General features: G+C 43.6%; 1 protein-coding gene, 1 non-coding gene and 1 pseudogene across 4 annotated transcripts; all 3 read right to left on the bottom strand.

Annotated features, from left to right (window-relative positions):
• Nucleotides 1-59083: 59083 nt before the first annotated feature.
• CFAP410 (cilia and flagella associated protein 410) lies at nucleotides 59084-127620 on the bottom strand. 3 transcript variants are annotated; one of them, XM_056534984.1, is made up of 8 exons: nucleotides 127331-127620; nucleotides 113493-113511; nucleotides 106750-106796; nucleotides 104394-104623; nucleotides 92981-93158; nucleotides 73133-73229; nucleotides 71887-71974; nucleotides 61825-61963 (listed from the first exon to the last, which is right to left on the bottom strand). In XM_056534984.1, exons 1-7 carry the CDS (start codon nucleotides 127408-127410, stop codon nucleotides 71924-71926), a joined length of 702 nt encoding a protein of 233 aa, XP_056390959.1. In that variant the 5' UTR covers nucleotides 127411-127620; the 3' UTR covers nucleotides 61825-61963; nucleotides 71887-71923. The 3 variants fall into 3 exon arrangements, with proteins under 3 accessions (XP_056390961.1, XP_056390958.1, XP_056390959.1); XM_056534983.1 differs by lacking the exon at nucleotides 71887-71974 and having other exon boundaries at nucleotides 59085-61963; nucleotides 127331-127611; XM_056534986.1 differs by lacking the exons at nucleotides 71887-71974; nucleotides 113493-113511 and having other exon boundaries at nucleotides 59084-61963; nucleotides 127331-127492.
• A 6024-nt stretch (nucleotides 127621-133644) lies between these two features.
• LOC130289578 (U2 spliceosomal RNA) lies at nucleotides 133645-133832 on the bottom strand. Its single transcript, XR_008847470.1, has one exon. It is a non-coding gene; the product is annotated as a U2 spliceosomal RNA (small nuclear RNA).
• Nucleotides 133833-136091: 2259 nt separating this feature from the next.
• Nucleotides 136092-136260, bottom strand: LOC130290081 (U2 spliceosomal RNA; annotated as a pseudogene).
• Between the last annotated feature and the right edge of the window lie 7919 nt (nucleotides 136261-144179).

Here is a 144179-nt window from a genome sequence, read left to right as displayed (position 1 = left end):
TATAAAAATATATCATTAATTAAACCGCTCGGTCAATGGCATGCGCGCAAAAAAATTCCAAAGTCCAAAATAGTGCATTTTTGGTCACTTTTTATATCATTTAAAAATGAATAAAAAGCGATCAATAAGTCCTATCAATGCAAAAATGGTACCGTTAAAAACTTCAGATCATGGCGCAAAAAATGAGCCCTCATACTTCCCCATACACAGAAAATAAAAAAGTTATAGGGGTCAGAAGATGGCAATTTTAAACGTATTAATTTTCCTGCATGTAGTCCAGAAGTACGACAAAATCAAACCTATATAAGTAGGGTATCATTTTAATTGTATGGACCTACAGAATAAAGATAAGGTGTCATTTTTACCGAAAAATGTACTACGTAGAAACGGAATCCCCCAAAAGTTACGAAACAGCGTTTTTTTTTTCAATTTTGTCGCACAATGATTTTTTTTTCCGTTTCACCGTAGATTTTTGGGCAAATGACTGACGTCAAAGTAGAATTGGTGGCGCAAAAAATAAGCAATCATATGGATTTTTAGGTGCAAAATTGAAAGAGTTATGATTTTTTTAAAGGCAAGGAGCAAAAAATGAAAATGCAAAAATGGGAAAAAACCCTGGTCCTTAAGGGGTTAACCGTATGAACCTACAGAATAAAGATAAGGTGTAATTTTTACCGGAAAATGCACAGCGTAGAAACGGAAGCCCCCAAAAGTTACAAAATGACATTTTTTCTTAAATTTTGTCGCACAATGAATTTTTTCCCATTTCGCCTTGCATTTTTTGGTAAAATTACTAATATCACTGCAAAGTAGAATTATTGGCGCAAAAAATAAGCCATCATATGGAATTATATGTGCAAAATTGAAAGCACTATGATTTTTTGAAGGTGATGAGGAAAAGATGAAAATGCAAAAACGGAAAAAAGGGCTCCTTAACCCCTTAAGAACTCAGCCCATTTGGGCATTAAGGACTCAGACAATTTTATTTCTACGTTTTCGTTTTTTCCTCCTTACCTTCAAAAAAATCATAACTCTTTTATGTTTTCATCCACAGACTAGTATGAGGGCTTGTTTTTTGCGCGACCAGTTGTTGTCCGTTGTAATGCCATCACTCAATTTATCATAAAATATATGGCGCAACCAAAAAAATACTATTTGAGTTTGGAAATTAAAAAGAAAACTGCAATTTTGCTAATTTTGGAAGGTTTCGTTTTCACGCCATATAATTTTTCGGTGAAAATCACATGTGTTCTTTATTCTTTGGGTCAATACGATTAAAATGATACCCATGATAACATATTTTTCTATTACTGTTGCGCTTAAAAAAATTTGCAAACTTTTTAACCAAATTTGTACATTTAAAATCCCCCTATTTTGAAGACCTATAACTTTTTCATTTTTCCGTATAAGCGGCGGTATGAGGGCTCATTTTTTGCGCCGTGATCTGTACTTTTTATTGATACCATATTTGCTTATATAGAACTTTTAATCCATTTTTTATAAAAAAAAATAATTTGGAATAAAATGTTATAAAAAAAAACAGCTATTTTGGACTTTTTTTTTTAAACGTTCACGCCGTTCACTGTACGGTATCATTAACATTTTATTTTAATAGTTCAGATATTTACGCACGCGGAGATACCAAACACATATATAAAATATTTTTTTTAACACTTTTTGGGGGTGAAATAGGGAAAATGTGACAATTTACGTTTTTATTGGGGGAGGGGTTTTTCTATTTTTTTTTAACTTTATTTCTATTTACCTTTATTTTTACACTTTAATAGTCCCCATAGGGGACTATTTATAGCAATCATTCGATTGCTAATACTGTTCAGTGATATGTATAGGACATAGCACTGATCAGTGTTATCGGTCATCTTCTGCTCTGGTCTGTATAGTGGCAGAATGACACAGTATGGAGGTGTTGTCAGCATGAGGAGACCATATAGTGGCTTAATGACACAGCATGGACATGTTGGCAGCATGAGGACACCATATAGTGGCTGAATGACACAGCATGGACATGTTGTCAGCATGAGGACACCATATAGTGGCTGAATGACACAGCTTGGATGAGGCTGAAGCATGAGGACACCATATAGAGGCTGAATGACACAGCATGGAGGTGTTGGCAGCATGAGGAGACCATATAGTGGAGGAATGGCACAGCCCGGAGTTGCCAGCAGCATGAGTAGGCCTTCACAATCCCTAAGATTAAAAGATGAATTAAGAAATTTAAACCGAAGATTTTGGATAGCGGGTGCTACTTATGAGAAAATTTGAAATTACCAGACCCAGGCCCCACAGCGGCATCAGTAACCCATATATTGTCTGAATGACACAGCCTGGAGTTGACTGATGCACGAGTACACACCAGGGCTTCACAATCCCTCCAAAAAAACACCACTATTTTAGAAATTTTTGAAAAAGATTTTGGATAGCGGGTGCTACCTATGAGAACATTTGAAATAACCAGACCCAGGCCCCACAGTGGCATCAGCAACCCATATAATGCCTGAATGACACAGCCTGGAGTTGGCTGATGCACGAGTACACACCTGGGCTTCACAATCCCCCCCAAAAAACACCAACATTTTTGAAATTTTTGAAAAAGATTTTGGATAGCGGGTGCTACCCATGAGAAAATTTGAAATTAACAGACCCAGGCCCAGCAGCGCCATCATTTTTTTATTTGAAATTTAAAACAACCTTTGCGTGTCCCGGACCCCAGCGTGTGGGTACGAAGGACAAAATCCAACAAGCCCCCACAAGGCTCATGTGGCCGTGAGATTTAGGCGAAATGTCTCCATTGCCCTGACCAGCCATTGTTTCCAAGACTTCTCGCCAAGGCAAACCATGTGAAGAACAGCGTGACACCGCCGTGACCTGCACACATGGAAGGGCCACTGAGACTTGTCCGGGCAGTGGAGGCTTAAGACACAGAGGAGGATGTGGAGGCAGAGTAGCACACTGTCGCAGGACCAACGGGCTGACAGAGTGTAGCAGGAAGCAGCATTGAGTACACACCAGGGCTTCAGAATCCCAAAGAAAAAACAATCATTTTTAAAATAATTTTTAGAATATTTAGGACAGCGGGTGCTACCTATATGTTGCACGATTGACACAGCCTGGAGTTGGCTGATGCATGAGTACACACTAGGGCTTCACAATCCCTCAAAAAAAAACACAGCAATTGTAGAAATTTATGAAGAAGACTAATGGATAGCGGGTGCTACCTATGAGAAAATTTGAAATTCCCAGACCCAGGCCCAGCAGCGCCATCAGTAAACCATATATTGCCTGAATGACACAGGCTGGAGTTGGCTGATGCATGAGTACGCACCAAAGCTTCACAATCCCTAATAAAAAAGACAAACATTTGTGCCGAAAAATTTTTACGAAAATTTAGGACAGCGAGTGCTCTCTATATATTACCAGAATGACGCAGTCTTTAATTGGCTGCAGCATGAGGAGACCACTGAAATTTTTTTATTTGAAATATAAATCAAAATTTGTGTCCCGGACCCAGCCGTGTGGATACAAAGGACCTAATCTCACAAGCACCTACAGGGCTCATGTGGACGTAAGATGTAGGCGCAACATCTCCATAGCCCTGACCGGCTATTTTAGTTTTTTGTACCTTTGTTTAAGAACAAGCGCATATCCAAGAGTCCAGAAGACTCTATAATGCAGGACGGTGGACCACCAAAAGACATTCTTCTATAAAATATTTTTTTATGAAATAAAGAAGCAGAGTTCATCCCTCTGCGTATTTTTTTGAAAATTTTACTTAAAAAAATCACACGCAACAATCGTTCAATGGTGTAATGGTTATTATTGTGGAAAATTCAAGTTTATTACTGTGATAATTATCAGAAAATTTGAAAAAAACAATACCCAAGAGTGTTTAATAACCCCATACATTGCACCATAAATATTGAAATTTTTATTAAGCATGTCTGTATGTATTAAAAAAATCCTAAAATTAAAGGCCCAAGCCCAGAAGCATCAGGAAGTCAAGTACTTCCTTAAAGACACAGGAGCAGTCAGGAGTAGGCATCAGCAGTACCCAAGAGGCTTTAATAACCCCTTACATTGCACGATCACTAACAGGTGTGTTATGCCCTCAGATATCCGGGCTGCACGCGTGCTACACTGAACAGACCAGCGTGTGTCTTTCACCGGCAGGTGCGGGTAACCCGCTGAACCCCCTTCGCTTCAGGGATTGCAATTATTTGCCAGGAAAGAAGAATCACAACTAAGCGCCGGTCATAAGCTCGGGTTCATTAAGTCCCTGCCCTTTGTACACACCGCATGTCTCTAGTACCGATTGGATGGTTTAGTGAGGTCCTCGGATTGGCCCCGGCGGGGTAGGAGAAGGCCCTAACAGAGCGCCGAGAATTTAAAGATCATTGTTGAAATTAGCATTAAGCATGTATAAGCTACTGCTAAACTTCCCAAAATTGAAGGCCCAAGGCCTGAGGCATCAGGGAGGCAATTATTTCCTTAAAGACACAGAATGAGTCAGGAGCAGTACCCAAGAGAGTTTCATAACCAACCCTAAATTTAAAGATCAATGTTGAAATTTGCATTAACCATGTATTTAGCTACTGCAAAACATCCAAAAATTGAGGCATCAGGGAGGCAAGTAGTTCCCGAAAGACACAGAATGAGTCAGGAGCAGTCATTCGCAGTACCCAAGAGGGTTTCATAACCATCCCCTTACATTCAAAAGTCAATGTTGAAATTTGCATTAAGCATGTATTTAGCTACTGCTAAACATCCAAAAATTTAATGCCCAAGGCCTGAGGGCAGGGAGGCAAGTATTTTCTGAAAGACACAGGATGAGCCAGGAGCAGGCAATCGCAGTACCCAAGAAGGTTTCCTAACCAACCCCTTACATTTAAAGATTAATGTTGAAATTTGCATTAAGCATGTAATTAGCTACTGCTAAACATCCAAAAATTAAAGGCCCAAGGCCAGAAGTATCAGTGAGGCAAGTAGTTCCTGAAAGACACAGGATGTGCCAGGAGCAGGCAATCGCAGTACCAAAGAGGGTTCCATAACCCTAATTGATAACCCAAGAGGGTTTCATAACCAACCATAATTGGAAAATGTTGGTGTAGCAGCATGGTCAATCTACTCTGAGGCATCTGGCATTGGTGGCTGGAAATCCTGGCTGATCCATCCCTGATTCATCTTGACAAACGTCAGTCTCTCCACATTTTTGGTGGACAGACGAGTTCGCCTTGGGGTGACTATGGCCCTGGCCGCACTAAACACCCGCTCTGACGGCACACTACTGGCCGGGCAGGACAGCTTTTCCAGGGCAAACTCTGCTAGTTGTGGCCATAAATCAAGTTTGGCTGCCCAGAAGTCCAGCGGATCTTCAATGGTTGTTGGCATGGCCATGTCAAGGTATGCCACCACCTGCTGGTTCAGGTCCTGCTCTTATGCGGGTGAAGAAAGCTACTCATCAGCGACTGTAGAGTCAGGCTGCTGCTGATTGAGCTGGTACTGCTCCTCCCACCCCTCCCCTCCCCAGCAGCCATGGCAGTGGAAGGTGAGCGCAGAGGGCCCCCCGAGTCAGACCTGCGAGTGGATGGACCATGTGGCCGATAGACATCAGCCAACTGACTACGTAGAATGTTTCTGTAGTAGGTCAGTTTGTACTCCCTCTCAGTGAGTGTAAAAAAGGCCCCCATTTTGGGACAGTAGCGAGGGTCTAATAAGGTGGAGATCCAGAAGTCATCCCGCTGATGTATTTTGACAATTCGGGGGTCACTATGCAAGCAACTGAGCATGCAACGTGCCATTTGCGCCAGTGACTCGGAGGGACTACCTGCCTCCATCTCCACTGCATACTGCCACGGTGTGTCTGGGTCCTCTGTCTCAACTTCCTCATAACCCTCCAGCTCCTCTGGCTGCTCCTGCTCCTCCTGTCCGAAGACTAGAAACACCGGCCATCTCATCCAACCTAAACTGTGCTCCGCTATGCCCCTCATCATCCTCCTCCTCCAATTCAGCCCCCACAGGGCTCATGTAGCCTTGAGATGTAGGCGCAACGTCTCCATTGCCATGACCAGCCATGGTTTCAATCATTTGTTGTAGGAAATGTAGGAGAGGAATTACGTCATTCATGGCGTAATCCAGGCGACTCACAAATAATGTGGCTTCCTCAAAGAGCCTCGGCAAACGGCAGGTGTCACGTATGAGCTGCCACTGGTTCACATTGAAGTTACACAGGGAAGTACCCCTATCTGCTTTGATCATCAAGAAATCGTGATGGCTTTTCTTTGTTCGTATAGTCTGTCCAACATATGGAGGGTGGAATTCCAACGTGTGGCAACGTCACAAATAAAACTATGTTGTGGGATACCGTTCTGATGCTGCAGCTCAAGGAAGGTGTGCTTGGCGGTGTACGAGTGGCTGAAGTGCATGCACAGTTTCCTTGCCATTCTCAGGATGTTTTGCAAATGGGGTGAAGACTTGAGGAAGTGCTTGACAACCAGATTCAACACGTGTGCCATGCAGGGCGCATGTTTCACACTTCCTTGTCGCAGCGTGGACATGATGTTCTTCCCGTTGTCTGTCACCATGGTTCCCATTTCCAGATTCCGTGGAGTAAGCCATACTCGGATTTCTTTACGAATGAACTTTAGCAGTTCCTCCCCTGTGTGACTTCGTTCGCCAAGACAAACATGTGAGGAACAGCTTGACACACATGGTACGATGAATGGCCACCGAAATTTGGACGTGCAGTGGAGGCCGAGGACACGGTGGAGCATCAAGAGGCGGCGTCGCACACTGTAACAGGACCAACTGCCTGGGAGCGAGAGCGTGGAGGAGGAAGTGGTGTGACCTGTCCAAGTTGCTGTTGTGGCTGTGCAGGAACCACATTTACCTAGTGAGCCGTAAAAGACTTAAAAGTAAAAGTAAAAGTATTGTCCCTGCCCGTAGTTACAGCTCCACACGTTGGCGCTGCCATGCACTTTTGAACACACCGACAGGCTCAAGGACTGGCCCACCTTCTCTTGTACAAACTTATGCAGGGCTGGTACTGCCTTCTTCGCAAAGAAATTACGGCTTGGGACTCTCCATCTCAGCTCTGCACAAGCCATTAATTCTCTGAAAGGTGCAGAGTCCACCACTTTAAAAGGGAGGGACTGCAACACCAGCAACTTGGACAGGAGCACATTCAACTTCTGCGCCGTTGGATGAGTGAGCGCATACTGTTGTCTCTTGGACATGGCTTCGCCGATGGATTGTTGGCGGAATGGCTGACTAAAAGCGGGAGAAGCAGGAGCGACAGAAGGAGGGTTTGACACACAGCTCCCTTCGGCTGAGGTGGTGGAGCCTTGGCTGGATGATGGATGGAGCGGATGTCCACTGGGTGATGCAGCAGGCTGGACCACTACATCGGAGCCACGGTTCTCCCAGGCCGCTTTATAGTGGTGAAGCATGTGTTGACGCAGGGCCGTGGTGCCGACATTGGGAACCTGGCCACGCTTCACCTTCTGCCGACAGATCTTGCATGTGGCTACGTGAACCTCCTCCGGATGTCTTATGAAACACTTCCACACCGCCGAGTAGCTGATTTACCCACCGCAGTCCGCACTAATTGACTGCTACTGGCGCCGTCTCCAGGAACCCTTCCACTACCTCCCGGAAAGGTAGGCTGCCGCGAAGCAGCTGGTCTCCCCCGGGCATGTTTGGCTCCTGAATTTCCAGTACTGCCACCACGCTGACTGCCAACTGTGCTACCGCCTTGCTGCCTCAAGGGCAACCTGCAACTCTCTTCTCCTGATGATGATGACGCCCCTTCTGCACCCGCCTCCCAATTGCGATCGGCTTCATCATCATCAACAGTTGTGTGCACGTCACTGATGTCCTCCTCAAGTTCCCCAACAGTGCCTGCTTTAGGACCCTGAACACTTGCAACACCACCTCCCATGTCACTCTCCGCATCACTACTTGGCCGCCTAGCAGAGCAAGCGGCACATGTCTTCTCCCCTTCTTGGCTGTCCAGTAGCTGCTGACTGTCCTCTATTGGATCGTCCTCAGTAAACAGTGGAGCTGAACCCACAGCATAAGATACTTCTTTAGGAGAGGGAACAGCATAGGACAAAGGCAATGGGAGGACACGGACTGCTCCTGGGCCATGCCAACTGAGGGTTGTGTCTGAGGAACCCACCGACTGTTGACTGGGGATGTCAGATGTCACTTGTGATGATGTGGATGAGCGTGCTAACCAATCGACGACGACCGCTGGCTGATAACGGGAGCTCAGGCCTCTCGCTGCAACTCCTGCTGCCACTCGCCCCAAGTCTGTTGCCAACTCTGCCTGAAGTATTTAGGCCTCTGCCACTCCTCTATGCATGTCCTGGCACTTCTCTGCCTGACATACTTAGTGCGTTTATGAGGGTATTACAATACGCTACACTACTCTTTAAACAGTAATTGTCTAGAACAGCAGCAGGTGATTACTTATGGCTGTCCTTGAACAGTATGTAGGCCCTTGACAGATTAACAGGTACTAGATGGTACAATACTTGGATGTACCTATGCGGTATGCACTGATGAGGGCAGTAATATGCCTAACAATTAGCAGAAAAAACTCTGTATTTTTGTAAAACACCAGCCGGTGGATACTATTGTTTGGACTTTGACGGTTTGTAGAACCTTGACAGATTAACAGGTACTAAATGGTACAATACTTGGATGTACGTATGCGGTATGCACTGATTAGGGAAGTAATATGCCTAACTATTAGCAGAAAAAACTCTGTATTTTTGTAATACACCAGCCGGTGAATACTATTGTTTGGACTTTGACGGTATGGAGCACCTTGACAGCTTAACAGGTACTAAATGGTACAATACTTGGATGTATGTATGCGGTATGCACTGATGAGGGAAGTAATATGCCTATTAGCCGAAAAAAACTCTGTATTTTTGTAAAACACGAGCCGGTGGATACTATTGTTTGGACTTTGACGGTATGGAGCACCTTGACAGCTTAACAGGTACTAAATGGTACAATACTTGGATGTACCTATGCGGTATGCATTGATGAGGGCAGTAATATGCCTATTAGCAGAAATAACTCTGTATTTTTGTAATACACCAGCCGGTGGATACTATTGTTTGGACTTTGACGGTATGGAAAACCTTGACAGCTTAACAGGTACTAAATGGTACAATACTTGCATGTACCTATGCGGTATGCACTGAAAAGGGCAGTTATATATGTGTAACTATATGCAGAAAAAACTGTTTAAAAAAAATAAAAAAAACAGCCGGTGAATAGTATTGTTTGGACTTGCACAGTATGTAGCCACCCCCGTGACAGATTAACAAGTACAAAATGATGCAAATGCACTACAGTCCACTGAACAATCACGTATTTCTGAACAGCAGCAGGACCCAACAGTGCAGCACCACAAAAAAAAAATCCAGGGATTAAACCCTAAATTGCACTCTGTCACACAATTCTGAGCATCAGAAGTTTTGTGGAGCAAACAAAAATAAACTCAATTGGGCTGAACAATGAGGAGATGCTTCAGAAAGTTCAGGCAGCTTGGGGATCTGTATGAGGCAGCTGACAGCTATCTGCCCCTCTCTGCTGCAATGCTCAATAACGTGAATAGGAGGTTTAGCTATCAATGATCCTTCTCAGAGTAACAGCACAGCACTCTGCACTCCTGTCTTTCCCTAATGCTGATATGACTAGCAGTTGCAGTGTAACGCTGTGGTATGAGGTATTCACACACACGCAGTCCTGTCCTCTCTATCTGAGTGCTTAGATTAAATGAAGAGTGGCAAGATGCCGCCGATTATATAGGGGCTGTGACATCACAGGGATCAGTGAACACTGATAGGCTGCATCTCACATGTGATTCAGGGTCAGCCCGCCTACCTTCATTCCCGCAGCTGTTTCCCGCCCTCCCATAATCCCCTGCCCCATGTACTCACATGTGGATCCGCCATCTTAGGTCCCCAATAGCCTGGAATGCTGTAAAATGGAGTTTAATTAAGCGATTCGCGCGATAGAATCGCAGCGATATTTCTATTCGTTGCAAATCGAATTTTTCATGAAATTCGTAACGAATTCGGGTTCGTCAACTTCGATTCGCTCATCTCTAGTGATAATCATTGCCTCATGTTGTTATGGGAAAGTTTTAAATTTTTTCGGTTTGTGCTTTAAACTTCATACAATTCAGAACATCTATATGCACATTTTTGTATGTAGATTTTTTTTTATATATTTGCCTATTTAAGATACATGTATTTTTATGCTGTAAGTTTTTTTTTTTTACATATGGACATATCTTGTCTCATCACATAATTTCTTAGCTGTATTTTAAATAGTGTTACTCGCGAATATTCGCAATTCGAATTTTAATCGCGAATATCGCATATTCGCGAATTCGTGAATATTGTGAATATACCACTATATATTCGTAATTATGAATATTCGTTTTTTTTCCGCATATGCAAAATTGTATGCGTATATGCAAAAATATATGCGCATATTCGCGAATATTGGGTCCTCCTTTATTTAATGGTATAGGGAACTGTGAATAGTGCATCAACTCTGGGATTTTTTGCCCATTGAAACCAATAGGCCCATTGTGGTCTATAGGGACCTCACTACATGTAAAACAGCAAGCTAAGCAGTACTGTCTTGGCAGCACAGTGGATGGGAGACCACCACGGGTTTGAGTACCGGGGAGGGATAGAGTTTTACAGTGTTGTGGTTTAACTTTACTTTCCTGGAAAAGCTGCTGAGTTGCCCATAGCAACCAATCAGATTGCTTCTTTGATTTTTCACAAGGCCTCTGCAAAATGAAAGAAGCGATTTGATTGGTTGCTATGGGCAACTCAGAAACTTTTCCTGGAAAAGTTTCTGAGTTGCCCATAGCAACCAGATTGCTTCCTTCATTTTTCAGAGGCCTTTTCAAAAATGAAGGAAGCAATCTGATTGGTTGCTATGGGCAACTGCACAACTCTTCCTCTACACTGGTTTTGATGAATCTCCCCCATAGAGGGAGATTAATCATAACCTGTCCAGAGGAAAAGTTTCTGAGTTGCCCATAGCAACCAATCAGATCGCTTCTTTCATTTTTCACAAGGCCTCTGCAAAATGAAAGAAGCGATCTGTTTGGTTGCTATGGGCAACTCAGCAGCTTTTCCTGGAAGTTTCTGAGTTACCCATAGCAACCAGACTGCTTCCTTCATTTTTCAGAGGCCTTTTCAAAAATGAAAGAAGCAATACTGGTTGGTTGCTATGGGCAACTGCACAACTTTCCTCTACACTGGTTTTGATGAATCTCCCCCATAGAGGGATATTTATCAAAACCTGTCCAGAGGAAAGGTTTCTGAGTTACCCATAGCAACCAATCAGATCGCTTCCTTCATTTTGCAGAGGCCTTGTGAAGGACTCAAACCCGTGGTGGTCTCCCATCCACTGCGCTGCCAAGACAGTCCTGCTTATCTTACTGTTCTAAATGCTTTGAGATCCCCATAGACCACAATGGGCAAAAAATCACAGAGTTAATGCACCAGCCATAGTGCCCTATACCATTAAAGAAGGGAGGGCTCAATATTCATGAATATGCGCATATGCGGAAAACCAGTGTAGAGGAAGAGTTGTGCAGTTGCCCATAGCAACCAATCAGATTGCTTACTTCATTTTTGAAAAGGCCTTTTAAAATTGAAAGAAGCAATCTGATTGGTTGCTATGGGCAACTCAGAAACTTTTCGTCTGGACAGGTTTTGATTAATCTCCCTAAATGGGGGAGATTCATCAAAACCAATGTAGAGGAAGAGTTGTGCAGTTGTCCATAGCAACCAACCAGATTGCTTCCTTCATTTTTGAAAAGGCCTCTGAAAAATGAAGAAAGCAATCTGGTTGCTATGGGCAACTCAGAAACTTTTCCAGGAAAAGCAACCCATCAGATCGCTTCTTTAATTTTGCAGAGGCCTTGTGAAAAATGAAAGAAGCAATCTGATTGGTTGCTATGGGAAACTCAGCAGCGTTTCCAGGAAAGTAAAGTTAAACCACAACACTGTAAAGCTCTGTCTCACCCCGGGACTCGATCCAGTGGTGGTCTCCCATCCACTGTGCTGCCAAGATGGGCCTGCTTAGCTTACTGTTTTAAATGCCATGAGATCCCCATAGACCACAATGGGCCTATGTAGTTTCAATGGACAAAAAAATCACAGAGTTAATACACTAGTCACAGTTCCCTATACCATTAAAGAAGGGAGGGCTCAATATTCGCGAATATGTGCATATATTTTCGAATATGCGAAAAAAAACGAATATAACGAATACGCGAATTCTAATATATGAATGGGGAGCTGCACACTATAAATGTATAATTAACAGGTAAAGCAGTAGAAAGATAAGAAATTCAGGAGGCACTCACGTTCGGAAGGTGGATCACGAGAGGGGGGAGGTAACTTGTTATACAAGATAAAACAGTTAAAAACATATACAGTGAATCCATAACAATTAAATACATGGAGTGCTACAAAGGATTACAAAAACACACTGAGGCTGGGTCCACACTACGTTTTGTCCCATACGGGAGCGCATACGGCAGGGGGGAGCTAAAAGCTCGCGCTCCCGTATGTGACCGTATGCGCTCCCGTATGTCATTCATTTCAATGAGCCGACCGGAGTGAAACGTTCGGTCCGGTCGGCTCATTTTTGCGCCGTATGCGCTTTTACAACCGGACCTAAAACTGTGGTCAACCACGGTTTTAGGTCCGGTTGTAAAAGCGCATACGGCGCAAAAATGAGCCGACCGAACGTTTCACTCCGGTCGGCTCATTGAAATGAATGACATACGGGAGCGCATACGGTCACATACGGGAGCGCGAGCTTTTAGCTCCCCCCTGCCGTATGCGCTCCCGTATGGGACAAAACGTAGTGTGGACCCAGCCTAAGATCTAAACGATCATTTAACCCTAGATTTCCCTGGGCATTCAACTCTAAAATTAGCCTGGCTTCTCGTTGTAACAGGGCTCTATAACGATCCACTCCTTCCTTATAGTTAACTCTTTCTATTCCTAGAAATTTTAAACTAGTGGGATCTCCATTATGCTGTTCTAAAACATGATCTATTAATCTAGGGCTACCATGACCGGTTTTTAATGAATGTACATGTTCCCTAAAACGGATGTTTAAAGCTCTTTTTGTACAGCCTACATAAAACCTTTTACACGGGCATATTATGATGTATATGACAAAACTGGTTCTGCAACATATAGTGTCCTTGAACTGTATAAATTTGCCACCTATATTTATGCTTTTATCTATGCATAAATAACTGCACCAGTTGCATGCATTACATTTGTAATTACCTGGTGGCAAAGTTTTACACAGCCAATCACTATTTTGTTTCTTTTCAGTGAACTTACTTTGGACCAGTTCATCTTTCAGATTTCTGCATTTTCTAAATGCTATTAAGGGTTTATTTTTAGTAAATTCGTTGTCTTGGATTCTATCTAGTATAATTAACTGGGCCGAGGTACTGAGATGCACTTTACCCGTAGTGCCAAAAAATGCTAATAGTGAAAAATTGGAAAATTCAGACCTCTAGGCGCAGTTAGTAATATGTGCGTTTATGTGTATCGGAGAATAATAAAGTGTGGCTGGTAACAAAATATATTTTGCTTTATTCAATATTTGAAATATAAGAGGTTTAAAAAGAAATCAAGTCTCTAAGCAAGGCCCTTGCTACAGAGACAATAGTATAATATATGATATAAAGCAGTATATCATATTATGGCAAAAATAATGATTTTAAAATACTGGTAAACAGTCTTTCACAAGGATAATGGTAGATTCAATTGCAATAAATAAAAAGTTACCCATTATGTATGCAGAACTGCGCGCCTATATACGTTTCAATACTTCTTTATTAAAATATGGATAGATTTAAAACAACATACTACATTTTCACTGTAACAAATACTGTATATATATATATATATATATATATATATATATATATACATATATATATATATATATATATATATACGGTATATATATATATATATATATATATATATATATATATATATATTACTGCAGTCTGTTGAATTTAATCTACTAAAATGCAGGTTAACCCTTTGATTATGTTATAAACATAAAAATTGTTGTTGTTGATGCTTCTCTTTCTAAATGAAATTATATCAGGTCAACTATTACATAAATCTTGAAGAGCATGCTTTCTGTGCTCAAACCAGCAGATGGAGTATTTTCTATGCACACTACCATATGTAACATTACTACGAAAGGTGCGCATATTAAAATGTGATGTTATAAAGTAAGGAATAATTCTGCAACTTCACATTTTATGGACATAATTCTGTTTGTGTCAACTATTTCCAGTAAAGTTTGACAAATTAACAAGTAATACATTATTTCAATATACCGTATCTAGTTTAAAAGTTTGACATTTTGACAAAGTTTGATGAAGCAGTCTTGTGAAATGCATCAGATTGGTGGGTTACTGTGGCGCAACCTTTACTCTGTATCTATACACAGAAAATTATATACAGAGAAAACTTAGGTTTAGGAACAAACATAGGCTAACTGAAAGTGACAAAAAAACATAACTTTAAATCAATGGTTAAGATATTCACTGGACAAATAGTAGCAACAACATTAACCAAAGATGTTGATGTGTATGAAAATGTATAGGGAATAGAATCATATTTACCGTGTAATTAAGTCACAGAAAATCCCTCTATAAAACAACCTATGTTAAATGTGAAATACAAAGGTAAAATACATACAAAAACCATAGAAAACATAGCACAGAGAGGGACACTCACATATCAGTTGATTCCTTGGGGAAAGAGGACTCCAACAGTGATGGAACAGATTGAGGGATAGCTGTCTGAGTGGGAAAAAAAATCAAAATCAAACAATAGAAAATACATTTCTTATCCCTAAAAATCAGTCACAAACTCCCAATATGGCTGAAAAAATATACCATAATGCATAACCATCCATGTGCACCTCTATGCTTTAAAGTATCAGACTTTTGCCTGAAACCATGGGCTCTAGTTTCTTCGATATAGTTTACTTTATCAAGTGTTTTTTTTTATATCTCCTGAGAAACCCGCGTTTTTAAATCATATGAAGGGAAACGCTAGGTTTTTTTCTTTCTACTTTATAATTTTTTTTTCATTCTATGTGGTTTTACATTTGTTATATATGTTGTTGTACACATTTTCTTGTTAGATTTTTTGAGAGATGTGATGATGTCATTTTTTTCAGACATTGGAAGTCTGTGACAGTTTTTTAGGAATAGGAAATTTCTTGTCTATTGTTTGAAAAAAATAATTTTTTCTTTTCCATCACTGTTGGAGTCCTCTTTCCGCAAGGAATTGTACGATATGTGAGTGTCCCTCTCTTTGTTATGTTTTCTTTTACATAACAGTTTTTGTATGTGTTTTATCTTAGGGTTTTGTATGTCACATGAAAGGGGTTATCCAGGAATAGAAAAATGCAGCTAATTTCTTTCAAAAACAGCTCCATGTCTGTCTCCAAGTTGGGTGTGGTTTAACAACTTGGCTCCATTCACTTCAATGGAACTGAGCTGCAGAACCACACCCAACCTGGAGACAGACGAAGAGCAGTTTTTGAAAGAAAGTAGCTGTGTTTCTATTCCTGGATAACCCCTTTAAACATAGGTTGTTTGTCACGATCACACCCTATCAGTCCAGCCAAGACATTAGAGAGAGTGTGATGGTGCAAGGGTTAAAGCCGCCAGACCTCTGGGTATCCACTACTAGTCCCAGCAAGTCACCAAATTAGTCTGAATGACCCTCACCCCCAGGTCTTAGTTTATACACAGATACAATTATAAAACACATGTATGTTTCCATAATCAGGCCTTGGGCCTGACACCTCCCCCTTAAGATGGAGACAGAGAGATCTCACCTCTCCAGGCTGATAGATCTGACTACATTAACCATCTATTTCTCCCTGACGCGATAATCCATCTGCATTTTGATGCAGGCTTCCTTTCCTATTTTGGACAGTGAAATTATATTGTTGGAGGATAAGACTCCAGCAAAGCAATTTTCCATTGTTACCTGACACTCGGTCCAACCAATGTAGAGGGTTGTGATCAGTTATGACAGTAAAAATCCCTGCCGTTCAGGTATGGCTGTAATTTTTGCAAAGCCCAGACCACAGCTAGACATTCCTTCTCTATGACCGCATAGGCCACTTCTCTAGGCAATAGCTTCCTACTAAGGTAGAGTATGAGGTGTTCTTCTCCATTGGAGTTTACTTGGCTAAGAACAGCCCCCAGCCCAAAATTGGAAGCATCTGTTTGTACCACAAACCTCCTACTGAAATCTGGGGCCTGGAGTACCGGAGAGTTGGACAATGCAGTCTTGAGGCCAATGAAGGACTTATCACAATCCTCAGTCCAGGTAATTTGCTTGGACACCTTCTTTTTTGTCAAGTCTGTGAGAGGTTTTGCTATCTTGCTATAGTCTGGGACAAATCTACGATAATACCCTGTGGTCCCCAAAAAGGACATGACCTGCTTTTTGGTCTTAGGAATTGGCCAGGCCATAATAGACTCCACCTTACTGGGCTCAGGGCGTAGGGACCCTCCTCCTACCCTATGTCCTAGATACTGCACTTCTGTCATGCCAACTTGACACTTTTCTGGTTTTATGGTAAGCCCTGCCTCAGCTATTTGCTGCACCACCTTGCCCAGGTGAATCAGGTGCTCCTTCCAGGTCTTGCTGAATATGACAATATCATCTAAGTATGCCACGGCGTATTCCCTGTGGCCCTCTAGCAGCTGATCAACCAGTCGTTGGAAAGTGGCTGGGGCATTTTTCATTCCAAAAGGCATGACACAGCACTCAAACAACCCAAAGGGAGTGATAAAGGCTGACCGCTCCTGGGCCTCTGGGGTCATAGGGATCTGCCAATACCCTCGGCTTAAATCCATGATAGTCACATATTGGGAACCTGCTAGCTGATCAAGTAGTTCATCTATTCTGGGCATAGGGTAAGCATCAAAGGTAGTCACAGCATTTAACCTTCTGTAATCCACATAAAACCTAGTAGATTTTTCTTTTTTAGGCACCAGAACTACTGGGGAGGCCCAAGGGCTTTTTGACTTCTTAATTACCCCTAACTTTAACATGTCCTCAATCTCCTTGTGTATATGGGACTTTACCTCTGGGGATACCCGGTAGGCTACCTGTCTTAGCGGTGGCTGATCCCCCGTATCAACATGATGGGTGGCTAGAGTAGTTCGCCCTGGCTTCCCAGTAAAGGTGGCACTGAAGCGGCCTAGTACCTGACTTAGCTGCCTCTTTCTTTCCTCTGAGAGCTGTGGATTGATCTCCACATCCTGAAGGGATCCCTGGCTCTTAGTTTCCTCCACTAGGTCCAGTAGGGGATCACTACTCAGCCCTTCTTCTGGTGCACTGCATACACTGAGTACCACCTCCTCAGGGTCATAGTATGCATTTAGCATATTAATGGGGTACTGTCTCTGCTTCTGACCTTTCTCATCAAGAGCAACTACATATGTGGTGGGTTCTAGGTGCTGCAGAATGTGGAAGGGACCCTCCCAGGTGGCCTGCAACTTATTCTGCCTGTTGGGGTTCAGAACCATTGCCTTCTGTCCCACTTCATAGACCCGGTCCCTTGCATTGCGATCATACCAGTACTTCTGCCTGGACTGTGCTGCTGTGAGGTTGCCATGTACCAGCCCAGTCAGTGCCTGCATCCTGTCCCTGAATCTCAGAACATACTCCACCACAGAAGTCTCAGGGGCATGTATCCCCCCTTCCCATTCCCCTCTTACAAAATCTAGGGGTCCCCGCACTTTGTGACCATACAATAATTCAAAGGGCGAGAAACCTGTAGAATCTTGGGGTACCTCCCTGTAAGCGAATAACAGATGGGGTAAATACTTTTTCCCAGGCTCTGCCCTCTGATTCTACAAAGGTTTTCAGCATTTGTTTCAAGGTCCCATTGAACCTCTCACAAAGACCATTTGTTTGAGGGTGGTATGGGCTTGCTACCAAGTGCTGTACATTCACCTTCTTACAGAGACTTTGCATTAGATTGGACATGAACTGTGTGCCCTGATCAGTGAGCATTTCTCTGGGGAACCCCACCCTGCCGAATATACTGATCAGAGCATCTGCCACCTTATTTGCTCGGACGGAGGATACAGCAACAGCCTCAGGGTACCTGGTTGCATAATCTACAACAGTAAGAATAAATTGTTTCCCTGTGCTGCTGGGTATAGCTAGAGGCCCCACAATATCCACTGCCACTCGTTCAAAAGGTAGAGATATGACTGGTAGGGGCACTAGGGGAACACAAGTTACATCTCTAGACTTACCCACCCTTTGGCAGACATGACAGGATCTACAGTAATTTACAACAGCAGTACCCATACCTGGCCAATAGAAATTGTGTGCCAACCTGGACTTTGTCTTGGCAACTCCCAAATGTCCTGCCACGGGGGTCTCATGGGATAACCTCAGCAGCTCTTTCCTGTACTGCCTAGGAACCACTAACTGCCTTTTTCTCTCCTGGGTCCCTAGCATGCCTTTGGAAAGGGACTCCCAGTACAAGATATTGTTTTCCCAATATACCCGATGCCCATCTGTGTCAACACCTGCGCAGAGCTTACCGGAAATGCTCATTTCCCTCCCCCCATCTTGTGGCATCAGGGAGCACATTTCCCCCAGGTGAACTAGCATCTCCACCTTCCTCTGCTGTGGTTTGCATGTCACACAGCTTGCCCCTTGCATCACCATCCTCCCTTCAATTTAAAGCTGCAGCCCTGGCACGCTGCTGACGCGTTACCACTGCCACCATTGGTATGCCTCCCTGGGGTTTACCTTTCTCCCTCTCAGTTCCAGACATAACAATGTTACAGGCATCATACAAAGGGCTATCACTCCTTCCCTCCTCCCCCTTAAGCTCACAGGATTGGGACATATCACTCACTGCTGGTCCCTCATCCTTACATGTCACCAGGGGCACACCAACCCCCCCCCCCTCCCCCCCTAGCCCATCTCCACTAGGGTTTGGCATTGGCAATTCATTGTCACCACACTTTACAATACACCCCATTTCACTTTTGGAAAACATTACTGGTTCAGTCACAGGTAAACATTTATTAATCCCCTGCACTCCCTCCCAGTTACCACATTTCACAGTGTCTCCCAAAGTCTCGCACAGTACCTCAGAATGAACAGGGCTCTCTCCTAGCCCATCCGGTGTGCAGGTAGTGCCCTCTGGAGCATAATGACAGAGCATCCGACCCAAATCATTCCCCAGCAGAACATTAACAGGGATGTCCTCAGAGAGCCCCATCTCCCGCATGTCACGATTCGGCTAGCTGGTAGTGGATCCTCTGTGTCAGCGAGGGATTGGCGTGGACCGTGCCGGTGGACCGGTTCTAAGATGCTACTGGTATTCACCAGAGCCCGCCGCAAAGCGGGATGGTCTTGCTGCGGCGGTAGCAACCAGGTTGTATCCACTGGCAACGGCTCAACCTCGCTGACTGCTGAGAAGGCATGGGACAGAAGGACTAGGCAGAGGCAAGGTCAGACGTAGCAGAAGGTCGGGGCAGGCGGCAAGGTTCGTAGTCAATATGGATAGCAGGAGATCTGGAAACACAGGCTTTGGACAACACTTAACGCTTTCACTGGCACAAGGCAACAAGATCCGGCCAGGAAGTGCAGGGGAAGTGAGGTAATATAGCCAGGGAGCAGGTGGAAGCTAATTAGGCTAATTGGGCCAGGCACCAATCATTGGTGCACTGGCCCTTTAAGTCTCAGAGAGCTGGCGCGCACGCACGCCCTAGAGAGCGGAGCCGCGCGCGCCAGCACATGACAGCCGGGGACCGGGACGGGTAAGTGACTTGGGATGCGATTCGCGAGTGGGCGCGTCCCGCTATGCGAATCGCATCCCCGCCGACAATGTCAGTGCAGCGCTCCCGGTCAGCGGGTCTGACCGGGGCGCTGCAGAGAGAGAGACGCCGTGAGCGCTCCGGGGAGGAGCAGGGACCCGGAGCGCTCGGCGTAACAGTACCCCCCCCCCTTAGGTCTCCCCCTTTTTTTGTCCGGCAACTGCTTCACATGGGACGAGGACACCGGGAGTGATTGTAGGGTTTCCTCAAAGGCAGGCAGTACAGCAGGAGTGGGAATGGGGAGGGAGGGCAGAGGGTGAAGCTTGGCACGGGGCAGGGTGTCACCAGGACGGGGGCTATGAGGAGGCACGGCACAGTCCCGATAGGCCTTGGTGAGACCAGGCACAGGAGGAGACACTGAGGCCCGACAGACGGGACTGGGAGCAGAGGAGAGGCATTTCTTGTGGCAAGCAGAGCCCCAATTCTTGATCTTCCCGGTGGTCCAGTCAAGGGTGGGAGAATGAAGCTGGAGCCATGGCAGACCGAGGAGGACTTCAGAGGTGCAGTTGGGAAGGACAAAAAATTCTATCTTTTCGTGATGGGGTCCAATGCACATTAAGAGGGGTTTTGTGCGTAACGCACGGTGCAATCCAATTTAACTCCGTTGACCGCGGAAATGTAGAGCGGCTTGACGAGACGGGTCACCGGGATGCAGAACTTATTCACCAAAGAATCCAGAATAAAATTCCCAGAGGCACCAGAGTCAAAGCAGGCCACGGCTGAGAGGGAGGAGTTGGCAGAAGGAGAAATCCGCACGGGCACCGTGAGACGTGGAGAAGCAGACTTCGTACCAAGAGACGCCACACCCACGTGAGCTGGGTGCGTGCGTGCGTTTCCTAGACGTGGAGGACGAATAGGGCAATCCACCAAGAAATGTTCGGTACTGGCGCAGTACAGACAAAGATTTTCTTCCCTATGGCGAGTCCTCTCTTCCTGGGTCAGGCGAGACCGATCCACTTGCATGGCCTCCTCAGCGGGAGGCACAGGGGTAGATTGCAAAGGATACTGTGGGAGAGGTGCCCAGAGATCTAGGTCTTTTTCCTGGCGGAGCTCCTGGTGTCTCTCAGAAAAACGCATGTCAATGCGGGTGGCCAAATGGATAAGTTCTTGCAGGTTGGCAGGAATCTCTCGTGCGGCCAGCACATCCTTGATGTTACTGGATAGGCCTTTTTTAATGGTCGAGCAGAGAGCCTCGTTATTCCAAGATAATTCGGAAGCGAGAGTACGAAATTGGATGGCGTACTCGCCTACTGAAGAATTACCCTGGACCAGGTTCAGCAGGGCAGTCTCGGCAGAAGAAGCTCGGGCTGGTTCCTCGAAGACACTACGGACTTCAGCGAAGAAGGACTGGACTGTGGCTGTGGCAGGATCATTGCGGTCCCAGAGCGGTGTGGCCCAAGACAAGGCCTTTCCAGATAGAAGACTCACTACGAACGCCACCTTAGACCGTTCTGAAGGAAATTGGTCCGACAACATCTCCATATGCAGGGAACATTGAGACAAGAAGCCACGGCAGAGTCTAGAGTCCCCATCAAATTTGTCCGGCAGGGACAAGCGGAGGCTAGGAGCGGCCACTCGCTGCGGAGGAGGTGCAGGAGCTGGCGGAGGAGATGGTTGCTGCTGTAGCAGTGGCAGAAGTTGCTGTAACGTGGCGGTCAGCTGCGACAGCTGCTGTCCTTGTTTGGCAATTTGCTGCGATTGCTGGGCGACCACCGTGGGTAGGTCAGCGAGACTTGGCAGCGGCACTTCAGCGGGATCCATGGCCGGATCTACTGTCACGATTCGGCTAGCTGGTAGTGGATCCTCTGTGTCAGCGAGGGATTGGCGTGGACCGTGCCGGTGGACCGGTTCTAAGATGCTACTGGTATTCACCAGAGCCCGCCGCAAAGTGGGATGGTCTTGCTGCGGCGGTAGCAACCAGGTCGTATCCACTGGCAACGGCTCAACCTCGCTGACTGCTGAGAAGGCGTGGGACAGAAGGACTAGGCAGAGGCAAGGTCAGACGTAGCAGAAGGTCGGGGCAGGCGGCAAGGTTCGTAGTCAATATGGATAGCAGGAGATCTGGAAACACAGGCTTTGGACAACACTAAACGCTTTCACTGGCACAAGGCAACAAGATCCGGCCAGGAAGTGCAGGGGAAGTGAGGTAATATAGCCAGGGAGCAGGTGGAAGCTAATTAGGCTAATTGGGCCAGGCACCAATCATTGGTGCACTGGCCCTTTAAGTCTCAGAGAGCTGGCGCGCGCGCCATAGAGAGCGGAGCCGCGCGCACCAGCACATGACAGCCGGGGACCGGGACGGGTAAGTGACTTGGGATGCGATTCGCGAGTGGGCGCGTCCCGCTATGCAAATCGCATCCCCGCCGGCAATGTCAGTGCAGCGCTCCCGGTCAGCGGGTCTGACCGGGGCGCTGCAGAGAGAGAGACGCCGTGAGCGCTCCGGGGAGGAGCAGGGACCCGGAGCGCTCGGCGTAACACCGCAAACCTTTGCCTGTACCCCAATCTAGGTACACACGGGCCATGGGCACAGCAGGCCGCACACCTCCAATTCCTTTTAAGGCCATGGTTCTTCCAGGGATGATGTCCTCTGTATCCACCACTTCAGGCAGCACCAAGGTAAATGAGGCTCCAGAATCTCGTAACCCGACTGTCACCCGGTCACCCACAGTTACACTCTGTAGGTTATCCCCTCTTTTCTCCACCGCTCCAGACACCAGAAGAACGTCTGTGTGACCTCCAGCTGCCGGTGGAGAATTCTTCTTGTTGGGGCAAGTGGCACTCAGGTGCCCAATATTATTGCATCTGTAACATCGGCGGGTGTCCCCCTGACCCAATGTGGCTCCTGTTGCTTTTGGGGATGATGGCAAGAATTTCCTGGCTGGTCTGGTGGTGCTTTGTGGTTGTGTGGCTCCCCTCTAGATACTTGCTCCAGCTTGTGCAGATCCACGCTTCTGGCGCCCGGTTATTGGCAAAGTCATCTCCTAATTCTGCTGCTTCCATTGCTGTCTTGGGTTTGCAGTCCAAAATCCGCTCTCTGGCTTCAAAGCTCCCTGTTTGGAGAAACTGATCCAGGACCATCAAGTCCTCCAGGGCCTCATAGGTAGTGACTTGTAGGCCCCCAGTCCATTGCCTGAATGCAGTCCTTAGCTGACCTGCATGTTCAGTGCAGCTTTCTGTGGCACTTTGTTGCAAAGTCCTAAATCTTTTCCGATAAGCCTCTGGAGTCAGATTAAAACTTTTTAGCAGGGCAGATTTTATTGCCTCATTGTCATGGTAACTTTGAGAGGGAAGTGAAGCAAACACATCCAGAGCTTTCGCTCACAGCCGTGGGGTTAGATATCGTCCCCACTGTTCCTTAGGTAGATGGAACTGCCGGCAAACCATTTCAAATCCCCTCAGGAACACATCCAGATCACCATCTTTCTCCAACATGGGGAAATGTTCCAAGCGTGGTTTGTGGTCTCCTTGATCCTGCACATCACTCTGTGCGGCTGAAGCATCCCCTCTCAGCCTCAGAACCTCCAGTTCATGCCTCCGCTGGGCCTCTCTCTCTGCCGCCTCTCTCTCTGCAGCTCGTATCTGTGCCTCTCTCTCTGCAGTTTGGTACTGGAGAAGCAGTTGGAGTTTCATATTGGCATCCACATTCCTAAGGTGTTGTAAGGCAGTCCGCATATAAGAGTCCAAGGCCTCATGTGGAGTACTGTCCTGGTGGGGAGCAAAGTTGTATTCCCCAGGAGATATCAGTCCTTGGATGGCAGTTCCAGCTGTAGGACTTTGTCTCATGTCACTCAGCTCTTCTGCACGGGCATCATACTCCACAAGATCAGCAATACGTTGTTCCTTGTTCTTTCCTGCAGTAGGGATGTCCTTTTCTTGGCACATTAGCTCCAGTGCAGGCTTGGACTGTTTGCGATATGCCTCCATATTTCCGAGATGAGACAGAGGAGGTAAAACAGGAGATGGGAAGGACAGAACTGTCTTGCACTCTTTTTGTATGTCTTTTAAACCAGCACTGAGCTCTGTCTTTGGAATTTACACACAAGAATATGTATGCAATTTCTTTTTAGTGCTAAGATTTCCTTACAGGTAAAATCCAGAGAGCACTAAAAATCTCTATATATATCCCGACGCTGCCACCAGTTGTCACAATCACACCCTATTGGTCCAGCCAAGACATTAGAGAGAGTGTGATGGTGGAAGGGTTAAAGCCGCCAGACCTCTAGGATATCCACTACTAGTCCCAGCAAGTCACCAAATTAACCATTAGATAAACGTGTTTCACCAGAGCTTCCTTCAGAAAGGTGAGCTCCTATATTTAGAGATCAAAGACCAGAGCTGATTAATTAAACATTTAATATGAAAAAAAGGTATCACAGTGCTATATATATATATATATATATATATATATATATATATATATATATATATATTTATATAAAAAACAAATGACATACAGTTACAAAAATATGAAAGAGTTTAGCAAGGCAAGTTCAGAAAACAAAAGATGAAGTTCTTACAGCATGATGGTATAGCCGTCCTTCTCAGTGAGAGTCCAGCTCTTGTCAGATTTTGGCACAGCCTTGAACAACAGTTGAGTCCAGCATTTTAAATCTTATCTCTGCTTCTTTGGAGGGAAACTCCATTCCCCCCCTCCCCTCTGATCCCACCAGGTGGGGCATCTCTCTTCCTGACCCCTTATCTGTTTGATTATATGATGGGACCAGGGTACACGACTTCAAAGGAGAAACCAAACAGCCAGACCCCCATTAAAATGCAATACACAAACACACAGTCTGAATGACCCTCACCCCCAGGTCTTAGTTTATACACAGATACAATTATAAAACACATGTATGTTTCCATAATCAGGCCTTGGGCCTGACATTGTTATATAGAGGGATTTTTTTTGTACAAATCCACATAGTATATACTGCGACTTAATTACACTGTGAATATGATTATATTCCCTATATACCCTATAATATGTTTAATATAGAAAATGCAGGTTGGATTAGTAGTAACTTTTTTTGGCACTTGACACTTTACTTTTGAGGTCAAGTTCAGTCTATATTCATCAGTGTATATGGGCTATTTTGAAATTGGATATCATCCCATAGATATATAGCTTTTATATACCTCCCAAATGCAGATATGTGACTTCCTTATATGTTGGGCTAGCTTTTAGTACCCCTCTTTTTATCTTTGTGGACTTTAGTAGGTTAGCGGTTGTGTCATTGTTTCCATTTTATATCAAGGAGGGACAGGAAAATCCCCATCTACAATGGAACAATGATGCTTCATTGTTCCATTGTGGATGAGGATTTTCCTATCCTACCTCGATATACTCTGAGACCGTCTCCCAAGCTTGGAAGCGGGTTTGATGCTGGCTGCGCCCCTCCTAAACCTACGACGGTGTGTGGTAATCAGGCACAAATTGGAGTTGTGTTCAAAGTACAACATCTCCAGGTGAGCAAATTCTCCTTTTTTCTTGCAACTTTTTGTACAGAAGTGATAATTTCACTTAGTTGCACGGAGGTCTTTTTTCCTCTTTTTTGTTTCTTTATACTACGCATTCTTTCCATTTTATGATGATAGATGTTATGATACTCCATGAGGTGTTTATGTCAGGATCCGGATACAGTGAGGATACTGGTGGTGGATTCTCTGTGTCAGTGGGGTGATGACGTGGGCCGTACCAGGGGAACGGAGTCTAAGGGGTTACTGGTTTTCACTAGAGCCCGCCACAAAGCGGGATGAACTTGCAGCTGCAGGTAACCCCCAGGTCGTTCCACCCGATAGCGACTCAACCCCAACTGACGGCTGAGATAGGCGCAGTACAAGGGATTAGGCAAGAGCAAGGTCGGACGTAGCAGAAGGTCAGGGCAGGCAGCAAGGATCGTAGTCAGGGGCAACGGCAGAGGGTCTGGAACACTGGCTAGGAACATACAAGGAATGCTTTCACTGGCACAAGGGCAACAAGATCCGGCAATGCTGGGAAGGGGAAGTGAGTTTAAATAGATCGCATCCCCGCAGGTGACATTAATGCAGCGCTCCCGGTCAGCGGGTCTGACCGAGGCGCTGCAAGAAGGTGAACGCCGTGAGCGCTCCGGGGAGGAGCGAGGACCCGGAGCGCTCGGCGTAACAGTTTAAAGCTGGGAATATTTGATTTAATATTCTAAGACTGCTTTGTACATCTCCACAACTTTACCCCTGACCTGTTTGGGAAGCTCCTTGCTCTTTATGCTGCTGTGTGCTGTGTAATACAATCTAACAAACTCTGAGGCCTTCACAGAACAGGTGTATTTATACAAAGATTGTAGACAGGTGGACCCTATTTACCATTATGTGACTTAAAATGTAAATTATGAAGGCAATTGGTCACACCAGATCTTTGTTTTGGGTTTAACCATTAAGGGAGTGTATACCAATGCACTTAACAATTTTTGACTTTAATTTGTAAATTTTTTTTGCACATAATCAACTATTATTTGTTGATCTATTACATAAGACCTAATTGAAAGAAATTCGAATCTAAAAGAAATTAGAATTTTTATACCATAACAAAATGAAGAAAAGTCCAAGGGGGCACTGTATAATAGTCATGACTGAATGGGGGGACAGGGAGGGTGAGCCCTAATCTGACCCTAAAACATCTCTCCCTGCCTACTTGCCCATCCATCCTAAACGATGGATCGACAACTGGGCACCGGTCCCTTCCTGCACTAAAGTGCAGTGGTGTAAAAACACATAATACATAGTCGGTCATAGACCAAAACAGAAAACTACTAGACAACCAGATATACCAGACAGAATACAAATACTAACAGGGCAGAATATAAACTCACAAACAGAGCAGAATATGGTGAATTAACAAACAGCTTATAAACCGGATATCAGATAAACGGCAGACATGATAACATGAACAAGACTAGGTATGATATGAGTATACAGCAAAATCCAGGAGATGAAGGGGATAAACAGAAGAACTGAGAGCCAAAACACTAAACTGAACAGATAACATAGAACACTGTTCATAAACAGGTACAAGTACAACGGACAAATATCAGATCAACCAAACAGGATATGCATATAGGACAATGTTCACACTGGGATATAGAACATACAAACTGGACTCCCCACTCCACTATAGGAGTAGCCATTACTAATGAAGCCAAATAGGCTACTGGCCAGCGAACACACTCCACCATGTGGACAAAATGCTGACCCAGTAGGAAACAGAAATATAATACATGAAATACGAGACTAGAACCGGATGAGTCTGAATAGACTCCAGAATACCATACAAGAAAATAACATAGAGAGCACAGGGCACAAGCTAGACTCAAACACAGTGTGAACACAGACAGAGCAGAACGAACAAACATAACCCTAAAACTGACTAATGTAACAGACTAAAATACAAGGAGCATTCTATATAACCATGGCTAAAAACCCAGATAAAAAGAAAAGATAAATACAAGGTAAATGCTCAAGCAGACATAGTCAGAATATAGCACAAACAGACATAGTAGTATTGCACTCAATAACCAGCACCAGAATGCAGGAGAACTCTGGCTAAATAAGTTCTCATTTGTTCAGAGCATTAACTATTCCTTATCCAGGTAGAATAGCAAACTGTTCTGAACAAACTAATGTGTGAATACACACCTATGATTTTCAGAGACCTAGCAGGGTAATAGCTCACAATTTTGAAGCTTGTTTCAGAAGTTTTCCGAGGCTTTTTATTTTCATTACTTCATTTTAAATCTTCTTACAAAGTGAAGCAAAGTTGGTAAACGGACAAATAGGAGCTATGATCTTCCATCTGCTCAACACCTTGGATGAATGTCTATATGCAATTTGCATGAAAAATTTAGATTGCACCCAGACTTATGGTCTGAGGCTCTTAAACAACATAAAGGGATTTTAGAAGATAATGATTTGTTGGCATCCGCCCAAGCATGGCACTGTACTTCATGTGATATTGCTAAAGAGAAATATGTAGAATGCAAAGACAAAAAGGGGAAAGTGACTGTGTATTTGTATTACAAAGATAAAGGCCTATCACCGCCATATAATGATGGCGATCCTAACTGCTGGGTGTGTCCCCATTGTGCTCAGCAAAACCTGCTGTTACGCCGAGCGCTCCGGGTCCCCGCTCCTCCCCGGAGCGCTCGCTTCACTCTCCCCGCGGCAGCGCTCCGGTCACGTCCTCTGACCCGGGGCGCTGCGATTCCGCTGCCAGCCGGGATGCGATTCGCGATGCGGGTAACGCCCGCTCGCGATGCGCACCCCGGCTCCCCTACCTGACTCGCTCTCCGTCTGTTCTGTCCCGGCGCGCGCGGCCCCGCTCCCTAGGGCGCGCGCGCGCCGGGTCTCTGCGATTTAAAGGGCCACTGCGCCGCTGATTGGCGCAGTGGTTCCAATTATTGTATTCACCTGTGCACTTCCCTATATCACCTCACTTCCCCTGCACTCCCTTGCCGGATCTTGTTGCCTTAGTGCCAGTGAAAGCGTTCCTTGTGTGTTCCTTGCCTGTGTTTCCAGACCTTCTGCCGTTGCCCCTGACTACGATCCTTGCTGCCTGCCCCGACCTTCTGCTACGTCCGACCTTGCTTTTGCCTACTCCCTTGTACCGCGCCTATCTTCAGCAGCCAGAGAGGTGAGCCGTTGCTAGTGGATACGACCTGGTCACTACCGCCGCAGCAAGACCATCCCGCTTTGCGGCGGGCTCTGGTGAAAACCAGTAGTGGCTTAGAACCGGTCCACTAGCACGGTCCACGCCAATCCCTCTCTGGCACAGAGGATCCACTACCTGCCAGCCGGCATCGTGACAGTAGATCCGGCCATGGATCCCGCTGAAGTTCCTCTGCCAGTTGTCGCTGACCTCACCACGGTGGTCGCCCAGCAGTCACAACAGATAGCGCAACAAGGCCAACAGCTGTCTCAACTGACCGTTATGCTACAACAGTTACTACCACAGCTTCAGCAGTCATCTCCTCCGCCAGCTCCTGCACCTCCTCCGCAGCGAGTGGCCGCTCCTGGGATACGCTTATCCTTGCCGGATAAATTTGATGGGGACTCTAAGTTTTGCCGTGGCTTTCTTTCCCAATGTTCCCTGCATCTGGAGATGATGTCGGACCTGTTTCCCACTGAAAGGTCTAAGGTGGCTTTCGTAGTCAGCCTTCTGTCCGGAAAAGCCCTGTCATGGGCCACACCGCTCTGGGACCGCAATGACCCCGTCACTGCCTCTGTACACTCCTTCTTCTCGGAAATCCGAAGTGTCTTTGAGGAACCTGCCCGAGCCTCTTCTGCTGAGACTGCCCTGTTGAACCTGGTCCAGGGTAATTCTTCCGTTGGCGAGTATGCCGTACAATTCCGTACTCTTGCTTCAGAATTGTCCTGGAATAATGAGGCCCTCTGCGCGACCTTCAAAAAAGGCCTATCCAGCAACATTAAAGATGTTCTGGCCGCACGAGAAATTCCTGCTAATCTACATGAACTTATTCACCTAGCCACTCGCATTGACATGCGTTTTTCCGAAAGGCGTCAGGAACTCCGCCAAGATATGGACTCTGTTCGCACGAGGCGTTTCTTCTCCTCGGCTCCTCTCTCCTCTGGTCCCCTGCAATCTGTTCCTGTGCCTCCCGCCGTGGAGGCTATGCAGGTCGACCGGTCTCGCCTGACACCTCAAGAGAGGACACGACGCCGTATGGAGAACCTCTGCCTGTACTGTGCTAGTACCGAACACTTCCTGAGAGATTGTCCTATCCGTCCTCCCCGCCTGGAAAGACGTACGCTGACTCCGCACAAAGTTGAGACAGTCCTTGATGTCTACTCTGCTTCTCCACGTCTTACTGTGCCTGTGCGGATGTCTGCCTCTGCCTTCTCCTTCTCTACAGTGGCCTTCTTGGACTCTGGATCTGCAGGAAATTTTATTTTGGCCTCTCTCGTCAAAAGGTTCAACATCCCGGTGACCAGTCTCGCCAGACCCCTCTACATCAATTGTGTAAATAATGAAAGATTGGACTGTACCATACGTTTCCGCACGGAGCCCCTTCTTATGAGCATCGGATCTCATCATGAGAGGATTGAACTTTTGGTCCTCCCCAATTGCACCTCGGAAATTCTCCTTGGACTTCCCTGGCTTCAACTTCATTCCCCTACCCTGGATTGGTCCACTGGGGAGATCAAGAGTTGGGGGTCCTCTTGTTCCAAGAACTGTCTAAAACCGGTTCCCAGTAACCCTTGCCGTAACTCTGTGGTTCCTCCAGTAACCGGTCTCCCTAAGGCCTATATGGACTTCGCGGATGTTTTCTGCAAAAAACAAGCTGAGACTCTACCTCCTCACAGGCCTTATGATTGCCCTATCGACCTCCTCCCGGGCACTACTCCACCCCGGGGCAGAATTTATCCTCTCTCTGCCCCAGAGACTCTTGCCATGTCCGAATACGTCCAGGAGAATCTAAAAAAGGGCTTTATCCGTAAATCCTCCTCTCCTGCCGGAGCCGGATTTTTCTTTGTGTCCAAAAAAGATGGCTCCCTACGTCCTTGCATTGACTACCGCGGTCTTAATAAAATCACGGTTAAGAACCGCTACCCCTTACCCCTCATCTCTGAACTCTTTGATCGCCTCCAAGGTGCCCACATCTTCACTAAATTGGACTTAAGAGGCGCCTATAACCTCATCCGCATCAGAGAGGGGGACGAGTGGAAAACGGCATTTAACACCAGAGATGGACACTTTGAGTATCTGGTCATGCCCTTTGGACTGTGCAACGCCCCTGCCGTCTTCCAAGACTTTGTCAATGAAATTTTTCGTGATCTGTTATACTCCTGTGTTGTTGTATATCTGGACGATATCCTAATTTTTTCTGCCAATCTAGAAGAACACCGCCAGCATGTCCGTATGGTTCTTCAGAGACTTCGTGACAACCAACTCTATGCCAAAATTGAGAAATGTCTGTTTGAATGCCAATCTCTTCCTTTTCTAGGATATTTGGTCTCTGGCCAGGGACTACAGATGGATCCAGACAAACTCTCTGCCGTCTTAGATTGGCCACGCCCCTCCGGACTCCGTGCTATCCAACGCTTTTTGGGGTTCGCCAATTATTACAGGCAATTTATTCCTCATTTTTCTACCATTGTGGCTCCTATCGTGGCTTTAACCAAAAAAAATGCTGATCCCAAGTCCTGGCCTCCTCAAGCAGAAGACGCCTTTAAACGACTCAAGTCTGCCTTTTCTTCGGCTCCCGTCCTCTCCAGACCTGACCCTTCCAAACCCTTCCTATTGGAGGTTGATGCCTCCTCAGTGGGAGCTGGAGCTGTTCTTCTACAAAAAAATTCTTCCGGGCATGCTGTCACTTGTGGTTTTTTCTCTAGGACCTTCTCTCCAGCGGAGAGGAACTACTCCATCGGGGATCGAGAGCTTCTAGCCATTAAATTAGCACTTGAGGAATGGAGGCATCTGCTGGAGGGATCAAGTTCTCCTGTTATTATCTACACCGACCACAAGAACCTCTCCTACCTCCAGTCTGCCCAACGGCTGAATCCTCGCCAGGCCCGGTGGTCTCTGTTCTTTGCCCGATTTAATTTTGAGATTCACTTTCGTCCTGCCGATAAGAACATTAGGGCCGATGCTCTCTCTCGTTCCTCGGATGCCTCAGAAGTTGAACTCTCTCCGCAACACATCATTCCACCTGACTGCCTGATCTCCACTTCTCCTGCCTCCATCAGGCAGACTCCTCCAGGAAAGACCTTTGTTTCTCCTCGCCAACGCCTCGGAATCCTCAAATGGGGTCACTCCTCCCATCTCGCAGGTCATGCGGGTATCAAGAAATCTGTGCAACTCATCTCCCGCTTCTATTGGTGGCCGACTCTGGAGACGGATGTTGGGGACTTTGTGCGAGCCTGCACTATCTGTGCCCGGGATAAGACTCCTCGCCAGAAGCCCGCTGGTTTTCTTCATCCTCTGCCTGTCCCCGAACAGCCTTGGTCTCTGATTGGTATGGATTTTATTACTGATTTACCCCCTTCCCGTGGCAACACTGTTATTTGGGTGGTCGTTGATCGATTCTCCAAAATGGCACATTTCATCCCTCTTCCTGGTCTTCCTTCTGCGCCTCAGTTGGCTAAACAATTTTTTGTACACATTTTTCGTCTTCACGGGTTGCCTACGCAGATTGTCTCGGATAGAGGCGTCCAATTCGCGTCTAAATTCTGGAGGGCTCTCTGTAAACAACTCAAGATTAAATTAAATTTTTCTTCTGCATATCATCCCCAGTCCAATGGACAAGTAGAAAGGATTAACCAGATCTTGGGTGATTATTTGCGACATTTTGTTTCCTCCCGCCAGGATGACTGGGCAGATCTCCTCCCATGGGCCGAATTCTCGTATAACTTCAGGGTCTCTGAGTCTTCCTCCAAATCCCCATTTTTCGTGGTGTACGGCCGTCACCCTCTTCCCCCCCTCCCTACTCCCTTGCCCTCTGGTCTGCCCGCTGTGGATGAAATTTCTCGTGACCTTTCCATCATATGGAGAGAGACCCAAAATTCTCTCTTACAGGCTTCATCACGCATGAAGAAGTTCGCGGATAAGAAAAGAAGAGCTCCCCCCGTTTTTTCCCCTGGAGACAAGGTATGGCTCTCCGCTAAATATGTCCGCTTCCGTGTCCCTAGCTACAAGTTGGGACCACGCTATCTTGGTCCTTTCAAAATTTTGTGTCAAATTAATCCTGTCTCTTATAAACTTCTTCTTCCTCCCTCTCTTCGTATCCCTAATGCCTTTCACGTCTCTCTTCTCAAACCACTCATCCTCAACCGTTTTTCTCCCAAATCTGTTCCTCCCACTCCTGTTTCCGGCTCCTCGGACATCTTCTCGGTCAAAGAAATTTTAGCTGCCAAAAAGGTCAGAGGAAAAAATTTTTTTTTAGTGGACTGGGAGGGTTGTGGTCCTGAAGAGAGATCCTGGGAACCTGAGGACAACATCCTAGACAAAAGTCTGCTCCTCAGGTTCTCAGGCTCTAAGAAGAGGGGGAGACCCAAGGGGGGGGGGTACTGTTACGCCGAGCGCTCCGGGTCCCCGCTCCTCCCCGGAGCGCTCGCTTCACTCTCCCCGCGGCAGCGCTCCGGTCACGTCCTCTGACCCGGGGCGCTGCGATTCCGCTGCCAGCCGGGATGCGATTCGCGATGCGGGTAACGCCCGCTCGCGATGCGCACCCCGGCTCCCCTACCTGACTCGCTCTCCGTCTGTTCTGTCCCGGCGCGCGCGGCCCCGCTCCCTAGGGCGCGCGCGTGCCGGGTCTCTGCGATTTAAAGGGCCACTGCGCCGCTGATTGGCGCAGTGGTTCCAATTATTGTATTCACCTGTGCACTTCCCTATATCACCTCACTTCCCCTGCACTCCCTTGCCGGATCTTGTTGCCTTAGTGCCAGTGAAAGCGTTCCTTGTGTGTTCCTTGCCTGTGTTTCCAGACCTTCTGCCGTTGCCCCTGACTACGATCCTTGCTGCCTGCCCCGACCTTCTGCTACGTCCGACCTTGCTTTTGCCTACTCCCTTGTACCGCGCCTATCTTCAGCAGCCAGAGAGGTGAGCCGTTGCTAGTGGATACGACCTGGTCACTACCGCCGCAGCAAGACCATCCCGCTTTGCGGCGGGCTCTGGTGAAAACCAGTAGTGGCTTAGAACCGGTCCACTAGCACGGTCCACGCCAATCCCTCTCTGGCACAGAGGATCCACTACCTGCCAGCCGGCATCGTGACACCTGCCCTCAGCAAAAAACTGTGTTTCTTGTGGCCAAGCGTGTAAATGCTCCACCTTGTACTTCCACAGCCCCTCCCTATACTCCAAAAATGGACCCCACCCAAAATGCACCCGCCCCACTGTATACCATTCTACCTTCTTCTAGTGGTGGCCATGTTGCTGCACCAACTTCCTGTGCTGTCAGCCATCTTGGTATACCCAGAAGTACTGTCCCACCAACTTCCTCTACTGTCAGCCATCTTGGTCTACCCAGAATTATTGCCTCACCCACTTTCTCTGCTGTCAGCCATCTTGGCTCACCCAATCTACCTACTTCCTGTTATGGGCCCTCATCCTGTACACCCAAACAGGGTGCTCAAGCACTTCCTCTTTTTCCAGTTATGACTTAGGATGGGGGTACTTTGTGCCCAATGACCAGGTCACTGGCTTATACCCAAATCAACCCCAACCACACCCAGCCCAGTGCCCACCAGAAAGCCCTGCATTTGATTCTGCTAATCCACACCAATGCTGGTCCACAATAAAAACTTGGAGTCCTCCAGCCCAAGGTCAACTCCATGCAGGGTTTCAGACTCCTTTCAATGATCATCATCATCATCAGTCTCCTATCAATGATCATCATTATCATCAGTCCCCAGGAAAGATACCACTTTCACCTGTTAATATTATCACACCTACTGTGGTGCAATTTCATGATCCTCCCAATACCTCCAACAGTAACATGTACTGAACCATGAAATCAAATATAGTGCCTGAAAATTTTCAACTGGCCCTTGAAACAAAGATCTGGAATAACACCTTACTCCGGGTTGGCATGGGTTCTATGAAAACCCAGCGAGTGCAAGCTATAGTTAACCCTGCAAATTCATATCTTCAATATAATGATGGCCTTTCTGCTGACCTAGTGCATGCAGGAGGGCCTAGTATACAGCGGAACTGTTGGTAATACAGCAAGGGCCCATTTCAAACTCCCAACTGGCAATTACAGGTTCTAGGACACTGCCTTGCAACATGATAATACATGTTGTTGGTCCCAGATATTCCTCTGACAAACATGATGCCTGCATGAGGCACATTCAGTCCACAATACATTACATTCTTGATTTAGCTGCAAAGAAAGAAATTTCCACTCTGGCCATTCCACCCATCAATTCTGGTCTCTTCGTATTTCTTCCTGATATCTGTGCCAATGTAATAGTGTCCGGTATTAAACATCACAAGCCAATACTGTACCAACATTGCAAGAAATCAGGCTTATCTCTAAAACATACGAAACAGTCCAAGCTGTGGTGAATGCTGTCAATTTGTTCAATCAACCTAACTTCTTGGGTAAACCCAATGGGTAAACCCAATTGCACATGAGGATTCAGATGACCTACAACATGACTTACCTAAATCCATACCATCTATGGTTTCGGTGACCCCAGTCCACCGCAAATTATGCCAATACAACTTACCCATAGTGGTTAAAATTATGGGTCTGAAAAACCTCTTTCAGAGACTCTTTAAAAATATGTTCCCTTTACCCTGGTGCAAGTAAATAAGCTCCTAACCAAACTCCCTGACCCAGAAAAACAGCCAATGCCCTTCTACAGAAGAATCAAGCAAATCCAACAAACCTACTCATCAGTATGGAAGGATTTATATAATCTAGTTTCTATCAGAAATGGAGACGCTTCTGGCCTATAATTTCTGCCAGTCTTGATAGCTCTGCTATTGTGGACGAAGAGACATACTCTTCTGGAATCAAATTCTGCCGACAATTACAAGCCTGGGCCAGAGACAGACTAGCTTCAAGCTCCACCAATATCTCTGATGCTTCTCAGGAACCTACGGAATCAGCTGAAAAGTTTTTCTCCAGACTACTTAATGTGTTCCAGGATCAAGGTTATGACATGGGAATCTTATTCCATAAGACACTCTTCATTTGCACCTTTGTTACAGTCCTCCATGATGCTACCAAGAAAAGGCTTATGGACACTAGGCCTGAATATGTGGAACTTGAACCAAAACAGCTCTTACTCATTGTCAAAGCTATTGAAAAACAAACTGAAGCTGCACCTTTTAAGAAATGCTCTGAGGTGACAGTCTGTCAAGATAAATGTTTAATGCTGCAGCACAATACCCGGTTCAGAACTATGTCCCTTAGTCCCAAACCGTTCCTGCTCAGTACCGTGTTCCGAATTATGCCCCTCGAAGACCACCCGTCAGAAGGAGGAAGAAAAAGAAGAAGATACTGAACAAAATGATGAAGACCTTGGTGACCCTAAGCACAATTGTTTAGAGGTTATGGAAATGGAGACATCATATCTACCAACGGTCCAACAAACACCAATGGACAGTGCAACCTTTACTCTCTACACAAGAGGGTCCAGATATGCTGATGAAAGCGGCAACTTCCACACAGGATACTCAGTAGTTAGCCCATTCAAAGTTCTGCGGGCAAGACCACTCCCTCCCCATGTTTCAGCACAAGAGGCAGAACTTATTGCCTTAGCTGAAGCCTGCCACATTTCGGAAGGAAAAACTGCCAAAATCTACACAGACTCCGCCTATGGGCATGGAGTGACGCTGGACTCCGGATTGAAATGGGCCTTGAGGGGGTACATGACTGCAAATGGAACCCCTATAAAGAACTTTAAAGCTGTCAGGACCCTGATTGAAGCCTTAAAATTGCCTAAACAAGTGGCGATCATCAAAGTCAAAGCACATGGAAGATTGGACTCTGAGGAAGCCAAAGGCAATTTCTTGGCAGACCAAGCAGCTAAGGAAGCTGCAATACTGTCCCTTACTCGAGAGGAAGCAGGGGTATACATGGTGACAAGAAAACGGAAGAAAGAATCAGAAGAATCAGAAGAGGAAAATGAAAACCGTGGACTCAAAACACAAACAGTTCCAGACTCAAGCCTTGGACAAGCAAAAGAGTATGTGGGAGAAAAATTTAACTGAGCTCAGCGAATCGGACGGCCTATGGAGAAAAGCAAACAAGATTTGTCTTCCCCAAGCCCTTTACCTGGGGGTGACTCAATGGGCTCATGGAGTCACCCACAGAGGAAAAAAACAAATGATCACTTCTATCAATAAAATCTACCTTGCACCAGGAATAACGACACCAGTTGAACAATATTTCAAGGGATTTGACATTTGCAACACCTGTAACCCTGGAAGAACAGAAGTTACTCCTAAGAAACACTTGGCCAAACCTTGCTATCCATTTCAGATGATCCAGATTGACCACATGCAATTGCCCAAAAGTGGAAAGTTTGAGGATGTACTAGTAGCGGTGGACATGTTCTCAGGATGGCCAGAAGCCTACCCGGTCACTAATATTACAGCAAAGACTACTGTAAAGAAACTACTAACAGAGCTGGTATGCAGATTTGGAGTCCCTGAAGTAATTAAAAGTGACTTGCTTTCATTGCAGATATTACAAGAGAACTTTGTAAAATGGTGGGAGCAGATCTCGGACTCCATACCCCACATCATCCCCAGAGCAGTGGGAAAGTTGAAAGACTGAATGGCACCCTAAAGAACAAAATCCTAAAAGCCAGTAGAGAACAGTCCCTTCCATGGCGTGAAGTGCTGACCATAGCTTTGTACTCTGTTAGAAACACACCCCGACAGCCAACAGGTCTAACCACATGTGAGACACTTTTTTGGGGGGGTCCCTAAGCTAGAATGTTACTACCCTCAGCAACTTAGTGCAAGAAATGATAGTCTGGTAAAGTTTTTTATCACACTGTGTATTCAGCTGAGAGTAACACATATTGCAGTTTATTCTTCCATTCCAGATCCAGACGCTGAACCAGGAAGTCACAATCTGCAGCCCGGAGAGTTTTTCCTCATGAAAAGACACGTGAAGGGGCCGCTGGAACCTAGATTTGAAGGCCCTTACCAGGTTCTATTGACAACTCCGTCCTCAGTGAAACTGGGAGGAAAATCAACAAGGATACACGCCTCGCACTGCAAGAGGGATTCTACACCATGTTCCTGATACATATCCTTTTTTGTACATGTGGAGTGCAAACCCAGCAACCAATTCGACTCCCCAACACTACTGGTCCGACTTGACAATGACCCAAGGTTTGTATCCCATGTTTTGGTATAAATCTTCCAGTGCCCGAGTGGTTACCTTTGAATTTGACTACTGTGACATAGTGAATTGTCCCGAGGTGCCAAAACAATGTATTATGTATGGGGATGACAATTCAATATACATATGTGTAACTGATGACTACTGAGGGAACAAATGTGACTATTGGCGAGCAGTGGGATGGAACACAGGGGCTGACTGGGACTATAGACCACAGAGTGCCAATAGAAGAAAAGACAATACCGGCAAGTCTCTACTCCAGAGAATGACACTTACTAAGTCGGGCTCCTGTAACGAAAATGGGAAAACTGGTTTTGGTATGCCTCTTACCATCAAGATAGAAAACCCCAGCCCACCTGATCAGGGGGAATATATTCTAGGGTTGTACATGGCGGGACACTCAAATTGGGGACAATTCAGGCTAATGGACATGACCATATCAAATGAATCCAAAGATCTGTTAAGACCAATAATAAATGCCATACTGCAACATGCCCAGGTTTATAAAGATCAAATGGTGACTACAGCAGACCCCACAATTGAGGATACCATGATAGTTGAAACCGGGTCCTCAGACACTAACCTATGGCTAGAATCGATAAAATATACCGTAAAAAAGCATAGTAAATGAGACTGTTATGCATGTGTGCAGCTAGACCTCACCTTAGTGCAGTTCCTTTAAAAAGTCAGGAGAAAGTCAGGAGTGTTTTATTAGTCTTTTTACTAACACGACCACTGACTATACAAAATGTGAACACGGAAGAAAGAGTACCCTTTAATAACTGAGACCACAAGGCCAGGTGAGGCGATTACCATTTACAAAGGAACTACACCTGCTATGCTAGCAGAAAAGGGAAAGGTACATTTATGGGAAATTTTCCCAAAAGGTATTGTTCTGAATACAGCAAACTAGGTGGACCACAGATACGAAATTAGGTTGACTCCTTAGGTGACATCTATAGGATCTGTGGTGACATGAAAATCCGAGCCCGTCGAAAGGGTTATTGGACGGGCGAATGTGCACTAGCCAAAGTTTGAATGCCTCTGCACATAATCCCAGATCAAGAATACGAGACCAAATTAGCTGAATCAGTAGATACTCAAAGTAGGAGGAAGAGGGAGGCCCCTGGAGGCAGCCTAGATCCATATGTGTGCTTCAATGCTATTGGAGTCCCAAGGGGGTACCTGATGAGTTTAAAGCAAGAGACCAGGTAAAAGCAGGGTTTGAATACATTTTTCCTATGATCATTGTCAGCAAAAATGTTGAATGAATAAACTACATATATTACAACCAACAAAGGTTTGTAAATTATAAAAGGGACGCCCTTAAAGGATTAGCTGAACAGTTAGAACCCATCTCTACCATAACCTTCTAGAATAGAATGGCCCTAGATATGATTTTGGCAGAAAAAGGAGGGGTATGTAAAATGATCGTGAGACTTGTTGCACTTACATACTAGGTAACACTGGTCCGAATGGTAAGTTACAAAGGCCATAAAGAAACTAGAGGATTTGTCTGTAGAACTGAAGAAAAATTCGGGAATAAGTGACCCCTGGGGTCAATATTTCTCATGGTTAGGAGACTGGAAAAAATGGCTTCTCCAAATACTCATCACATTAGTGGCTTTCATTGTAATGATAATAACAATTGGATGTTGCATAGTCCCCTGTGTAAAGAAAACAATAACCTCCACTGTAGAGGCTGCAATTCCAACAGGGGCAATGTACGGGGTTATTGAACCTACTATTACAGCTTATCTGAACCTAATCGGTACAAGCATCACCGAGAGAATTCCCCCATGAGAACAACTATCCTGAATGCCAATGGCGCAAGGGCAAACCCAGCAGAGTAGGGTTAATATACGAGTATCAGGTGAAGGATCAGTCTGGGTACAAACGGGGGTGGTTGATAAGGAGCCACTCGTCTCAAACCAGTGAAGCATACCATCCCTTTTTTCCAGCTGAACCTGAGATTATTAGGCAAAATATATTATAGGGAAAGATGTCGTGTACGTTTAACAAATATCTTTTTAGGGGGGAATTGTGGAAATGTATTAAAATGTTTCTGACTGCCGACCAATATATTAATACTTATATGGCCATTGCTAATGCTGCAAAAAGATATTTGTTACCCTTAACCTATATAACCAGCTTGCTATCTGCTCGTGACTAAGATGGAGACCTTGGGATGAGGCAAAGAGAAGCGAGATAAGAAGAGGATTTGGAAGTTTAGAGACAAAATATGGCCAAGAGAGAAATTAATGTTTAATATGCTAATATACATACGCAATATTCAATTAACCAATCAAATTATAACATGATGATTTTGACGTGATAACTAACCTCCCTTTTTGTCAAATGTAAAAACGAATGTACTTCCGTGTAATAAACAGAACTCTCTCAGAACTCTTGGGAACAGTTCCTGAGCTTCTTGCTGAGAGTTTTATACCAACTTTTTTGTCTTGTGTATATTTCTTGTGTCGACACTCAGCAGTATACAGCAGCAGTCATGCACATATTAAGGCCTAACCAGCAGCTATCCTTGACATGAGTATACAGAAAATTCCAGGAGATGAAGGGGATAAACAGAAGAACTGAGGGCCAAAACACTAAACTGAACAGGTAACATAGAACACTGTTCACAAACAGGTACAAGAACAACAAACAAAGATCAGATCAACCAAACAGGATGTAAATATAGGACAATGTTCACACTGGGACACAGAACATACAAACTGGACTCCCCACTCCACTATAGGAGTAGCCATTAATAATAAACCCAAATAGGCTACTGGCCAGCGGACACACTCCACCGTGTGGACAAAATGCTGACCCAGTAGGAAACAGAAATATAATACATACACACTAGACTATGACTGGATCAGTAGACTCCAGAATACCAAACAGGAAAATAACATACAGAGAACATACAGGGTACGAGCTAGACTCAGACACAGTGTGAACACAGACCGTGCAGAACGAACAAACCTAGTCCTAAAACCGACTAATGTAACACAGACTAAAATACAAGGAGCAAGCTATATAACCATGGCTAGAAACCCAGATAAAAAGACAAGATAAATACAAGGTAAATGCACAAACAGATGTAGTAGTATTGCACTCAATAACCAGCACCAGAATGCAGGAGAATGCTGGCTTAATAACTCCACCTGAGTTCTCATTCATTCAGAGCATTAACTATTCCCTATCCAGGTAGAATAGCAAACTGCTCTGAACAAACAAGTGTGTGAATAAACACCTAAACAAAAATAATACAAAAACAAATAAACAGACATTACAATAATACTATTATTGAGTGAACGGAGTAACATGTTTAGATTATTAGTTTACCTTTTCTTAGATTTCTTCTATGTGAAAAATATCAGTGCAAAGAGATGGTTAGTAATATTTTTTTAATTCACAAACAAATTCGTTCGTTTCAACGATTGTTCATGTAGTCAAGCTGAGCACTGAATTGAGCCTTATAAAGGCTCAGCAAGATCAGTGCTCCTGCTGGCATATCAATAAGGGCTGTGAGCCACAATGTGTCAAACACAGAGTAAACATATAAAAGGAGATTGATAAAAACCTGTGCTGAAGAAAAGTTGACCAGTTGCCTATAGCAACCAATTAGGTTGCTTCTTTTATTTTTATACCTTGTTATAAATAATATAATCTGTCTGATTGGTTTCTATGGGCAACTGGTCACATTTCCCCAGTTTAGATAAATCTCCCCCATATTCCTTTAGTAACTTTGTAAAATAAGTCAGTGCCAATTACTGTACTAAGCCATAAATGTACAGTGTTTCTTATGAGACATTTCCTGTTATGGATGTTCATGTTCTTTTGGGGGCAGGAAGGTGTTTACTACTCTCAGTGTTTTAGATGTTAAATCTTACACTGCCATAGATGTCTAACGATCCTTTTGTAAACACCCTTACTCAGGGGTGGGATTAAATTGTTTAACAACAAGTGATCTCCTCTATCTGACAGGCCTGTAGGGTACTACTATAATAATGAAATATACAATTACCAATACAATTACCAAGTCAGGTTAATGTGCTGTAGATCTGTTTGAAATGAGAAACTACTGCTCCCAGTATGACCTAAGCAGTGATATGGGAATACTGGGAGATGTTATTTAAAGGGGTACTCCCCTGGAAAAAAAATTTTTTAAGATCAACTGGTACCAGAAAGTTAAACAGATTTGTAAATCACTTCTATTTAAAAACTTTTTTAATTTATTTTCTATCTGACCACAGTGCTCTCTGCTTACACCCGTCTATGTCAGGAACTGTCCATGCAGAGAGAGCAGCGGCACTGTTGTCAGACAGAAAAGAACTATACAACTTCCTCTGTAGTATACAGCAGCTGATAAGTACTAGAAGGATTACAAATTTTAAATAGAAGTAATTTACAAATCTGTTTAACTTTCTGGCACCATTTGATTAAAAAAAAATGTTTTCCACCAGAATACCTCTTTAACTCATCACCACTGCAGACCTTACAAATGAATACAGTGCTAATGGGACACTTTAAGGCAGAACACAAAATGATATCAGTCACTGAAATGTGTTTTTTTTTCCATATGGTCCACACCATCATCAATTCTCAAGCTACATTTTACCCCCAGACAACTTTGGTTCCTCACTTCTGCAGCAGATTATCATTCTCTCCATAAAGACAACAATTAATGTAACCCTGCTTCCTGGCTACAGATAAAACTAAACCAAAAAAGAGGACAACAGAGCTTCTCATAGGGCAATATGTCTGTACCAATGCAGGAAAATGTCTACGGATGAAAGGTCCATCATGTCTACAGCCATCACGCCCCCCCTCCCATAGACATGATCGGAGGGGGCGTGATGTGACATAATAAGGGGAGTGGCATGGAGTCACGTTTCTGGCCGCGGAAACATAGTGTTCTAAACCTACTGCTTAGAATGGTGGGTGTGGCACAGGTGCTGCCTGGAGATCGCGGGGGTCCCGCTGCCTTTATATAAGGGATACTATGTCTGTGGATGGAGTACCCCTTTAAGCCCTATATTGCCCTAGATCACCAAGCATGCTGACACTAACGTTGTTACTGCCATAAACAACCAGGCATAAAAGCATAACCACCTCACTGTCTGAGACCACCAAGGATAAAGTCATCAACCTCGTTGCTGCCCTAGACCAGCAAGCATGTAGACAACAATTTTAACCTAGCTAGCCCTGGAACCTGTTTGTTACTAGTTGCTTGGATGCCATGTGGCCCAGTATATCTGGGTGAAGAGACATTTCCTCTAAGGGGTTAAACAGCCATGCTCACACACTTATTCAAACCTATTAGTTACCCTGCAACATTTTTGGCAGCAAAAACATGGAACCAACAGTCATCAATGCTATTCCGACACATATAGAACTGTTTGTCCATATAATACAGTGCTGACAAGTATCTGCTATTGTGTTGAATTTTATATCAGTCAATAAAAGAAAAGCCATGTGTAGGTGCATTTTGTCTTTGTGAAATCTTGAACATTTATTTGGCAAGTGTTCGTAAAATTCTTAATATTTTTACAATAAATTAGTATTACTGTATTTCCAATTCCTTATTATTAATGAATTGGAAATAATTTTACATCTGTAATTTCATTTCTGGTGTGGGTTATAGCTATATAAGATTAACCCCTTCAGGACCAAGCCCAGTTTGGCCTTAAGGACCAGAGCGTTTTTTGCACATCTGACCACTGTCACTTTAAACATTAATAACTCTGGAATGCTTTTAGTTATCATTCTCATTCCGAGATTGTTTTTTCGTGACATATTCTACTTTAACATGGTGGTAAATTTTTGTGGTAACTTGCATCCTTTCCTTGTGAAAAATCCTAAAATTTGATGAAAAATTTGAAAATTTTGCATTTTTCTAACTTTGAAGCTCTCTGCTTGTAAGGAAAATGTATATTACAAATAAAAAAATTTTTTATTCACATATACAATATGTCTACTTTATGTCTGCATCATAAAAGTGACGAGTTTTTACTTTTGGAAGACACCAGAGGGCTTCAAAGTTCAGCAGCAATTTTACAATTTTTCACAAAATTTTCAAACTCACTATTTTTCAGGGACCAGTTCAGGTTTGAAGTGGATTTGAAGGGTCTTCTTATTAGAAATACCCCACAAAAGACCCCATTATAAAAACTGCACCCCCCAAAGTATTCAAAATGACATTCAGTCATCATTTTAACCCTTTAGGTGTTTCACAGGAATAGAAGCAAAGTGAAGGAGAAAATTCACAATCTTCATTTTTTACACTCGCATGTTCTTGTAGACCCAATTTTTAAATTTTTACAAGGGGTAAAAGGAGAAAATGTATACTTATATTTGTAGCCCAATTTCTCTCGAGTAAGCACATTCCTCATATGTCTATGTAAAGTGTTCGGCGGGCGCAGTAGAGGGCTCAGAAGGGAAAGAGCGATAAGGGGATTTTGGAGAGTACGTTTTTCTGAAATGGTTTTTGGGGGGCATGTTGCATTTAGGAAGCCCTTATGGTGCCAGAACAGCAAAAAACCCTCACATGGCATACCATTTTGGAAACTAGACCCCTTGAGGTACGTAACAAGGAATAAAGTGAGCCTTAATACCCCACAGGTGTTTCACGACTTTTGCATATGTAAAAAAAAAATATTTTTTTTCACTAAAATGTGTGTTTCCCCCCAAATTTCAAATTTTTCAAAGGGTTAATAGCAGGAAATACCCCCCAATATTTGTAACCCCTTCTCTTCTGAGTATGGAGGTACCCCATAAGTTGACCTGAAGTGCACTATGGGCGAACTACAATGCTCAGAAGAGAAGGAGTCATATTTGGCTTTTTGAGAGCAAATTTTGCTCGGCGGCATGTCGCATTTAGGAAGCCCCTATGGTGCCAGAACAGCAAAAAATACCCACATGGCATACCATTTTGGAAACTAGACCCCTTGAGGAATGTAATAAGGAATAAAGTGAGCCTTATTACCCCACACGTGTTTCATGACTTTTGCATATGTAAAAAAAAAAAAAAAATTTCCACTAAAATGTGTTTCCCCCATAATTTCACCTTTTTGCAAGGGTTAATAGCAGAAAATACCCCCCAAAATTTGTAACCCCATCTCTTCTGAGTATGGAGGTACCCCATAAGTTGACCTGAAGTGCACTATGGGCGAACTACAATGCTCAGAAGAGAAGGAGTCATATTTGGCTTTTTGAGAGCAAATTTTGCTCGGGGAGCATGTCGCATTTAGGAAGCCCCTAAGGTGCCAGAACAGCAAAAAAAAAAACACATGGCATACCATTTTGGAAACTAGACCCCTTGAGGAACGTAACAAGGGGTACAGTGAGCATTTGCCCCCCACTGGTGTCTGACAGATCTTTGGAACAGTGGGCTGTACAAGTTTTCATTTTCATGGACCACTGTTCCAAAGATCCGTCAGGCATCAGCTGTTGCAAAACCACACCTCCCAGCATGCATGGTCTGTTAGTGCATGCTGGGAGTCATAGTTTTGCAACAGCTGGAGGCACACAGGTTAGGAAACACTGAGTTAGAAACAGACAATGTTTCCCAACCAGTGTGTCTCCAGTTGTTGCAAAACTACAACTCCCAGCATGCCCAGACAGCTGAAGGGCATGCTGGGAGTTGTAGTTCGGCAACATCTGAAGGGCCAGATGTTGCTGAACTAAAACTCCCAGCATGCCTGGACAGTCAGTGCATACTGGGAGTTGTAGTTTTGCAACAGCTGGAAGAGCACAGATTGGAGACCATTATACAATGGTCTCCAAACTGGGGCCCTCCAGATGTTGCAAAACTACAACTCCCAGCATGCATGGTCTTTTAGTGCATGCTGGGAGTTATAGTTTTGCAACAGCTGGAGGCACACAGGTTAGGAAACACTGAGTTAGAAACAATGTTTCCCAACCAGTGTGTCTCCAGCTGTTGCAAAACTACAACTCCCAGCATGCCCAGACAGCTGAAGGGCATGCTGGGAGTTGTAGTTCGGCAACATCTGAAGGGCCAGATGTTGCTTAACTAAAACTCCCAGCATGCCTGGACAGTCAGTGCATGCTGGGAGTTGTAGTTTTGCAACAGCTGGAAGAGCACAGATTGGAGACCATTATACAATGGTCTCCAAACTGGGGCCCTCCAGATGTTGCAAAACTACAACTCCCAGCATGCCCAGACAGCCAAAGGCTGTCTAGCCATGCTGGGAGTTGTAGTTTTCAGACTCCTAGAAGCAGCAGTGAAGATCTTCACTGCTGCCTCTGAGGACTACATACTTACCTGCTGGTCCCGTCGCTGCTCGTCCACGTGGCCGGTGCTGCCGCTGATCCTCGGTCCTGCCGCTGCTCCAGGTAAGTCCGCCGGTCCCCACGTGTTCCCCCCCCTATGCTGCAGGTCCCCGCAAGCCCCTGCAGCCTTCGTCCCCCGTTCTGCCCGACTTCCAGGGGCGGGCAGTGCGGGGGATCTGAACTTTCACCCCAGATCACTGTGATTGGTCCACAGGGACCAATCACAGTGATCGCTGACTAGGACCATCAATTGATGGTCCTGGGGGTGAAGCAGAAGTTGTCCCCTGCTGGAAACAGCGGGACTTCTGCCAGTTAACCCGTGCGATGCTGCGCATCGCCGGGTTAACTGCATGTCATTTATAAACGCCGGGATGCGCGAACACACTGCACAACCCGGCGTTTATATATGACATTCTGCGGGAAGGGGTTAAAGACAAAGAATAAGTCAGCCAGCACTTTAGTTGATACCAAACTATTATATGGACCTGGCCTACAGGTGCACGCTACTAGGCTAGATATACAGCAACAGAAGAATGAAGCAGCACACTGCTAGCACAAGGATATAGATGAAACATGAATATGCAGTTAAAACATGGAAAGCTATACAGCTATGGTGTAATAGATGCAAATGTGAAACTATGAAATAGTGAGGCACTTAGCTCGCAAATTTGTCTCCGCCGGCGGTCAAATAGCTTGGACCGTCCCACCGCGATAAGGTGGCCTCATTGGGACGGACCCTACACTGTGAATATGCCTCTGTGTGAACAGTTCAGTAAGCATGGCAGGGTCTGGAACATCCAAGACACCTTATATACACACCTGATAGAGGTGGGTGGGGTGCAAGGCCAACATGGAGGTAGCCACTCACCCGTATGTGCAATACAGACAAAGAATAAGTCAGCCAGCACTTTAGTTGATACCAACATGGGTGGGACGGTCCAAGCTATTTGACCGCCGTCGGAGACAAATTTGCGAGCTAAGTGCCTCACTATTTCATAGTTTCACATTTGCATCTATTACACCATAGCTGTATAGCTCTCCATGTTTTAACTGCATATTCATGTTTCATCTATATCCTTGTGCTGGCAGTGTGCTGCTGCATTCTTCTGTTGCTGTATATCTAGCCTAGTAGCGTGCAACTGTAGGCCAGGTCCATATAATAGTTTGGTATCAACTAAAGTGCTGGCTGACTTATTCTTTGTCTGTATTGCACATACGGGGGAGTGGCTACCTCCATGTTGGCCTTGCACCCCACCCACCTCTATCAGGTGTGTATATAAGGTGTCTTGGATGTTCCAGACCCTGCCATGCTTACTGAACTGTTCACACAGAGGCATATTCACAGTGTAGGGTCCATCCCAATGAGGCCACCTTATCGCGGTGGGACGGTCCAAGCTATTTGACCGCCGGCGGAGACAGATTTGCGAGCTAAGTGCCTCACTATTTCATAGTTTCACATTTGCATCTATTACACCATAGCTGTATAGCTCTCCATGTTTTAACTGCATATTCATGTTTCATCTATATCCTTGTGCTGGCAGTGTGCTGCTGCATTCTTCTGTTGCTGTATATCTAGCCTAGTAGCATGCACCTGTAGGCCAGGTCCATATAATAGTTTGGTATCAACTAAAGTGCTGGCTGACTTATTCTTTGTCTGTATTGCACATACGGGGGAGTGGCTACATCCATGTTGGCCTTGCACCCCACCCACCTCTATCAGGTGTGTATATAAGGTGTCTTGGATGTTCCAGACCCTGCCATGCTTACTGAACTGTTCACACAGAGGCATATTCACAGTGTAGGGTCCGTCCCAATGAGGCCACCTTATCGCGGTGGGACGGTCCAAACTATTTGACCGCCGGCGGAGACAAATTTGCGAGCTAAGTGCCTCACTATTTCATAGTTTCACATTTGCATCTATTACACCATAGCTGTATAGCTCTCCATGTTTTAACTGCATATTCATGTTTCATCTATATCCTTGTGCTGGCAGTGTGCTGCTGCATTCTTCTGTTGCTGTATATAAGATTAAATCTACTAAGTGAATAAATAGAGAAAGAATCGCCCCTGCTGTTGGAATGTAATGAGTAAGCAGTTTTATTTAGCACACTGGTTTAACTGGCAGCATTACATTAAACAAATACAAGAGATTCCTTGGTTAAATGCCACTGAGGTCTCTTAACAGAACTATGATAATGCCAACATTTCCAGTTGCGCTACAACATACATTATTGCACAGCTCTTATCAGTCTCTGCAAGCTGTGCACAGAACCTGTGGTTTGATAACAGAACATTTTTAGTAAGTAATTCAAAACAGCAAGTCATCCACATATTCTGATCTGTATTCTATCACAAGTTGTATCTACACTATTACTCTACATCTTCTCCACCTACATAGCAAGCACATCAGTTTAAAAATATGAAATTTAAAACTTTCTTTGGCAACTTTTCATAACTGTTCAAAAACGTTAACTTGTCTGCTTTGCACAACTCTGTACGTCACATATAATAACATTTTATTTTTCCACTTATTTTTCCAAGGGCTTTTTTTTTGTAAGACAACTTGTGCTTTTTAATGACACCCTTCATTTTGCCCTTTAACGTATTACAAAGCCATAAAAAAAAAAAGAAAAACATTTATAGGGCAAAATTCTGAAAATATATTTTTTTTTAAACTCATCTATAGTAGAGCACTTCATCTTACTTTTTTGCAGCTGTCATGAATTTATCACTTGTAACTTTTTGCAGTTAGAAGCAAAAAAAAGTGCAGATTAGTGCAATTAGGTGCAACTTCACCCCAGTGTTATTTCCTTTGATGATAATTTTTCATAATTATCATTGTTCATAATCAAGGATTTTTCATTTTTATTAATGAAATAAAAAACCTGTTCCTATACTAAAATGATGATGAATATTGTTGCAATTTTCTTCCCGGATGATTGGATAATTCACCAATCATTTTGGTGCGGACTGCCAGGTCAACATTCAGCCTAGATTTAAAATAATGCTGCACCCGCCAGGACTTCCAGAATTCCTGCAGATGTTAAGAGATCGACATGGCGGTCTGATCTGCATGAAGAATAAAAGGAAAGAGGATGCCGCTGGTCAGAAAATATGTAATTGTGAGTCCTTAGATGTAACTGTAAGCACTTATATGGTATGCAGATCCTGTGTACAGCTGATATATACCGCCATATAGTCCTGTATAAAATCACTTATATGGTATACAGATCCTGTGTACAGCTGGTATCTACCGCTATATGGGCACTGTATATAATCACTTATATGGTATACAGATCCTGTATAGTACACTGGTCTGTGTATAGTGGTTTTATTCAGTACGGTCTGGTGGTATTATCCAGTTATTGTGTGGTGGTCATGGAGGGATTTGGGTGAAATAGGGATGTGGCAGAAGTGTGACCATAGGTGGAGCCTCAAAGGGGGCCCTTGTTTTTTTTTTCTTTTTTGGCGCAGACTGCCAGGTTAGCATTTGGCCCAGGTTTAAAATAATGCTCCACTCACCCACCAGGAGTTCCAGAATTCCACCACCCGCTGGGACTTCCTGTGCAAGTTGCTTGCCCAGAAGTCAGAAAAGAGGAGCTAAATGAGAGCAAAGTGACTAGTGAGTATTGTTTTAGTTTTTTTCTTCTTATGTTTCCAGATAGTGTAGGGGACCTAACTCATATAGGGACAGTGTTGGGGACCTAACTCTTATATAGTGACAATGTTGGCGGCATAACTAATATAGGGACAGTGTGGGGGCATAACTCATATAGGGACAGTGTGGGGGACAAAACTCACATAGGGACAGTGTGGGAAACATAACTCATGTAGGGACAGTGTGCAAAGCATAACAACAATATAGGGGCAATGTTGGGGACATAGCTACAATATAGGAACAGTGGGGAGGACATAGCTCATATTAGGAAAATGGTGGGGACTTAAAGGGGTACTCCCCTGGAAAACATTTTTTTTAATCAACTGGTGCCAGAAAGTTAAACAGATTTGTAAATGACTTCTATTTAAAAATCTTATTCCTTCCAGTGCTTATCAGCTGCTGTATGTTCCACAGGATGTCTTTTAGAATTTCTGACCACAGTGCTCTCTGTCGACACCTCTGCCCATTTTAGGAACTGTCTGGAGCAGAATAGGTTTGCTCTCCAACTCTAGACAGTTCTTAAAACGGACAGAGGTGTCAGCAGAGAGCACTTCTGGTCAGAGAGAAAGGAAATTCAAAAAGAAAACAACTTCCTCTGGAACACACAGCAGCTGATAAGTACTGGAAGGGTTAAGATTTTTAAATAGAAGTAATTTACAAATCTGTTTAACTTTCTGGCACTAGTTGATTAAAGAAAAAGTTGTCCAGTAAAGTACCCCTCTAACTCTTAAATAGGGACAGTGTGTGGGACCTAACTCTTATATAGTGACAATGTGGGGGACCTAAATACAATATAGCTACAGTGTGGAGGATATAACTAATAAATATGGACAGTGAGATGGAGCCTAACTCCTTAATAGGAACAGTTTGGGGGACCCTACTACAATATAGGGACAGTGTGGGGGAACTATTATGTAGGGACAGTGTAGGGGTTTAACTACAATATAGGGAAATTTTGGGAGACCTATATACTATATAGGGACAGTGTGGGGGACCTAACTATTATATAAAGGCATTGTGGGTGACCTAACTAAAATATAAGCACAGTGTGGTGGATCTATCTACAGAATAGTGACAGTGTGGGAGACCTATATACTATATAGAGACAGTGTGGGAAGCCTAACTACAATATAGGGACAGTGTTGGCGACCTTACTGCATTATAAGGACAATGTGGGGGACCTAACTACAATATAGGGACAATGTGGGAAACCTATTTACTATATAGGGACAGTGTGAGAGGCCTAACTACAATATACAAGTGCAGAAAAAATGTTGGCTGCTCAAACGCAGAGAGACAAAAACAAAGAATTATAGCAGGACATTAAAGGGGTACTTCACCCCTGGACATCTTATCCCTATCCAAAGCAGAACCCTGATTTTCTGAACATTTTTGTTCAGAATGCTGGGTTCGGGTGGCTGTGGTTGTGACAACATTCATGTCTATGGGAAGGGGCGTGATGGCTGTGGTAGCTTGTTATGCCCCCTCTCATAGACATGAATGGAGGGAGCCTGGCATGACGTCGTGGACATGCCCTCCCGAACCCAGTGTTCTGGACAAAATTGCTCAGAAAGCCAGGGTGCCGGATGACCATCAAAAGGTTAAAGGTATTGTAAAGAGAGCTGTTGAACATAAAAGAAAAATACAGCATTTGATCTGTCATATGAATCTTTACATATCCAAAAAAAGTGTCCTAATCTGAATAAGACCATTTCAGAGATCCCCTATTATCCTCTACTAGGCTGTAGTTGATGTATCCATGACAACTACAACAATGGCACAGCAGAATACCGATACAGAGATTCTGCAGTATGCGCAGAGCAGCAGAAACCCATTGAAAACAATTGGACAACTGAATTACACAGTGGAAGGTTCTCTGAAATGGTGGAATTTAGGAAACTAGAGCTTTTTGGGAGCGGTAGACCTCAATGTGACTGGTCAAATGCTGAATCTTGATCAGTTTCAGATTTGAGTTTCAATTAAAGAAAACCTGACTACATATGTTCACATTCCTTTATGGAATAAAATAAGTTTCAAGAATCAAGTTTATATAACTAAAGTTTTGTAGTATTTGGAAATAAAGCTAGCTGTTAGGTCTTTGGAATATGACAAATTGCTCACTGTATCTCAGTTGTGTTGACTGCAAACTATTCCTTACTGCTGTCATAAGAATGCAGACTGTGATAAATATGCATTGACTTTAATAACAGTAGGCTTTCAATGCCCCAATAAGTATTGCAGTTAATTAATCATATACATTTTAAAAATTATTTCTGTACTGCCTTAGATAATTAGTTACTGCCACTTTCATAATAGCTTGTCAAAATCCTTGGCATTTATTCAATATTACTAAAAACAGCATTAACCCCTTTAGGACCAAGCCCATTTTCACCTTAAGGACCAGAGCATTTTTTGCACTGTCACTTTAAGCATTAATAACTCTGGGATGCTTTTACTTTTCATTCTGATTACGAGACTATTTTTTTGTGACATGTTCTACTTTAGGTTAGTGGTAAATTTTTGTTGATACTTGCATCATTTCTTGGTGAAAAATGAAAAAAAAATTATGAAAAGATTAAAAATTTTGCATTTTTCTAACTTTGAAGCTCTCTGTTTGTAAGGAAAAAAGGCATTCCAAATAAATTATATATTGATTCACATATATAATATGTCTACTTTATGTTTGCATCATAAAGTTGACATGTTTTTTCAGGGACCAATTCAGTTCTGAAGTGCATTTGAATGGCCTTTATATTAGAAATACCCCACAAATGACCCCATTATAAAAACTGCACCCCTCAAAGTATTCAAAATGACATTCAGTAAGTTTGTTAACTCTTTAGGTGTTTCACAGCAATAGCAGCAAAGTGAAGGAGAAAATTCAAAATCTTCATTTTTTACACTCGCATGTTCTTGTAGACTCAGTTTTTGAATTTTTACAAGGGGTAATATGAGAAAAAGCCCCTCAAAATTTGTAACCCAATTTCTCGAGTAAGGAAATAACTCATATGTGTATGTCAAGTGTTCGGCGGGGGCGCAGTAGAGGGCTCAGAAGGAAAGGAGAAACAATGGGATTTTGGAGAGTGAATTTTGTTGAAATGGTTTTTGGGGGCATGTCGTATTTAGGAAGCCACTATGGTGCCAGAACAGCAGAAATCATCCCACATGGCATACCATTTTGGAAACTACACTCCTCAATGTATGTAACAAGGGGTCCAGTGAGCCTTAACAACCCACAGGTGTTTGACGACTTTTCATTAAATTCGGATGTGTAAATGCAGTTTTTTCCCCATATTTACAATTTTTTACAAAGGGTAATGGGAGAAAATGCCCCCCAAAATTTGTAACCCCATCTCTTCTGAGAATGGAAATACCTCATGTTAGGACGTAAAATGCTCTGCGGGCGAACTACAATGCTCAGAAGAGAAGGAGTCACATTTGGCTTTTGGAAAGCAAATTTAGCTGAAATGGTTTTTGTGGGGCATGTCGCATTTAGTAAAGCCCCTATGGTGCCAGAACAAAAAAAAGAAAAAAAAAACACTATTTTGGAAACTACACCCCTCAAGGAACGTAACAAGGGGTACAGTGAGCTTTAACATCTCACAGGTGTTTGATGACTTTTTGTTAAAGTTGGATGTATAAATGAAAAAAAATTTTTTTTCCGCTAAAAGGCTGGTTTTTCCCCAATTTTTAAATTTTTACAAGGGGTAATAGGAGAAAATGACCCCCAAACTTTGTAACCCAATTTCTTCTGAGTGTGGAAATACCCCATGTGTGGACGTCAAGTGCTCTGCTGGTGCACTACAATGCTCAGAAGAGGACCGCCATTGAGCTTTTAGAGAGATAATTTGTTTGGAATGGAAGTCAGGGGCCATGTGCGTTTACAAAGCCCCCCCGTGGTGCCAGAACAGTGGACCCCCCCACATGTGACACCATTTTGGAAACTTCCACCCTCACAGAATTTAATAAGGGGTGCAGTGAGTATTTACACCCCACTGGCGTTTGACAGATCTTTGGAACAGTGGGCTGTGCAAATAAAAAAATTTCATTTTCACAGACCACTGTTCCAAAAATCTGTCAGACACCTGTGGGGCGTAAATGCTCACTGTACCCCTTATTACATTATATTAGGGGTGTAGTTTCCAAAATGGGGTCACATGTGGGGGGGTCCATTGTTCTGGCACTATGGGGGCTTTGTAAACACACGTGGCCTCCAATTCTGGACAAATTTTCTTGCCAAAAGCCCAATGGCACTCCTTCTCTTCTGAGCATTGTAGTGCACCCGCAGAGCACTTTACATCCACATATGGGGTATGTTCTTACTCAGATGAAATGGAGTTACAAATTTTTGGGGGCTTTTTTTCCTATTTTACCTTGTGAAAATGAAAAATTTAGGGCAACACCAGCATTTTAGTGAAAATAGTTTTTTTTATTCTCCCATCCAACTTTAATGAAAATTCTTCAAACACCTGTGGGATGTTAAAGCTCACTATACCCCTTGTTACATTCCATGAGGGGGTGTAGTTTCCAAAATGAGGTCATATGTGGGTATTTATTTTTTTTGTGTTTATGTCAGAACTGCTATAAATCAGCCACTCCTGTGCAAATCAGTAATTTAGACTTCAAATGTACATAGTGCGCTCTCATTCCTGAGCCTTGTTGTGCGTCCGCAAAGCATTTTACGCCCACATATGGGGTATTTGTGTACTCAAGAGAAATTGAGTTGCAAATTTTGGGTGTCTTTTTTTCCTTTTACGGCTTGTGAAAATAAAAAGTATGGGGCAACACCAGCATGTTAGTGTAAACCTTTTTCATTTTTTTACACTAACAGGCTGGTGTAGCCCCCAACTTTCATAAGGGATAAAAAGGAGAAAAAGCCCCCCAAAATTTGTAGTGCAATTTCTCCCGAGTACGGAAATACCCCATATGTGGCCCTAAACTGTTTCCTTGAAATACGACAGGGCACCGAAGTGAGAAAGCGCCATGCGCATTTAAGGACTAAATTAGGGGTTGCATACGGGTGGACATAGGGGTATTCTACGCCAGTGATTCCCAAACAGAATACAATACAGGAATTTAGATGCACTACTGTGGTAGATGTATACAATGACATTGGCTATCCCTCAACATTGATGTTAAAATTGAGACATGCACCAGTATTTCCTTAGATAAAGGACATACCAAAGCCCGCACACCAATGCCAAGGTTTCTCAAGTGGCACGGGACCTAACACTAACCTACCTGTGCGTGATAAGCAAAACCAGGGGCCAGTGGGCAATTACAGCAGCATTAGGCCCGACTTACAGCCTGCTCTCAGTAATTTTCATGCTGGGGATCACGCATAGCAACAGACCACAAGGGCAGGATCTGCTCCCCCAGTATATATGCACAACTGCATTTGGGGTTGAGCACCTCCTGCCATTTGAGACCATGTCTTTGTTGTTGTTTAAATCTTCTACTTGGAGGTATATAAACTCCATATGTAATGGGCCTTGATCACTATTAAGGTAGCATTAAGGTCCACTTGTGAGGCCGCCAACATACTAGCCAACTCGGGTGGGCTTATAGTCTGCCTCCCTCCTCCCACTGTATGTGTGCCCAGCCACACTGGAGGTTACTGGAAGCAGGCTGTAAGTTGGGCCTAATGCTGCTGTAATTGCCCACTGGCCCCTGGTTTTGCTTATCACGCACAGGTAGGTTAGTGTTAGGTCCCGTGCCACTTGAGAAACCTTAGCGTTGGTGTGCGGGCTCTGGTATGTCCTTCATCAAAGGATATACTGGCGAATTCCTGTATTGTATTCTAATTGTTACACAGCCACACTGTTTATCTGGTGTAGGATGCCATTCTGGCACTTGTAGTCTGTTGCAGACATCCCCCATTGTATGCATTTTTATGCTGGGGATCAGACCACAAGGGTAGGATCTGCTCCCCCAGTATATATGCACAACTGCATTTGGGGGTTGAGAACCTCCTGCCATTTGAGACCACGTCTTTGTTGTTGTTTGATTCCCAAACAGGGTGCCTCCAGCTGTTGCTAAACTCCCAGCATGCCTGGACAGTACATGGCTGTTTGGAAATGCTGGGAATTGTTGTTTTGCAACAGCTAGGGGCTCTGTTTTGGAAACACTGCTGTACGGTACGTTGTTCATTTTTCTTGGAGGGGGGGGGGGGACAGTGTAAGGGGATGTATATGTAGTGTTTTACCCTTTATTATGTGTTAGTGTAGTGTTTTTAGGGTACATTCGCACTGGCGGGTTACGGAGAGTTTCCCGCTAGTAGTTTGCGCTGCGGCAAAAAATTGCCACAGCTCAAACTTGAAGCAGGAAACTCACTGTAAACCCGCCCGTGTGAATGTACCTTGTACATTCACATGGGGGGGGGGGGGGGGGTCGGGCAAACCTCCAGCTGTTTCAAAACTACAACTCCCAACATGTATGGACAGACCGTGCATGCTGGGAGTTGTAGTTTTGCAACAGCTGGAGGCACACTGGTTGGAAAACCTTCAGTTAAGTTCTGTTACCTAACAGTATTTTCCAACCAATGTGCCTCCAGCTGTTGCAAAACTACAACTCCCAGCAAGTACTGATCGCCGAAGCAACAGCATGAGGTAACAACTACAACTCCCAACATGCTGAGACAGCTGTTAGCTGTTTGGGAATGCTGTGATTTGCAGTTTTGCTAAATCTGGAGGGCCACAGTTTAGAGACCACTGCACAGTGATCTCCAAAATGTAGCCCTCCAGCTGCTTCAAAACTACAACTCCCAGCATGTACTGACAGACTTTGCATGCTGGGAGTTGTATTTTTGCAACAGCTGGAGGCACAGTGGTCCGAAAACCTTCAGTTAGGTTCTGTTACTTAACTCAGTATTTTCCAACCTGTGTGCCTCCAGCTGTTGCAAAACTACCACTCTCAGCATGTACTGATCGCCGAAGGGCATGCTGGGAGATGTAGTTATGGGTAAGTGGACCTTTGGCGCCAGTCCTTGTCGGTTTCCCCGTTCTGCCCGGCCTATTCGCGGGACCAATAGCAGGGATAGGAGGGGTGGCACACCTCACTCCTATCGCTTCTGGGGGATCGTGGGTGGCTTGGAGAACCCCATTCCCCCTTATTTTCAGGGTCAACCGGAGACCCGTATGACCCGGAAAAGCCGCAAATTGCCGGTTTGAATTGGGCATTTGCCTGGGGTGTCTGCTGACAGATATGAGCAGTCACCCCCTGGTCCGGTCCCCGCGGAGGGGACCGAAATTCCCACGGGCGTACCTGTACGCCCTTCGTCCCCAAGAGGTTAAAGCAGCACTCTGTTACAATAGATTTCTCAGTATTGCAACAAAAATATACTATTGTTCCAGGTCGACATTTTGCCAAGCTTGCCAAGGGTACAAGAATTAAAGGAAAACTGTCACTTGTTTTCTCCCGTACTATCCACAGGTACTGGTGGATAGTGCGGGAGACACTGATTAAAATTAGCCCTACCCTGTCCGGCTCTGCACCGCCGTTCTCCCGCAATTGTAGTTTTATTATCTGTTGAAATCTTCCTGTAACTGGCAAGGGTGGGGCTTCGGCGCTTAACTGGCACTGACGTCAGCGCCGCTTATGAATGTTCATCCCTCCTCCCCCCAGTTAGGAGCAGCGAAGAGAGGGAGAACTGGAGGGAGGGGGGATGAATATTCATAAGCGGCGCTGATGTCAGTGCCAGTTAAGCACCGAAGCCCCGCCCGTGCCAGTTACAGGAAGATTTCAACAGATAATAAAACTATAATTGCGGGAGAACGGCGGCGCAGATCCGGAGAAGGTAGGGCTCATTTTAATCAGCGTCTCCCGCACTATCCACCTGAACCTGTGGATAGTCCGGGAGAAAACAAGTGACCGTTTTCCTTTAAGCAGAATTGGCTGCGAGACATATTTGGACCATCATTTATACTGTTCTCCCAACCTCTATAGCCACATAAATAAATAAAGACCTAATACCAAACCCTAACATAAATTCACACCCCAGACCAGACTTTACCAGATTTTATAAAAAAAAAAAATTGTTCATTTTCTGATAACTGAAAAAAAACTTGAAAAAACACAGAGCAGTAGCATAATAGAATTCTGAGCCTTTAGGGGGCAGAGTCTGACCGCGGAGCTGGATGGCCGCTTAACGAAGAAGCTCTCCACAGCCTGATCCAGATATCCTGCATAAAGTTATTATTTAGAGAGAAATATATAGAGAGAAATATATAAGAATGTAGTAATTTTGTGAATCGTAATCGCTTACTGTTGGCTAGTCCAGCCAATGCCCATTCTTGGAAATTTGTATCTGTGAAGTGCTTTTTACGTTTGTATTTTTATAATTTAGTACTTCTCTGTTTAACTCCATTAATTTCTTTCTAGACATTTTATCCAGAATATAATACCGTCCGGCTGAAACATTATCTTTGTCCCAGCTGAAGCACAGGCTGGAACAAGGTCTAGTAAGTGAGGGCAGGACCAGCAATCCTCCGTGCTCACTCCTGTCCTATTTATCAGACTGCAGCATAAAAACAGAGAGGTGGTGGTTACAGAACAGTCTGCAGTGATTAGATAAGGAGACCCAGCACAGCAGGCTCAGGAAGTAATGAAATGCATGGTGGGAGAGGGCGAGCTCACTGCTTTCCTCAGACACATGCCCTCCTGAGCAGTGAATGCCAAACTGAGGGACCAGCAGAATGGATGAATTTGTGAGCCAATACAGAAGCTAAACAAATAAAGACTTGCAAAGAATCTACATAACCTTTAGTTTTTTTCCTCCTTGCCTTCTATGAGACATTATTGCATCCACAGAACCATATACCCCCCCCCCAAAATACGTCATTATGCTAGTTATTTAATATTTTATTTGAATAAATCCCATGGAACTTCCTCTGGAGCCTTTGAATCCTTCTATCATCGACCAGAAGTAGAATCACCAGGTATAAGGGTCCCTTTGCATTACTAGTCAAGAAGGGAAGAGGACCCATCTGCAGCCAGTGCTGTTTCGGGGTGGGGTGTTGCTCCTCGTCAGTACAGAGCAGGGTGTTCAGGCTTAGCTTGTGAGAGAGCCAAATACTTTGACACATTACCTCTTTCTAACCAGCGTTTTCAATTTCTGAATTTCAAACTTTTGGATATCATCATTATGAGGGTAGTGGGAGAAAGCCCTATAGACACATACAAAATTGTCTAAAGCAGACCATATTTCTGAATATGGGGGCATTTTGTAGACATACCCTGTGGAGAGGGAGAGTTTTTTTTTTTTTTTTTTATACTTTTTAGTAGTACAATAGACAAGCATGTAAACATGGGCATTGTTTTATTCGTATTGATCCACAGAATAAAGATTTTACTGTAAAGTGCACTGCATTAAAACAAACCCTTCCAAGAAAGTTTTTTCTCCAATTTTCCCTTACAAAAATATTTTTATTGCTACCCCTTACATTTTATGGTGAATAAAAAAGTTGTCATTGCGAATAAAAGTTGGTTGCATGAAAATCTAGCCCTCATATGGCTCTTTGGATGGAAAAATTAAAACTGCGTTGTTTTGCGTTTTTAAGGCCCAAATGGGCTGTGGGTTAAAAGGGTTTAGAAGTATGAATATGGCAATGCAGAACCATTAAAAAAATAGTTTATGCTTTAGAAGCAAAAGTGTGAAAAACAATATAAAATAGGTATTGCACAGTGAAAATTGTAAAAGAAAAACTCAAAAAGATGCAGAATTGTTCAGTTTTTTCAGTTTCACTATACTTTGCAGTACATTCCAAATGCTCTGAGTATAATTCATAAATGATCTCAGAAAGGTTTAAATTGGTACTGTCAGATACAAAAATGTTTTATGTATGTTGTAAATCTTGGCAAAACATGAACCTAATATACTTGATAAGAAAATATTATTTCTTTTTTTTATAGAAATCATGGCTTATAAAATCATGGCTTTGTCCAAGCTAAAGCACAGGCATGGACAAAGTCCAGTAAATGAGCGTGGGCTAGCACTCCTCTGTGCTGTCTGATAGGAATGGAGAGAGCACAGAGCAGTCCTATCAGACAGGGGAGAGCAGAGAGGAGTACTATCAGACAGGAGAGAGCCCAGAGGAGTGCTATCAGACAGGAGAGAGCCCAGAGGAGTGCTATCAGACAGGAGAGAGCACCGAGTAGTACAGTGGCCCCCGACCTACGATGGCCCCGATATACGATAATTTCAACATGCGATGGCCTCTCAGAGGTCATTGCATGTTGAAGGCAGCATCAACATACGATGCTTTTGTATGTTGGGGCCATCGCATAAACGGCTATCCGGCAGAGCTGACTGCTTCAGCTGCCGCCGGATAGCCGTTTACGGTGCCCCGTGTGCTCCGGTGATGGTCTCCTACCTGTCCTTGGGGCTCCGGAGCGTCCTCTTCGAGATCCCCTCCATCGCCGGCGCTCTCCATCGTCGTCATCACGTCGGCGCGCACACCGTCCCGTCATGCAATAGGGGCGGCGTGCGTAGTGATGTGATGACGGCGACGTGAGAGCGACGATCCCGGGCAGCAGACACGTTCCGGAGCGGCAGGGACATTGAAGGGACGTGGCGACAGCGATGGAGGGCGACATCCAGGGCAGTGGTGACGGTCCGGAGAGGCGGGGACAGGTGAGTACAACTTCCTATTCTTTACATTGCACAGATCCCTCAACATACGATGGTTTCAACAAACGATGGTTCATTTGGAACGGATTACCATCGTATGTTGAGGGACCACTGTACTATCAGACATGAGAGAGCACAGAGGAGTACTATCAGACAGGAGAGAGCACAGAGGAGTGCTATCAGACAGGAGATAGCAAAAAGAAGTCATATCAGACAGGAGAGAGCACAAAAGGAGTGCTAGCCCACCCAGCTTGGACAAAGCCATGATTATATAAGCCATGATTTCTATAAAAAGGAAATCCATTTTTATTATGAAGTATATTAGAACAGTTCATGTTTTGCCAAGATGTACAACATATATAAAATGTTTTTTGAATTTGACAGTGCCCATTTAACTTAATAGACACAAGTCTTTATATTTCAAACAATGTAAGTTGGTAAACTTATTCTATGAGACATGACATTATTCCATATATGTGTATGATAAACTTTGCTGTAAGTATGCTTGTGAAAAAAAAAACACTTAAATAAAATATTTATTCTACATGTCCTGACATTTACATTAGATCAAAGCATTTTCTGAACTCAGTAGTTAGAGGGAACATTAGACTGTATACGACAGGCTGAACTCTCCGTTAACTTCTGTGGGCATAAGTTTTGTGGTCGTGACAATCTTTAGATCAGGTTGCTAGACTTTTTCAAATTGCATATTTAATCCCAGAATAAGACGCTATTTTGAGTACTAGAATTACAGATTTCTGATAATAATGCATTTTCATCAATTTCTTTATTTTCCACCTCCATTTAATTTTTTGAGTACTACAATAATTTCTATCACAGTTACATACTGTACGTGATAGAATAAAACAGCCATATTCAGTTATCACTCCCAACTGCTGTTTTAGCTTTAACAATTTATTTACTGAGCAAATGTATCCAATAGTTCTAAGTATGGATAAACTTATTACCAGGGAATATATTCTATCACACTGTACATCAATAATGTTGATGAATAAGCAATTAGCCTAGAGGTATATTTCCTGTAATAAATGCTTTTTTTTTTTTACTAGAAATGTTTTTGTCTAAAAATATACATCTGTTATCTTCAACAAGTAGAGATATTTTACTGCATATATTTCCCTATCATGCATGAAATGTTTACTAGACACAAACAGCAAAAAGATTTGCACTTACATAGAACTGTATGTAACTCAGTTTACTCTTCAAGCTTTGATTTTGATTAAAGAAGCTCTTAGCAAAGCTAATTTTGCAAGATTTGCCCATCTTAGACTTAAGCATTCATCATGATGTATGCATGAATTGATTGAGGAGTAGACTGCAGTTTGCAAGCGGAATGCGAAAGTTCCCAGCATGCACCTGCCTCATGGATACTTTTATCTCTCTTGCTGAAGCTCTTTTCTCTGTAGCTGGTGAATCCGATTCTCTGCAGTCCTCTGAACTATTTCCAAGGCTTCAGTGTCCAGTTCCTTCAGAAGCAACAGTACTGCATTTAGGACATTGTTCTAAAACAGCAAAACAAAAAGACTTTAAAAAAAGGTAAAAGGTACAAAGGATTTTCTTTATTGTACTTTATTGCAAATGAAACATTCATGCACAGATGCACACTTCATCCAAAACTTACCACAGACTTACTACAAGAGGCACAAAATGCACTTCATTGAATGCTCCTTTACAAAATATGCTGAAAACACAGAAGGTTTCACCCCTTAAAGAGGCACTGTCATTGTTGAAAACTTTTTATATGTTACAGAACTAATCATATGATGGCTTTTTGCAATATAAATTTATTTAAAAAAAAAAAATGTCAATTTCCCCCAGAAATTAAATCTAAAAATAGCAACCAATAGGGGTCATCTGTCTTTAGCCAGACAGACTAGTGTTGATTTTTCAGCATACCAGATACCGGCCGTAAAGCACGGCGGTATCCAGTATAAGAGATTTCAGCTGTATGCATACAGCTTATGCACGGGCACGCACTGCCTGTGAACGAGCGCAGGGAGCGCGCGCGCACACACACAGGCAGTGTGGGATACAGACACGGTCCCCCCTCTCAGCTGCGCCCAATCCTGTGTCACATAACATACATCCCCCCTCCCCGGGTTCTCAGCTGCGCCCGATCCCATAACACGCACACACCCCCCAGTTTTCTGCTGTACCCCCGTGCGCCGGATCCTGCTCCCCTACCCCCCCGGTCCATTACTTCCCCCGTCCCAGTCTTCGGCAGCCAGCCAGTGCAAACAAGAGGACGTCAGTGACGCGGCTAGTCAGGCCACCGCAAGAGATGAAGCGCTGTACCGGACAGGTGAGTGTGTGTGTGTGCGTATGTATGTATGTGTATGTATGTATTAGGGATCGACCGATTATCGGTATGGCCGATATTATCGGCCTCAGCCGATAATCACGATTTTGGGCATTATCGGTATCGGCAATTACCTTGCCGATAAGCCGATAATGCCCCGCCCTCCGCACCCCCCCCCAACCCGCCGCACCGCGACCGCCCCCCCGACCCACTGCACCGTGTCGCACCCGCCACCGTAGTGCTGGGCGGTATACCGGTATGAACCGGATACCGTTTTTTTTTCTCCCACGGTATGGATTTTAGCCCATACCACTATACCGGTCGGGCCCCTCCCCCACCCACCGAGTCAATAAAAATGTTTTAACTTACCCGTAATGGGGGTGGTCCGGGCCATCCATCCTTCCTGTAGTGTCCGGCGGCATTCCGGGTGGAGGGTGAACCGGTCCGGGCTGTCCTTCTCTGGGGGTCATCTTCTCCACTCCACGCAGGCTCCGGCCTAGTACGCTGCATAGACGCCGCTACGCTGTGACGTCAGGTGCGTCGCTGCGCACCGGCGTCACTGCGCAGCGGCGTCTATGCAGCGTACTAGGCCGGAGCCTGCCCGGAGTGGAGAAGATGACCCCCGGAGAAGAAGGACAGCCCGGAGAGAAGCGGGTGGCAGCGGCGGCCTATGGCACCGCAAAAGCAACTGCAGTGCATTAATTTAAAGCGCCCGCTTTAAATCAATGATCTGCCGATAACTTATACCGGAATATCGGTATAAGTTATTGGCTATCGGCCCTAACCTCCACCGATTATCGGTATCGGCCCTAAAAAAAACGATATCGGTCGATCCCTAGTATGTATGTGTGTATGTGTCTGTATGTATGTGTGTGTATGTATGTGTGTGTGTGTTAGGGGGGTGGGGGAGCTGCAACCTGGTGTGGGGGAGCTGCAACCTGGTGTGGGGGAGCTGCAACCTGGTGTGGGGGAGCTGCAACCTGGTGTGGGGGAGCTGCAACCTGGTGTGGGGGAACTGCAACCTAATGTGGGGGAGCTGCAACCTAATGTGGGGGAGCTGCAACCTAATGTGGGGGAACTGCAACCTAATGTGGGGGAACTGCAACCTAATGTGGGGGAACTGCAACCTAATGTGGGCGAGCTGCAACCTAATGTGGGGGAACTGCAACCTAATGTGGGGGAACTGCAACCTAATGTGGGGGAACTGCAACCTAATGTGGGGGAATTATGCTAATGTGGGGGAACTGCTACCTAATGTGGGTAAACTGTGCTACTGTGGGGGAACTCTGATGCCTCTACCTACTGTGGGGAAACTCTGATGCCTGCGCATACTGTGTGGGGGACTCAGGTGCCTTCCCATACTGTGGGGGGGAACTCAGGTGCCTGCCCATACTGTGGGGGGGAACTCAGGTGCCTGCCCATACTGTGGGGGGGAACTCAGGTGCCTGCCCATACTGTGGGGGGAACTTAGGTGCCTGTAGCTGCTGTGGGTGAACTCCTATGCCTGTAGCTGCTGTGGGGGAACTTCGACGCCTGTGCCTACTGTGGGGGAACTCCGGTGCCTGTGCCCACTGTGGGGGAAAGGGTTACACAGTAGAGTGCGGTGATTGGCTGAGTCATCACAGTGAGGGAGACAGACACGCCCCCTCCAGCATGCACAATGAAAAAGTTACTGAGCAACAGATAAATGCTTATATCTCTGGAAATAAAGATCCTAGAGACATAAAACATATATGTACACGATCAGGATTAGGTACCGGGTAACATATCACTTTTTTGGGGGGGGAACTATGATAGGTACGCTTTAAAGGGGTACTCCGGTGCGTAGACATCTTATCCCCTATCCAAAGGATAGGGGATAAGATGCCTGATCGCGGGAGTCCCGCCGCTGGGGCCCCCGTGATCTTGCACGCGGCACCTCGTTTGTAATCAGTATCCGGAGCGTGGTCGCTCAGGGACTGATTACCGGCGACTACAGGGCGTGTGACGTCATGCACCCGCCCTCGTGTGATGTCACGCTCCGCCCCTCAATGCAAGCCTACGGGAGGGGACGTGACAGCTATCACGCCCCCTCCCGTAGGCTTGCATTGAGGGGCGTAGCGTGACATCACATGGGGCGGGGGCATGACGTCACACGCAACCCGCCCTGTAGTCGCCGGTAATCAGTCCCGGAGCGAACGCGCTCCGGGGACTGATTACAAACGGGGTGCAAGATCACGGGGGTCCCCAGCGGCGGGACTCCCGCGATCAGGCATCTTATCCCTTATCCTTTGGATAGGGGATAAGATGTCTAAGCACCGGAGTACCCCTTTAAGGACTTTTTTTTCTCTTCACATTCTAAAAATCATAACACTTTCAGTTTTCCATCTACAGACCTATGAGGGCTTGTTTTTGCACCACCAATTTTACTTTGTAATGAAATCAGTCATTTCACCACAAAATCTACGGCGAAACAAAATAAAAAAAATTGTGGGACAAAATAGAAGAAAAAAAAGACAAAAAAAAAACAAAAACACCACCACCATTTTGTAACTTTTGGGGGCTTCTGATTATACACAGTGCAATTTTCGGTATAAATGACACCTTCTTTTAATCGTAGGGAGAATAAAGATTATACCCAACTTATAAAGGTTTGATTTTTTTTTATTTCTGTAAAAAAAATATGTTTTAACCTATTGCACAAAAATATGTACTTAATGTTAACCCCTTAAGGACGCAGCCCATTTTCAGCTCTAGGACGCAGCCCTTTTTTGCTGACCACTGTCACTTTAAACATTAAACTCTGGAATGCTTTTACTTATTAATCTGATTCCTAGATAGTTTTTTCGTGACATAATCTACTTTAACATAGTGGTAAATTTTTGTGCTAACTTGCATCCTTTCTTGGTGAAAAATCCCCAAATTTTATGAAAAAATTGAAAATTTTGCATTTTTCTAACTTTGAAGCTCTCTGCTTGTAAGGAAAATGGATATTCCAAATAATTTTTTTTTTGGATTCACATATACAATATGTCTACTTTATGATTGCATCATAAAGTTGACATGTTTTTACTTTTGGAAGACATCAAAGGGCTTCAAAGTTCAGCAGCAATTTTACAATTTTTGACAAAATTTTCAAACTCGCTATTTTTCATGGACCAGTTCAGGTTTGAAGTGGATTTGAAGGGTCTTCATATTAGAAATACCCCATAAATGACCCCATTATAAAAATGCACCCCCCAAAGTATTCAAAATGACATTCAGTAAGAGTTTTAACCCTTTAGGTGTTTCACAGGAAAAGCAGCAAAGTGAAGGAGAAAATTCAAAATCTTAATTTTTTACACTTGCATGTTCTTGTAGACCAAAATTTTGAATTTTTACAAGGGGTAAAAGGATAAAATTTATACTTGAATTTGTAGCCCAATTTCTCTCGAGTAAGCACATACCTCATATGTCTATGTAAATTGTTCGGCGGGCGCAGTAGAGGGCTCAGAAGCGGAGGAGCGACAAGGGGATTTTGGAGAGTACGTTTTTCTGAAATGGTTTTTGGGGGGCATGTTGCATTTAGGAAGCCCCTATGGTGCCAAAACAGCAAAAAAAAAATAAAAAAAAATAAAAAAACACATGGCATACCAGTTTGGAAACTAGACCCCTTGAGGAACGTAACAAGGAATTAAGTGAGCCTTAATACCCCACAGGTGTTTCACGACTTTTGCATATGTAAAAAAATTTCACATTTTTGTAAGGGTTAATAGCAGAAAATATCCCCCAAAATGTGTAACCCCATCTCTTCTGAGTATGGAGGTACCTCATAAGTTGACCTGAAGTGCACTACGGGCGAACTACAATGCTCAGAAGAGAAGGAGTCATATTTGGCTTTTGGAGAGCAAATTTTGCATGTCGCATTTAGGAAGCCCCTATGGTGCCAGGACAGCAAAAAAAAACACATGGCATACCATTTTGGAAACTAGACCCCCAAAAATGCTTGGTTTAGTAAAAATTTAACATTTTTAAAAAAGGTAATAGCAGAAAATACCCCCCAAAATTTGAAGCCCAATTTCTCCCGATTCAGAAAACACCCCATATGGGGGTGAAAAGTGCTCTGCTGGCGCACTACAGGTCTCAGAATAGAAGGAGTCACATTTGGCTTTTTGGAAGCAAAATGCTCTGGGGGCATGCCGCATTTAGGAAGCCCCTATGGTGCCAGGACAGCAAAAAAAAAAAAAAAACATATGGCATGCAATTTTGGAAACTAGACCCCTTGAGGAATGTAACAAGGAATAAAGTGAACGTTAATACCCCGCAGGTGCTTCACGACTTTTGCATATGTAAACAAAATATTTTTTTCTTTTTTACACTAAAATGCTTGTTTTCCCCCAAATTTTACATTTTTTACAAGGGATAATAGCAGAAAATACCCCCAAAAATTTGTAACCCCATCTCTTCTGAGTATGGAAATACCCCATAAGTGGACGTGAAGTACACTGGGGGCGAACTACAATGCTCAGAAGAGAAGGAGCATCATTGAGCTTTTGGAGAGAGAATTTGGCCATGTGCATTTACAAAGCCCCCCGTGGTGCCAGAACAGTGGACCCCCCACATGTGACCCCATTTTTAAAACTACACCCCTCACAGAATGTAATAAGGGGTGCAGTGAGAATTTACACCCCACTGGCATTTGACGGATCTTTGGAACAGTGGGCTGTGCAAATAAAAAAAATTATTTTTCAATTTCACAGACCCCTGTTTCAAAGATCTGTCAGACAACTGTGGGGTGTAAATGCTTACTATACCCCTTGTTACATTCCGTGAGGGGCGTAGTTTCCAAAATGGGGTCACATGTGGGTATTTATTGTTTTGCGCTTATGTCAGAACTACTGTAAAATCAGCCACCCCTGTGCAAATCACCAATTTAGACCTCAAATGTACATGGGTGCACTCTCCCTTCTGAGCCTTGTTGTGCGCCCACAGAGCACTTTGCGCCCACATATGGGGTATCTCCGTACTCATGAAAAAATGTGTTACAAATTTTGGGGGCTTTTTTTCTTTTACTGCTTGTGAAATTTAAAAGTATGGGGCAACACCAGCATGTTAGTGTACAAAAATGTTTTCTTTTTAAACTAACATGCTGGTGTAGACCCCAACTTTACCTTTTCATAAGGGGTAAAAGGAGAAAAAGCCCCCCAAAATTTGTTAGGCAATTTCTCCCGAGTACGGCGATACCCCATATGTGGCCCTAAACTGTTGCCTTGAAATACAACAGGGCTCAAAAGTGAAAGAGTGCCATGCCCATTTGAGGCCTAAATTAGGGATTTGCATAGGGGTGGACATAGGGGTATTCTAAGCCAGTGATTCCCAAACATGGTGCCTCCAGCTGTTGCAAAACTCCCAGCATGCTTGGACAGTCAATGGCTGTCCGGAAATGCTGGGAGTTTTTGTTTTGCAATAGCTGGAGGGTCCGTTTTGGAAACACTGCCATAGGATAAGTTTTTCATTTTTATTGGGGGGGGGGGGGGGAATGTGTGTATGTTTAGTGTTTTACTCTTTATTTTGTGTTAGTGTAGTATAGTGTAGTGATTTTAGGCTACATTCACACTTGCGGCGGATTACACCGAGTCTCCCGCTAGGAGTTTGAGCTGCGGCGGAAAATTTGCCGCAGCTCAAGCTTGAAGCGGGGAACACACTGTAATCTGCCGCCAGTGTGAATGTAGCCTGTACATTCACATGGTAGGGGGGGGGGCAAAACTACAACTCCCAGCATGCACTGACAGAACGTGCATGCTGGGAGTTGTAGTTTTGCAACAGCTGGAGGCCCACTGGTTGGAAAATACTTAATAGAACCTATTACCTAACTCGGTATTTCCCAAACAGTGTGCCTCCAGCTGTTGCAGAACTACAACTCTCAGCATGTACTGATTGCCAAAGGAAATGCTGGGAGATGTAGTTATGCAACAGCTGGAGGCACGCAAGTACAACTCCCAGCATGCCGAGACAGCCTTTTGCTGTTCCTGAATGCTAGGAGTTGTAGTTTTGAAAGATTTAGAGGGGTTCAGGATGGAGATCACTGACAGTGGTCCCTTAACTGTAGTCCTCCAGATGTTGCAAAACTACAAATCTCAGCATGCTAAGACAGCAAACTGCTGTCTGGGCATGCTGGAAGTTGTAGTTTTGTAACATCTGGAGGGCTACAGTTTAGAGACCACTGTCAGTGATCTCCAGCCTGAACCCCTCTAAATCTTGCAAAACTACAACTCCCAGCATGCCAACACAGCAAACAGCTGTCAAGGCATGGTGAGAGTTGTAGTTTTGCAACATCTGGAGGGCCACAGTTTAGAGACCACTCTCCAAACTGTCGCCCAGCAGAAGTTGCTAGGCACCAGACTCCCGGACACGCCGCCGCCATACTCACCTCCACTGCCGCCATGATCACAGCCGCCGCTGTCATCTGGAGCTCCACCGCCGGGTAAGTGACCACCGCCGCTACTACACTGTTCCCCCCGCTGTGCCCGGACACCGATGGGTGGGCATAGCGGGGGGGAACCGAACTTTAACCCCCCCGCCCCCAGTCTGCTATTGGTCGGTCGCTTCGCGATCAATAGCAGGGATAGGAGGGGGTGGCACCCCTGCCACCTCACTCCTATCTCTTCACTGGGATCGACGGTGTCTTCGACACCCCCGATCCCCCTTATTTTATCGCGGCGCCGCCGTTCGTGGGCAGGGGGAGAGCGCTCCCCCTGCAAACACCATAGATGCCGTGATCAGAGCTGATCACGGCATCTATGGGGTTAATGCTGCCGGGACCGGCAGCTGCGGTGGGACTCCGGCTGTGATTGACAGCTGAGTCCCGCCGGCGATCTCCTGCGCTGCCCGCGGCAGAGCAGGAGATCGCTTGGACATATGCATACGTCCATTTGCGCGAACGTGTAGTTCGCCTGGACGTATGCATACGTCCAATAGCGGGAAGGGGTTAATATGTATTTAAAATAGTCCTCTTCTGACCCTTATAACTTTATTTTTCCATATATGGGGATGTGTGAGCACTAATTTTTTATGCTGTGATCTGTAGTTTTTAACCGATACCATTTTTATTTTGAAGGGACCTTTTGATCGTTTTTTACACATTTCTTTTTTGAGGTATACAAAACGACCAAAAATATGCAATTTTGGACTTTGGTATGTTGTTACGCATACACCATTGACCCCGCGGTTTAATTAACATTATATTTTTATGGTTCCGATATTTACGCACACGGCGATACCATGTTTTCTTTTTATAACGTTTCCAACTTTTATTAGGGAAGGGGTTAATTTAAATTTTTTTTTATACACCATTTTTAACCTCTTAAGGACCCATGAAGTATGCGTACGTCATGAGTCCCGGTCCTGCGATATAACGCAGGGTCACATGGTGACCCCGCATCATATCGCGGCGGGCCCGGCGTCATAGTGAAGCCGGGACCCGCCTCTAATAGCGCGCAGCACCGATCGCTGTGCCGCGCGCTATTAACCCTTTAGCCGCGCGCTCAAAGCTGAGCCGCGCGGCTAAAAACGAAAGTAAAAATGTGCCGGTTAGCTCAGGGAGCTGTTCGTGATCGCCGCGGTATAATCGCGGCATCCCGAACAGCTGTAGCACAGGAGGAGGTCTTCTTACCTTCTTCTGTGCTGTCCGATCGCCGAATGAATGCTTCAAGCCTGAGATCCAGGCTTGAGCATTCAATCGCCGAAAACACTGATTGATCCATTTCTATGGAGATGGATCAATCAGTGTAAAAGATCAGTACATGCAATGTTATAGCCCCCTATAGGAGCTATAATACTGCATAAGAAAAGTGTAAAAAAATCATTAACCCTTTCAATTATCCCTTCCCCTAATAAAAGTTTGAATCACCCGGCATTTCCAAAAATAAAAAAAACATTATGTAAATAATAATAAAAGTAAATATATGTGGTATCGCCGCGTGCGGAAATGTCTGAATTATAAAAATATACCGCATATTAAACTGCTCGTTCAATGGCGTACGCGCAAAAAAATGTCAAAGTCCAAAATAGCGCATTTTTGATCACTTTTTATACCACAAAAAAGTGAATAAAAAGTGATCAAAAAGTCTGATCAGAACAAAAATTGTACCGCTAAAAACTTCAGATGACGGCGCAAAAAAGGAGTCCTCAAAGCGCCCTGAACACAGAAAAATAAAAAAAAGTTATAGGGGTCAAAAGATTACCATTTTAAACGTATAATTTTCCTGCATGTATTCATGATTTTTTTCGGAAGTGATACAAATTCAAACCTATACAAGTAGGGTATCATTTTAACCGTATGGACCTATAGAATAAAGATAAGGTATCATTTTTGACAAAAAATTTACTGCGTAAAAACAGAAGCCCCAAAACTTACAAAATAGTGTTTTTTCATCAATTTTGTCGCACATTGATTTTTTTCCCGTTTCACCGTAGATTTTTGGGTAAAATGACTAAATTCATTACAAAGTAGAATTAGTGACGCAAAAATTAAGCCATTATATATAATTTTAGGTGAAAATTTTTAAGAGTTATGATTTTTAAGTTAAGAAGGAAAAATTTAAAATGAAAAAACGGAAAAAGCCCGGGTCCTTAAGGGGTTAAAGTCTGTGTAGGTGACTATTACATGCAATCCTTGAATTGCTTACACAGTTCAATGCTATGCCATAGCATAGCAATGATCAGTGTTATCGGTGCTCGATTTCTCCAGGCTACTGAGGATTCCTGGAGCATCAGAGCACCGACTGAGCAAAGCAGAGGACTGTGAGGAGGCAGGTAAGGGCCCTCCTGAAGTCCTCTCAGCAGATAGAGACACCGTGGTGGTCCCAGTCAGCACCACTGAGCTGCTGGGATTTTTTAGTTCTTTTATTTTAGACGCCACAATCAACAAGGGGTTAATGCCGGGCATCACCACGATTGGTGTTGTTCAGCATTAGACATGGGTCCCGGTGGCTCATAGCTGCTGGGCCCACCCTGCTATGATGCGCACTCAGCTCCTGAGCATGAATCATAGAAGGGAAGCGGGCACAGGGTGTACCGTCCTTAAGAGGTTAAAAGTCAAATAATGAAGTGACAACAAAATGCAGTGTTTATGAGATATTGAGCTGGAACTTTAAATGCGTTACTTACAATAAAACTGCTCGGTCTCTTATTTTGCGTGCCATCACTAACTAATATCTTTCCTACTGGCTTCAAGTTTCTTGATAAAGCAGTCTTTCTAGTAAGATTTCAAAAGACAAAAATACAGAAGACAACTAGCTACTTCCCAAGTAGTATATGTATAGCCCATATTTCCGTTCTATACAGCTGCTCATTACCACTGCCATCTTGGTGGAAAACATGGGTCCTACCTTCTAACAACTGATAGTAATTCTAACATCAGATCATGACCAAACATTATACAATGGTGGACTTATAATAAATATTGTTGGTTTCAGTACTTCTATAACATTTTCCTTATTTTATCTGGGTTTGTCTTTAGTGATTTCCACACATAAAGGCAGTAAAAGGTTTTATGCATTCAGTTTTTTACTTTTTTTCAGTGTGTTACTAACAAATGCTTTTCTTCTATTTCTCTCCTTTTACCTGCCGCATAATGTCTTACAGGGGTTGTACCACCATTTCATGTTATCCACCTATCCACTGGATAGGTGTTTAATGTCTGATCATAGGGAATCTAACCGCTGAGGCCTCTGGCAATCTTAAAATAAGGATCTACTTTTCCTATTAGAATAGGTGGCGTATGGCTATATTCGACAACTCCATAGACAAATAGAGTGGCGATTGAGCCAGCACATCACCACTCAATTCTGACGGTGCCGGTTCTTGAGATTCAAAGCACAGTAGTCTGTTGATGTTACCAGAGCAATATTATTAATAGATTAAAATTTATTTTCAACAGTTAAAAAAAAACATAAACAAACACTTTTTTCATGCAGTGACACTCAAAATTTTACATGCCCCTCACATACCCCTCCACAGGCTGTGCAACATAAATTTTCTGTGTTCCATATGTTTGAGTGATTCATACACTGGATAGACCATGAGAGGTACATGTCTTCTTTTCTACATGCAGGATACATAATCTGTGGCTTTCTTCCATGTCCTTATATAACGATCACACATAATGCTGATATGACTTCTTGCCAGTAGGTTACCAGTGTCAGTAATTTATTCATGGAAGATGAAAAGCTATATTCTTTGTTTTTCCTAGTATCCCTTATGCTCATATCCGAAGCAGTACAATATGGTGACATTTGTTAGTAACTCCTGTGCAACCGATGCTTTAGCTCAGGAAACCACAGATATGCTACTTGTTTTTTTTTGATAATTCTTCATATAATAGGAAAAGAATAACATTCAATCAATGTAATACCTTTCTCTTTTTGTTTCCATAAGGCTCCACTGGTGAAGAGAATGGTGAGAACTTGTCTCTTGAAAGTGGTTTCATGCCTAGTTGTTCACGTATTTTGCTAAAAAAAAAAAAACATAAGAAACCAGTAAGATGAAAATGGAAACATAGAGGATGATTTTTAAATGGGTGTTCAATAATATGCTGCTGGGGGAGAGTGAAAACAGAAAAATCGACCAACCATACTTATTGTGCCCCGATTCGTCCCTCTTCTTCCTGATGCTGTGATAAGTACTTGGAACAGTACCACGTGCCCACTCAGCCAATCACTGGCCAATATAGAAAAAGACTGGGGCCAGTGATTGAATGAGCTGGTAGGTCCTGTCCATGAGGCAGTAAGAGAGAAGATTAGTGGAGCAGACATAGGGGAACAGGAGCTGTGGGGGACGAGGGCTAGGCAACTTGATGGACTTGTGTCTTTTTTTTTTTTTAAACCGTACTAACTATGCAAGTATTTTTTTAGGTGTATTTTATATTTCTAATATTACAGTGGGGAACAAAAGTTTGGGCACCCCAGGTAAAAATTTGTATTAATGTGCATAAAGAAGCCAAGGAAAGATGGAAAAAGCTCCAAAAGGCATCAAATTACAGATTAGACATTCTTATAATAGCAGGGGTGTGGAAATAAAAAAAAAAAAAAAAAAAAAAATACTTGTCCAAGGGACTAAAGCGGAACACAATCTACTTGTCCCTCAAGAAAATCTACTTGTCCTGGTAGACAAAATAATTTCAAACAAAATAGTCTGATCCACCCCACTAGACCACCAGGGATGGATATAAGATCCTTTAAACACTGCTGTCAAACCATTAGATCACCGCTGTCTAAGTTAATAGCGGCCGCGGTGATCGCAGCATGCCAGGCTGTTAGCTGCGGGAGAGCTGTAGCTCCTTTTACCCCCGAAACAAGCCCAGAAAAGTCTAGATGTAACTTTTTGATCACCATAAAAAAAATTCTAATATGAAGTGACCAAAAATGAACAATTCTGGACAATTTTTTACATTTACACCGTTCACTGTACGGTTTAATTAACATTATATTTTAATGGTCTGGACATTTCCACATGCAGCGATACCACTTATGTTTATTTTTGTACATTATTTTTATTTAAAGAAAATTGGAAACTTTTATTAGTAAAGGGGCTTATTCACATATATACACACTTTTTAAAATATTTTTATCACTATTTTTCAGTCTCAATAGGGACATATGTATTACTGGGGGGTGTTCGGCTTCTCCAGTTTATGTGCTGCATTTTGTGTCAGAAAATGCTGGAAGTTGCATTTAGTTACTAGATAACTACAACTCTCAGCATGCCCTGATGCAGCCTATGGTTGTGTGGGTGTTGCAGCATGTTGCACTGTATAGTACAGTTAAGGTTATCGTGTAACATGCTGGGAGTTGTAGTTTTGGTTCGTGTCAGCTGCAGAGACATAGGCTGTGTCAGGGAATACTGGGAATTGCAGTTAATAACTACAATACCCAGCATGCCCTGATGCAGCCTATGGCTCTGCAGCTGACCCGAACCAAAACTACAACTCCCAGCATGTTGCACTTTATAGTTCTACAGTTTAGGTTATGGTGCAACATGCTCAGAGTTGTAGTTTTGATTCGGGCGTGTTTGCGTCCATCCGTGGGACTCTTGGTCGGCGGGAGAGTATGAAAGGGGCGGGATTCTGGGGGTGCAATTCAGTGCGGGGGACCAGAAGACACTAAAAATAAATAAAATTAGATGGCACAACTGGCGGGGGCAGTGCCCCCCCCCCCCACATCATACACACATCACAGATACATCATACACATATACACTCAAACCATACATATACACCATACATATGCACAAATCATACATACACCCACTGCTGCCCACACACATCACACACAGACATCATACACACATTATACATTACATACACATCACACACAGACATCATACACACATTATACATTACATACACATCACACACAGACATCATACACACATTATACATTACATACACATCACACACAGACATCATACACACATTATACATTACATACACATCACACACAGACATCATACACACATTATACATTACATACACATCACACACAGACATCATACACACATTATACATTACATACACATCACACACAGACATCATACATCATACATACACATCACACACACATCACACACAGACATCATACATCATACATACACATCACACACACATCACACACAGACATCATACATCATACATACACATCACACACACATCACACACAGACATCATACATCATACATACACATCACACACACATCACACACAGACATCATACATCATACATACACATCACACACACATCACACACAGACATCATACATCATACATACACATCACACACACATCACACACAGACATCATACATCATACATACACATCACACACACATCACACACACATCATACATACACATCACACACAGACATCATACACACATCATACATTACATACACATCACACACAGACATCATACAAACATCATACATTACATACACATCACACACAGACATCATACACACATCATACATTACATACACATCACACACAGACATCATACATTACATACACATCACACACAGACATCATACACACATCATACATTACATACACATCACACACAGACATCATACACACATCATACATTACATACACATCACACACAGACATCATACACACATCATACATTACATACATACACATCACACACAGACATCATACACACATCATACATTACATACACATCACACACAGACATCATACATTACATACATACACACAGACATCATACACACATCATACATTACATACACATCACACACAGACATCATACACACATTATACATTACATACACATCACACACAGACATCATACACACATTATACATTACATACACATCACACACAGACATCATACACACATTATACATTACATACACATCACACACAGACATCATACACACATTATACATTACATACACATCACACACAGACATCATACACACATTATACATTACATACACATCACACACAGACATCATACACACATTATACATTACATACACATCACACACAGACATCATACACACATTATACATTACATACACATCACACACAGACATCATACACACATTATACATTACATACACATCACACACAGACATCATACACACATTATACATTACATACACATCACACACAGACATCATACATCATACATACACATCACACACACATCACACACAGACATCATACATCATACATACACATCACACACAGACATCATACATCATACATACACATCACACACACATCACACACAGACATCATACATCATACATACACATCACACACAGACATCATACATCATACATACACATCACACACACATCACACACAGACATCATACATCATACATACACATCACACACACATCACACACAGACATCATACATCATACATACACATCACACACAGACATCATACACACATCATACATTACATACACATCACACACAGACATCATACACACATCATACATTACATACACATCACACACAGACATCATACACACATCATACATTACATACACATCACACATTACATACACATCACACACAGACATCATACACACATCATACATTACATACACATCACACACAGACATCATACACACATCATATATTACATACACATCACACACAGACATCATACACACATCATACATTACATACACATCACACACAGACATCATACACACATCATACATTACATACATACACATCACACACAGACATCATACACACATCATACATTACATACATACACATCACACACAGACATCATACACACATCATACATTACATACACATCACACACAGACATCATACACACATTATACATTACATACACATCACACACAGACATCATACACACATTATACATTACATACACATCACACACAGACATCATACACACATTATACATTACATACACATCACACAGACATCATACACACATTATACATTACATACATACACACACAGACATCATACACACATCATACATTACATACACATCACACAGACATCATACACACATTATACATTACATACATACACATCACACACAGACATCATACACACATCATACATTACATACACATCACACACAGACATCATACATTACATACATACACACACAGACATCATACACACATCATACATTACATACACATCACACAGACATCATACACACATTATACATTACATACACATCACACACAGACATTATACACTATACATTACATACACATCACACACAGACATCATACACACATACACTCACACCATTCATATACATCCACCCTTCCTGTCGCCGCCGCCTGCATTCTCTGCCTCCTCACCTGAGCCGCGAGTGGACATCAGAGCTGAAGTCCCGGCCGGTGTGAGGTTACATAGGTTTGAAAATCTCCCCTCACACGGACGTCCTCTCCTCTCTCCCCTCCCCCCCCCCCCCAGCTCTGTGTTTTCCCTGTGCAAACATGCAGCCTCCCCGTGGTGGATTATGTCCTGTGAAGAAAGAGCAGGGGGAGGGATAGAGCTGTGTGCGGGGGAGGGGAGGAGCTGTGTGCCGAGCTGTGGACATCCGTTCTCTCCCCGTCTTCTTGTGTTATGTGTAGCTGCGTCCTCCATCCTCCGGGAGGATTAGATAAGGGGGCGGGGCTCAATTATGTAATGTGAACGTACGACCTCGGGCTCTGCGGTCAGCTGGGGGCCCCCGCCACCCCCTCCATACACACTGACCGCCGGTGTGAGGTGGAGACTTGCACGGCTCCTGCGCCTCACACCGGCAGTAAAGAAAAATAAGGGGGACGTTGGTCTGTCCCTGCTAGCCCGATACATTGCTAAATCTATAAAAAATTCACCTGCCCGGCGCCCGAAACTACTTGTCCCGGGCGTCGGGCGATATAATTTCCACATCCCTGTAATAGGTCAACAAAATTTAGATTTTATTTCCATCATTTACACTTTCAAAATAACAGAAAACAAAAAAAAATGGCGTCTGCAAAAGTTTGGGCACCCTGCAGAGTTAATATCTTGTACTGCCCCCTTTGGCAAGTATCACAGCTTGTAAATGCTTTTTGTAGCCAGCCAAGAGTCTTTCAATTATTTTTTGAGGTATCTTTGCCCATTCTTCCTTACAAAAGTCGTCCAGTTCTTTGAGATTTCTGGGCTGTCTGTCACGCACTGCTCTTTTAAGGTCTATCCATATATTTTCAATTATGTTGAGGTCAGGAGATTGTGAAGGCCATGGCAAAACCTTCAGTTTACGCCTCTTGATGTAATCCCCGTGGATTTCGAGGTGTGTTTAGGATCATTAGCCATTTGTAGAAGCCATCCTCTCTTTAACTTCAGCTTTTCACAGATCAGATGGCATCAAGGTAGCATCCAAAATTTGCTGAAATGTTATTGAATTTATTTTTCCTTCTACTCGTGAGATGTTCCCTGTGCCACTGACTGCAATACAACCTCAAAGCATGATTGATCCACCCCCATGCTTAACAGGTGGACAGAGGTTCCTTCTTCTCCAAATGTACCTTTGCTCATTCCGGCCAAAAAGTTACATTTTAACCTCATTGGTCCACAGAACTTGTTTCCAAAATGCATCAGGCTTGTCTATATGTTCATTTGCAAAGTTCAGACGCTGATTTTTGTGGTGAGGACGTAGAAGTGGTTTTCTTCTGATGACTCTTCCATGAAGACCATATTTGTAAAAGTATCTCTTTATAGTGGAATAGTGTACCACAACTCCAGTGTCTGCCAGATCTTTCTGGAGGGATTGTGCAGTCAAATGGGGGTTTTGAATAGTTTTTCTCACAATCCTGCAAGCTGTTCTGTGTGATATTTTTCTTGGTCTTCCAGATCTTGTTTTAACTTCCACTGTTCCTGATGACTGCCATTTCTTAATTACATTCCGAACAGAGAATATTGACCTCTGAAAACATTTTGCTATCTTCTTATAGCCTTCTCCAGCTTTGTGAGCGTCAACTATTTTCAGTTTCAGATTTCTAGACAACTGCTTAGAAGAACCCATGGTGCTGATTGTTGGGGCAAGGTCAGATGAGTCTAGGCATTTAAAACCTTTGAGATTGACATCACCTGGTCTTCCCAGATGATGACTGAGAACAATCCATGACACTGGTAAGTCTCAGCTTTGCAAAGGGGGCAGTGCATGCTATAAATTATGCAGGGTGCCCACACTTTTGCAGACGCCATTTTTTTGTTTTTTGTTAATTTGAAAGTGTAAATTATGGAAATAAAAATCTAACTTTTGTTGACATATTATAAGAATGTCTAATCTGTAATTTGATGCCTTTTGGAGATTTTTCCATCTTTCCTTGGCTTCTTTATGCACATTAATACAAATTTTTACCTGGGGTGCCCAAACTATAAATATATATATATATTTAAAAAATATATTATGGTGAATCAACAAGATAGAGAACATTTAGCTTTCAAAATGGCCACATACTATAACCAAAACTAGCAAATAAGGAAAAATACATTAAAGGTGACCCTGAATCACAGCTTTATCTCTTCAAAAGCTTTAAGTATTGCTAAACAGCAAGTGAGAAGTACACAGTAAAGCAAAATTAAATTTTTATAAGCATTCTGCACTGCTGAGCAACATATTAAATGCTATTAGTTCACTGATATAAAGTTGCACAATGAACCATAAATGGTACAAACCCCCTCTGTGAGAGGACAGTGCACAGATTCTTAACGGCTTACGACCTCACCAACAGATTCCATCACAGCACATGGCAGGTCAGAGGTACTGAAGCCATTCATGCTGCTTTAGAATTTTCAGAGTATGAGAGATAAGAAACACACATACTTATTAAAACTTCTTTCTCTGCATAATATGCTCGTTCTGTAGCCAATTATATAACGATCCAGTAAAAAAATACTAAGCAGAAAATCAGAACATGTATCCTGAATCTATGGAAGGCATACACCCTTTTAACACTTCCTGGAGAAATTCGGAGAAAGATCTGGTAGGGATAAAGGCTCAGATTTATCAAACTGTGTGAGCAAAAATGAAGTGATTTTCCAACAGCAACCAATCACAGCTCATCTAATGAGTTGTAATAAAGTGAAAGCTGAGCTGCGATTGGCTGCTGTGGGAAAATCACTCCACTTTTACTCTCACATAGTTTGATAAATCTGGGCCAACGTGATCACTAGAGATGAGCAAATCCAAGCAGACGAACTCGAATTTGTTAAGAATTTCAGGAAATATTCGATTTGCAATGAATGCGAAAATATCGCCGCAAAGCTCTTCAGTAAACTCCATTTTACAGCGTTCCGGGACACCTAAAATGGCAGATCCACATGTCAGTAGATGGGGTAGGTGATGCTGGGAAGGCAAGACTGGAAGGAAGGTGGGCGGGATGACCCTGAATCACATGCAGGATGCAGTCTATCAGCATTCAGTCACCCCTGTGATGTCACAGCCCTATATAATCGGCAGCCATTTTGTGGCCGCTCATTTCATGCCATACACTGCAGAGGGATAGGACGGACTGCGTGTCTCTGTGTGTTACACAGACACGCTGAATTGATCATACCGCAGCGTTCCACTTCCAACTGCTAGTCACATCAGCGTTGTGGACAGAGAGCAGTGCAGTGCTTTGCTTGTTCTCACTGAAAAAGGATTTTTACGCCAGCCTCCCTATTTAGCATTTTATCAGAGAGGGGCAAATAGCTTTTCGTTGCCTCATACATTTCAACAAGCTGCCTCAACTTCATCAACCTTAGCAGAGGAGGCATGAATGATTTTTCAGCACAATTCTATGTATTTTTTCCACAAGAAATCATCTGCTGCTTATACTATACTTTGTACCTGTTAATCTGTCAAGGGCCTACATACTGTGAAAGGACAGCCAAAAGTAATCACCGGCTGGGGTTTTAAAAAAAAAAAAATACTGAGTTTTTAGGCGCATTGTAACGCTTTATTCTGTCCTCCTAAGTGCATAACTCATACATACATCTAAGTAGTGTACCATTTTGTACCTGTTAATCTGTCAAGAGCCTATATACTGTCAAAGTCCAAGCTAAAGTACTCACCGGCTGGTGATTTACAAAAATAGTTTTTAGGCGTATAGTGGCACATTTTTCTGCCCTACTCAGTGCATACCGCATATCTACATCTAAGTAGTGTACTATTTTGTACCTGTTAATCTGTCAAGGGTCTATATACTGTGAAAGGACAGCCAATAGTACACACCTGCTACTGTTCTAGACAAATACTGTTTTAAGCGAAGTGAAGCGTATTGTACTCCCCTCATATACGCAATAAGAATGTTAGGCAGAGTAGTGAAATTTCAATTACCAAATCCATGATATCAATTTCAAAATCTTAATTTAAAGATCATAGATTTCAATGGTCTCGTCATGCTGCTGCCAACTCCAGGCTGTGTCATTCAGCCAATATATGATTTACTGATGCTGCTGGGCCTGGGAATACATTTTTTTGTTATAGTAGCACTAGCTACCCAAAATCTTCAGTTTAAATTTCTTTTTTTCTTAGGGATTGTGGAGCCCTGGGATCTCCTCATGCTTCAGCCAACTCCAGGCTGTGTCATTCAGACACTATATGGTCTCCTCCTACTGATGCCACCTCCAGGCTCTGTCATTGTGCTGACATGTGACTCCTTGTTAGATTAGGTCCTTTGTACCCACACGCCAGGGCCCGGGACACTAAAACTTGGGAGTTAAAAGTTCCATTTCAAAATCCTCAATTTTAATATCTTAGATTTCTATTTAAAATTCTTGTATTTCAATCATCTCCTCATGTTTCAGCCAACTCCAGGCCGTGCCATTCAGGCAATATATGGTTTACTGATGCTGCTGCGACTGGGTCTGGGAATAAAAATGTTGTTATGGTAGCACTAGCTGCCTAAAATCTTCAGTTTAAAATTCAGAATTCATTTTATATTCTTAGGGATTGTGAAGGCCTAGTGTCTACTCATGATGCTGCCAACTCCTGGCTGTGCCATTCAGACACTATATGGTCTCCTCATGCTGCCAACAACTCCACACTGTGTCATTCAGCCACTATATGGTCTCCTCATGCTTCAGCCACCATCAGGGCAGTACCAGTCAGTCACTATATGTGCTCCTTAAGGTTTCCCCACCTCCAGGCTGTGTCATTCAGCCTATATATCGTTTTCTGATGCTACTGGGACTGGGATATTAACTCCAAATATGTTATGGTAGTGTGGTAGGCCTCTGGGGTAGGGGTAGTGTAGTCAGGGTATTGCTTCAGTATATCAGGGGTTAAGGTTAACCCTATTGTTCCTGATGCCAGGCTGAGGGCTAGTATGCTGAGGTAATTCTCCGGCCTATCGCCGCCCTTCCTAGTAACAATAGGTGCATGCATAAAATGACTGAAGGTCCACAAGGTAGTTGAACTTGAACTTGGATTAACTTTACTTAAAGACTTGCGGTACATCCAATGAACAGTAACAGTCCCATTAATACAGTCTCCATACACTTCAGTGACTGACATTTGTTGCGGACTTTGACTTTTGTTATAAGTCTCTGAATTTAGGGTTAATTGCGAATATCCTTCCGGATTTAGGGGATAGATATGGTCCAGTGATCTTGCAGAGTGCTTAGGGATTGATTACACTCACGGTTTAGTAAAGATAAGCCGTCGCCGCAAGGCTCAGGCCTAACTCACTGATGACAGCAGAGCAGATCATTCCCTGTCAACAGCCCACGAGGAAAGAGAGTAAGTAATGGCCGCCGCTCCCTTATATAGGCAGGGCCGTTTTGGATTGGTCCAAGTCAGCTGGCACTCACCATTACATAGCCTGATGGGTAAACACCTGACTTCCTCCAAAAGGTCCTTGAACTACAAAACCATAGAGTCTTTGGAACGCATCACATGACCCGCAGGTCCTGAGACGCTAAGCAAGTACACTTACTATATACTATATAATTTCTCAGCTGTTACTAAAAAACAGCTGAGAAATTATTGCCAACCCACCCCAAACCTGCAAAATGGTACATTATACCAAAAGTTCATAAAACGCTAGAGAACCCTCCAGGACGCCCCATAGTTGCAGGGATAGGCTCTATTACAGAATACCTATCCCAATACCTAGACTGGTTGCTTCGTCCTTTACTTCAAAACACCAGGTCCTATTTAAAAGATACCACTAATTTAATAACAGCGATCCAAGATTTTCCTATAGAGCCAAATGACAGTTTGACTAGTATTGATGTCGAGAGCCTATACACTCGAATCCCTTTGGATTCGGGTGTACAGGCAGTGCAATACTTCTTACAAAAAGCAGGTAAATCCAAACCATACATAGATTTTGTAAGTGAGGCTTTAAAATTGGTATTATCTAACAATACCTTCAAATTTGAATCCCAGTGGTACCGGCAAAAGAACGGTACCGCTATGGGGACTCCTGTGTCATGTACATTTGCAGTTTTATTTTTGGCGGCTTTTGAAGATAAATATATCTTTACTAATGATAACCCCTATCTTCCACATATCCGTTTTTACAAACGATATGTGGACGATATTATCATAGTTTGGAATAGCTCAGAACATAAATTCCACGAATTTGTAGCTTTTTTGAACAGTAACAATACATGCAATATGTCATTCACAGCAGCATTTGGAAACAACAAACTGGAATTCCTAGATACATTGTTAACTGTAGAAGAAGATAAAATCAACATCACAGGTTATCGAAAGTCAGTAGCAAAAAATACATTATTACACTTTCACAGCTCCCATCCACATCACACCAAGCGAGGACTGCCATACAGTCAATTTATTAGGCTTAAGCGCATTAATACCCAGGAGCAAAGTTATCAAAAACAGGCTGAGGAGTTAAAAATAAGACTAAAAAAAAGGGGGTACCCGGAAGAAATTATTAATGAAGCCTATGAAAGAGCAGCTTCTAAAAAAAGGGAAGATTTGTTAAAGGAAAAGATTAAATCCAATCAATCTGCAGTAAATAATAAAAGGTTTAATTTTACTTTCAACAATACCCCACTAAACGAAGTAATAAAAAGAGCAATAAATAAAAACTGGAAGATTTTAGAACAAGACGAAGACCTCAGAGAAGTGATCAAAAACAGACCACTGATCACATTTAGAAAAAACACTACGATAGGCGACAATATAAAGAGGTTTAAAAAACGCACCAAAAACGTCAAACACACTAACTGGCTCACCACTTCCCTCCCCCCAGGTAACTACACCTGTGGGCAGTGTTCATACTGCCCTCAAAATTTGAAAGTTAGTTTTATCAACCTGGGAGGGAGAGAAGTGGTGGTAAAGGAAGTCATCACATGTAAAAGTACGCATGTGGTATATGGCATAACCTGCCAGTGCGGCCGATTTTATATCGGAAAAACCAAAAGACAGCTATGTACTAGATTCAGGGAACATTTGTATTCTCTAAAAACTGGAAAAGGTGTTCCCAGACTCATAAAACATATGAGAGAGGAACATCACAATGATCCCAAGGCTCTGAAATTCTTCGGGATCCAGCGGGTCCCCCTTCTACAAGATGGAGGGGACAGAGAAAATCTGTTAATACAGTTGGAGACCCGCTGGATCCTAAGAACAGGAGCACTGGGACCGGCAGGGTTAAACGACCGAGCTGAATTCGGACCATTCCTATGATATTCTATTGGTTTTAAGCACTTGAAGGTGATTTGACCCCAGGGTGAAGGATCCTCCCCTCCCCCCTCCCCTTCCCTTCACGTACCTGGTTTTAAATCACGGCAGGTCAGTACACACATGTGGGAAGCCAGAAGAAGCTCAGTGAACGAGCGATACAATTGTTGCACACCCGCACCCTGCATCCCCCCGATAACCCCCCTGTACTGCTCTGCCGTGGATATATGAAAACTTCATGAAAATAAAGAAGAATTTTTTACTGCACCTGGGTGAGTCGTCCGTCTATTCTTTTTCTCTTTGATGAATATCATATGGAACTGTTTGCCTGTCAGACGTAGACGCTCCCCGCGAGGTGTACACACTAGAGCAGTTCATCATTCCGACAGTCCGGAGCAGCAAGAATTAGCGAGTAGGCAGTGCCTGGTGTAAATCTCCTTGTATGCCACACTTACTATATAAATGTATACATTAAATTTATATAATTTTAATTACAAAAGGGGTGACATGGGGCAAGATAAGGATGAGGACCCCACCTAAACCTAGGGACTTTGACCTTGGGGACCCCACCACAAGGCAACGGAGGCAATCCGGTGCCGGGACACCACAGTAGCACTACCTAACATATATGCTTAATTGAGATTTCAAACTTGATCTTTCAATGTAAGGGGTTATGAAACGCTATTGGGTACTGCTGATGCCTGCTCCTGACTGCTCCTGTGTCTTTCAGGAATTACTTGGCTTACTGATGCTTCTGGGCTTGGGTCTTACATTTTTGGATGTTTAGCACTAGCTTAATACATGCTTAATAGAAATTTCAACATTGATCTTTCAATGTAAGGGGTTATGAAACCCTTGGGTGTACTGCTGATGCCTGCTCCTGTGTCTTTCAGGAACTACTTAGCTTACTGATGCTTCTGGGCTTGGCCTTAAATTTTTGAATGTTTAGCACAAGCTTAATACATGCTTATTGAGATTTCAACATTGTTCTTTCAATGTAAGAGGTAATGAAACCCTCTTGTGTATACTGTTTATGCCTGCTCCTGATTGTGTTTCAGGAACTACTTGGCTTACTGATGCTGTTGGGCTTGGGCCTTACATTTTTGGATGTTAGCACTAGCTTACATACATGCTTCATTGAGATTTCAACGTTTATCTTTCAATCTTAGTGGTTATGAAACCCTCTTGTGTACTCCTGCTGCCGACTGCTCTTGTCCGTGTCATTCAACAACTGCATGGTTTAGTGATGCTGCTCGGCTTGGGCCTTAAATCTTTAGATGGTAGCACTAGCTTACATGCATCTTCACTAGAGATTTCAACATTCACCTTATAATGTTAGGGGTTGTGAACCCCTCCTGTGTATTCATGCTGCTGCCTGAATACACAGGATGTGTCTTATAGCAACTACGTGGTTTAGTGAAGTTGCTGAGCGTAGGACATTACCTATATAGATTTATGGTAGCACTAGGTACCATACATCTTCAATTGAAATTTCAAAATTCATCTTTTATTATTAGACATTGTAAGGCCCTATTGTCTCCTCATCTGCCGCCAACTCCAGGCTGTGCCAGACACTATATGGTCTCCTCATGTTTCAGCCAACTCCAGGCTGTGCCATTCAGGCAATATATGGTTTACTGATGCTGCTGGGACTGGGAATAAAAATTTTGTTATGGTAGCACTAGCTACCTAAAATCTTCAGTTTAAAATTCAGAATTCATTTTATAATCTTAGGGATTGTGAAGGTGTAGTGTCTACTCATGCTGCTGCCAACTCCTGGCTGTGCAATTCAGACACTATATGGTCTCCTCATGGTGCCATCACCTCCACGCTGTGTCATTCAGCCACTTTATGGTCTCCTCATGCTTCAGCCTCATCCAAGCTGTGTCACCCAGCCACTATATGGTCTCCTCATGCTGCTGCCACCTCCACGCTGTGTCATTCAGCCACTATATGGTCTCCTCATACTGATGCCACTTCCAGGCTCTGTCATTGTGCTGCTGTGCGGCATTGATTCTAAAAGCGATGTCGGTAATCTGCATGTTATTCTGAATAACAGTATTATTTCACTACCCCAGCACACTCCATAAGTGTGTTAGAACACAGCACAGTGTTCTACACGCCTATTGAGGCTCTCTGTAGGCCAGAAATAGCTGTTCTTAATATAGATTCACCGCAAATAAACTTGGATTGAACCACATTTTTTCAAAAAATTTGGCGAATCGGCTGAACTGAATTTTTTAAAAGTTAACTCATCTCTAGTGATCATAATCCTTAGCCTGTAAGGATAAAAAAAAAAAAAAACATTCAATTTGGCCTATAATTCTGCAAAGTTTCTCTAGAGCAGCAGTTCCCAACCTTGGGTACGTCTACCCCCCCAGGGGTATGCAGCAGTCTTCCCGGGAGTATATGTAAAAAATAAATAAAAAATCTGTACTGGCAGTCACTGTAATGCCTATAAATGTGAGGTCAGGCAAAATATCGGTGCTGCCACTTGCCTTCGGCTGTGTTGGTTTTCTACCAGACCTCACAAAAATAGGCATTACAACGGGAGGCATCTCCAGGAAGATTTTGAGGCAGGTGGAGGAGGTTCTGTGGGAGGTGACAGACAGTGGCTAAGCAGAGAAGAGGAGGTGTGTCATGGCAAGTTCAGGGGAGAGTGGTGTGTTCAGGGCAAGGACTACCACTACGTAAACTAGGCAGCCACGTACTGGAATAATGTAACGTTACCTTGCATTCACTGCAAATGGTTATATCTTGCACAATTGCCTGTACTGTCTGATCCTGAGTAACCTCCTGTATTAAACTCTAGAGCTACGTTCACTATTCTGCTGGTGGGCTCATTGTCTGCCAGTGTTTCCCAACTGGTACGCCTCCAGCTGTTGCAAAAGTACAACTCCCAACATGCTGGGAATTGTAGTTTTTCAGCAGCCGGAGACACGCTGGTTGGGAAACACTGCAGCGTGTCTGTATATGCTACATTACTTATCCTGTACGGATCTTGTGTTACATCGGGTATCATACTCCAGAGCAGCATTCACTATCCTGCAGGTGGGGTAGTGTACTTACATTACTTATCCTGTACTGATCCTTAGTTATATCCTGTATTATACTCCAGAGCTGGACTTTCTATTCTGCTGCTGCAGTCACACTGTGTACATAGGTGGTGAGAGGATGAAGGTCCTTGGGGACATAGGGAGAGGATCAAGGGGTCTGAGGAGAGGATATGGAGTAAAGAAAAGTATATAAATTTGAAATAACGACGACAACAACTATATGAATTACAAAATTATCACTCACGTAGGGTATAACATTTTTTGGAAATGGACTGCCAAGGGGTACTCTGACAAAAAAAGGTTTGGAACAACTGCTCTTGAGGAATTTAAAAGAAAAACAAAAAAAATAAATCCAAATATGGTAGACTAAATCCATTGCTTCATCTGCATGCAAAATAGCCAATATTTGACATATGCACATTTACTATGGTGGAATACAAGAAAGAACACAAATGTCTGACACCAGACATGTTTGTCCTCCTCTACATATAACAAATAAATTACTTTGGCTTGTATACTTCTTTAACCCCATCGTAACCAGGACAATTAAAATTGTACGCTTGTTTTTTTTTTCCCTCCTCCCCTTCTAAAAGGTATGTTTACAATACAAAATATCTGCCCGGAGATATTCTTGGTCGGTTATTACATCTGAAGTAGATACTGACAAAATCCATAGGCACTAGGACCACAGGGACCTGCATCCTAACCAGTGACAGCAATACAGTCAGCATCCAATTCAGCCAAAAGAATTACTATGTTGGTTCTTTCAGTGGGTCTGGAATCCTAAATTTTCATCAGGGAATTTTCCACCTGAAATTCTGTAGTGTGAATTTCCACATACTCCCCCTGTCACCCATCAGCGACCCTGCAATGTGATCAAGGGGTCCAAATGGTTGTCCTAGCAACATCTGCCAGGTACAGAAGACTGCGGCTCGGAGTAACCTTGTAAAAAATAAAAAATGAATCGCCATAATCATTCCAATTTTTGTGGTCACCTTGACCTCCCAAAATACAGATTATTTTTTCTCAAAAGGTAGCATATATTACAAAAGTGGTACCAAAAAGAACAGCTTGCCAAATTCTTGCAACACAAAATAAAGTATTTTTAACCCTTTCCAGTACTATGTATTTACGTCATGACATATTTACATAATCTGTAGCCATCAATCACAGTAACACACTGGGGGACCGATCAGAGCTCCACCCTAGGAATTGCTGTGACTGACCAGTCACAGGGTTACATCTTTTGCAGCATTCTTGGTTGTTGATCGGCCAGCCTGCAAAAAATGTATTTTATATCCCTCACCCCTAGATGACACTTCTTGTGGGGTCACCCACCCTGTTACCACCGATACCTGTAATCACCTACCCTTTGGGTACTTTTAGTCTACCTCATAGAATCAGTAAGGCTATGTTCAGACTGCAGAAATTCAGCATAGATGCAGAATTCTGTGGCTGCATTCAGTTGGCCAGAATTCTGTGGAATTCTGCATGAATTCACAGAGCTTGTATAAAAAGTGGTGGACTCAAGAAAACAATATTATCGATAAGTAAATAATTCTCTCTTTACACTTCGTCCACCATGACAGCCCACATGAGAAATACCAAATAAACATCATTTGGGGGGGGGGCAATGGCCAGTAGAACTTTTCTTCCGAAGGCCAAATCATGAGAATCAGACGAAAAGTCTATAGTGTCTGAAAAAGGTATGAGGATTGGACCAAGTAGCAGCTTTACAAATTTGGTCTATAGAGGCAGTGGATCTTTCTGCCCAAGAGGTTGACACTGATCTAGTAGAGTGGGCTTTTAGATCAACAGGGACTTGCTCGCCTCTACCTTTATAGGCTTCAGCTATAGCACATTTAATCCGCGGGGCTATAGAACTTTTAGATGCTTTAGTGCCTTGGAACTGTAAGAGTAAATTTGAATCTCTTCTCCAAGAATTAGTGACCTCTAAATAATGAAGGAGACACCTAACATCTAGCAAATTAAATTTTTCCTCCTGAGATATTTTTGGATGTTACAAAAAGATGGAAGGATGATTTCTTCAGATCTATGAAAATCTGTCACTACTTTCGGGAGGAAAGAAGGATCTAATCTAAGAGTTAACCTATCATCAGAAATAGACAAGTATGGTTCATTAATTTCTCCAATTCTCTGTGCAGATGTTATTGCAACGAGAAAAGCCATCATGACAGTGATTACAGTGAGTATTTAATGTTCAAAGAAACGCCCCCAGGGCTGTAACCTGAGCTTTCAACGTGCTGAGAGATAGACCCTTCTCAAATCCTTGCAAAAAGTCCAAGATCTGTGGATAATTAGGTTTAAAGGGATCTGGTTTCACCTTCTTACTCCAGGATAAAAATTTTCTCCAAAATTTTAAAGTAAATCTTGGAGGTAGAAGGTTTCATCTAACCCTACATAGGCAAACACTGAGGACTGTGTACCCTAAGTCAGTGAATTTGCTGGAAACACAGGGATACAGTTCGAACCGGTAGGGCTCAGGGAGCAGGACGTCTAGTTAATGAGCTTCCCAGTATGATGCTCCTATTTTATTTTACCCCAAAAAACATTCCAGCAAAATCCATGCCCCAGTAGGCCTTGGACAGTCCTATCCTTCTGAGGGCTGCCATGCCATACATTGGTTATTGCTGTACCCAGGAGAACGCACAAAACAATTCTTGGGGTGTATGTCTCTGGTGGCACAAGCTAGGCACAAAATGTAGGCACTAAAATTGCGTATTTGTGGAAAAATCACAACTGTCACTCTGCACAACCCCCAAGAGCATTAGCTTTTGGAAAACATATGTTGGGTCAAAATGCTCACTAAACCCTTATATTAATTCCTTGAGGGGTGTAATTTTCTTTGGGCTTTCTACGTCTACTTTAAGATAAGTATATAGTGGCTGCTTGTAATAGCTGATTTCACTGCCCCAAGGAGCAGAGCTGGAGGACAGAATGACATCGGAAGAAGCACAGACATCGGGCTGCTGTGGATGGTACCTACCATGTCAGTTTCAGTGCTTCACTGCCCGTCCAGACTGAGGACCTACTGTTATGGGCCATGGCAGTAGGTCCCTGGAATGGAGGTGCAGTAGCGCACCAAAACAGAGCAGTATGGGGCCTACAATGATATGGGGGCAGTGTGGGAGCCTACAACAATATGGGGCAGTGTGGGAGTCTACAACTATATGAAAGCAGAAAACTAGGCACTACAATACACATGGGGAATTTGTAAAGAGGTGGGCACAGTCCTGGAGAAAGGAGGCTAAAAATTTGTCTGGCTGGTTCTGTGGAGTCAAATTAAGGTAAGGTATAATGGGTCACTGGATGTAACTGTACTGTAATCAGTACATTACATAACATTAGAATATTACATTCTTTTGGCAAATGTGTAGGGCATTTATGTATCGCTAATGGGTGTCTTATTTTTTTTTCCAAATCTGGTGACTCTGGTAATGGAGGATTTTTACTTGATTGTCCCACTTGTAGCAGAAACAGCCAATAAGGAAGGCACATTCACCTGTTAGCAAAAAGCAGAACACAATTTTCATGACAACCCTCTACAGCTCTAGCAAATCACAAGTGACGTATCTGCATGTAATGCATGCCCATCACCTCTATCCTCCAGAGAGGAAACATTTGCAATTAGAGTGGCCCAGGGAGGTAAGGGGATCAGGGGGCCTAGAGAGATAAAGAGGGGAGCTCAGGGCCTGGAGAGAGCAGACAGGCCAAAAAACGCCTATCAATCTGAACTACTAGCAACTAAATGTAATAAAAAATGTAATAAGAAATTTTTTAAAAAAAATTGCATTTCATTTTTTTTTCATTATAAATATTCACCTCAACTTTGCTTAAATTCATGTGAACCAGCTAAAGGGTTAATAAACTTTGCATATGTCATTCTGAATTATTTGAGGGGTGTAATTTTTAAAACTAGGTGACTTATGGGTGTTTCTACCTTTCATAACCCTTAAATCCCCTTAAAAACTAAATTTGTCCCTATAACAAAAATCTAATTTTGAATGAAGATTTGGAAAAATGCTCATATTATTGTAAGCCTTTTACGCCCTAGAAAGTAAAGGAATTTTAAGAAATGATGGCTAAATAAAAGTACACATATTTACATGTAAGAGGAATAGTCAAGCCAGAGAGTTCTTATTTCTTATGTATGAGAATTTCAGAACTATAAAAATGCTATTTCATTTTTTAAACATGTTTCTCAAGATATGAGAGTTTTTAATACAAAAATGCTGAATGTATCAACAAAAGTTTACAACTAGCATTACAATGGGTCATGAATAATAAAAAAAAATAAAATTAAAAAAAAAAAAAAAAACAAGCACTCTCAGATTGCTTGAATCCGTAATTCCATCCCAAACTTATTTCTACATAAAGACACGTCAGATTTGAAAAACGGGGCTTTGTCATTTCGGTCAAAGAGGCTGCATACCTAAAGAGTCTTGCTGAATTTGCAATATTTGGGCCCATTAATAGGCATGTTTCAAATTCCACATTTGGCATTTTCTGACAGAAGATAATATGTTTAAAGCTCCTGGGCAATCTAATAACCAGAGACTTTCTCTCAGATGTTATCATAGGGTGAGTTTTTGGAAGTCTCATAGACATTGCATGGAACGTTCGGAAAAAAAAATCCTCTGAATGCCTCAGTCTCGGAGCAAGTCTCGAGTGACTAGATTGCTTGGGAGCTTTAAACATATCCTGCTGTGGGAGATTGTGAAAGGTACCATTTACCAAGTCTGATGTTAAAATTGTGTTCGAGTTGATTTCTCTAAAGATCCTATGGAAATGAAAATACAAAGGTAAACATGAATGCGTGTGACACAAACCCAAGTTTTTTGCCATCAGTTGCATCTTCATACTAAAAAAGCAAAAACACACAACAACAACATCATTTACCTATTATATTTGAATTCTGGTTCAATGTTAGAATTTACTGTATGTATTGTAATTTCTAGGCAATTATTAATAGACTCACTTTGTCTCTTCCATGCTGAAGTTTAGCAATTCGTTCTCAGATTCAGTGGTCACCTCTCCACAAGCAGGTTCTTTTGTAGGCCCTGGAGAACCATTTTCTGCAATCGAGATTTCAGTTGGAGCAGCTGTGATTTCTTCTCCTTCTGTTATTGAATGAGACACTTCTTCTGCTGTCACAGCTGGCAAAAAAAAAATATCATAAATTTGACTATTCTATGATTCTATAACTCTACATGGAAAATATTCTATTTGTGAGGTTGATCATAGATGCACCAGTAATGATTAGTAACTCAATCAGAATTTAAATGACCACTGTCATTAAACATACATTTTAATATTTTGTTCCTTTATTTATAATAAAATATTTCTAATATACTTCTTTGTAAAATTCTGAATATATATATTTCTTTCATGCCTGAATATCTGGCTACTAAGGATTCTAGTGCTGGCCACATTCAGTCTCTACATAAGACCAGACTACGCTCATCCCAGCAGGGCATGAGTCCAAAGTCAGGAAGTGCAGGCAGAACATAAGCTCAGCACAGTTTTCGCTCTCTGCCCTGTCAATCATGCAGGACAGAGCGAATGCTGTGTGCAGGCAATCGCTGCAGGTCTGCTCTGATCCACCATCCTTTCTACGACACACATGCAAAGAGCAGCCTGCAGCCATTGGCTGCCTCTTCTACGCTGCGCTCACTAGTGCAGTGGGTGGGGATCATTAGGGAGGTAAAAAAACACAAAAAAAAAACAAAACAAAAAAAAACAGACAGGTAGTCTTTAAAAAAATTATCAACAGTAGCCACTAACAATCACTATGGGGGAGATTTATCAAAATCTGTGCAGGGGAAGAGTGGTGCAGTTGCCCATAGCAACCAATCAGATCGCTTCTTTCATTTTTAAAGGGGCCTTTTTTAAACAGGAAGTTCTTTTCTTTTTATGGACAGAGGTGTCCATAATTCAAAAAGGAAATTCAAAAAGAAAAGAACTTAAGTACTGGAAGGATTAAGATTTTATAATAGAAGTAATTTACAAATCTGTTTAACTTTTTGGCACCAGTTGATTTTAAGGGAGAAAAACCTTTTAAAATGACAGGTATTCTTTAAAAATTGTCAAACTGTGTGAGAGATATTCCCACATCAGCCAATCACAGCTCAGCTAACAGGCTCTGGTAAAGTGAAAGCTGAGCAGTGATTGGTTGCTGTGGGAAAATCACTATTTTTTTTCTCACACAGTTTAATACATTTGGGCCATAGTATGTTCTTACTGGCGACAGTGCAAGGTTTGTTTGTAGCACTTCTTTGAAGACTGACCATCCTCACATATATAATTGTATTCAATATACATTACTAAGTGCATATTCTGCACTGTACTGTATATTAACCCCTTAACGACAATGGACAAATGTACATCCTGGTACTTACTGCACCAGGGCATACATTTACACCCTGTACATGAAGTAAGTGTAGGAGTGTTGCTTGCTTCATGCACGGCGAAGCGGGGAACTGTCAGTCATAGACATCAGTGACCCCACTGTTGTATGCCATTAAACCTTTAGATGCCATGATCAATACTGATCACGGCACCTAAAGCAGTTGCGGTATATTTTCAGACTCACTGAATCAACCACAGCGAGACTGCAGGGGTCCAATAAGTCAAGATGGTGGTTGTAGCTCTTTTCATCTGCTCCATGGCCTGCTCCGGTGATTGACTTTGAGAAGGAGAAATCACGGCACTCGATCTGATGGTATAATATTTCTTCTTAATTCACATACGATGTACACAGACATCGGGAGTGGAGACGGGAGGACAGGCAAATGACCGTTCCGCACACCGCGGCTTCCACTGGCCCCTTTTGCTATGAACTCTTATTCTCTTCTATGGTTTGCCTTCTAGAAGACTAGATTGCAGATATTACTGATCAATGCTATGCCAATGTATAGCACTAAAAACAGTAAAAACTAGGGATGTCCCGATACCGATCCTGGTATCGGTACAGATACTGGACATTTGCGCGAGTACTTTTACTGGTGTAAAATGTCACCGACACCTAATCTGATATCTGCCAAGGGGACCCCCACTGGCAAATATCACAGGGGTGTCCAGTGCACGTTACCAAACTATGCAGCACGCTCAGCAGCTGAGCGAGCATCATAGCCGGGACCTGTGGCTAATGCCGAACATCATCACGGTGATGTCTGGCATTAACTCTATAGAAGCAGCCATCAAAGTTGATCACGACATCTAAAAGTTCTCAAATTATCTGCTGGTTAGCACAGGGATGCTGATTGGGATCAAAGCTGTGAAATCATGGTGACCCAATAAGCTGAGAGGACACCTGGAGGTCCCTTACCGTGCTTTGTGCCATCTGATCATTGCTTCTAAACTGCAGCCAGCCATGGAGCACCAATAACACTGATCAATGCTATAGAATTGATCAGTGTATGCAAATCAACAGATTGCATGTAATAATAATAAACATAAAAATTGAAAAATGTACCAAGTTTGGTGGATTTTTTTTTATTTTTTTTTACACCATTTACCTTGTGCTCAAGCTAACATGTTATTTTGATACTTTAGGTCAGCTTGATTACAGCACCAAATATCATACCAAACAATACCAAATTTATATAGTTTCCGTCACATTTTACTAATTTAAAAAAAATTCAGACCACTGTAACTTTTTAATTTTTTTTTCGTATACCAAAAGTTGGAAAAAGACCAGAGCCCATCAAGTTCAACCTATATCCCTAATGAGTCCCTACTGAGTTGATCCAAAGGAAGACAAAAAACCCTCATACTAGAGGAAAAAATTCCTTCCCGACTCCAAATATGGCAGTCAGAATAAATCCCGGGATCAAAGTTCTGTTCCTCTAAATCTAGTATACATAACAAGCAATATTATTTTCCAAAAATGCATCCAGGCCCCTTTTGAACTCTTTTACAGAGTTAACCTCCTCCGGGAGAGAATTCCACAGTCTCACTGCTCTTACAGTAAAGAACCATCGGTCTGTACAGGTGTAGAAAACTTCTTTCCTTTAAACGTAGAGGATGCCCCCTTGCTATAGATACAGTCCTGGGTATAAATAGATCATGGGAGAGATCTCTGTACTCCCTCCTGATATAGTTATACATAGTAATTAGGTCGCCCCTAAGCCTTCTTTTTTCTAAACTAAATAACTAATTCTGATAATCTTTCTGGGTACTGTAGTCCTCCCATTCCCCATATTACTCTGGTTGCCAGTCTTTGAACCCTCTCCAGTTCCACTATATCTTTCTTGTACACTGGTGCCCAGTACTGTACACAGTATTCTATGTGTGGTCTGACTAGTGATTTGAACAGGGGTAGAATTATTTCAGTCCAACCCACTATACCAATAGGAAACATTTACATGTCCTTTTAGATCCTGCTGTCGGCTTTGACAGTAGTGATCTAAAAGGTTAATAGCCAGCCGTGGCCAACGCTGCATACCGGCTATTAGCGGCGGTCCCCAGCAACTAAAATCAGCTGGCGGCCGCCCGTATGGAGTGGGGTCGAGTCAGGAGCACGCTCCATACACCCTGAGCGCTGCCCTACTTGTCGGGGGCTTTCAGGTCCAGCCCTGCTTGCCCAAAGCAGGGCTAAAGGCCTGAAAAATTCACCTGCCTGGTGATTCACCTGTCGGGCGATAGGATTTCCACATCCCTGAATACCATAAGGTTATCAGACAAAATCACATTATTCTAAGTGATAGGTGCTTTTAAAAAACAAAAGAACAGAAAAAATAAAGCAAAACCATGTGCCATTATCTCCTTTAGCCGGGTGAAAAGTGTGCTGCAATGGGGTACGCTCACCTGAGTGTTGTACTGTGGGCACAACACCAATCTGCGCATATAGCCAATACAATGTGTCTTAGTAGGTCTGGAGTGCAGCCGGCATCACACCCGTCCTTCAGACGGTCCGAGGTTAGCAATCAAAGGCGCTGTGAACAGCTGGAAGAAGTCTTTAGGCGCTCTCCAGGGAGAATAAATTATTTTAATCGTGAACCGGACAAATAAAATAAAATAATAAAAGGTTTATTCAGTAACAAACAGTTGCGGACAATGCTGACAGCACATGAAGTTTGTTTGTGTATACCTGATGTTGATGTAATTACTATGTACAAATTGTGTTTATTATAAGTCTTTTATTATAACTGCTTTCAAATGGAAAATAATTTTAATGGGCAAACACGGTATAAAACCAGTCATTGCTCCCACCAGCCAATCATTGGACCTGACGAAGAGAGGGGGTCCCACCCCTCGAAATGTGTTGTCCGCAACTGTTTTTTACTGAATAAACCTTTTTTTTTTATTTTATCTGTCTGGTTCACGGTTAAAATTATTCATTCGCCCTGGAGTACGCCTAAAGGCATCTTCTTCCAGCTGTGTTCACAGCGCATATGATTATTCTAAGTGACCAAGTGTCAATTCTTTCAATGAGACTATTGTAGCTAATCAGTGGCTTTAGTACTGTACTGGCATCAAGATGAGAAGGACCATCAAGAAAGTTAAGAGGTCAGTATTGATCTTAATTGTTCTTCATTACATTTGCTGCTGCGTATTACCTCCACATTTTGTAAATTTGAAAATATGATGTACTGGAGTATCTGTGTATTTCCGTTGACACAAATAAAATACTTGTAAAAACCTATACTAAATTACTATATCCATTATTCCAGAGACATTTTCATAAGAACAGCAGTGTTTATCTGTGATGTTTCAGCAGTATCTGATAGAAAGACAGCTATATCAGCATATTTACCACACACAGCTGGGGGAGTTAGCAGGCTTTAAAATTAAATGGCAGATGTCTCATCTACAATGTGTCATATCATCTATGGGGGAGGCAGCTTCTTGCCTACATATCAAATAACCTTTACAAGCAGCATTAAGTGGTCCTTTAGAACTGGAAGAAACAATACGACTTCTATACCTGTCTAAATGTCTTTTCTAGAGAGCCAGATGAAACAGGATTAGATACATTCCTGGAACAAAATAAGATTAATGCTTATGAAGAAATATAAAATCTCATCCCTTCCCCAATATCGCGCCACACCCCTACCCCTTAATTCCCTGGTTGAACTTGATGGACATATGTCTTTTTTCGACCGTACTAACTATGTAACTATGTAACTATGATTCCATGCTTCTGACCTCTACTGGTGCTCTGAGAACTGTATTCTGTTTAACAATTACTATCAAATATATTCCATAACAGTACAGTACATAACATATACATAATTTGTGTAAAACTAATATAAATAAAAAGTTAACACATGTTGTAAGATGTAGCTTAAGAAGGGCTCTTTCTATACACATTTTAGTTTTCATTGGTATTATTTTGGGGTATATAGAACTTTTTGATTAACCTCTATTATACTGTAGGGAGAGAAAGTAAACAAATAAACAGCAATTCCTCTTAGATCAGTGGTCTCAAACTATGGCACACTGCAAAACTTCAACTCCCAGCATGCCCGGACAGCCGCCAATGTTGTTAATGTACAGCAAATAAGTATATATTTCAGTGATCCTGAAAAATACTGTTAGCTCAGAAGAAGTTGAATCAAGTGAAGTCACCAGGACTGTTTTACAAACATTTTTAAAATTGTTAAATGATTGTACACAATCAACTGGTGGTAGAAAGTTAAACATATTTGTGAATTACTTCTAATAAAAATCTTAACCTTTCCAGTACTTATCAGCTTCTGTATGCTCCAGAGGAAGTGGAGTTATTTTCTGTCTTACCACAGTGCTCTCTGCTGACACCTCTGTAGATGTCAGGAATTGGCTGGAGCAGGGGAGGTTTGCTATGGCGATTTTCTCCTACTCTGGACAGTTTCTGACATGGACAGAGGTGTCACTGTGGTGAGGCAGAAAAGAACTACACAACCTCCTATTGAGCATACAGCACCTGATAGGTATTGGAAGGATTAAGATTTTTAAATAAAGTCCTTTTACAAATCTGTTTAACTTTCTGGAACCAGTGTCTCCTGAAAAGTGAAACGAGATGGATAATCCGAGCGGACGCTACAGGCCCGCTCGGATTAAACGAGAAACAAGAGTATGGAGCTCTAGTATAATTTATATACATATAAGATTAGTCTCTCAGTGATAGAAGTATGCTTTTAACTATTTTTAATATGTGTTACATATAGTTTTGTATTGAAAGGGTTAATGTCTAATGACTTACTGTTACACCTGTAACGTCCTGAACACCTTGACCTTTTTTAACCCCTTAAGGACCCAGGCTTTTTCCGTTTTTTCATTTTCAATTTTTCCTCCTTAACTTTAAAAAATCATAACTCTTAAAAATTTTAAACCTAAAATTCTATATGATGGCCTATTTTTTGCGTCACTAATTCTACTTTGTAATGACAGTCATTTTACCCAAAAACCTACAGTGAAACAGGGAAAAAAAATCAATGTGCGACAAAATTGATGAAAAAACACTATTTTGTAAGTTTTGGGGGCTTCCGTTTTTACGCAGTACATTTTTCGGAAAAAAATGATACCTTATCTTTATTCTTCACAGAAGGCGTATAACAACTTAAAACTTAACATTTATTGTGCTATTTAAAAGACAAGACCCCACTGACAACAAAACAACAGAAAAAATAATCACACTGGACCCAGAGACCATAGATTGTGAACAGCAGTCTGAGTCAGTCACAGAGGCCAAGGTAAAGAATGGTCAGGGAGTGACAGGGGATGAAGACTGTAAGACCACGGTGGGTAGGGATGTGGCCCTAGTATACCCTATCAGGGAGATGTCGTGCCACTAACCCTGCTCGCTCAGGGAACTGTCGGGGCACTCGTCCTTGAAAGGACGACCCCTGCCCCGGTCCACCCCTTTGTCAAACCCTGTACTATATGGATAATCAGCCCGCCCAACGTGTTTCCCCCAAGTCATTGGGTTCGTCAGGGGCTACAAAGCAAAAACAACATCATAAATATCATAAATCTACAGCTTGATAACACAGAGTGCAAAACAAAAGCCAAGGCCAAACAGGTGCAACAGTTACAATAAAGTGCACCATATAAAATTAATCGATAATGCACATCCCATAAACTTAAGCACCCCTCAATAATAAGTTACAGTGCAGGGAGTAGCGATGTGCTAATGACCCAGAGCAGAGCCCTGCTCCTGGGTACTGACTCGCGTGACCCACAGTGGCGGTCTGCGAGATGCTGGCATCTGTAGTGGCAGAATGGACAGCTATGGCGTCTGTTTTCCGCTAATTTGATCAGCGAAACAGGAGCCCTCTTATAGCACTTACCTAATCAGACGCTGCTACGCTCGAATCTCGCGCCACTTCCGGATACCGACATCACACTGGTGTGTCTGCATCACTTCTGGGGGCGCGTCATCACTACAGAGCGGAGCGTCTGCCGTTGCCTGGCTACGCTAAAGTGCTGTGCGCAGGCGCCGTCCGCAACTTGTAAACATAGACAGAATGAGTATTTAGTGGCTGGATCTGGGACAAAAACGTTAAGTATAAACAGAAAGGTAGTGCAATCCTACTAATTGGTGACATAGTAATAGGTCTCCAGCAACTGATAAACTGCAGAATCAGATAGATTAATGATTGCTGCAGAATACAGAATATATATGGACCATTGTTGTGAATATAAAGCAAAATTATAACAAGGGTGTAGAAGGCGGAGGGAACATGGAGCTGAACTGAATGGTAAGAGAGTGACAGGGCACGAGGGTATAAGCTGAAAAGAAAAATCTATCATCTACAGAAAACATGCATAACTTAATTTCGTTTCATTTCGAGTGCCCCGACAGTTCCCTGAGCGAGCAGGGTTAGTGGCACGACATCTCCCTGATAGGGTATACTAGGGCCACAGCCCTACCCACCTTGGTCTTACAGTCTTCATCCCCTGTCACTCCCTGACCCTTCTTTACCTTGGCCTCTGTGACTGACTCAAACTGCTGTTCACAATTTATGGTCTCTGGGTCCAGTGTGATTATTTTTGTTGTTGTCAGTGGGGTCTTGTCTTTTAAATAGCACAATAAATGTTAAGTTTTAAGTTGTTATACCCCTTCTGTGAAGTCTATTTCTGAAACTGGGTATTTACTACAGAATTCTGTGATTTATTGTCATTTCATTGAGTATGGCTGGTTTCCTGGCGACAGGTTTGAATACTGAGAGTTGGGTGACAGAAGTGTCAGAGGTCTTTTCCGACAAAGTATATATCCCGAAACAATATACCCCTTCTTTCAAATCCGCCTTCAGAGAGTTAACCCACTTATATAAGGAACACATTACGTCATGGTGGGAGATTCAGAGTCTAGAAAATTATCTTAAAAATCAAATTGTACCTAGGGGCTTACGCATCAGTCTAGTCCCAGCTACCAGAATCAGGAATACTGGTCTAATGAACAAGTGGGAAAAAGAGGCCACTCAGAGTTCTCTTAGACTGATGCACCTGCTCCTAGATGAGGAAAAAGTCAATCACTCTACCCTTGAAGAAAAACTGAAATCTCAGATTGAAATTACCCAGGGGTTCTCTACTGAAGCTGAGTTTCAAACTAAGGAAGCTCAGCTGAAAAATACAGTGGAACGTTTTCAGTACCACCTCAAGGAAAAGAAGCATAAACAGTTTGTCCGGGACCTCCAGGACTTTAAAGATAATAAAGTATACGGGGTCCTTCCGAGAGGTGGTACTGCAGCGTCTGAAGTAGAGTGTTCCTCCACAGAGACGGACGTCTCTGACTCTGACAAAGAGTCTCAGGGTAGGGGACGTGGTAGAGGTAGAGGTAGGGGCAGGAATAAACGTGGAGGTAGGGGTAATAATAGAGGCAATCAAGGAGGTTTACCTGCCACAAGCGATAGCTCTTTTTTAGAGCGCCAGAACCAGTATACGGCGTACCCTCTACGCAATCGGAACACTTAGCCCCGACTGACTTACAAATTATTAATTTATCCTCCCACTCCCTGACACCTGACGAAATGTGTATCCTTAGTAAGGGTCTTAGCTTTGTCCCCACAAACACCTTTAACAAATTTAATTGGGTTAAGGACCTGAATTTATTTACACGCAAATTACAATGGCATAAGCATCATATCAATGTTGAGAGGAGGAGGGCTCTTGAACTGGGATTACCCAGGGATGTACTACAGGGCGCTGACGTTCTGGTGGGCTTACTATCTGAGAGTGAGGCTACCAGTGGTCAGGGTCCTTTTACGACTCTCAGGAATAAGAGCACAAAGATGCCCCCGGCTGGGGATATCTCGTGCATTGATGTCTTTCTGGGACTTCTGACTGGTGAACTAGAACAGATTTATTCTGACAGACACTCCAACTTTAGACATGGGGAAATGGCGGCTCTCCAGTCCTTGGAGCGTGACCAGTCCCTGACCATAAAGCCCTCCGATAAGGGGGGTAACATTGTGGTCATGGACTGGTCACAGTATCGTGAAATGTGTCTTACTTTACTAGCGGACACCACCAGTTATGAGATTTTGAAGGGAAATCCGACTGAGGGTTATCTCTCTGAACTTAAACAGATAGTTGAGGGGGCTAAAGGCCTCAACTTACTAAGTGATGAGGATTTTTTTAGTACCCCGCTTTCCTCGGATCTCGACGTTCTATGCTCTGACGAAGGTCCACAAGGGCACGTCTCCCCTCAAGGGTCGTCCAATAGTCTCTGGTGTAGGAAACATTACTCAGAATGTGGGTATTTACATTGACACCATACTGAAACCCTTTGTAATGGCATCACCTTCCTACACCAGAGACCAGAGACACCACAGACCTACTGCAAAAACTGGATGGTCTGTCCCTTGAGGGCGACTGCCTATTGGCCAGCATAGACGTCGAGTCTTTATACACCTCTATCCCACATCATCTTGGGATAGCAGCGGTTGACTTTTTTCTCCAAACAAGGGGTGTCCAATTTCGTGACCACAGCCGACTAGTTTCTGATTTGTTGCGATTTACTCTCACCAGAAATTATTTCCTGTTTGATAGGCGTATTTACCGTCAAACGCGGGGGACCGCGATGGGGAGCCCCTGCGCCCCCACATATGCAAATCTCTATCTTGGGTGGTGGGAGGAATCGGTTGTTTTTGGTGAGAGTGTTTTACGCTACATGGAACTGGTCGGTCTGTGGGCGCGTTATATTGATGACATATTCATTCTTTGGAATGGGTCATCAATTCAGTTTGGGGAGTTTGTGGATGCACTTAATCAAAATGACCTAGGATTACGCTTTACCTTCGAGATACATAGGGACCAGATCCCATTTCTCGATGTCCTGATCTCGAGAAATAACATTGACGGATTAGATACCACTATATACTACACCTCTCACAGAAGTTAATAAGGGGTATAACAGCTGGAGGCACACTGGTTGTTAAACCTTCAGTCAGGTTCTGTTACCTAACTCAGTATTTTCACACCAGTGTGCCTCGAGCTGTTGCAAAACTACAACTCCCAGCATGTACTGATCACCGAAGGGCATGCTGGGAGATGTAGTTATGCAACAGCTGGAGGTACGCAACTACAACTCCCAGCATGCCGAGACAGCTGTTTGGGCATGCTGGGATTTGCAGTTTTGCAACATTTGGAGGGCTACAGTTTTAGAGAACACTGCAAAGTGATCTCCAAACTGTGGCCCTCCAGATGTTGCAAAACTACAAATCCCAGCAAGCCCAGACAGCAAACAGCTGTCTAGGCATGCTGGGAGTTGTAGTTTTGCAACATCTGGAGGGCTACAGTTAGAGACCACTGTATAGTGGTCTTAAACTGTACCCTCCAGATGTTGCTAGGCAACTCACCGACTTCCGTAGGATCCAGCCGCATGACATCGTTCCCCCTCGATCTCCGTCACCCGCTGCCTCCGGATGGGTAAGTGGATCTTCGGCGCCGGTCCCCTTCGGTTTCCCCGTTCTGTCCCGCCTATTGTGGGGGGGCCAGACGGGGAAAACAAATGTTAACCCCCCTCCGCCCCCGATCTGCTATTGGTAGTCGCTTCTGGCCTACATGGGGGGTCTGATGACACCCCCCCCCCCCCCCGGGCATTTGCACGGGATGCCTGCTGAATGATTGAATGATTTCAGCAGGCATCCCAGTCCGATCCCCGCGCGGGGCCGGAATTCTCCTTGGCGTACGTCATGGATCCTTAAGTACCAGGGTGTCATGACGTACGCGTACGTCAAGGGTCCTTAAGGGGTTAAAGGTTATCCACAGGATAGGGGATAGGTGTCTACTTGTGGTTGAAAGTGTCTAATTGTGATCTCCATAATGGGGCCTCTGCTCCGTGAAAATCCAATAAAATATGATGTTGCCATTACACTGCTAGTCACTTCTTAAAAAATAAATACATAGTATGCCCTTCGCAAAGCATGCATCAAAATTAGAAGCAATATCACACATTTTCTTACCCTGATTGTCTAGTTTCTGTAGGTTGGGAAGGTTTCTTAGCACAGTCATTCTATATTTATGTGGATCTGGGTTGCAGCAGGGATTTTCTGACAGCCACAATATTTTTAGTCTTGGAAGATGTTTAAGGTAGTAAAGTTCACTCATGTTAGAAATGTTATTTTTCCTCAGGTATAATTCAGTCAGGTTTTGACAGCTCCTTATTGGTTCCAATGTGGAAATGCTATTTGCACTGAAAAAAGAGGTACATCATCATTAAAACTGTTAAATAACCATTAAAATTACTCATGTCTGGCAAACCTTCATCAATGCCATGTCACTGGTTTTACACATTCAGCATTGCCCTAGCTGATCCATGACACGAAAGGCGTATTAAAGGGGTGAGCTGGATTATCTTGGTTTGTTATTTATTTTATTATTATATTATTATTATTTTTTTTTTTTTTAAGACAACCAAAGTCAGAGGTTACTTTCATGGTAGCACACAAGAGTTTCAAAATTACAATAGTACAAGGACTATACCTATATATACACACACCAAGATTGTAATCCCATCTAATAACTTCAGTAAATTATGCTCTTGGGAATCATCTAAATTGGTGTTTGCGGCAAAGTTGCAGGAATTCTACTCTAGGGGAGCGTTGGTGCAAATTCCTGCATGTGAACTTTGTGAACTGTGTCCCGGTTTCATGTACAGCTGAGGCACACACTGCAGTGATACAGGAACATGTCAGCATCTGCTACAAACGAGGACCCCTAGTGGCTGATAATATAAGAAACAGAGTGACATCGGGGCCTAGAGTTTTATACTGCTGCTGAGCCAATCACTGGTTGCTGTGATGTGCAGTCTATGTATGATCTCTGGGCCTGAAGTTACTCTGGATCAACGCATCATGTTTTCTCACAGTAGGGGGATCTCAGCCAGGACCAGAGCGGGACACCGGAGTCACCGCGGAAGTGCTGGAGGTAAGTAAAGGTTAATGCGTCATCATGTACTCATAGTTGCTATGCTATTATGGGCACAGACTACTGTGCGCATGTTCCGCTACTGTGGCCAGGAGCCTCTGTCCACCAATCCTAGACCAAGGATTTAGGGGAAACACGTTGGAGGTGTGATTGGTGACTGGGGCAGGGGCTCTTTGCCCTATTTGTACGCCTTACCTGGCTATTTTGTAATAACGCTAACTCCTTTAATCGCTGGCACAAGTCACTTTTATAAGTACCTTTCTTTGATATTTTGTTATAACACCAGCGTCTATTTTTGATTGTATTTTTTTTTTTCCCCCCTATGAACATACAGACTCTGGACCTCTGAGTACACCATTTCCGAGTATCCACCTTTTCTTTCTATACTCTGTATTATTTGTTACTGATTTTATTGTACATTGTTTGTATATATAAAGATTACATATAAATATGTTAACTTATAGGAAAAAGTGAGGATTAAAGGGCAAATGTCATGAAGTTGGGGGCAAGTAACCTAACAACAGTGGGTGAATTGTGTGTTTAATATGTATTCACCATTACTTTTAGTTTTTTTTATTGCAGCTTTTATTACCCCCAAAAAATTGTCTCCAACAGTCCGATGGCATAGCCTCTCCCCTATATGTCAACGCTGGGACCACTGTGTGATTGACACACCAGTCCCAGTGCATATTCCCCTTATCTTTAGGTGCGTGCCAATGTTAATTCTCACCTCCGTGCGCCCATGCACTGCTAGAGGCGCCGACGTGAATTTTCAGAGCAAGCGCTCGTTCCCCAGCGTACACTCGCTCCTGATGTCTGCCACCTCTTTTGCGCCTGTGCACTGCCTCTAGTAGGCGCACGGAGGTGCTGGGAGAGTGAGCAAGAATTTACGTTGGTGCGCACCTACAGATAAGGGGAGTAACAGATCAGTATTAAAACACACAATACACACACTGTTAGGTTATATGCCCCAAACTTCATGACAGTAGCGCTTTAAAGGAAAATTAGTATATAACTAATAGGTTAAAAAAAAAAAAGGAGCTTCTTCAGGGTCCTGTACAGTACACACAGTGTCCCAAAAAATTAAAATGTATCCGCCCTCACCTGGTGTCCAAAGGAGCAGCTGACCCTGGCACAGATAAATAGTAGTACAGAACATTTAGTACCTCCCTGTACTGCAGGGAGGTGCTACCCAGCAGCAAGTCAGTGTATGCACTGCAGTAATTCAAGTGGTTTTTTTTGTTTTGCAAAAAACAAGCCCTCACGTGGGTCTGTAGGTAAAAAAGGTATTGGCTTTTAGAAGGCAGAAGCAAAAGTAAAAAAAAAAAAAGGGGTTAAGCACATCAAATGTTTATGTTCAGGTCATCCAAAAAAGAAAATAAAAAATCTTACCTTAGCGTCATAACTTCAATGTTTGGAAGCTCATGACATATGGAGATCTGAAAAAATAATAATAATAACAATGCACAATGTATAAACCAATACAGCAGGTGTCATTCAACCACAGATAAATAAAAAGAACATTCAGTATTGACTGTTTGTATATTAGAGTATGTAGTACTGATATTACCTTGTAACAGAATGTTTTCTCATTAAGTTTTCTCATTAAGTATAGTTGGCTAAATTGCATACATGCATATAGGCTGCTGTAGAAATTCCCAAAGGTCTGGGGCATTTGGTGTGACTCCCCTTTGATGCTTTTTCCCCCACTTATGCCTTTAATACTGTGATGCAACCACTGGTGTCTACAAAACAATTCGACAATTGTTCATTTCATTATGATTTTTTTTTTCAAAATTATTATCCAGTGTTTACTATGCTATTCTGTCCTATTATGTCCAGAAGTTGATGTCCTTTCCTGCCAATACTCCTGTATCTACTTTTATGATGTGTGGTATTTTTTCTATAACATCATACTAGTACAGTAACCCCCCCGACATGCGATGGCCCCGACATATGATCAAATCGACATACGATGGCCTCTCAGATGCCATCGCATGTCGATGTCAGCATCGACATACTATGCTTTTATATATGTCGGGGCCATCGCATTAACTGCTATGCGACAGCGCAAAATGCTTAAGCTGCTGTCGGATAGCATTTTAAGCATCCCGGACAGATTCACTTACCTATCCCCGCTGCTCCGGGTCCACTTCGCGATCCTCCGGCGTCCGGGCCTCGCTTTTGGGAGTCGTTATTACGTCACTGCGCACGCCGTCCCGGCGCATCAACGTAATAACGTCACCAGAAAGCGAGGCCCGGACACCAGAGAAGATGCGGAAGAAGCCAGAGGATCCCGAAGAAGACGCCGGAGCAGCGGGACAGCATCGGGAGCCCCTGGGACAGCATCGGGAGCGGTGAGGAGAGTAGGTGAGTATTAAAAGCTCTTTTTACATTGCACTAATCCCTCAACATACGATGGATTCGACAAACGATGGGTCGTTTGGAACGAATTACCATCGTATGTTGAGGGACCACTGAATAACTTTGGTGTTTGAATTGTTTATCAATAAAATTATATATGTTCTCCTTTTTATACATGTTCTATCACCAACGTGATTTTTCACAATATGGATATTATGTGATTTATTTTCCATGTTGTCCATGTTACCCCATACGGCATGGAGGCATCAAGACTGAATATGAGGCTGTTATGCACCTGTGCAGGGTGGGAGGGGATTTTATTCCATGATGAATCTCCTGGATTGGGAGACCATGGGATACATTCCCCATTTTAGGCTTGTACATCTTCTTACAAATTGAATGACTAAGGCCCGACTGCAGGGCCGAAACACGTCACCTATGTCTACTTTGTCCATGTACCGAAGTTGATTACGCAATAAACAGCTCCGTTCCATACTTATCTGCACTGGACAATCTCCTTTCTTCTGTTATCAAGCTACAGGCATAGCCCACGCCAGTCCGAGCTTCTTACGTTTCCTACATGAATGTATGTTCTATCAGGGGTGTGGAAATTTAAAAAAAAAAATAACTACTTGTCCAAGGGACTAAAGTGGAACACAATCTACCGTATATACTCGAGTATAAGCCGACCCGAGTATAAGCCGAGACCCCTAATTTCAACCCAAAATCCCAGGAAAAGTTATTGACTCGAGTATAAGCCTAGGGTGGGAAATACCTCATCCCCCCCTGTCATCATCCAGACCCGTCATTAACATCCTCATCATCCCCTTGTCATCATCCCACACATCCCCCCTTCATCATCCCCTTGTCATCATCCCACACATCCCCTTATCATCCCACACATCCCCCCTTCATCATCCCCTTGTCATCATCCCACACATCCCCTTATCATCCCACACATCCCCCCTTCATCATCCCCTTGTCATCATCCCACACATCCCCTTATCCCACACATCCCCCCTTCATCATCCCCTTATCATCCCACACATCCCCTTATCATCCCACACATCCCCCCTTCATCATCCCCTTGTCATCATCCCACACATCCCACACATCCCCCCTTCATCATCCCCTTGTAATCATCCCACACCCCCCCCCCCCTTCATCATCCCCACCCCCCTTCATCATCCCCACACCCCCCCCCCCCCTTCATCATCCTCTTCTCATCATTCGCCCTCAGTGGTCTTCAACCTGCGGACCTCCAGAGGTTTCAAAACTACAACTCCCAGCAAGCCCGGGCAGCCATCGGCTGTCCGGGCTTGCTGGGAGTTGTAGTTTTGAAACCTCCGGAGGTCCGCAGGTTGAAGACCACTGCGGCCTTCAACATGCGGACCTCCAGAGGTTTCAAAACTACAACTCCCAGCAAGCCCGGGCAGCCATCGGCTGTCCGGGCTTGCTGGGAGTTGTAGTTTTGAAACCTCCGGAGGTCCGCAGGTTGAAGACCACTGCGGCCTTCAACATCATCCAGCCCCCTCTCACCCCCTTTAGTTCTGAGTACTCACCTCCGCTCGGCGCTGGTCCGGTCCTGCAGGGCTGTCCGGTAAGGAGGTGGTCCGGTGAGGAGGTGGTCCGGGCTGCTATCTTCACCGGGGGCGCCTCTTCTCCGCGCTTCCGGCCCGGAATAGAGCCGTTGCCTTAACAACGACGCATCTGCGTTGTTGTCAAGGCAACGTGACTATTCTGAGGCCGGGCCCGAAGCGCTTAGAAGAGGCCTCCCCGGTGAAGATAGCAGCCCGGACCACCTCCTCACCGGACCACCTCCTTACCGGACAGCCCTGCAGGACCGGACCAGCGCCGAGCGGAGGTGAGTACTCAGAACTAAAGGGGGTGAGAGGGGGCTGGATGATGTTGAAGGCCGCAGTGGTCTTCAACCTGCGGACCTCCGGAGGTTTCAAAACTACAACTCCCAGCAAGCCCGGACAGCCGATGGCTGCCCTGGCTTGCTGGGAGTTGTAGTTTTGAAACCTCTGGAAGTCCGCAGGTTGAAGACCACTGCGGGTGGGGGAGTTCACTCGAGTATAAGCCGAGGGGGGTGTTTTCAGCACGAAAAATCGTGCTGAAAAACTCGGCCTATACTCGAGTATATACGGTACTTGCCCCTCAAGGAAATCCACTTATCCTGGTAGATAAAATAATTTCAACCAAAATAGTACGATTCACCCCACTAGACCACCAGGGATGGAGATAAGATCCCTTTAGACACTGCTGTCAACTTTGACGGCGTTGATCTAATGGTTTAATAGCCGACCACGGAGATCGCAGCATTCCGGGCTATTAGGGGAAAGCTGTAGCTCGCTCCTTTTACACCCGAAGCAACCACAAAAAAGTCTAGATGTAACTTTCTGATCACCTTATAAAAAATTTCTCATATGAAGTGACCAAAAATTAGCAATTCTGGACTATTTTGTTACATTTACACCGTTCACCGTACGGTTTAATTAACATTATTTTTTTAATAGCCTGGACATTTCCACATGCAGCGATACCACTTATGTTTATTTTTGTACATTATTTTTATTTAAAGAAAATGTGAAACTTTTATTAGGAAAGGAAAATATTTTGATCACTATTTTTCAGTCTCAATATGCTGGAAGTTGCATTTAGTTACTAGATAACTACAACTCCCAGCATGCCCTGATACAGCCTATGGTTGTGTGGGTGTTGCAGCATGTTGCACTGTATAGTAGTACAGTTAAGGTTATTGTGTAACATGCTGGGAGTTGTAGTTTTGGTTTGTGTCAGCTGCAGAGCCATAGGATGTGTCAGGGAATACTGAGAATTGCAGTTAGTAACTACAACTCCCAGCATGCCCTGATGCAGACTATGGCTCTGCAGCTGACCCGAACCAAAACTACAACTCCAAGCATGTTGCACTTTATAGTTCTACAGTTCAGGTTATGGTGCAACATGCTGGAAGTTGTAGTTTTGGTTCGGGCGTGTTTGTGTGCATCTGTGGGGCTCTTGGTTAGCGGGCAAGTATGAAGGGGGCGGGATTCTGGTGGTGCAATTTAGAGCGGGTGGCCAGAAGCCACTAAAAATAAATAAAATTAGATGGCACAACTGGCGCCCCCCCCCTCCCCCCCGACACACGGGCCCTTGACGTGACAGTCCGCCCCTATACACAACATACACATGTCATACATGCACCAGCCGCTGTCCCCATATCATACATACACACACACACACCCCCCGCCACTGCCCCCACACATCATACACTATATACACACACATCACAGATTCATCATACACACATACACTCACACCATACATACACCCACCGCTGCCCCCCATCATACATTACATACACATCACACACAGACATCATACACACATCACACATACACTCACACCATACATATGCACCATACATATGCACACATCATACATACACCGGCCGCTGCCCCCCCAATCATACATTACATACACATCACACATAGACAGACATCATACATTACATACACATCACACATCCACTCACACATCATACATTACATACACATCACACATAGACAGACATACACACATCATACATATACAACCACCCTTCCTGCCGCCTGCATTCTCGGCCTCCTCAACTGAGCTGGCTATGAGTGGACATCAGAGCTGTAGTCAGACTGGCCGGTGTGAGGTGAGATTTGCGTCCTCCCCCTCACCCCCCCTGCTCTGTGTTTTCCCCGTGCAAACTAGCAACCTCCCCATGGTGGATTAGGTCCTGTGGAGACAGAGCAGGGGGAGGGGGAGGGATAGAGTTGTGTGCGGGGGATGGAGCTGTGTACCGAGCTGTCTACGTCCTTTCTCTCCCCCTGCTGTTTCTTCTGAGCTGCATCCTCCATCCTCCGGGAGGGGAGATAAGGGGGCGTGGCTTAATTATGTAACGCAAACGTGCGACCTCAGGCTCTGCGGTCAACTGGGGGCCGCCGCCGCTGCCCCCGCCCCCCATACACTGTGCGCCGGTGTGAGGTGCAGACTTGCATCCGCTCCTGCATCTCACACCAGCATTAAAGAAAAATAAGGGGGAAGTCGGTCTGTCCCTGCTTGCCCGATACAGGGATAAATCTATGACAAATTCACCTGCCCGGCGCCCAAAACTACTTGTCCCGAGCGTTGGGCGATAGGATTTCCACATCCCTGGTTCTATGTCTCAATAGTGGATGCAGCAGTTCCCAAACCTGATGAAATACTTGTATATTTATACAACCTTTGTTTAGGTTTATGTTAGGAGCCTCCTTTGCTAATTCTTTTCAATTTGCCTGGAAAAAAATAGTGAATCATGCTGCAATATATTTTTCCAGTAAAATGAAGAACAATGACTAGAACTCTAAAAGATTCCAAAATCAATAAAAGTTCATCAAGGCTGCTGGTGTCCATCTTGCAACAGATCAGACACTGCCATAATTTTCATTTTTCTGCTTCTATAACAAACCAAAAAAAAAAAAATGAAAACAGGTGTGAACTGAGCCTTAGATGGCTGTTGACAATCAAAAAAAGGGGAGATGCTAAAAAAAAATAATAGCTTAACAGTTGGGAGTTTTTATCAGACATATAAGGTAGGATAACTGAAGGGAACCACCAGGATTGGCCATCAGGGAGCCCTTCTAGTCATGTTTCAGACTTACTGATTTACAGAAAACACTTCCTAGGGAATAGTGTCCTAGTTTTACTTCATGTTGTATATCACAGAATTTGACCTTTTCATTGCACAAGTAGTCAGAATTTACAACTTAAAGGAGTAATCTGGTATCAGAAAATATATTTACATTAAAATATCACCCTAAGATATGTAACTTACTTAGTGTCATCACAAATTGTACTGGCTTCAGTGGTGTCACAACCTTTGCCCAGCCCCTACCGCCTTCAACACCATCTCTGTCATATACATATCTATATCTTTATTGGGATATTACATTTTTTTTTTGTGATGAATGATACCAGAGGAGCTGACAGAGAATGAATACAGAAGTTGACTGGAGAGCAATAGTATGCTGTCTATTGAAATGTTATGCAGCAGCTCTGCAAGGGGAACTGGCAGCAGTGCTCCAGAAGAGCAGGCACGGTAGAAGGGCTGTGATGAAGAGCTGAGGGAAAGCAATGCATTGTAATAAAGTCCAAACAGGAGATTAGAAAGAATTAAATACTCACCTGGTCTTTTTTTGGGAATCGCAAGCTTCTTTATTGCATGTCAGCCAGCAGCGTTCCTACATGTGCGGGAGAGTGGACAGGTGGAGTGCACTCCCCCACGTTGCTCTCCCTGTCCGCTCTCCCGCACATGTAGGAATGCTGCTGGCTGACATGCAATATAGAAGCTTGCGATTTTCAAAAAAATACCTGGTGAGTGCTTCATTCTTTCTAATCGCCTGTTTGGATTTTATTTTGGACAGTCACATGTGAGCACCGAGAGGGTCATTATACGAGGAAAGCCTAGCGCGATATACTATAGTGGAGTTGCAGTGCAGGGCATCATCTGTCTTGGACTGCAATGCATTGTAATACTGAGCGACTGCTCAACCAGAGAGTAGTGAGAAGAAATGGTAGTGGAGAGGATTACATACCAACAAAAACAAATGGATTTTTGGTGAGTTTAAACCTAGAGCAGACAGCTAAGCAATGCTATATGCTTCTGCAGTATTTTTTTTTTTTTTACCCGACATTGGAATTCTCCTAAATAAAACAAATCATAAGTATGCTTTTCAAGGCATGCAGATTTTACTTACGTCAGTAAGACGGCTTCCCCTGAAATAAAGACAGAAATATATATAAATAATTCTGAAGTAAGAAGTACATATTTTCTCAAATTATAGTGCACAGTATGTGAACAAAAATCACATATTTACTAAGGGTAGGGTAACACACAGCGCATCCACAGTGTATTTCACGCTGTGGATGTGCTGCCAGCAGTCACAGAGCAACTGCAGTGCAAGCTCCCTGATGTGGCCGGGTGGCTGCGTGTGTCAGTTCACGATTCCCAGTGGCAAATCCGGCACTACAGGGGGAAACACACTCTCTAAATCGCTCACCAGCAGCAGGGCACTTGTCCAGGATTCCCTGGTCAGCAAGCACTCCCGATTTAGGCTGCAGCCGCGCCTGACTTCTGGTCTGGCGCACCTTCTCCCTGTCACACAGCTTTTTCAGTCTCCTAAAGAGACTATGTCAGGAGACTGGGAAATCTGGGTGACAAAAGCTGGAGACGTACTGTGAATGATTCCTGTCACCCAACTTTCCCAGTCTCCTGGCATAGATAATACCATCAGGAAAGTTGGGTGAAAGCAGCTTCACCTTACTTTTCCAGCATTTAAAGGGGTATTACCATGTCAGCATGTTTTCTGATAATATGTAATATCTGGTAATATGCTGATCGGTGAGGGTCCGACCACTGAGACCCCCAGCGGTTCAACTCTCACCGATCAGCATGTTATCCCCTATCCTATGGATAGACAAGTAATCTCTCTGTCCCAACCCCCACATACTAAAATAACAAATAACCGTCAAACAGCTTTCCCAGTCACCTGTAGAGACTCCTGTAGATCACAGAGCACACAGATTAATAGAGTTCAATAGAATTCTATTCATCTGTCTGAAGAATCTAATGATTCCTCCTATAAGTGTAATAAAGAGTAAAAAAAAATTTAAATAAAATAAAAAAGTTGTAATAAAAGTTTGAAAGACACATTAACCCAGTGGTCTTCAAACTGTACCCGTCCAGCTGTTACAAAACTACAATTCCCAGCATGCCAGGACAGCCATTGGCTGTCCGGGCATGCTGGGATTTGTAGTTTTGCAACATCTAGAGGGCCACAGTTTGAAGACCGCTGCATTAACCCCTTCAATGTTAAAAGTTCAAATCACCCCCTTTTCCTATATAAAAACATGCAAACATAATAAAAATAAACATATTTGGTATCGCTTTGTGCGTAATTGTACAACCTATTAAAATATAACATTATGTATCCTGTACGGTAAATGTAAAAAAATACCAAACCAAATATTTGCAATTTTTATAATATCCCAGAAAAAAAAGTTAAAAAGTCAGATCAATACCAAAATGGTACCGATACAAAAAACAGATTATGGCGCAAAAAATGAGCCCTCATACAGCCTGGCATGCGGAAAAAAAATAAAGCTACAGGGGTTAAAAAATGGCAATTAAAAAAAGTTCAGAATTAGTAAAACATGAAGTAAACTATACAAATCTGGTATTGCTGTAATCAGGCGGCCTAAAGTATAAAACTAACATGTTACCTCAACCACAAGGTAAATGGCGTAGAAAAGAAAATCTGCAAAATTATCTTTTACTATTTCAATTTCACTTCAACTAATATATAATATATATATTTGTTTTTTTTTGTTTTGTTTTTTTTTTGGTTCAGAGAATAAGTTATTGAAAAATTAAAAGGTATCCCTATAGTAGGTAGTTATGGCTATTATAGGGCGAGGAGGAAAAAATTAGAGCGTAAAAGCGAAAATTGGCCCGGACAAGTGGATCGTCATGAGGGACAAGTAGATTTTGCTCCATTTTAGTCCCGTGGACAAGTAGTTTTTTTTAAATAAAATTTCCACACCCCTGCATCATACATACATACACCAGCCACTGCCCCCTATATTATACAGTATATACATACATAGACACATCATACATACATACATACAATGGCCACTGCCCCTATATTATACATAACACACACACACACATCATACATATACATACATCGGCCACTGCCCCCTATATTATACAGTATATACATACATAGACACATCATACATACATACAATGGCCACTGCCCCTATATTATACATAACACACACACACACACATCATACATATACATACATCGGCCACTGCCCCCTATATTATACAGTATATACATACATAGACACATCATACATACACCGGCCACTGCCCCCTATATTATAAAGTATATACATTCATAGACACATCATACATACACCGCCCACTGCCCCCTATATTATACAGTATATACATACATAGACACATCATACATACATACACCGGCCACTGCCCCTATATTATACATAACACACACTCACATCATACATATAAATACATCGGCCACTGCCCCCTATATTATACAGTATATACATACATAGGCACATCATACATACACCGGTCACTGCCCCCTATATTATACAGTATATACATACATACACCGGCCACTGCCCCTATATTATACATAACACACACTCACATCATACATATACATACATCGGCCACTGCCCCCTATATTATACAGTATATACATACATAGGCACATCATACATACACCGGTCACTGCCCCCTATATTATACAGTATATACATACATACACCGGCCACTGCCCCTATATTATACATAACACACACTCACATCATACATATAAATACATCGGCCACTGCCCCCTATATTATACAGTATATACATACATAGGCACATCATACATACACCGGTCACTGCCCCCTATATTATACAGTATATACATACATACACCGGCCACTGCCCCTATATTATACATAACACACACTCACATCATACATATACATACATCGGCCACTGCCCCCTATATTATACAGTATATACATACATAGACACATCATACATACATACACCGGCCACTGCCCCCTATATTATACAGTATATACATACATAGACACATCATACATATATACATCGGCCACTGCCCCCTATATTATACATTACAAACATACATCATACATACAGACACATCATACATACACCCGCCGCTGCTTCCCCATCATACATTACATACACACATACACAGACATCATACACACATTATACATACACTCAAACCATACACATACACCATACATCATACATACACCATACACATACAGCCGCTGCTGATACACCCCCCCCAATTATACATTACATACATATACAACCACCCTTCCCGCCGCCTGCATGCTCGGCCTCCTCACCTGAGCTTCACACTGCTTCACACTCACTTGCTTCTATATTACACAAGAAGCAGGGAGAGTGAGGACGAACACAGCTAGGTACACAGCTCCTCCCCTCCCCCGCACACAGCTCCATCCCCCTCCCCATGCTCTGTCTCCACAGGACCTCATCTACCACGGAGAGGCTGCAAGTTTGCACGGGGAAAACACAGAGCAGGGGGGGAGGGGAGAAAGGCTCCTGACCTCCATAATGACTGCTGAGTGTGAGGAGGACAGACTGCACTGCACGAGGAGGATTTCTGTGTGAAGGAGGACAGACTGGGGCACGGGGTGGGTTCTCTGAGCAGCGGCCCCCGGCTACTGAAATCAGCTGGGAGCTGCCGCCCCCTCCATACACCCTGAGTGCGGGTGTGAGGTGAAATTTCCGAAGTCGGTCCGGCCCTGCTAGCCGATACAGGGCTAAATCTATGAAAAATTCACCTGCCCGGCGCCCAAAACAACTTGTCCCGGGCGTCGGCCGATAGGATTCCCACATCCCTGTGTATATATGCAGAGACAAAAAACAGAGAGTGTGGGTGGGAAAAGTAGTGCTCTGTGCAGTGAGGCTCTATCACACACCACTGGCTCACACAGAAGACTGATTGACAAGCCAGGAGCCTGCACAGAGACCTGCTTGTCCTGCCCTCACTTCCTGAATCTTGTCTCTCTAGAGACACACACAGGCAATAGCGGCAGGGATAGCATTTTTTCACTTAAAAAAAAAAAAATAATAATTTTTTTTACCCAATGTATATTACAAATATACATATGTTATCTATTAGGGATCGACCGATAATGCCGATTTTGGGCATTATCGGTATCAGCAATTACCTTGCCAATAAGCCGATAATGCCCCACCCCCGCACCGCCCCCACCCCGACCCACCGAACCGCGGCGCACCCCCCACCATAGTGCTGGGCGGTATACCGGTATGGATTTTTGGCCATACCGCTATACCGGTCGGGCCCCTCCCCCATCCTCCGAGTCAATATAAAAAATTAAACTTACCCGTAATGGGGGTGGTCCGGGCCATCCATCGTTCCTCTAGTGTCCGGGGGCGTTCCGGGTGAAGGGTGAACCGGTCCGGGCTGCCCTTCTCCGGCGGTCATCTTCTCCACTCCGGGCAGGCTCCTGCCTAGTAGCTGCATAGACGCCGCTACGCCTCCAGCTGTTGCATAACTACAACTCCCAGCATGCCCTTGGGAAGTCAGTGCATTCTTGGAGTTATAGTTTTGCAAAAGCTGGAGGCACACTGGTTGGGAAACACTGAGTAAGGGTTTGTTACCTAACCTGGTGTTTCCGCACCAGTGTGCCTTCAGCTGCTGCAAAAGTACAACTCCCAGCAGACCGTGCATGCTGGAAGTTGTAGTTTTGCAACAGCTGGAGGCACACTACTACAACTCCCAGCATGCCCTTTGGCTGTCTGTGCATGCTGGGAGTTGTAGTTATGCACCGGTGCAGAAACACTATGTTAGGGTGGGTTCACACTACGTTTTCTCCCATACGGGAGCGCATACGGCAGGGGGGGGAGCTAAAACCTCGCGCTCCCGTATGTCACCGTATGCGCTCCCGTATGTCATTAATTTCAATGAGCCGGCCGGAGTGAAACGTTCGATCGGCTCATTTTTGCGCCGTATGCGCTTTTACAACCGGACCTAAAACCGTGGTTGACCACAGTTTTAGGTACGGTTGTAAAAGCGCATACGGCGCAAAAATGAGCCGACCGGACCGAACTTTCACTCCGGACGGCTCATTGAAATGAATGACATACGGGAGCGCATACGGTGACATACGGGAGCGCGAGGTTTTAGCTCCCCCCTGCCGTATGCGCTCCCGTATGGGAGAAAACGTAGTGTGAACCCAGCCTTAGACTGTTACAACAGCCCCCATCCCCGGGTACATTCACACGGGCAGGGGTTTACAGTAAGTTTGCTGGTGCACGTTTAAGCTGCAGCAAATTTTATGCCGCTCACTGTAAACCCCTGCCCCTGTGAATGTACTCTAAAAACACTACACTACACTTAATCAAAATAAAGGAGTATCACACAACATATACACACCCTTACACAGTTACCCCCCCGATAAAAATTAAAAACGTCTCAACAGCACCGTTTCTAAAACAGAGCCTCCTGCTGTTACAAAACAACAACTCCTAGCATTTCAGGACAGCAATTGACTGTCCAGGAATGCTGGCAGTTTTGCAACAGCTGGAGGCACCCTGTTTGGGAAACACTACCGTAAGGTATTTTTGGTGGATAAGGCACACCATGCTTGCATCGGGGTCCGGTTCAATGCAAATCTCTAATTTAGGCCTCAAACGTGCATGACGCGCTCTCCCTCTGGAGCCCTGTTTCAAGGCAACAGATTAGGGCTACATATGGGGTATTTCCATACCCTGGAGAAATTGCATTACAAATTTTTTTTAAGGGGGGGGGGGGGGTTCTACTTTTACCCGTTATGAAAAGGAAAAGTTAGGGGCTACAACGGCATGTTGGCGTAAAAAAACCTAAATAAATAAAAATAAAAATAAGATACTAGTGTTGCCCCATACTTTTCATTTTCACAAGAGGTGAAAGGAGAAAAAGATTTGTAACCCAAAATTTGTAACGCAATTTCTCCTGAGTACAGAAATACCCCATATGTGGATGTAAAGTGCTCTGCAGGTGCACAACAGGGCACAGTGAGAGCGCACCATCTACATTTGAGGCCTAAATTGGTGATTTGCACAGGGGTGGCAGATCGGTTCTGACACAAATGCAAAAAAAAAAAAAAAACACCCACATGTGACCCCATATTGGAAACTACACCCCACAAGAAAGTTAATAAGGGCTGCAGTAAGCCTTAATACCCCACAGTTGTTTGACACATTTTCATTAAATTTGGACATGAAAATGAAAAATTTTATTTTTTTCACTAAAATGCTGGTGTTACCCCACATTTTTCATTTTACACAAAGGGTAACAGTAGAAAAAAAAATTTGTAACGCCATTTCTTTTGAGTAAGAAAATACCCCATTTGTGGATGTAAAGTACTCTGCGGGCACACTACAATGCTCAGAGAAAAAGGAGCAAAATTATCTTTTTGGAGAGAGAATTTGGCTAGGATTGAAGGCCATGTGCATTTACAAAGCCCCCATGGTGCCAGAACAGTGGATCCCCCCCATTTTGGAAACTACACCCCTCACGGAATGTAACAAATGTTACGGAATGTAACAAAATCTTATCAGTACTTTTCAGCTGTTGCGTACTACAGAGGAAGTTGTAGAGTTCTTTTCTGTCTGATCCCAGTGCTCTCTGCTGACACCTCTGTCCGCATCAGAAACTGTCCAGAGCAGATATGTTTGCTATGGGGATTTGTTCCTGCTCTCGACAGTTCCTGACATGGAAAGACATGTCAGCAGAGAGCAATGTGGTCAGACAGAAAAGAACTATACAACTTCCTGTGGAGCATACAGCAGCTGATAAGCACTTTTTGCACCAGTTGATTTTAAAAACATTGGCCCTGATTTACTTAGAAAATCGGGTTGTAAGTCTATGTTGCTTTCTTACCCGACTGCTTTTTTCCCCTGGTATTTATTATTCTGTCGCATCCTGTTTGTCACACGTGGGTGTTGTAGGTTTTGGTTTCAAACTCCTCTGAGCTGTCAGGAAAATCCACTACAATTCAACAAATTTGGGTTGGAAACCTTTATAAATACGTGGGAAAGCTCAGAAATGTCGGGTTACGCCCCTTTTTCGGGTTTGGGAGAATCCACATCGGGTCCGTCGGGAAAAAATGTTGCATCGTGTCGCAGACTGGCGCACGATGTCTGCGACATGTCGCAGACAAAGATGCGCCAAAAAAACCTGACAAAACAAGTCGGGTTTAGAATAGTAAATGAGGGCCATTGTTTTCCACCGAAGTACTCCTTTAACGAAAGTTTGTCAATCACCTGTAGGGTGTTAAAGAGTACCTTTAATCAATTTTTTACATGTTACAGCTTATTCTTTATAGATCAACTTTCTAATAGGATTGTATGAAAATATTTAAAAAAAAAAATATTCCTTTTATGTCTGTTCTATTTTCATTTTGAAACTGTGGCCACTAGGGGTCTCCCTAGGAGTCCCTGGCCGCAAACTTTTTCATTGATTTCAGTCTCACGCCGACATTCCGCCACTCTCTATGGCACGTGTAAAGCCAAACAGAGTGGAGACACAGAAGCTGCAGTCCCTGCCCTGTACTCAGCCTGTATGTGCGCTCCCGAGAGGGATCGCTGCATACAGGAAGAAGGGTGTGAGCGAGCCCCGGTCAGGCGTCAGATGACGTTGCACCTACCGGGCCACACCTACTTCCTCCTCTCGCACACAGCACCAAACTGAGCTACCAAAGAGAGAAGAATAAAAAAAAAGGTATTTATAGGGGGTATTGAATTAAAAAAAGGACAGGGATAGAGTTAGAGTCAGGGACAGATGGGGAAGCGGATTAGGGAGAGTGTAGTTGATGATAGGTACTCTTTAACGCTCACTGTATGCCTTATTACATTCCATGAGGGGTGTAGTTTCCCAAATAGTATGCCATGTGGTTTGTTTTTGCTGTTCTGGCATCATGGGGGCTTCCTAATTGCGACATGCCCCCCAAAAACCATTTCAGCAAAATTTGCTCTCCAAAAGTCCATTGTTGCTCATTTCATTCTGAGCCCTCTAGTGCACTCCGAGAGCACTTTACATCCACATATGAGGTATTTCCTAACTAGAGAAATTGGGTTATAAATTGGGTTGGTGGGCATTTTCTCCTATTAACCCCTTTGTAAAAATGAAAAAAATTGGGCTACAATAATGTTAGTGTAAAAAATAAAGATTTGGAATTTTCTCCTCCACGTTGCTGCTATTCCTGTGAAACACCTAAAGGGTTAAACTTTTTGAATGTCATTTTAAATACTTTGAGGAGTGCCTTTTTCATAATGGGGGATTTGTAAAAAAAAAGACCCTCAAATTCACTTAAACTAAACTGGTCCCTGAAAAATTCCGATTTTGAAATGTTCGTGAAAAATTTGAAAATTGATGCTAAACTTTGAAGCCCTCTAATGTCTTCAAAAGATAAAAACATGTCAACTTTATGATGCCAACATTAAGTGGTCATATTGTATATGTAAATCAATATATCATTTATTTGGTATGACCATTTTCCTTACAAGCAGAGTTTCAAAGTCAGAAAAATGCTAAATTATCCAAAATCTTCATGAAATTTTTTCATTTTTCACAAAGAAATGATGCAAGTACTGACAAATATTTACAACTAACATAAAGTAGAATATGTCGCGAAAAACAGTCTCGGAATCAAATTCATAAATAAAAGAATCCCAGACTTATTAATGCATAAAGTGACAGTTCAGATTTGGAAAAAAATGCTTTCGTCCTTAGGGTCAAAATGGTCATCAAGGGGTTAATAGAAGTAATTTTTTTCTCTTTTTTTCAAATTTTCGGAAAAAACTACAAAAAAGCTTTTTTCCAGGTCTTCCCCTCTTAAAGTGGAGCAGCCTTCCAATGTGATTCTGCTGCATCATGCACATGGCAGCAACTATGGAGCAGGCTGGAATTAATAGCCAGGGGCCACAATAGCGAAGCTATTAACACTTTTGATCCAGCGATCAAAGCCAATTGCCATACCTAAAGAAGGCAATTCTATGTTGTGGTTTGTTGCTACTTTACTTGATGGCTGGAGGGTCTTTACCTGTCTCTGTGTTGTCTGATGTTCTCTGTGTTGCAGTAGGCTAGAGCAACAGAGTGCAGATAACACTGATCAATGCTGTGCGATAGCACAGCTTTGAACAGTGTTAGCAATCAAACAATTCCATGTAATATTACCCTATACGGATTAAAAAATAAATTGTAAAAAATACTTTAAAAAATACTTTAGCGTACCTATTACCATCTAAACTCTCCCTAAAACTACCTAAAACTCCCCTAAAAATACCTTTTTTCTCTCCACTTCGGTAGATCAGTTCAGAGCACTGTGCGAGGGGAGGAAGTGGACGTGGCCCTGTAGGGGCTGTTTGCTGCGTTCCCTCTCGGGATCGCTTATACAGACCCGGCACACGGTGGGCACGGCAGATCCTGAGTCTCCTCCTCCCTGTTCGGAGGACAGAGCTGCCGTGCACTGCAGGAATAAGGAACGTGGTGGGTCAGGAGCACGCCCTGCTCGTGTACGAGCTCAGCACTTGCTCGGCCTGTCTGAGTGACAGGTGGAGAGATGCACTGAGCTCGCCTGTGCCCTGCCTCTAGTGTGATTTGAAATCAATACACAGGCTTGAGGCAGGACTGCTAGGGAGTTCCCTAGTGGTCACTTTTTAAAACTTAAAAAGGACATTAAGCTGTTGGGGATGGAGGGCGTCATAGCGGGTCGGGCAAGACCTCTAACAACGGCCGGGACCTGTGGCTAATAGCGCGCGGCACTGATCACGTTGCCACATGCTATTAACTAGGGATCGACCGATATCGTTTTTTTTAGGACCGATAATCGGTGCAGGTTAGGGCCGATAGCCGATAACTTATACCGATATTCCGGTATAAGTTATGGGCTATTTAACCCCCTGAGACACCGCTGCAGATCATTGATTTAAAGCGGGCGCTTTAAATGATCTGCAGTGGCTTTTGCGGGGCCATAGGCTGCCACCCGCTTCTCTCCCCCTACCTGTCAGGGTGGTCCGGGCCATCCATCCTTCCTTCCTGTAGTGTCCGGGGGCGTTCCGGATGAAGAGTGAACCGGTCCGGCCTGTCCTTCTCTGGCGGTCATCTTCTCCACTCCGGGCAGGCTCCGGCCTAGTAACGCTGCATAGATGCTGCTGCACAGTGACGCCCGTGCGCAGCGACGCACCTGACGTCACGGCGCAGCGGCGTCTATGCAGTGTACTAGGCCGGAGCCTGCCCGGAGTGGAGAAGATGACCGCCGGAGAAGAAGGACAGCCCGGACCGGTTCACTCTTCATCCGGAACGCCCCCGGACACTACAGGAAGGAAGGATGGATGGCCCGGACCACCCCCATTACGGGTAAGATGAATTTTTTTATTGACTCGGAGGGTGGGGGAGGGGCCCGGCCGGTATAGCGGTATGGGCAAAAATCCATACCGATATACCGCCCAGCATCACGGTGGTGGGTGCGACGCGGTGTGTCGGGCGTGCGGTGGGTCGGGGGTGCGGTGCGGTGCGGCGGGTCGGGGGGTGGCGGTCGCGGTGCGGGGCATTATCGGCTTATCGGCAAGGTAATTGCCGATAATGCCCAAAATCGTGATTATCGGCCGATAATATCGGATTTACCGATAATCGGTCGATCCCTACTATTAACCCTTTAGAGGCAGCGTTCAAAGTTGAACGCTGCATCTAAATTTAAAGTACACTAATGCCGGTTAGCTCAGGGGGCTGTTCAGGATCGCTACGGCGAAATCGCGGCATCCCAAACAGCTGTAGGACAGCAGGAGGGTCCCTACCTTCTTCCTTGCTGTCCGATCGCCAAGTGCCTGAGATCCAGGCATGAGCAATCAAGTGGCAGAATTATTGATCAATGGTTTCCTATGAGGAACCATTGATCAATGTAAAAGACCAGAGTGTGCAGTGTTATAGCCCCCTATGGGAGCTATAACGTTGCAAAAAAAAAAAAAAAGTTAAGATCATTTAACCCCTTCCCTAATAAAAGTTTGAATCACACCCCTTTTCCCATTTAAAAAAAAACAAAACTGTAGATAAAAATAAAAAATAAACATATGTGACATCGCCACGTGCGGAAGTGTCTGAATTATAAATATATATCATCAATTAAACCACACAGTCAATGGCGTACGCGCAAAAAGATTCCAAAGTCCAAAATAGCGTACTTTTGGTCACTTTTTATATCATGAAAAAATGAATAAAAAGCGATCAAAAAGTCGGATCAATACAAAAATGGTACCGCTAAAAACTTCAGATCACGGCGGAAAAATAAAAAGTTATAGGGGTCAGAATATGAAAATTTTAAACGTATACATTTTTCTGCTTGTAGTTATGATTTTTTTCAGAAATATGACAAAATCAAACCTATATAAGTAGGGTATCATTTTAATCGAGTGGACCAACAGAATAAAGATAAGGTGTCATTTGTACATAAAATTGTACTGCGTAAAAATGTAAGCCCGCAAAAGTTACAAAATGGCGTATATAGGTAAATTTTGTTGCACAATGATTTTTTTCCATTTCGCCATAGATTTTTGGGTAAAATGACTGACGTCAGTACGAAGTAGAATTGGTGGCACAAAAAATAAGCCATAATATGGATTTTAGGTGCAAAATTGAAAGAGTTATGATTTTTAAAAGGTAAGAAGGAAAAAACGGAAGTGCAAAAATGGAAAAACCCTCTGTCCCCAAGGGGTTAAAGGAAGCAAAATGTTTAATTAAAACCAATTAGAAATGTAGTCATTAGGGATTCAACTTTAATATAGCAAAAGTTTTTGTTGATAAGAGGTACTCTTTAAGTAATACATGTGTACAACCCCTCCCCCTAAGTTTTAATTACCTTCCTTTTATAAATAAAGTATTAAAAAAATAAACAAACATATGTAATATTCCTGTGTGTAAATATCCAAACTCTTAAAATAAAACATTAAAGGGGTACTCCGGTGAAAAACTTTTTTTTTTTTTTAAATCAACTGGTGCCAGAAAGTTTAACAGATTCCTAAATTATTTCTATTAAAAAATCTTAATCCTTCATGTACTTATTAGCTGCTGAATACTACAATGGAAATTATTTTCCGTTTGAAACACAGAGCTGTCTGCTGACATCATGAGCACAGTGCTCTCTGCTGACATCTCTGTCCATTTTTAGGAAGTGTCCAGAGTAAAAGGAAATCCCCATAGCAAACATATGCTGTTCTGGACAGTTCCTAAAATGGACAGAGATGTCAGCAGGGAGCACTGTGCTTGTCAAGAATTGCATATTTTTGGTCACTTCATATACCAGAATTTTTTTTTTTAAAGCGATCAAAAAACAACATCAATATAAAAAGGATACCAATAAAAACTACAGATCAAGGCACAAAAAATGAGTCCTCATACAGTCCCGTATAGGTAAAATAAAAAAAGATATTAGGGTCAAAAGATGACAATTTAATAAAGCGTACTTGTGAGATCTCCCCCAAAACATTTACTTAGTAACTCAGTATCTAATCCTGTACGTCTAATTTTTATTCCTCTATCACCTATATTTATTATAAAAAAAATACCTCTTTTCATTTGCTCACAGTGTTTGAAATCCTCTCAGGCGAAGGGGCATGTTTTTCCCTTATGGTGGTGGGATGTGATTGGTGCATCTGCTCATGCAGCCATGTCCATGACTCATGGACAAGTGAGATGCTGCTGCATGACAGTATAGTGTCCCAGTAGGTATGGAGACCTCAGTGGTGGGAATTTTTAGGAGCCGTTTTCTTTATTTATTATATTCAAAACATTTTAAACAACCATATTACAAAAGGTAACTTGAACTGTGTAGAAACTAAACCCCCTAAGGCCTGTTTCGCACGGCAGAATTTCTGTACTTAAAGGGAACCAATCAACAGATTTTACCCTATATAACGCTTGGCAAAGCGTTATATAGGGTAAAATCTTTATTTTCACCATTCCCGGGGGACGCTCCTGCCCCCAGGGATGGTGAAGATATGAAGTTATATACTAGTCACCGCCGCCGCCGTAAGTAGTCACCTGGGCGGGGAGCTCTTCTCATCTACTCCCGTTCTTCGGCCGGCAGCGACGCCCGCTCCGCTTGATTGATGGCCGCATCATCGCTCTGCTCCGTCCGTTCAGTGAGCGGAACAATGACGCGGCACATCAATCAAGCGGAGGGGGCGTCGCTCCTGGCCGAAGAACGGGAGTAGGTGAGAAGAGCTCCCCGCCCAGGTGACTACTTACGGTGGCGGCGGTGACTAGTTTATAACTTCATATTTTCACCATCCCTGGTTCCCTTTAATTCTGAATGAAAATTCTGCATGAATTTATAGGCAATACACTTCAATGGGATTCCACTGTGCCATTCACACATCAGAATTTCTGCTGCAGGAATCCTAATGAAGTGTATTGACTATGAATTCATGCAGAATTTAGAGAAGCAGTGCCCACGGGTCACATGTTTTTTTTTTTTTGGGGGGGGGGGGTGGAAAATGCCGTTAGATACCGTGGAACCGCCATAACTTACAAAAATACTGTGATACACATTTTTGGTAATACCTTCACCATACATTCTGTGGTAAGACAAATGAGGCCATTAGAAGGTACAATTAAGTACAAAGTAACAACAAGCCCTATAGATTGAAAAGTGATTGACAATTGGAAGCGTTATGGACGTTAAAGGGAGAGGAGGAAAACATGAAAACGCAAAAAATGGAAAATCGCTGCATCACTAAGGGGTTAAACAATGCAACTCTCTATGATACCTTTGCTTTACTCCATACAGCACAATATGGAAAGCGTAAAACACTGCCCCCCCCCCCCCCCCCCACTGTCCAAGGACAGTACAGCGAGTACAGTGTGGACCTCTGGTATGTGGGTACCGATAAGAGGCAGCTGATTGCACTGGCACCTACGACCAGGACCCGCTCACTCACCAGCAGTTCAGTTTCCTCACACTGTCCAGCTCGGACGCCTTCGCCCGGGACAGAACCTGTTTTCGCGTTAACTTCATCATGGGCAGTATTGCTGTCACCACTCGGCAGCAGGTATCTAAGGCTATTGACGCGCCCGTTGGTCGCTATGGGGCGTGGTAAAAATTCTTAGTGGATTGTGCGTAGGACGCATTTGCGTTTCAAGCCTCGATTTCGGCAGAAAGCGTCAGGTTGTCAACCGGAAGAAGTAATCCTCCCTATATCTTGGGTAAATGACGGAGTGTATAGGCTGATAAAAGGTCCTGACGTCATCTTGTTAAGGTCACATGACCGCTACTCAGCTAATTATACTGCGGGCACAATACTAGTGCAGCGGAAGGGTGGAGCGAAGCAGCTGTAGCCTTGCTTCTTACCTGCATGTGGAGACAGATGACTGGGCGCCACATGTTTGTTAACCCCTTACTGATACAGACAGTTTTGCCAACAACATTTTAAATTTTTCATTCCAGCGTTTTTTGTCTGTGGACATGGCTGTTTATAGGGGCGTGCATTGTATGGCTGGGGTTATGACGCTATTTAACTGATAAAAAAAGGGTGGAGTGGAATGAAAAAAAGTCCAATTTATTATAGCTTTTTATTTTTTTTGCTTTTATAGTGTATTGAACGGTAAAAGTAATCTACTATTATTCTTCAGTCCAGGACAATTATGGTGATGCCGTACATCTGTCGTTTTTGTAAGGGCCCTTGCACACAAAGGAAATTCTGCTTGGAATAACTCATAGAGCGGTGTTTCCAAAACAGTGTGCCTCCAGCTGTTGCAAAACTACAACTTCCAGTATGCCGGACAGCCGTTGACTGTCCTGTTTAATGGGGGAAAACTGTGTCCCTGTAGCGGAATGTGACCCTCCACAGAGGTATACCAGTTCCTGCTTCACTTCCCGCTCCCCCTCTCTATCTCCGCTACCCTTTCTTAGGGGGACTGGGACACATGGGGCCCAAAATTTATTTTGTACTTTTTAAAGCCCCAATGGGACTATTTGTAGCAATCTATTCATTGCTATTGTTGTTCAATGCAATGCATGGGCATAACATTGATCAGTAATATCTGCAATCTACTTGTATAGTCTACCCAAAGGCAGATCATACCAGTGGATGGCTACAGAGTGGCATGGAGCAGGTAGGCAGAGCTCCGTCCTACATCTTGACTCACTGAACACCTACTGTGGGTGGTATGATGAGTCTTCCAAAGCCCCGCTACAGCTTTTGATGCTGTGATCAGGATTAAGGATAGCGGTCATCAATGTGATTGCCAATGTCAACCATTATCCATGAGGTCACCATGTTCGAACAAGTTGTGTGCAAAGTACTAGGGCACAGTGGGGTACATGTACGTTGTGTGTACTCTAGAGCTTAATAATTAGTTTCCTCATTAATAATTTATTTTTTAAATACTCTCTCACATAGTACACCATGCTGACAAATGGAATAGCAGATATTGGTGGGAAGCAACAGCGCTCAGCTGAGCACTTCTTTCCATTTGTACTTGCAATCAGTGGGGATCTTTGGCACTCATACCTCTACTAGTCAATGCCTTTTCTAGGCCCCTGTGGCTACTGGGACTATTGGAAGAATACTCTACTGTACTAGTGTAGAAACCTTTCTGTTTAAGCAGAGAGGATACTCCTTTGTAAGAGTGCATTCACACCGTGATTCTTACATATGGGGACCTAATCCTACTGGGACACAAATGAGCCGACCGGAGTCACTATCTGATGAATGAATGAGATGGTGGCCAGGTCCGGTCCCTGTATGTAAGAATCATGGCGTGAATGCACCCTTATAGATACAGTCCTGGATACAAATAGTTCATGGTAGAGATTTTTATATGGCCCACAATGTATACATAGTGCCAAAGGATAGGGGATAAGATGTCTCATCGCCGTGTAGCACCCAGATTCTATGCTGGGCTGCTGCTCCAGTCTCGGAAACCTCTGTGTTAACGGGACTGGAGATGTGATATCATGCCACGCCCCCTCTATTCATGTCTGTGGGAGGGGGCATGACAGGGGGTGCTGCAGTGAGATCACGGGGGGTCCCAACGGCAGGCCCCCAGCGATCAGACATCTTATCCCCTATCCTTTTGAATACAGGATAAGATATATTTGCCGGAATACCCCTTTAACCCCTTAAGGACTCAGCCCATTTTGGCCTTAAGGACTCAGACAATAACATTTTTCCGTTTTCGTTTTTTCCTCCTCGCCTTCTAAAAATCATAACTCTTATATTTTCATCGCCAGACTAGTATGAGGGCTTGTTTTTTGCATGACCAGTTGTCCTTTGTAATGACATCACTCATTATATCATAAAATGTATGGCGTAACCAAAAAACACTATTTTTGTGCGGGAAATCAAAAAGAAAAACGCAATTTTGCTAATTTTGGAAGGTTTCGTTTTCACGCCGTACAATTTACGGTAAAAATTACGTGTGTTCTTTATTCTGAGGGTCAATACGATTAAAATGATACCCATTATTACATACTTCTATTTTATTGTTGTGCTTAAAAAAAATCACAAACTTTTTAACCAAATTAGTACGTTTATAATCCCTTTATTTTGATGACCTGTAACTTTTTTATTTTTCCATATAAGCGGCGGTATGAGGGCTCATTTTTTGCGCCATGATCTGTACTTTTTTTTTGATACCGCATTTGCATATAAAAAACATTTAATACATTTTTTTATAATTTTTTTAAATAAAATGTATTAAAAAAGTAGCAATTTTTGACTTTTTTTTTTTTTTTACGTTCATGCCGTTCACCGTACGGGATCATTAACATTTTATTTTAATAGTTCGGACATTTACGCACGTGGCGATACCAAATATGTCTATTAAATTAATTTTTTACACTTTTTGGGGACAAAATAGGAAAAAACGGACGTTTTACTTTTTTATTGGGGGAGGGGATTTGTAACTTTTTTTTAACTTTTACTTTAAAAAAAATTTTAACTTTTTTTTTACACTTGAATAGTCCCCATAGGGGACTATTCATAGCAATGCCATGATTGCTAATACTGATCTGTTCTATGCATAGGACATAGAACAGATCAGTGTTATCGGTCATCTTCTGCTCTGGTCTGCTCGATCTCAGACCAGAGCAGAAGACGCCGGGAGCCGGACAGAGGCAGGTGAGGGGACCTCCATGCGGCGTTCTGAATGATCGGATCCCCACAGCAGCACTGCGGGCGATCCGATCATTCACTGAAATCGCGTACTGCCGCAGATGCCAGGATCTGTATTGATCCCGGCATCTGAGGGTTTAATGACGGATGCCTGCGAGATCGCGGGTGTCGGCCATTGCCGGCGGGACCCTGGCTGCATTCAGCAGCTGGGATCAGCCGCGCATGACACGGGCATCGCTCCGATGCCCGTGGTTATGCACAGGACGTAAATGTATGTCCTGGTGCGTTAAGTACCACCGCACAAGGACGTACATTTACGTCCTGCGTCCTTAAGGGGTTAAAGGGGTACTCCGGTGAAAACCTTTTTTCTTTTAAATCAACTGGTGCCAGAAAGTTAAACATATTTGTAAATTACTTCTATTAAAAAATCTTAATCCTTCCAGTACTTATTAGCTGCTGAATGCTACAGAGAAAATTCCTTTCTTTTTGGAACACTGATGACATCACGAGCACAGTGCTCTCTGATGACATCTCTGTCCATTTTAGCAACCGTGCATAGCAGATGTATGCAAAGGGCAGCATGGTGGCTCAGTGGTTAGCACTGCTGCCTTGCAGTGCTGGGGCATTGGGTTCAAATCCAACTAAGGACAACAATAAATAAAGAGTTATTATTATTATAATGACGTCAGCAAAGAGCACTGTGCTCGTGATGTCATCAGAGAGAATTCCAAAAAGAAAAGAATTTCCTCTGTTACATAGCTACATAGTTAGTACGGTCGAAATCAGACATATGTCCATCAAGTTCAACCAGGGAATTGAAGGGTAGGGGTGTGGCGCGATATTGGGGAAGGGATGGGATTTTATATTTCTTCATAAGCATTAATGTTATTTTGTTCCAGGAATGTATCTAATCCTGTTTTAAAGCTGTTAATTTTTCCTGCTGTGACCAGTTCCTGAGGTAGACTGTTGCATAAGTTCACAGTTCTCATGGTAAAGAAGGCGTGTCACCACTTGAGACTAAACTTTTTCTTCTCCAGACGGAGGGAGTGCCCCCTCGTCCTTTGGGGGGGATTAACCTGGAACAGTTTTTCTCCATATTTTTTGTATGGGCCATTAATATACTTATATACATTTATCATATCCCCCTTTAAACGTCTCTTCTCAAGACTAAACAATTGTAACTCCTTTAATCGCTCCTCATAGCTAAGATGTTCCATGCCCCATATTAGTTTAGTCGCGCGTCTCTGCACCCTTTCCAGCTCCGCAGTGTCCCTTTTATGGACAGGTGACCAAAACTGAACAGCATATTCCAGGTGAGACCGTACCAATGCTTTATAAAGGGGGAGTATTATGTCCCTGTCCCTTGAGTCCATGCCTCTTTTGATACATGACAATATCCTGCCGGCTTTGGAAGCAGCAGCCTGACATTGCATGCTATTCTGTAGTCTGTGATCTACAAGTACACCCAGATCCTTCTCTACCAGTGACTCTGCCAGTTTAATTCCCCCCTAAGACATACGACGCATGTAGGTTATTAGTACCCAGATGCATAACTTTACATTTATCCACATTGAACCTCATTTGCCAAGTGGATGCCCAGACACTTAGTCTATCCAAGTCATCTTGTAACTTATGCACATCCTCTATAGACTGTACCGTGCTACAAAGCTTGGTGTCATCTGCAAAGATAGAAACAGAGCTGTTAATACCATCCTCTATATCATTGATAAATAAATTAAACAACAGCGGACCCAGTACTGAACCTTGGGGTACACCACTAATTACCGGGGACCAATCAGAGTGCGAAGCATTGACCACTGCTCTCTGGGTACGATCCATGAGCCAGTGTTCAATCCAGTTACAAACTAAAGTTTCCAAACCCAAAGACCTTAACTTACCTGTCAGACGTCTGTGAGGGACAGTATCAAATGCTTTAGCAAAATCCAGAAACACTATATCCACAGCCGTTCCTCTGTCAAGGCTTCTACTCACCTCTTCATAAAAGCAAATTAGATTGGTTTGACAATTTCTATCCTTAGTAAACCCATGCTGGTTATCACTTATAATACAATTATCCCCTATGTATTCCTGTATGTAATCCCTTATAAGTCCTTCAAACAATTTGCCCACAATGCACGTTAAACTTACCGGTCTATAGTTTCCTGGGGAAGACCTCTGTAGTATTCAGCAGCTAATAAGTACAGGAAGGATTAAGATTTTTTAATAGAAGTAATTTACAAATCTGTTTATCTTCCTGGCACCAGTTGATTTAAAAGAAAAAAGGTTTTCACCGGAGTACCCCTTTAAGTACCAGGATGCAAAGGCTTATTCGTATGCCCTTAGTCCTGGAGGGGTTAAGATCACCTGTAAGCTGTCTTTTTTTTTTTATTTCAAACTAAATAAATCCAATTTTGATCATCTTTCTGTGTATTGTTGTCCTCCCACTCCTTTTATTACTCTGATTTCTCATCTTTGAACTCTGTCCAGCTCCCTTATATCTCTCTTGTACACTTGTGGCCAAAACCGTACAAAGTATTCCATGTGTGATCTGACGATTTGTACAGTGGTAGAATTTTTTCTTAGTTGAGTGCTTCTATGCCACTATGGATGCACCCCATGATTTTAATTGCCTTGGCAGTATATCCTGGCTCCGGAATTAAGATCCTGTGTGACCCAATAAAAAAATGTGTGGGACAAACGGTAATGAGATTGTTGTGGGCGGCAGTGGGCTGTCATAGAACATACAGTCCTGCAAAATCCTGTGCAGTCCCTCTGAAATGGCACAGGGTGCTGACAACATTTTTACAAGGGATGATAGAATGACAAGAGAGTAATGAAAAGGCATGTGGAGTACTATTTCTAACAGCTTGTGGGAGCGGAATTAAGAAAACAGTCCCTCACAGGGCTCTACTTGACAGTAGCTGCCTGACACACCTGCACAAGTGTGCTAGATTATTATTATTATAATTTTTTTTTTTTTACACCCATCAGTGAGCAAACATGGTCATTAAAACGATAAATGAATAGACGTTCATAAACCAGTCAGTGCAACTCATCATTTTGGTCTCCAATTCTCAAACTCAAATTCTCACCCACGGAGGATTAAATGAGAATCTTTCTTGTTTAACACTGGAATGGGGTGGTGCACTGTTCACTACCCGAAGATACTGCCACATCGGGTCAATGCATAGGGCGACGGAAGCAAGCTTCCAAATCAGCTCCCATTCTCAAAAGTCCATTTTATTTAGGGTCCCCAGATAGGGAACATATCAGATATTAAAGTGATAAGAACAGATTTTCGATTGAAAATACCTTTACTACCAATCAAATGTCAATCACTTACACAATAATTAATACATTCACCAAAACAGATGTTATATATGATCCGGCCTGACGAAGCGCCCATTGGCGCGATACGGGACCATGGCCAATGTCCGAGCTTCCCCCCTATTCCATCTGAGTCTCCCTGCAGAGGTCACCTATGCCGGGACCTCCGTGAATACAGCCTGAATTGAAGACCTCCAGCAGTAGTGTGAGTGCTCCGTTTTCATTTTCTTCCATGTTTGCAGTATATATATACACACACACACACACATTATTTTATTGAAGAGTTGACGTATGTGCTCACAAGTCACTCAAGTGCAAGTATTCACACAAAAACGTGCCCGAGGATGCGGTCTATCGAAAGCCCTTTTTTTACACTTGATCTAAGCCACAAGGCCCAGAGGGGATAACCGGTAAAGGGGTGGAACCAACCATGTCCCCTTCATGAGCTCTCACATTACTCATAGGAATGGAAGGAAGGCTGGCAGCCAGTCAGCCTCCCATACACTCTCTGGGTGGGTGGCAGTCAGCCACCCATACATACATACAGCACAGGCTAAACCCACATCATTACTTAAAGGGGTAGTCCAGTGGTGAAAAACTTATCCCCTATCCTAAGGATAGGGGATAAGTTTGAGATCGCGGGGGGTCCGACCGCTGGGGCCCACTGTGATCTCTCTGTACGGGGGCCAGGTTCTCTGGCCAGATAGCGGGTGTCGACCTCCGCACGAAGCGGCGGCCGACACGCCCCCTCAATACATCTCTATGACAGAGCCGGAGATTGCCGAAGGCATCGCTTCGGCTCTGCCATAGAGTTGTATTGAGGGGTGTGTCGGCCGGCGCTTTGTGCGGAGGTCGACACGCCTCCTTCCCGCGGGCTGTCGGGGTCCCGTACAGGAGATCACAGGGGGCCCCAGCGGTCGGACCCCCCGCGATCTCAAACTTATCCCCTATCCTTAGGATAGGGGATAAGTTGTTCACCACTGGGTTCACCACTGGACTACTCCTTTAAAAGAAGGACAGGAGTCCATTCCACTCTGATGGAGCATTTAGCAATGCAATCCATAGCCTGGCTTTTGCCGGAACCCCCATCACTCCTCCTCCCTACATGTGAGACATTGTTTAAGATCTGATTATGAAAACAACACGCCTACCTTTGTTGCACATAGCTGCCACACTGGCTGTAGTTACCACACTCACTGGCTGTAGCTGCCTCCCTGGCTGTTCCGACGTGGAATCACACCAACTGTAACGAGAAACTGAAAATGAAAAGTATAAACCTGCATCCTTTTGGACTCTGGTATTTGCTGAATCCGTGTAATCTGACAACCCATGGTGGTGCTGCTGGTGATTCTGGTCTTCTTGGCATCTGTTGGGCCTATGTGTTAACTCACACATCACCTGGGTGTCCATGGTAACCAACACAACATGGTCATCTGCTGTTTACACCTAGCCATGGCAGTGGCATTGAATGGCATTTTAAAAGTGCTAAGGGTCCTGGTGCAATAATCCTCCCATGAGGACCAGCCTCAACGGCTTTGTAGATTGCACTGATGTCTGCAACTCCATAAACATTTTTTCTCTCCATGCTTCTTTCTTCATCCTTTTTTCTTTCTGTCATTCAGACTTGCATTCATTAGTTCTCACTCACTCACTTGCTTTAATTCATTTGTTCTCACTCAATTACTCAATCAATCGCTCACTCATTCACACACTCACTCACTCAGTCAGTCTCTCTCTCTTTTTTTTTTTTTCCCGTCTTCTTCTTCAGACCCTATCATAGCACTAACGCTTATCCAATGCCACCAGCAGATGGAGACACTCCATTGCAACATTGGTTATGAGCAGCAGTTTCTAAAATCAAATGCATCATGGCAGATTTCCCATCCATCAATGGATGGTACATTTTTTTTTTTTCATTTACTGACCACAGAAACCAATGCATGATCAAGCAACAGCAATGACGCACCCTTCTGAATAGGCATGAGACCCTCACTTCATTTAACAGGATTCAACACCACCCGCAAGACAGCTACCTGTCATGTCATGCCAAACCTGCACAGGTGTGCTAGATTATTATTATTCTTATTTTTTTTTTACACCAATCAGTGTGCAAACATGGTCATTAAAACACTAAATGAATAGACATTCATAAACCAGTCAGTGCAACTCATCATTTTGGTCTCCAATTCTCAAACTCAAATTCTCACCCACAGAGGATTAAATGAGAATCTTTCTTGTTTAACACTGGAATGGGGTGGTGCGCTGTACACTACACGAAGATACTGCCACACTGGGTCTATGCATAGGGCGACGGAAGCAACTTCCAAATCAGCTCCCATTCTCAAAAATCCATTTAATTTATGGTCCCCAGATAGGGAAAATATCAGATATTAATGTGATAAGAACAGATTTTTGATTGAAAATACCTTTACTCAGGGCCGGACTGGGGATAAAAAGCAGCCCTGGAAATAATTTCCTACCGGGCCCACTGCATTGCGGCACTGTGGCAGGGCAGGGCTGCCATCAGAAATTTTGGGGCCCCTTACACAGCTTAAGGCATGGGCCCCTCCACTTGACTCCACCCCCCCACCCCCAGGGGCTTGCCCGCTATTTTCCCAATTATCAATAAAAAAACATGTAAACCACAGGACAAGAAAAACAAGAGCCCTTTAGTTTAATGGAGAAAGACGGAGGAAATATTATCACCATACATTTTACCATCATACTGTTACTAACCAAATACAATATACTGAGACCAATATTATCAATAATACCAGTATACAAAGAGGAATATTATCACCATACATATTACCATCATACTGTTACTCACCAAATCCTGTATACTGAGACCAATATTACCAATAATACTAGTATACAAGGAGGAATATTATCACAATAAATATCACCATCATACTGTTACTGACCAAATCCTGTATACTTAGACCAATATTACCAGTATACAAGGAGGAAATATTTCCCCCATACAGTGACCATATAGTGGTAGATATTAGCTCTACACAGGCTCTGCAGACCATATATGGGATTACTTAAAGTTACATCAGGTGACGTCTTCTCTGATTGGAGGCATTCACTTTCCGTTTTCTTCTCCTTCCGGTCCAGACCATCATGAGGATTTCTTCCTTTCACAATTCGTCTCTACAGAACCTGCCAGACAAACATTTTAGGCTCCACACTTTTCCTGCACCTAAAGCGTTCCATACAGTAATATTAGAGTGGATAGATAAGTGTGTTGGGGAAGCGTAGGTAGGTCTGTCCCCCACCCATTAGGTAGTTAGGCCGCTCCAGAAAGTAGACAGGTCCCTTCGCATAGTTTCCTTCATTACACAGGTAAGGAGGTACCACTTGTAGGTAGGTCCCCGTATAGATAGCTGCCCCCTGTAGATAGCTACACCGTGTATGCAATAGCAGCCCCCTATAAGTAGGGGTTACTCCCTGTATGTAGATCCCACTGTATATAGTTGCAGTCCCCCATATACAGTATTATACTCCCCTTTAGGTGTTAGCAGAAGCCCCCTTTAGGTAGTAATAGCCAGCAGCATCCCCCTTTAGGTAGTGATAGCCAGCAGCAGCCCCCTTTAGGTAGTGATAGCCAGCAGCAGCCCCTTTTAGGTAGTGATAGCCAGCAGCAGACCCCTTTAGGTAGTGATAGCCAACAGCGGCCCCCTTTAGGTAGTGATAGCCAGCAGCAGCCCCCTTTTGGTAGTCATAGCCAGCAGCAGACCCCTTTTAGGTAGTTATAGCCAGCAGCAGCCCCCTTTAGGTAGTGATAGCCAGCAGTGCCCCCTTTAGGTAGTGATAGCCAGCAGTGCCCCCTTTAGGTAGTGATAGCCAGCAGTGCCCCTTTAGGTAATGATAGCCAGCAGTGCCCCCTTTAGATAGTGATAGCCAGCAGTGCCCCCTTTAGGTAGTGATAGCCAGCAGTGCCCCTTTTAGATAGTGATAGCCAGCAGTGCCCCCTTTAGGTATTGATAGCCAGCAGTGCCCCCTTTAGGTAGTGATAGCCAGGAGTGCCCCCTTTAGGTAGTGATAGCCAGCAGTGCCCCCTTTAGGTAGTGATAGCCAGCAGTGCCCCCTTTAGGTAGTGATAGCCAGCAGTGCCCCCTTTAGGTAGTGATAGCCAGCAGTGCCCCTTTAGGTAATGATAGCCAGCAGTGCCCCCTTTAGATAGTGATAGCCAGCAGTGCCCCCTTTAGATAGTGATAGCCAGCAGTGCCCCCTTTAGGTAGTGATAGCCAGCAGTGCCCCTTTTAGATAGTGATAGCCAGCAGTGCCCCCTTTAGGTATTGATAGCCAGCAGTGCCCCCTTTAGGTAGTGATAGCCAGGAGTGCCCCCTTTAGGTAGTGATAGCCAGCAGTGCCCCCTTTAGGTAGTGATAGCCAGCAGTGCCCCCTTTAGGTAGTGATAGCCAGCAGTGCCCCCTTTAGGTAGTGATAGCCAGGAGTGCCCCCTTTAGATAGTGATAGCCAGCAGTGCCCCCTTTAGGTAGTAATAGCCAGCAGTGCCCCCTTTAGATAGTGATAGCCAGCAGTGCCCCCTTTAGGTAGTGATATCCAACAGTGCCCTCTTTAGATAGTGATAGCCAGCAGTGCCCCCTTTAGGTAGTGATATCCAGCAGTGCCCCCTTTAGGTAGTAATAGCCAGTAGAGATGAGCGACCTTTTAAAAATTTCGATTCAGCTGATTCGCCGAATTTTCCGATAAAGTTTGTTTCGTTCTGAATTTTTTTGCGGCGAATCTATATTAAAAAAGGCTATTTCTAGCCTACATACAGCCTCTATAGGGGTAGAGAACACTTTGCTGTGTTCTAAAACGCATATGGAGTGTGCTGGGTTAGTGAAATAATACTGTTATTCAGAATAACATGCAGATTACCAGCATCGCTTTTAGAATCACTGCCGCACAGCAGCACAATTACAGAGCCTGGTGGTGGAATCAGTGTCAAGAGACCATATATTGACTGAATGGACAGCGTGGAGGTGTTGGCAGCATGAAGAGACCATATAGTGGCTGAATGGCACAGCGTGGAGGTGTTGGCAGCTTGAGGACACCATATAGTGGCTGAATGACACAGCATGGACATGTTGTCAGCATGAGGAGACCATATAGTGGCTGAATGACACAGCATGGAGGTGTTGGCAGCATGAGGAGACCATATAGTGGCTGAATGACACAGCTTGGAGGTGTTGGCAGCATGAGGAGACCATATAGTGGATGAATGGCACAGCCCGGAGTTGCCAGCAGCATGAGTAGGCACTAGGCCTTCACAATCCCTAAAAAATTAAAAGATGAATTAAGAAATTTAAACCGAAGATTTTGGATAGAGGGTGCTACCTATGAGAAAATTTGAAATTCTCAGACCCAGGCCCCACAGCGGCATCAGTAACCCATATTTCGCCTGAATGACATAGCCTGGAGTTGGCTGATGCACGAGTACACACCAGGGCTTCACAATCCCCCCCAAAAAACACCAACATTTTAGAAATTTTTGAAAAAGATTTTGGATAGCGGGTGCTACCTATGACAACATTTGAAATTACCAGACCCAGGCCCAGCAGCGCCATCATTTTTTTATATGAAAATTAAAACAAACTTTGAGTGTCCCGGATCCCATCGTGTGGGTACGAAGGACCAAATCCAACAAGCCCCCACAGCAACATCAGTAAAGCATATATTGCCTGAATGACACAGCCTGGAGTTGGCTGATTCATGAGTACACAGCAGGGCTTCACAATTCCCCCCCAAAAACACCACAATTTTTGACATTTTTGAAAAAGATTTTGGATAGCGGGTGCTACCTATGAGAAAATTTGAAATTTCCAGACCCGGGCCCAGCAGGTCCATCATTTTTTGATTTGAAATTTAAAACAACCTTTGCGTGTCCCGTACCCTAGTGTGTGGGTACGAAGGACCAAATCCAACAAGCCCCCACAGGGCTCATGTGGCCGTGAGATTTAGGCGCAACATCTCCATTGCCCTGACCGGCCATTGTTTCCAAGACTTCTCGCCAAGGCAAACCATGTGAAGAACAACGTGACACACATGGTATGCTGAAGGGCCACTGAGACTTGTCCGGGCAGTGGAGGCTTAAGACACAGTGGAGGATGTGGAGGCGGAGTAGCACACTGTCGCAGGATCAACGGCCTGACAGAGTGTAGCAGGAAGCAGCATTGAGTACACACCAGGGCTTCAGAATCCCAAAGAAAAAACAAACATTTTTTAAATAATTTTAAGAATATTTAGGACAGCGGGTGCTATCTATATATTGCCTGAATGACACAGCCTGGAGTTGGCTGATGCATGAGTACACACTAGGGCTTCACAATCCCTCCAAAAAAATACAACAATTGTAGAAATTTATGAAGAAGACTTTTGGATAGCGGGTGCTACCTATGAGAAAATTTGAAATTCCCAGACCCAGGCCCAGCAGCGCCATCAGTAAACCATATATTGCCTGAATGACACAGGCTGGAGTTGGCTGATGCATGAGTACGCACCAAAGCTTCACAATCCCTAATAAAAAAGACAAAAAATTTTGACGAAAAATGTTAACGAAAATTTAGGACAGCGAGTGCTCTCTATATATTACCAGAATGACGCAGCCTTGAGTTGGCTGCAGCATGAGGAGACCATTGAAATGTGTGATTTTTTTATTTTAAATTTAAATCAAAATTTGTGTCCCGGACCCCGCCGTGTGGGTACAAAGGACCTAATCTCACAAGCACCCACAGGGCTCATGTGGCCGTAAGATGTAGGCGCAACGTCTCCATAGCCCTGACCGGCCATTTTTGGTTTTTGTACCTTTGTTTAAGAACAAGCGCATATCCAAGAGTGCAGAAGACTATAATGCAGGATGGTGGACCACCAAAAGACATTCTTCTATAAAATAATTTTTTTATGAAATAAAGAAGCAGAGTTCATCCCTCTGCATATTTTTTTTTGAAAATTTTACTTAAAAAATCACACACAACAATCGTTCAATGGTGTAATGAAAATTCAAGTTTATTACTGTGATAATTATCAGAAAATTTGAAAAAAACACTCCCCAAGAGTGTTTAATAACCCCATACATTGCACCATAAATGTTGAAATTTAAATTAAGCATGTATGTATGTATTTCAAAAATCCTAAAATTAAAGGCCCAAGCCCAGAAGCATCATGAAGTCAAGTAGTTCCTGAAAGACACAGGAGCAGTCAGGAGTAGGCATCAGCAATACCCAAGAGGCCTTAATAACACCTTACATTGCACGATCACTCGCGAGATCAAGCAATAACAGGTTTGTTATGCCCTCAGATGTCCGGGGCAGCACGCGCGCTACACTGAACGGACCAGCGTGTGTCTATCTTTCACCGACAGGTGTGGGTAACCCGCTGAACCCAGTTCACGATAGTGATCAGGGATTGCAATTATTTGCCAGGAAAGAAGAATCACAACTAAGCGCGGGTCATAAGCTCGGGTTCATTAAGTCCCTGCCCTTTGTACACACCGCATGTCTCTACTACCGATTGGATGGTTTAGTGAGGTCCTCTGATCGGCCCCGGCGGGGTAGGAGAAGGCCCTAGCAGAGCGCCGAGAATTTAAAGATCATAGTTGAAATTTGCATTAACTCCTTGGGGACGGAGCCCATTATAACCTTAAGGACATTTTTTGCAATTCTGACCACTGTCACTTTAAGCATTAATAACTCTGGGATGCTTTTACTTTTCATTCTGATTCCAAGATTTTTTTTTCGTGACATATTCTACTTTATGTTAGTGGTACATTTTTGTCGATACTAAATTTGATGAAAAAATTGAAAATTTTGCATTTTTCTAACTTTGAAGCTCTCTGCTTGTAAGGAAAATAAACATTCTAAATAAATAATATTTTGATTCACATATACAATATGTCTACTTTATGTTTGCATCATAAAATTGACATGTTTTTACTTTTGGAAAACATCAGAGGGCTTCAAAGTTCAGAAGCAATTTTCCAATTTTTCACAAAATTTTCAAAATCGGAATTTTTTAGGGGCCAGTTCAGTTTTGAAGTGGATTTGAAAGGCCTTCATATTAGAAATACCCCATAAATGACCCCGTTCTAAAAACTGCACCCCTCAAAGTATTCAAAATGACATTCAGTAAGTTTGTTAACCCTTTAGGTGTTTTACAGGAATAGCAGCAAAGTGAAGGAGAAAATTCAAAATCTTCATTTTTTACACTCGCATGTTCTTGTAGACCCAGTTTTTGAAATTTTACAAGGGGTAAAAGGAGAAAAAGCCCCCCAAAATTTGTAACCCATTTTCTCTCGAGTATGGAAATACCTCATATGTGTATGTCAAGTGTTCGGCGGGCGCTGTAGAGGGCTCAGAAGGGAAGGAGCGACAATGGGATTTTGGAGAGTGAGTTTTGCTGAAATGGTTTTTGGGGGCATGTCGCATTTAGGAAGCCCCTATGGTGCCAGAACAGCAAAAAAAAAAAAACACATGGCATACTATTTTGGAAACTACACCCCTCAAGGCAGTTAACAAGGGGTCCGGTGCGCCTTAACACCCCACAGGTGTTTGACGACTTTTCTTTAAATTCGGATGTGTAAATGAAAAAAAAAAATTTTTCACTAAAGTGCAGGTTTTTCCCCCAAATTTACCATTTCTACAAAGGGTAATGGGAGAAAAATCCCCCCAAAATTTGTAACGCAAATTCTCCCGAGTACGGAGATACCCCATATGTGGCCCAAAACTGTTGCCTTGAAATAAGACAGGGCTCTGAAGTGAGAGAGCACCATGCGCATTTGAGGACTGAATAAGGAATTTGCAGTAGGGGCTTGTCTCCACCAAAACCCTACAGCAGTGTCTCCCACAGGGTGCCTCCAGCTGTTGCAAGACTCCCAGCCTGCCAGGACAGTCTATGGCTGTCCGGCAACACTGGGATTTGTGGTTTTGCCACAGCTGGAGGCGCCGTTTAGGAAACACTGCCGTATGAGACGTTTTTCATTTTTATTGGGAGGGGGGGGGGGCCTTCGACGTGTAAGGGGGTGTATGTGTAGTGTTTTACTTTTTATTATTTGTTAGTAGAGGTGCACGGAAATGGAAATTTCAGAACCGAAACGAAACCGAAATAAAAAAAAATGTCCGGCCGAAACCGATACCGAAAATGACTTCTCCCCGTCTTCTGGTAAAATGCAGCGCTCCGCTCATTAGATTAGATTAGATTCCCCCACATTAGATTGCCAGCTCCCCCACATTAGGTCGGGAGTTCCCCCACAATAGTAGGCAGCTCCCCCACAATAGTAGGCAGCTCCCCCACAATAGTAGGCAGCTCCCCCACAATAGTAGGCAGGTTCCCAAATTAGGTCAGCATTTCCCCCACAATAGTAGGCAGGTTCCCCACAATAGTAGGCAGCTCCCCCACAATAGTAGGCAGCTCCCCCACAATAGTAGGCAGCTCCCCCACAATAGTAGGCAGCTCCCCCACAACAGTAGGCAGGTTCCCAAATTAGGTCAGCATTTCCCCCACAATAGTAGGCAGGTTCCCCACAATAGTAGGCAGCTCCCCCCAACAATAGTAGGCAGTTCCCACACAATATTAGGCAGCTCCCCCCAACAATATTAGGCAGCTCCCCCCACATTAGGTCAGCAGTTCCCCCACAATAGTAGGCAGGTTCCTCACATTAGGTCAGCATTTCCCCCACAATAGTAGGCAGCTCCCCCCAACAATAGTAGGCAGTTCCCACACAATATTAGGCAGCTCCCCCCAACAATATTAGGCAGCTCCCCCCACATTTGTAGGCAGTTCCCCCCCCCACAATATCAGGCAGCTCCCCCCAACAATATTAGGCAGCTCCCCCCAACAATATTAGGCAGCTCCCCCCACATTTGTAGGCAGCTCCCCCCCACAATATCAGGCAGCTCCCCCCCACAATATCAGGCAGCTCCCCCCAACAATATCAGGCAGCTCCCCCCAACAATATTAGGCAGCTCCCCCCAACAATATTAGGCAGCTCCCCCCACATTTGTAGGCAGCTCCCCCCCACAATATCAGGCAGCTCCCCCCAACAATATTAGGCAGCTCCCCCCACAATATTAGGCAGCTCCCCCCAACAATATTAGGCAGCTCCCCCCCCCATAATATCAGGCAGCTCCCCCCCCACAATATCAGGCAGCTTCCCCCCCCCCACAATATCAGGCAGCTTTCCCCCCCCCCCCCACAATATCAGGCAGCTTCCCCCCCCCAATATCAGGCAGCTCCCCCCCCCACAATATTAGGCAGCTCCCCCCCCCCACAATATTAGCCAGCTCCCCCCCCCACAATATTAGACAGCTCCCCCCCCCCCACAATATTAGCCAGC

Source organism: Hyla sarda, chromosome 8 (genome assembly GCF_029499605.1).
Source record: "Hyla sarda isolate aHylSar1 chromosome 8, aHylSar1.hap1, whole genome shotgun sequence".
In the NCBI taxonomy this organism is placed as follows: domain Eukaryota; kingdom Metazoa; phylum Chordata; class Amphibia; order Anura; family Hylidae; genus Hyla; species Hyla sarda.
Note: the sequence above shows the minus strand (reverse complement) of the source record. Positions and strands in the feature narration are given on the sequence as shown.

Coding starts and splice junctions, on each gene's coding strand:
- CFAP410 (XM_056534983.1), bottom strand. CDS start 127,410: ATGATGAAGTTAACGCGAAAACAGGTTCTGTCCCGGGCGAAGGCGTCC. Junction 104,624..106,749: donor ATTGAAGTTATGACGCTAAG/GTAAGATTTTTT, acceptor CTCTTTTTTCAG/TGCAAATAGCATTTCCACAT. Junction 93,159..104,393: donor ACAGAAACTAGACAATCAGG/GTAAGAAAATGT, acceptor TTTTTTTGCCAG/CTGTGACAGCAGAAGAAGTG.